The 144179-nt window shown below is 42.4% G+C and overlaps 2 protein-coding genes across 4 annotated transcripts; one reads left to right on the top strand and one right to left on the bottom strand.

Moving 5' to 3' along the window:
• Positions 1 to 39958: 39958 nt before the first annotated feature.
• On the bottom strand, positions 39959 to 59058 carry polr1d (RNA polymerase I and III subunit D). Its single transcript, XM_033022829.1, has 3 exons — positions 58901 to 59058; positions 44466 to 44540; positions 39959 to 40941 (listed from the first exon to the last, which is right to left on the bottom strand). The coding sequence occupies exons 1-3, from the start codon at positions 58924 to 58926 to the stop codon at positions 40656 to 40658; spliced, it is 387 nt and encodes a 128-aa protein (XP_032878720.1). The 5' UTR covers positions 58927 to 59058; the 3' UTR covers positions 39959 to 40655.
• lnx2 (ligand of numb-protein X 2) lies at positions 59010 to 123707 on the top strand. 3 transcript variants are annotated; one of them, XM_033022825.1, is made up of 11 exons: positions 59010 to 59613; positions 79185 to 79693; positions 92896 to 93137; positions 99867 to 100001; positions 106571 to 106770; positions 107477 to 107845; positions 107954 to 108103; positions 113027 to 113204; positions 117357 to 117588; positions 118911 to 119069; positions 122702 to 123707. In XM_033022825.1, exons 2-11 carry the CDS (start codon positions 79293 to 79295, stop codon positions 122835 to 122837), a joined length of 2202 nt encoding a protein of 733 aa, XP_032878716.1. In that variant the 5' UTR covers positions 59010 to 59613; positions 79185 to 79292; the 3' UTR covers positions 122838 to 123707. The 3 variants fall into 3 exon arrangements, with proteins under 3 accessions (XP_032878716.1, XP_032878717.1, XP_032878718.1); XM_033022826.1 differs by having other exon boundaries at positions 59093 to 59618; XM_033022827.1 differs by lacking the exon at positions 117357 to 117588 and having other exon boundaries at positions 59093 to 59613; positions 122702 to 122840.
• The last annotated feature ends 20472 nt before the right edge of the window (positions 123708 to 144179 follow it).

Below are 144179 nucleotides of genomic sequence, written 5' to 3'. Positions count from 1 at the left end.
CCCACCTCCCCCCCCCCCCCCCCCCCCACCCTAGTCGTCCTGCTAGTTCCACTGTTTACATCCACATATCCCTTCGTTATCACCTCTTCCACAGCCAACAATGGACCATTGTGGGCTCCACATTTCGTTGGTCATCGGTGCCGGTTCTGAACCATTTCATACCTCTAGTTTCCCTGTCCCTTGACTTTCAGTCTGAAGATGGGTTTCGACCTGAAACCCGACCCTATTCATTTTCTCCAGGTAAGCTGCCTGACCCATTGAGTTACACCAACATTTTGTGTCTATCTTCAGTATAAACCAGCATCTGCAGGTCCTTTGTACATCTAGTCATTAAGGCACGCTACCTTACTTTTCTTTGGCACCGGGATGATAGAGGTCTTCAGAAAGCAGATGGGAACCTCAGAATGGAGTAGGGAGAAGTTAAAGATATCCATGAATACTTTTGTGATTGTCATATTGTGACAATTTGTGACAGTTTGTGATAATTGTCATTTTGTGACAGTCATATTGTATTCTCATCCTACTTGTAATGCAATAATAGCTTCATTGTATTGTATATCAGGGAATCATAACAATTTGTTTTGTTTAAAATGTTAATATATTTAATATCCTCAGCCCCCTGAGCAACCTTTGTAAATGGTACAATGACAAAATGCAGATTTTAATAACAAAGTAAATAAAACCTGTTTAATGAGTACATCATTTACCCTTAGTGCAGTTTAAAAAATCTTTTCTTTATATATAATAGTGATTTGAACAAAAATAATTAGTTCACTGAAAGGAAGAAATGCTAATTTGATAAATCCTGACCTTCCATCTATCTCAATGGAGACGTTTGAACTATCTTTAATCGGAATTTACTGGACTGTATCTTGCACAAAATTTATTCACTTTATCCTGTATCTTTACATTTCGCTGACTGCATAGCACACAACAAATATACTTTTCAAGGGCAGCATGGTGGCACAGCTGTAGAGTTGCTGCCTTACAATGCTGGGGACCCGGGTTCGATCCTGACAACGGGTGCTGTCTGTACTGAGTTTGTACGTTCTCCCCATGACCGCATGGGCTTTCACCAGTGGCTCTGGTTTCTTCCTCCAAAGACGTACAGGTTTGTAGGCAACTTTACATGGTAAAATTGTAAATTGTCCCTAGTATGTGTAGGATAGTGTTAGTGGGCAGTGATCACTCGTTGGCGAGGTCTCGGTGGGTCGGAGGGCCTGTTTCCAAACTGTATCTCGAAACTAAACTAAACTAAACTGTACCTCAGTACATGTGACAATAATAAGCTAAACTAAATTAAATTAAATAAACTTACAAACTGTAATAAAAAGACTTATTTATTGTTTTCTTTATTTGTCTTGATTAAGGCAACGCTGGAAATGAACCGTTTAGCATTTGCCGCATCGAATGAAGTGCGGGATAAATTAATGCAAAGCATTACCCTGACAAGTACCTGACCTTTCACCTCAGAATAGCAACCCCTACTGCACAAGCAAGACTTTCCATGTTCCAAACTGATTTTTATGCCCCCTCCGAGTGAGATGCTGAAATGGTGGCTAATATCGGTGAATTTGAAGGAAGTTTCAAGCTGTGGACCTGCATCAGACTAGACAACCCCAAACACTGCTGTCCTGAACAGCCATCAAAAGGAGGGAGTTTTCACCCTGTCTACCCAGGAAAGGTTCAAACACAGGTCTCTGAGGTGAAAGGACAATGTTCTGAGTGATTCAGGTTTAAACTGGACCGATCGAAATTAAATTGATGTGAATTGGTATTGTTGGGCTTGAGGCTATAAGCAAGAAAGAAAGGAGAAATATATCCTTCATCTCTATTAAATAGAATGTTCACCCCTTGATCTTCTTAAGTTCCTTTTGGTCAGAAGAAGGATTACATATGCTATTATCTGTCTTTCATGAAGAATTCTTTGTGAATCTGTCCTGCCCACAATCACTTTAAACAGTGTTAGTAAACCTAAGAGTACTCTAACAAAACTTAGTAGTACAGCTTCTGATAGGTTTCTGAAAAATCAGTGTTAAATCAAACAATTTGAACATGTCTGTATATACATATTTGCAAAATGTTTCACTTTGAAAGATTTTATTGCCCAGAAGTGAATTGAACCCATGTAAGCAACCATTGTTAACATCCAAGTCATGGCATAGCATCGTCAGACTTACCCTGGTAACTAAACTATCTGCAATAGAAATGCATTCGTACAAGTAACTCAGGATTCCAGGCATACTGGGAACAGTATTACCTTAACGATTAATGAATAAGTAGACAGAGGAAGTGGAAACCTACTTTACTTTTTGCCTTTCTTTTTCGTTAGCTTCATTAGTAAAGGAAATCAGGAGAGGGTTAAACCTGATGTTGATTCAGTACCACATACATTTTGCCAAGCAATGAAGATTACGACATGAGCCACTGATTTTTAATAGTTTAGTTTAGTTTAGAGATACAGCTTGGAAACAGGCCATTCGGCCCACAGGATCCAGGCCAACCACCGATCACCCGTACACACGAGTTCTAAGTTATCCCATTTTCATTTTGACTTCCTACACACCAGAGGCAATTTTACAGAGGGCCAATTAACGTACAAACCCACACATCTTTGGGATGTGTGGGGGAAACAGGAGCACCCGTAGAAAACCCAAACTGTCACAGGGAGAACGTACAAATTCCGTACAGACAGCACACAAGGTCAGGATCGAACCTGGTGCCTCTGGCGTATGAGGCAGCAGCTCTACCAGCTGAACCACTGTGCCACCCTATTATGCATGTGCCAATTTTCTGACAAGTTCCCAGTAATTCACAGTGTCTTATCTATATTACTAAAAGTCTTGACCACTTCCTGGTGTACTGTATATTGATTTTAGAAGAAACGCTGCCACTTACGGCTGTGATTTATGGCCATCTTACTCAGTCCCCCTCCACTTCGCAGGACAAGAGGATTTTTCCCATCGATTAAAAATAAAAGAGTTATTAGTGTTTAAAAAACAGTGAGACTCTCTCTCCTGTAGGCCATGCCCCTTCCGGAGAGACTATTAAACCCGGAGGTGTTGAGTGCCTCAGTCAGTCTCTGCAACATGGGGGAGCGAGAGGGTCACGTCTCTCAGTCTGAGCTGTGAATAACACTGAACACATGTCTACTCAATCACGCCATGAAGGCCACGCCCCTTCTGGTGGGGCGGGAGGGACTGTAAAACCCAGAAGTGTGGGCGTGGCTCAGTCTCTGCAAGATGGAGGAGGGAAAGGTCACGACTCACTGTCTTTAGTGGCCTTGCACCCTGCTCGAAATGGTATAAAACTGCACTTGAATTTGATGGCCTTGCACCCTGCTTGAAATGGAATTTCAAGGAATAGCCGTGAGTCAACTGCCAGCCCACCAGCCGTGATTGAGTGAGCTGCCAGCACAACTGGCTTGAGTGACTGAGCTGCCAACCCAAGAATCCATTCGGCCTACAATGTCCATACTAGCCCTCTGCAAACCAGTCCCTTCCACCCACTACACCCATACTAGCGCTCCAGAAAGCACCCCCCCCCCCCCACCGGCCACCAATATTGGAATTGGTGGAGAGGTGGAATATTGCGTTGGGGGACCAGCCCTCCCGTGTGATGCTGGGACCCAACGGTTCCCACTTAGTCTAGTAATGTATATTCTGACCATAAATTCGTGTTTACAGTTTAAGAATAAGGGGTAGGCCATTTAGGACTGAGATGAGGAAAAACTTCTTCACCCTGAGAGTTGTGAATCTGTGGAATTCTCTGCCACAGAAGGCAGTGGAGGCCAACTCACTGGATGTTTTCAAGAGAGTTAGATTTAGCTCTTAGGGTTAACGGAAGGTGGTGCTGGCTCAAAGGGCCGAATGGCCTACTCCTGCACCTATTTTCTATTTATATGAAATTTATCTGTTCCTTATTTAAAATGTATCTGTTCCTTCTTTAAAATTCTGGAAAATCAAAATGAACAACTGCTATAACTTTGAAGAAGACAAGTTCAAGCAGCAGAAATTCAAAGTTTGGGTAAATAATGAATATAAAACCTCAGGGTGAAAATATACATCTTACACAATTAAATGTATGTTGTGAAGTGAATTCATACGATTGTGATAAGAAGGGTCCTGAACCAAAGCATCGTCTGTCTATTCCCTTCACAGATGCTACCTGGGCAGGTGAGTTCCTCCAGCACTTTGTATTCTATGTAAGATTCCAGCATCTGCAGTTCCTTGTGTCTGGCTTTTTATGTAACTGAAGAAGTTCCTCTCCCGTAACGTCACTTATCCATGTTCTCCAGGGATGCTGCCTGACCCACTAAGTTACTCCAGCATTTGTGTCTTTCCTTGGTAAACCAACATCTGCAGTTCCTTGTTTCTTCAAACTAAAACTCCGATTCTATAACCCATGAGTTAGGATCGTAATGGAATATTCTTCTTGTTTGGATGTAGGTTTAATTTAGTTTATTGTCACGTGTACCGAGGTACAGTGAAAAGCTTTTGTTGTGTGCTATTCAGTCAGCAGAAAGTAAATACATGATTACAATAGAGCTATCCACAGTGCACAGATACATGATAAAAGGAATATCATGAATAACGTTTAGTGCAAGATAAAGTCCAGTAAAGTCAGATCAAAGATCGTCTGAGCATCTTCAATGAGATAGATAGTAGCTCAGGACTGTTCTTTACTTATTGGTAGGATGGTTCAGTTGTTTGACAATAGCTGGGAAGAAACCCTGAATCTGGAAGTGTGCATTTTCACACCTTTTTACCTTTTGCCCGATGGGAGAGAGGAGAAGAGGGAGTGGTTGAGATACGACTCATTCTTGATTATGCTGGTGGCCTTGCCGAGGCAACGTGAAGTGTAAATTGAGTCAATGGAAAGGAGGTTGCTTTGTGTGATAGTCTGGGCTGCATCCACAATTCTCTGCAGATTCTTACATTTTCACACCTTGGATGGAGAGGGTCCCAAACCATGATGTGATGTATCCCGATAAAATGTTTTTAACCAGGATATAAACCAGAACAAAGCAACCTGCCTGTCTGCCCTCCCTCCAGTGTCAATGCACCATTTACACTGCAAACAGCTGTGCATTTACCGAGGCCTTTTGAACCTGCTACACCCACCACATCAGGGATTGGGTCCTCGGACGCACAGAAGCAGAGAAGCGATTTTGGGAGGTGAGAGGACAGTGCGCTCGTGGGTCAATGTGTCGGTGGAGTGGGCCACTGGACGAGCGAACAGATCAGACGCGGCCTGCAGCGGCACGGAGCAGTGGAGCAGCGGTGGAGGACACCAAGAGCGGAACTCGCTATCAAAGCATGGAGGGGACGGGGGGGACACAATTTTTGACGGCCGCGGAGGCTCAATCTCAACTCTGCCTGTCTCACCGGGTTAACTACAGCCCTGTCTGGACTGACGGGACACCAGCGCTGCTTCTCCGCGCTGGCCATATTTCCTGCAAGTCCATGGAGGTTAACCTGGCAGGACAGGCAGAGTCTGACTCCCGACCTCTCTGGCCACCCGTGGGGGGGGGCACTCGGGACAACGCTGGATACCCGGCCAGGATCGATCCTGCCTGCGGATGAGGCGCAGGTCTGTGCCACGTCTCCCTCCTCCAATCGCCGCACCCTATCCTCAGGTCCCCCCCCCCCCCCACTCCTTCCTCCTCCAATCATCGCGCCCTCGATCATCAGTCCCACCCCCACTGCCTCGCGGAAAGCGGAGATTTTAAAATCGGGATCACAAAAACTTGGGGGGGATGTCCCCCACCTCTCAAAACATGGGGGGGCGTGTCCCCTCTCTCCCCCCCCCCCGGGGTTTTCCGCCCCTGGAGGACACCAACATCATTGCCTGGCCAGGCTGACCCCTGCAACAGCAATGTAGTGCCGGTACCACCACAAATGGCCTTTAAATCCAATATAAGAGTGAAAAATGGTTAAGAACTTTTAAACTTGAAGAGTACAAAATGGCGCCAGAAACTTGGTGACTCTCGTGTACTATCTCAGTATAATCTACTATTCCTGCACACATTTATTTAGGTATGATTGTGCTTATTTATAGTAATTTACTGAATTTTATGGAAGGAAAGATTTTCACTGTATCTAGTCTCTGGAACACTGGAGGTTGAGGGGCGAGTTGTTCGAAGTATATAAAATTATGAGAGTCAGAACCTTTTTCCCAGGGTGGAAATGTCCAACACTATAGGGCACAGCTATAAGATGAGAGGGGGAAAGTTTAGTGGAGATGTGCAGGGCATGTTTTTTTACACAGCGAGTAGTGGGATCCTGGAACGCATTGCTAGGGGAGGTGGTGGAAGCAAACTATCAAGTTTCCTCTCAACCTCTGATGTTCCAAAGAAAGCTCCGTCTATCCAGCCTCTCCCTGCAGCTGAAACCCTCTAATCCAGGCAGCATTCTGGTAACCCTCCTCTGCACCCTCTCCAAAGCCTCCACATTCAACCTGTAATGGTCCTGTAGAGCTGCACCATGACTTCCTGAATCGTATATCCAATGTCCCTAGCAATGAAGGCAAGCATACCATATGCCTTCTTTACCATCCCTACTTGTGCTGCCACCTTCAGTGAACTATTCAATCATGAGATGGATATAGAATATTTGCATAATTTTTCAACCTATTTTTTATTCTACATTTTAATTTCTTCTTCTTAGATGCAGTATAATGTGGATAATGAGAGGTTATCCACTTTGCTCGCAAGAACAAGAAGGCAGATTATTATCTAGATGGTGTCAGATTAGGAAAAGGGGAGGTGCTACGAGACCTGGGTGTCCTTGTTCACCAGTCACTGAAAGTAAGCATGCAGGTACAGCAGGCGGTGAAGAAAGCAAATGGCATGTTGGCCTTCATTGTGAGAGGGTTTGAGTAGCAAGGAGGTCCTACTGCAGATGTACAGGGCCCGGGTGAGACCACACCTGGAGTATTGTGTGCAGTTTTGGTCTCCTAATTTGAGGAAGGACTTTCTTGCTATTGAGGGAGTGCAGCGTACATTCACCAGGTGAATTCCCTGGATGGCGAGACTGACATTTGATGAAATAATGGATTGACTGGGCTTATATTCACTGGAATTTAGAAGGATGAGATGGGATCTTATAGAAACTTATAAAATTCTTAAAGGATTAGACAGGCTAGATACAGGAAAAATGTTCCCGATGTGGGGGGAGCCCAGATCCAGGAGTCATTTTAACAATAATGGGTAGGTTATTTGGGACTGAGATGAGGAAAAACATTTTACCCAGAGAGTTGTGAATCTGTGGAATTTTCTGCCACAGAAGGCAGTGGAGGCCAATTCACTAGATATATTCAAGAGAGTTCGATATAGCTCTTAGGGTTAATGGAATCAAGGGATATGGGGAGAAAGCAGGAACGGGGTACTGATGATCAGCCATGATCACATTGAATGGCGATGCTGGCTCGAAGGGCCGAATGGCCTACTCCTGCACCTATTGTCTATGTTTCTATGTTTCTATCTATACTTCCAATGCCCACATTTATTTCCACTATTCTCTTCCTTTATACAGCCTCGCAGAAACTCTTATTACTTTATATTTCTCATTCATCTATTCTGATATTCTGCCCATTCAGTCTGCAGATTGATGCTGGATCCTTAAAATAATTCCATTCGGAGATTTGCCTCTTGTCATAATTATAAACGTATTCTTTTCATTTTAGATTATCTTTTTTATGGAGTTTCATTTCTCAATAGGATGTGCATACATTATGAAAACATTCTTAAACCGTTTTCCTATGTCTTACTCAATTATTTCACGGATAGTCTTTCTGCTGACTGGTTAGCTCGCAACAAAAGCTTTTCACTGTACCTCGGTGCACGTGACAATAAACTAAATAAACAAAACAATTTCTCCCTCGTAAATTTTACTGTAATTGGCAGCGTTTTTTGTGTCAGAATGGGCTGGTATGGCATATTGGCACCTCTGCAAAGTTAAAATCTATGTTTTCTAGTTTTTAATGTGTTAATGTTATACCTTTTAGTTATTAGCTTATTAAATTATAAGGGCGGCACCTGGGCCAGATTGCAGAACTGCCTTACATAGTTGTAAGATCCCAGTTTGATTCGAACCTCGGGTGCTGTCTGTGTGGAGTTTGCTCATTCTCCATCTGACCACACTGAGTCCATGCCATCCATCAAGCACCTGTTCATGCTAGTTCTATGTTAACCCACTTTTACACCCACTCCCTCCATACCAGGGACAATTTACAGAGGCAAATTAACCAACCCGCACGTCTTTGGGATGTGGGAGGAAATCGGAGCACCCGGAGAACATTGTAGAACATGCAAACTCCACACAGGCAGCACCCGAGGTCAAGATCGAACCTGAGCCTTTGCACTGTGAGTTAGCGGCTCTACCAGCTGCCACCATTTTGCTGTTTTCTCAGAACAAGTAATATTCTCCACACCCAAAAAGTGTTTCATGATAAATCCAGCCCAAGATGATGCTTATTCCAACTCTAGGAGGTTGCACGAGGATCAGATGGAATAAATTACAATTCTATTTTACCTCCTTCATTCTGACAACAAAAACTGCCTTTCATTCAAAGGTTCCTATCCAAACTGGAGTCGAGAATGCAAACAGGATTTTCACTCCTGTGCTATTTCTCAGATCATGCTGTCTAGTTATCGGGGGGGGGGAAAGCATGGACACAGGTCTTACATTTCACCAAGTCCATGCCAGTCATCAGGCATCCACTAACACTAATTTTACTTTAATCCCAGTGATTCCTATTCTCCCGGCATTCTCATCAACACCCCTCATTCACCGAAGAGAAACACAAATGCTTGAGTAGCTTAGCAGGTCGGGCAGCATCTCTGGAGAAAAAGAATAGGGGATGTTTGGGGTCGGAACACTTGTTGTCAATCTGAAGAAGGGTTCCGGCCCAAAATGCTATATTTAAGTGGGAGTTAGATGTGGCCCTTGTGGCTAAAGGGATCAGGGCGTATGGAGAGAAGGCAGGTGCAGGATACTGAGTTGGATGATCAGCCATGATCATATTGAATGGCGGTGCAGGCTCGATGGGCCGAATGGCCTACTCCTGCACCTATTTTCTATGTTTCTATGTCACCTATTCGCCATCTTTGGCATGTGAGAGGGAGTAGGAAAATCAGGAGGAAACACATGCAAATACAGGGAGAATATGCAAACTCCACGCAGACAATAGTTGGGGTCGGGCTTGAATACTGGTTTCTGGTGCTGCAGGCAGCAGCTCTACCACCTATTCTTTAACTTTAACTTTGCTACACATTTGAGGGTATCCCAGTAACTATTGTCGAGAGATTGTTACTGGGCACATTCCACTGAGTAAGCAGTCATACTTGTGCACATTGTGGGTAGCAGTGGAAGAATCTAGAGGGACAGAATGGTTCTAGTTCTGGTTCTGGTTGATTACTGCACAAACACCTCATCAGTGATTATCTCGCGCATGCCGGAGTGAGTAGAGTAGCCATTAAATTTTGAAGTGGGCCTTTTAGACCAAGTTGAGGAGATCAAGTTGCTCAATCCCCTTTTTAAATGACTTAACATCGGGAACAGCACGTGTGTTGGGTGGTAACATATTCCATTCCCTTATCGTCTTTGGGTAAAGGGAATATTGGTACCAAAGTTTATTGAAATTTAGCGAGTTGATCATGTAGGGACCGTTATTTTGTCTTGTTTCATGGTAGTTGGTGCTCTGGGATGACGGGAGATTTGATGGCGTGATTTTGTGAATCACGTTGTAAATTGCAATAAGTCTTAGCCTGATTGTGCAGAACTCTAAGGTATCCCATTTGAGAGAAGTCAGCACATTATTCACGTTTGATTTGCGCTTGTAGTCATTACATACAAAGCGGGCTGCTCGGCGTTGTACTTTCTCCAGGGTGATCTTGTTGTTGTTGTTGAAAGGATCCCACACGGCTCCACAATACTCCAATTTGGGCCTGACCAAGGACTTGTAGGCATTCTCTTTGAAGGATGTACTACATGCGTGAACATTTCTCTTGAGAAGGCCGAGATTTGCTTTGTTAGACACTTGATTAATATGCGTCGCCCAACTTAAATCTTTGCTTAATTTGACTCCTAGATATGAGTGATGGTCGACAACAAGCAATGTATGGCTATCCATGTTGTATTCCGATAAAAGTGGTTTGATCTTGTGTGAGACATGCATGGTATGACATTTGTTTGTATTGAATGACATCTGCCAGGTTTTTCCCCACTCACAGAGAGCATCCAGATCCTTCTGTCTTCTGGTGTTTTAATCTCTTATAAATTATGGCATCATCTGCGAAGAGTCAAACTCTGGACGAAACTGCATTTGGAATGGGCGTGGATACCGTGAATGTGGGAACAATAAACCGGAGGTTGGGTAGAATGAGTGTAAAAATGGGTGTATGATGGTCGGTGTGGTCTTGGTGAGCTAAATGGATCTCTGTGCTCTATCACGCTACGATTTGATACATTGAAAGGACCATAGCTAGCAAAAAATTGGTTTAGTTTAGTTTAGTTTAGAGATGCAGCGTGGAAAAAGGCCCTTCTGCCCACCAAGTTCGCGCAGACTAGCGTTCTACGCACATTAACACTATCCTGCACACACTAGGGACAATTTACAATTTTACCAAGCCAATTAACCTACAAACCTGCACGTCTTTGGCGTGTGGGAGGAAACCGGGGCTCCCGGAGAAAACCCACGCAGGTCAAGGGGAGAACGTACAAACTCCATACAGACAGCAGGATAGAGCCTGGGTCTCTGGCATTGCAAGTCAACAACTCTACTACAAAAAAGCTATTTTGCTCCAGAAATAATACCTACCGATAATACATTTACAGAGAGAAGACTGGATTGTGGATCAATGATATTCAACCCAGTGGTACGAATTTCAAGTAACCCTTGCATTCCCTCCCTCTCCGTCCCTCCCCCACCTCAGTCGTCCTGCTAGTTTTACTGTTCATATCCGCTCGTTATCATTCCCTCTCAGCCAGCAATGGACCATTGTGGGCTCGTCAGTCATCGTTGCTGATCCGATCTGTCTACCTTTCCATACCTCTAGTTTCCCTCTGCCCTGACTCTCAGTCTGAAGAAGGGTCTCGACTCGAAACTTTATCTATTTGTTTTCTCCGGAGATGCTGCCTGACCCGCTGAGTTGCTCCAGCATTTTGTGTGTATATTCAAATCAATGTAAAGGCCCCATTAATATTTAGTTTAGTTTAGTTTAGTTTAGCTTAATTTAGTTTAGTTTATTGTCACATGTACCAAGGTACAGTGACAAACTTTTTATTGCATGCTATCCAGTTAGCGGAAAGTTGACAATGATAATATTAAGCTCCACATTTGCCCTTAATACAGACTCGCCTTTCGGGATATTTATGGTTATCATTTTAAAGCTAAATTGTGATGTAAAGTATCTTATCCTGCAAGGAACAAAGGAGAGAGTTAAGGGATTAGCCAACTAAAACCAAGGCTGCACGAATTATTTTCAAAAGTATAATTTGTCTACGGGTGGGTTTATCACACTTCTGTGTCATTTTTTTTTAAATGAATAGAATGACTTGTATTCGCTTAACTAATCCAAATATTGTCTCACATTTTCAAGGGACCAAGCTTCATTCTCAAAAGATCAGTTGCTTTCTCAGCCAATGTACCCCCGACAGCAGATTTATCTATAGAACATTGATTTCCTTGATCTAAGAAGGATTAGTCCAGGGAGTAGGACCACCCAATGTCTTTGGTTTCAGTTAGATCTGTGGGCTGAATATTGGTCTAACACGCAACAACACAGCTAAATATCATGATCGAAAATCATTCTTTAAAAACCATGCAGGTAATCTACAGTACCTCAGACGTACAGATGTACCTAAAGTAATCATGACTTTCAGGTCAGGCAAACCAGTTCGTAATCGCCAATTTATAATTACTCTTGTGAGTGTAATAAGGGGACAATTAAGTTGTACATTCAATTTAAATAATAAATTGATTAAAACTCTGCACTCTGTATCCTTCTCGTTGCTCTATCTATTGTACTTGAGTTTGACTTGATTGTATTTGTGTGTAGCATTATCTGATCTGTTTAGATAGCAAGTCAAACAAAGATTTTCACTGTACTCAGTTCACATGACAATAATAAACCTAAATCGAAACGTAAACCTAAAACCTGGACAAGTTTCCATTTTTTTTCACCACACTTCAAACAAGATAAAAGAAACAAACACGTTTTCTGGGTATAAAGACCAAGGTTTCTGGAGTACTGTGTGACCAACATACTAGCTCACAGTGGCTTCATAATGCCCTTTCTTCACATGTTACATAGTTTAATAAGGTGTAAAGTACTTTGTTCTGAGAAGGTTTCTTGCATGGGAACCGATGCACTTAAATGAATTGACTTCTAGTCTTCAAAATACAGGTCAAATCAATGAATTTAATGAAGCTACATTAACACAAAGGATGCGACCAGCATTGTGACCTCGATAACTAAATGTGTCAGTGCAGGTCACAAAGCTTTAGTTGAACTGCAAGTGGTTAGTACACAAATGAGACAAAATGTTTGGAATCTCGCAGTCTTGTCATGCCCATTTACATGCTGTTAAAGGTGTATTTAGCGACTGCACCGCTAAACTTGGATGAAGTATAACTTCAGCATTTCTTTTTGTTTGCCTGCACTCATCCAAAAGCTCTTGAAAGTTTTCGAAGATCTTTTTAAGAAAATCCCTATTAGCTTCCTGAATGCTTTGATCTTGGCTACCCTCTTCTCCCACCCTTTTGTACGCACCGAATACTGGTTAAAGATCAATCGCATTCCCAATTGTAATTGCTATTTGTGTTCTAATTTTCAACAGTATTCATTCTCCTTTATTATAGTTTCAGCACCTTTTTTTGCATTTACTATTAGTGGCTGCATTAGTAGCAATACTATTAATACTGATTATTAGTAACATTAATATCTTACACATATTATTTTCTAACACAAATACGGTTAAAAATAAAATTACAATTTACGTACAGTTCTGCAGAAACCCAAGAGGATATTTTGAGATTCTAAATGTCAGCAAATATATTAATTCTCCCCTCCATGACAACTGTCATGCTGAGTATTCTGTGGGATATATTTTTCATGCTAAGCACAGACAGGTAAATAATATGACAATAAATTTTGGGAGGATACCTGCAAGCAAAAAGGGGTTATTTTGTTTAGAATACAACACCTTCCATTCAAAGATGTCTGAATGATATTGATTGATTGAATCGATTGAAAGATACAGCATGGAAACAGGCCTTTCGGCCCACTGAGCCCACACTGACCATCGATCACCGGTTCACACTAGTTCTGTGTCATCCCATTTTTGCATTCATTCCGTGCACACTAAAACTATTTTTAATATATGAAAGTGACGAATCTTCTGGAATTTTTTGAGGACGTGAAATGTAAAATGGATGAAGGAGAGCCAGTGGATGTAGTGTATCTGGACTTTCAGAAAGCCTTTGATAAGGTCCACACAGGAGATTAGTGAGCAAAATTAGACCACATGATATTGGGAGTAGGGTATTGACATGGATAGAGAATTGGTTGGCAGTCAGGAAACAAAGAGTAGGAATAAACGGTCCCTGTCAGAATGGCAGGCAGTGGCGAGTGGAGTGCGAGTGGAGTGCTGCAAGGCTCAGTACTGGGGCCACAATTATTTACAATACAATTTAATGATTTAGATGATGGGATTAAAAGTAATACTAGCAAATTTGCACATGACACAAAGCTAAGTGGCAGTGTGAACTGCGAAGAGAATGCTAGGAGGTTGCAGGGTGACTTGGACAGGTTGAGTGAGTGGGCAGATGCATGGCAGTTGCAGTATAAAGTACTGTAGATAATCATAATCATACTTTATTAGCCAAGTATGTTTTGCAACATGCGAGGAATTTGATTTGCCATACAGTCATACCAATAAAAAGCAACAGAACACATAAAATAGATTTTAACATAAACATCCACCATAGTGACTCCTCCACATTCTTCACTGTGATGGAAGGCGAATAAAAGTTCAATCTCTCCCTTCTTTGTCCTCCAGCGGACTGGGGCCTCTAACCGTCCGTTGACGGGACGATATTGCTTCCAGAGCTGGCGTAGGGCCTCCTCGTCAGGGTGATCAAGCTCCTGCTTCGGGGGAATCTCATCATGGGATGGCGGGACTGTCATATGAGGAAAGATTGGAAAGACTGGGCTTGTATTCACTGGAATTTAGAAGGATGAGGGGGGGATCTTATAGAAACATAAAATTATAAAAGGACTGGACACGCTACATGCAGGAAAAATGTTCACAATGTTGCGGGAGTTCAGAACCAGGGGCCAAGAACTGAGATGAAAAAAACATTTTCACCCAGAGAGTTGTGAATTTTAGATTTAGATTTAGATATAATTTATTGCCACACAGCCAGGCTGGTGGAAATTTGGGTTGTCTGCAGCGATACAATAATAAAGAAGGCAGTGGAGGCCAATTCACTGGATGATTTTAAAAGAGAGTTAGATAGAGCTCTAGGGGCTAGCGAAATCAAGGGATATGGGGAGAAGGCAGGCATGGGTTACTGATTGTGGATGATCAGCCATGATCACAATGAATGGTGTTGCTGGCTCGAAGGGCCAAATGGCCTTCTCCTGCACCTAGTTTCTATGTTTCTATGAATGAACCTACAAACCGTCACACCTTTGGGGTGTGGGAGGAAAACTGGAGAACCCGGAAGAAACCAAAGCGGTTTCAGGTAGAACGTGCAAACTCCTCAGCGGCACAGTGGTGCAGCTGATAGAGCTGCTGCCTCACGATGCCAGAGATCTGGGTTTGATGTAAATCTTGGGTGTTGTCTGTGTGAAGTTTGCACGTTCTCCTTGTGACCACGTGGGTTTCCTCCGGGTGCTCTGGTTTCCTCCCACATTCCAAAGACATGCAGATTTGTAGGTTAATTGGTCCCCTGTATATGGCTCCTAGTGTGTAGGGAGTGGATGCGAAAGTGGAATATAGAACTCGTGTGAATGGGTGATCGATGGTCAGTGTGGTCGGTGTACCGTCTGCAGTATCTTTCAGTCAATCAATTCAATCAATGCACGCAGACAGCACCCAAAGTCAGGATCAAGCCCGTATCTCAGGCGCTATGACGTACCAGCTCTATCAGCCGCGCCACTGTGCCATCTCCAATCATATCAATCTTATATAAATCTTATTCCAACTATGTGAAGTTGTCTTAATGAAAATGTTCTTTCTTTCTTTTAAAATCTTTTTATTAGTTTTTTTTCAAAAACAAAAACAAAACAAAAAAATTATGATAAACATAACAATGATATTGATACATAGGCATCAGGATTACATTAATAACAGGTATAACCTGTTAAAGATAAGGGGGAAATCTTTTAGGACCGAGATGAGAAAAACATTTTTCACACAGAGAGTGGTGAATCTCTGGAATTCTCTGCCACAGAAGATAGTTGAGGCCAGTTCATTGGCTATATTTAAGGAATTAGATGTGGCCCTTGTGGCTAAAGGTATCAGGGGGTATGGAGAGAAGGCAGGTACAGGATACTGAGTTGGATGATCTGCCATGATCATATTGAATGGCGGTGCAGGCTCGAAGGGCCGAATGGCCTACTCCTGCACCTATTTTCTATGTTTCTATGTTTCTATGTAACATAAATATGAGTCCAGTGTGAAAATACACATTGAATATGGACCTCCCGGTCTCTATGTAAATATAGTTAAATGTTTAAAAGAAAACTTATATATATAAAAAAAACCAAAAAGATAAAAAGAAAAAAAAGAAAAAAAAGGAAAAAACGAAACCCCCCTAAACTAGAAAAAAAAAGCAAAACAGAATCTGGGCTGCAAAGACTTTCAACAATTTAAGTCCCTGTTTGTTGTCAAGTCCGTTCCACCGTATAAAGGAAAAATAATTATTATAACGGTTGGAGAGGGGATGAAAATGTTATCACCATCCTTTCCACCACCTAAAGCTGTTTTATTGTTGTCAAACTGTAAGGAAAATTGAATATAAAAATCACATTTGGTGGCCGAGTGCATTCCACAAAGTCATATTCAACAATCTACTTAGCTTGCAAAAAACTGCTACTGCTATAGAGTCTTAGTTTAGTTCAGAGATACAGTACGTAAACAGGCCCTCCAGCCCACTAAGTCCATGCCAACCAGAGATCTCCATACACTATCATTATCCTACACACTAGGGACAATTTACAATTCTTACGAAAGCCACTTAACCTACAAATCTTTAAGTTTTTAGAATTTTGAAGTTGATTCTCTTCGCTGGGCTACTTACCGTAATCATTAAACATCATTCTATCGGCATCACCAGTCAACCCTTGCCCACGGGGCACTTTCTGCAGCACACAGGCTTCTGGGTGAGCACTGCTGCCATTGCTGGCTTGTTTCTAATGAAAACTTGAGTGATCATACAGCGTTGTGTAAATTACAAACTACCTTAATTGCACTTGCGACTTTGTACAGAATTGTTTATGGAAGCGCCTATTATGGAAGAAGTGTAGTGCTTGTATTCTATAATGAGTCGGAAGAAGGTTCCCGACTTGAAATGTCATCTATCCATGTTCTCCAGAGATGCTGCCTGACCCGCTAAGTTCCTCCAGTAATTTGTATGTTTTAATGTATTCCAAGGCTGTTTTACAGATTGATTGACTGAATGACACAGCATGGAAATGGGCTCTTCAGCCCACCGAGTCCACACCGACCATTGATCACCCATTCAAACAAGTTCCATGTTATCCTTCTTTCTTATCCACTCCCTACAAACTCGAAACAATTTAAGGAAGCCGATTAACCAACAAACCTACATGTCTTTGGGGTGTGGGAGGAAACGGGAGCTTCTGGAGGAAACCCACATGGTCACAGGGAGAACATGCAAACTCCACACAGACAGCACCCCTGAGGTCAGGATCTAACACAGGTCTCTGACACCATAAGGCAGCAACTCTACCAGTTGAGCGACTGTTCTGCTCAGCTTGCCCTAAATATGTCATTACTTGTGTCATGTCTCAATTGCATTACTGACAAGAATCAACAATTTTTTTGAGGAATTTCCTTAGTCGGAGAATGGTGAATCTGTGGAATTTATTGCCACAGATGGCTATGGAGGCCAAGTCAATGGGTATTGTTGGCAGAAATGGATAGATTCTTGATTAGTAAGGGTTTCAAGGGTTATGAGCAGAAGGCAGGAGAATGGGGTTAAGTGGGAAAGATAGATCAGCCATGATTGAATGGTGGAGTAGATTTGATGGCCTAATTCTTCTCCTATAACTAATGAACTTATTAACATTTCACACTGTTTACTCACAGAAAAACCCACATTTCAAAATTCAGTTTCACATGGAATATAATTTATAATGTCGGACAGGTGTTTCCTGCAGAACGTTACACCTCTCTCTGCAAAATCAACCTCAATAGGCAGACACAAACTAAAATGCCAGTTAACATAGGTTCACTCCCAAAACTAATGCCAGAAAAGACGGAAGAGACCCTACGAAAAAAGATGGTTCTACGTACATTACAGGAGAAATTCATGGAAAAAAGAGGTTGGACTATAGACCTTCTCCATCCATGCTTTAACCAAGGAGGCGGGATGGACTCAGTGGGCCAAAGGGCCTGTTTCCATGCTGTATCTCTAAAATCTAAAGTAAAGTCTAATGTCTTTCCATCTTTGCTTAATACAACTTATGCATTTAGGGGCATGTACTGTAGTTCGATTATAGGGTACTGAATGGTAGTTCCCTTAGTTAGCGAACTGTTGGATTCACCTCTAACTAATTGAGGACATTGGACTTTGTCTCTGGAACTGTTCTGCTGCAAGGCTAAGAACTACTGTATATTTTGAACCCTGTATTTTCACCTTTGATATGAGAGCTGTTGCCAAACAAGCTGTGATGCAACCCAACAGTATGTTTTCTATGGTGCATCTGTAAATGTTTGTAAGAGTCACTAGACAGATGCTGAATTTCAGCAGTCACCTCAGGAAATAGAGGTGTTGGTGTGTCCTCTTGACTGTCACACCAACTGTAATGTCCATGTAGAGGAGCAGCTTCTTCCCTAGAACCATCAAGCTATTAAATACTACAACCTCCAAATAGGCTCTGAACTACTGTATATAGACTTTGGGACATTATTTTTGACTTTGCACTACTGTTGTCTATTTATTTGTCTTTTTTTAAAATATATACTGAACTTTTTTTTAATTATGGATTTTACAGTAATATTTTGTTTACATATCAGTTGTGCTGCTGCAAGTAAGAATTAAATTGTTCCATTTTGGGACATATGACAATAAAACGCTCTTGACTCTAGATGTGTTTGATCCCCAACAAATTGTAGGTAATACTAGACTAAGTGGGACCCGTTGGGTCCCAGCATCACTCAGGAAGTCTGGTCCCCCAACGCAATATTCCACCTCTCCATGAATTCAAATATTGGTGGCCAGTGGAGGAGTAGGGGCTTTCTGGAGTGCTAGTATGGATGTTGTGGGCTGAAGGGACTTGTTTCCAGAAGGCTAGTATGGACATTGTGGGCCGAATGGATTCTTGGGCTGGGGGCTCAGTCACTCAAGCCTGTTGTGCTGGCAGCTCACTCACTCACAGCTGGTGGGCTGTTCCTTGAAATTCCATTTCAAGCAGGGTGCAAGGCCACCAAATTCAAATGCAGTTTCTTACCACTTCAAGCAGGGTGCAAGGCCACTAAAGACAGCGAGTCGTGACCTCTCCCTCCTCCATCTTGCAGAGACTGAGCCAAGCCCACACTTCGGGGTTTGATAGTCCCTCCCCACTCCCACCAGAAGGGGCGTGGCCTTCATGGCATGATTGACAGGAGAGAGAATCTCAACATTTTTTAAACACTAATAACTCTTTTATTTTTCTCGATGGGAAAAATCCTCGGCACCTGATCAAACTCTGAGTAAGATGGCCAAAAATCACAGCCATTTTTTTCTAAAATCAATATAAAGCGCAAACAGGAAGTGGTCAAGATTAGACTTTTAATTATATAGAAGGCAAGGCAACTTTAATTAGGCAAGGCAACTTTAATTAGGCAAGGCAACTTTAATTAGGCAAGGCAACTTTAGGATTTCCAAACCAAAGGCAACACAGCTTTAGGATTTCCAAACCAAAGGCAACACACCTTTAGCATTCTCAGACTGAGACACATGACCCTCTCGCTCCCCCATCTTGCAGAGACTGACTGAGGCACTCAACTCTTCCGGGTTTTATAGTCCCTCCGGAAGGGGCGTGGCCTTCAGGAGAGAGAATCTCAACATTTTTTAAACACTAATAACTCCTTTATTTTTCATCGATGGGAAAAATCCTCTTGCCCTGCACAGCGGAGGGGGACAGATGTCCAAAAATCACAGCCGTAAGTGGCAGCGTTTTTTCTAAAATCAATACACAGAACAGGAAGTGGTCAAGATCAGACTTTTAGTAATATAGATTAAGCCCTAGCAACATAAAGATCTCAATCATTTCCACTTGGGCGCCATAGATGCTGCATAGAACAGGTTTAGAGGGATATGGGCCAAACATAGGCAGGCATGATTAGTGCTGGGACATGTTAGCCGGTGTGGGCAAGTTGGGCCGAAGGGCCTGTTTCCACGCTGTAAGACTCTATGACTCTATGCTGATTAGGGTGTGTACACCACCATTCTTCCTGATTTTGAGAACTAACTCCTTTGCCTTGCTAATGTTGAGAGAGAAGTTGTCGTGGCACCATGTTGAGTGTGGTTGACCACAATGGCCAGGCCATTCAGTTCACATGCCCAGCATCAGATGCCTGAAACAGATGCCCTAATTTGAGTTCAGTTATGGAGAAAAGATTAACAGGTTGATAAATGCCAAGAACAAAATGCCGGAAGAAAGAAACAAAGTGCTGGAGCAACTCAACGGGTTAGGCAACGGGTCTCTGGAGAAAAGGAACAGGTGACGTTTCGGGTCAGAATCCTTCTTCAGACTGAAAGTAGAGGGGAGGGGAACTGGATGTAGGAAAGGCCACAGGCCAAATAAGGGCTGGCAATCAGGAAGGGTGGAGCCTATAATGGTCCATTGTTGGCTGGGGATAACAAAGGGATACAGGGAATCGAACAGTGGAACTGGTAGGATGACTAAGGTTGGGGGGGGGGGGGGGGGGGGGGGGGAGACGGATTGCAGCTGTTACTTGAAATTAGATAAATTAAGATGCTGCTTCACCCATTTAGTTTCTCCAGCACTTTGCGTTTTCCCCAGATTCCAGCATCTGCAGTTTCTTGTGTGTTTTTGATAAATGCAGCATTGCTTAGAAAGCTCGGCATGTTCCCATAAGCTCTCGCCGACTTCTACAGATGCGCCGCAGAAAGCATTTTATCGGGATGCATCACAGCATGATTTGGGAACAGCTCCATCCAAGACCGCAAGCCATTGCAGAGAATTATGGATTCAGCCCAGACCACCACAGAAACAAACCTCCCTTCCATTGACTCCATTTACACTTCATGCTACCTCGGCAAGGTCACCAGCATAATTAAGGACTAGTCTCACCCTGGTCACTCCCTTTTCTCCCCTCCCCCATCAGGCGATAGGTACAGAAGTGTGAAAACGCACACCTCCAGATTCAGGGACAGTTTCTTCCCAGCTGTTATCAGGCAACTAAACCATCCTATCACCAACTAGAGAGCAGTCCTGATCTACCACTTACCTCATTGGAGACACTCGGAGTATCTTTAATCGGACTTTACTGGACTTTTATCTTATAATATACATTATTCCCTTTATCCTGTATCTGTACACTGTGGACGGCCCAATTGTAATCATGTATAGTCTTTCCGGTGAAGATAGACACAGAGTGCTGGAGCAACTCAGCAGGTCAGGAGAAAAAGGTTGGATGACGTTTTGGTCGGGACCTTTCTTCATACATTGTCTTTCCGCTGATTGGATAGCAAACAACAAAACGCTTTTCTCTGTACCATCACGGTACACATGACAATAAATCAAACACAACTCAACTGTGACTCTAAGTGTGCCATCCACATACTGCCTCTGAAACAGAGGTACTCAAAGTGAACACTAGTAAGAAAGGGTCAGTGTAGCCATTGGGTGCAAAGTGAGGCTGCTCCCCAATTTGGCATGAACTTTACATGTATACATTTTTAGAAAGCCTCGCCCATTCCACCATAACGGCAAGAATGGTAGGATGCACAACTCTCTTGCCCACCAGAATTATGCACAATCCGCAGACCATGATGCCCATGAACAATGTTAACCTGATGTGTTGGAAGGAACTGCAGATGCTGGTTTAAACTGATGATCTTGCTGCCCATTTGGGCCTCGACAGGGGTATGTTAAACTTGCTTGGAAGCAATGCTTTTGTTGTGACTGTACGGAGTACCAGCACCTCTAAAAGTTAAATAGATTTTCAGATTTTTAATATTACATAAAGATGATGAATGTTTAAAAAATAAAATGCATTAATTAAATTAGGCCGTCAGGCCCTTAGACAATTTTTAAAAAAGGACACAAAGTGCTGGAGTAACTCAGCAGGTCAGGCGGCATCTCTGGAGAACATGGATAGCTGACGTTTCGGATCAGGGCACATATGAAGAAAAGACCTGACCCGAAACATCACCTTCTACAGATGCGCCTTAGAAAGCATTTTTTCAGGATGCATCACAAAATATGTTTGGGAATAGCTCCATCCACGACCACAAGAAATTGGTCCGCAGAGAATTGTGGACACAGCCCGGACCATCACACAAACCAACCTCCCTTCCATTCACTCTGTCTATACTTTATGCTGCCTCGGCAAGACCACCAGCATAATCAAGGACCAGTCTCAGCCCGCACTCCCACTTCTCTCCTCAAGCAAGAGATACAGAAGTATGAAAGCATATATACTTCCAGATTCAGGGAGATTCTTCCCAGCTTATCGGGCAACTGAACCATCCTATGAACAGCTATAGAGCATTCCTGAGCTCCCACCTACCTTGCTGGAGTGCCTCGGACCTTCTTTAATCAGACTTTACTGGACTTTTATCTTGCACTAAATGTTATTTCTATGTCTGTACACTGTGGATGGCTTGATTGTAATCATGTATAGTCTTTTTGCTAACTGCATACCATGCAGAAAATAGGTTTTCACTTTACCTTGGTATATGTGACAATAAACTAAAGTAAACTGAACTAAAATTCTACTTTCCATGTTCTCCAGAGATGCTGCCTGACCAACTGCGTTACTCCAGCACTTTATGTCCTTTTTCAAAACCGACATCTGCAGTTCCATATGTCTCCTGAAATAGCTTAAGCAGCAAGGAATGATATACAAACCAGCATCTTTTTTGTCCACCGCTTGGAAAGATCAGGGTGACTCCTTACTACCTACACTATATATCTGCATTCAAATTATTTGCAGGTAATTTTCAGTTACCTGCAAACTCATAGATTCATAGAAGCACAGAACAGCTCAGAAACATCCCTTCAGCCCAACTTGAACATGCCAACCGAGATGCCTCATCAACGTTAGTCCCACCAGCCCGCATTTTACCTTTATCTCTCTAAACCTTTCCTATCCATGTCCCTATCCAAATGTCCTTTAAATATTGTTATAGCATCTACCTCAACTGCCTCATCTGGCAGCCCATTCCATGATCCCACCACCCTCTGTATGATGAGCTGTTTCCTCCCATATCACAAAGACGTTAACGTACTGCAGGTTATTTGGCCTCTGCAAAATTGCCTCTAGTGTGCAGGGAGTGGATGAGAAGGTGGGATAACATAGAACTAGTGCGAACAGGTGATCAATGGTATGAACGTGGTGGGCAGATATAAGCCTGTCTCTATGCTGTCTTTAAAGTAAAACTAAAACAAATTTTGTGGGTGACATACACATGGTCAAACTGTTTTTCAGAACCCCAATGCCTGCAGCACTTTGCTGGTTCACTATATATCAAGTGATTTTTTAAAGTGTAAAGTGAGATTAAATATGTTTATATTTGGGGCTTGTGTGTTTGAAATTCGTTTCTTCGGAATATTAGAAATGTATTAGATTTATTAGTCAAAATGGTGAAGTGTGATCATTGCATTAAATTACAGCAGGAAATCTGTTCTCCGGCATATTTTGCAAGATTTTTTCATCATGAAAATCATTCCCTAATCACAACAATCAGAAAAGTGAAGAGGATATACATGGTTTTTTCACAAGGTTTTCCAATTTTGGAAAAATCTACATACATACAACAGAAAAAAATCCTAATAAACTTTGGTATTATCCTGAATTCACATTTATGTTACAATTCGATGGCCATTTTTTTTAGTAAGCATTTTTTCCGTGACCATATATTCCTCAAGATTTTTATTGTATTTTTGGTCTTTTGTCTGAAAATTTGCTACATTCATCGATCAGTTACTATTGGTCATACATCTTTGACTTTTCTGCTTATATCTGCATTAAAGCTGTCATTTACGGCTGTTTCTTTCCCTCTGTATTTGACAGCACTAGCTTTCATTAGCTTTTATCTTTTTTCTTCACATTATGATGTAATCTGTGCAAAGTGGCCTGGTTCTTCAGTTCTGATTTGTAAAATTTGCAACATTTTTTCGAGACGGGTCAGTGCCCATTTTTGGTTCCTTTCTTTACTGAGTACCGTGCTAAAACTTTTTTTGCAGATGCCGACTATTCAGGAGCAGTCTGTGGCTACACGCAGAGATGTGGAAAGAAGAAAAGACCTTTCCATTTTCTGATTACCATAGTAACTAGAACATTGCCCATTGCTTGTCACTTAAATGGGCAATAGCAAGTTAATATAGTTTCCTGTGCAGTCAAGCCCTCTACTGGAGATTGTGGCTTGCGTGACATAGGGTTACTGAAAGGCCAATATGGTTGTTTCAATTAAAATCGAGCATTTTGCTTAAAATAATACCCATTTGTATCCATTTTGTTCACTATAAAACAGCTGCTGTATTCAAGATGACAACGTGGTTGTTTAAAGTGCATCATGTGATAAATTGAAAATGAATTAAAGAATGGTTTCAATCTGATGTTAGATCAGGAAACCCTAAAGCAATTAAAAAAAAGACACATCGTGCTGGAGTAACTTAGCGAGTCAGGCAGCATTTCTGGAGAACCCTTAAACAATATTATGTGCAAAGACAAAGACGCACATTCATATAAACATTATGCACAACACTTAGTTTAGAGATACAGCAGGCCCTTCGGCCCACTGAGTCCACGCCGACCATCGATCACCAATTCACATCAGTTCTATGTTATCCCCCATCTTCTCATCCTACACACTAGGGGCGATTCACATCAGCCAATTAACCTACAAGACAGCACCTCTTTGGGATGTGGGAGGAAACCGGAGCACCCGGAGAAAACTCACGTGGTCACAGGGAGAACGTTCAAACTCCGCACACAGACAGCGCCCGAGATCAGGATCGAACCCAGGTTACTGGTGTTGTGAGGCAGCGGCTCTATCAGCTGTGCCACTCTGTTTAAAATTAAACATGACACAAAATAGAGGCATTATTTCCAATAGTAAACAGTTAGCTATTTTTGAACTAATTGGTATAATGTAATTATGCCAGATTGCTATAGTTCACCACCTTGTCATTTGAGAATAACAAAATTATACTTCTACTTCAAGCGATCGAATAAACAAACACATTTTACTATTACCTATTTTTCTACATTTTAAGCAAGCAAGTAAACCGGGATACAGATGTGTGGAACAGAGGTTGCTTTTCACACATCACAGACCATTCAGCTACCAGGAGGTGAACATGAACATCAAACTTGAACCTAGATCTTATATTCCAAAGATACACACAAAATGCTGGAGAATCTCAGCGGGGTAGGCAGCATCTGGAGAAAATGGATAGGTGACATTTCCGATGGGAACCCTCCTTTAGACAATTCAGATTCTCCTTATCATCCAAGTCATTTTTTTTTAGATTCATAACTTGCTGAAAATCAAATAATGATTTAAGATGAGAGGGGCAAGATTTAATATGAACCTGAAGGGGAGATTTTTCACTCAAAGGGTGATAGTACATGCAACGAACTGCCAGAGGAGGTAGTTGAGGCAGGTATTATAACAACATTTAAAATACATTTGGACATGTAAATGGATAGGAAATGTTTGGAGGCTATGGACCAAATAGAACTGGTGTAGATGCGACATCTTGGTTGGCATGTTGGGCCACAGCGCCTGATTCTGTGCTGTATAACTGTGATTTATGAAAACCAAATAAATATACTTTTAATTTTCTGTAGACAATAGCAATAGACAATAGACAATAGGTGCAGGAGTAGGCCATTCGGCCCTTCGAGCCAGCACCGCCATTCAACATGATCATGGCTGATCATCCACAATCAGTACCCGTTCCTGCCTTCTCGCCATATCCCCTAACACCGCTATCTTTAAGAGCTCTATCTAACTCTCTTGAAAGCATCCAGAGAATTGGCCTCCACTGCCTTCTGAGGCAGAGAATTCAACAGATTCACAACTCTCTGGGTGAAAAAGTTTTTCCTCATCTCCGTGCATCTCTGGAGAATGTGAAGCAGGTGCCTTTTTTGGTCGGGACCCTACCCAAAACATCACCTATCCATGTTCTCCAGAGATACTGCTTGACCCACTGAGTTACTCCAGCAGACAAAATGTGTAGGAAGGAACTGCAGATGCTGGTTTATACCGAAGATAGACACAAAATGCTGGAGCAATTCAGCGGGTCAGGCAGCATCTCTGGAGAAAAGGAATAGGTGACTTTTCGGGTCGGAACCCTTCTTCAGACTGAAACATAGAGAAGGCCAAAACAAAACAGGGACAGCAACAGATGATCTCAGGATGGCTGGAGTTAATAATGGCCCATTGTTGACTGGGGAAGATGGGCTAACAACAGGGATACAAGGAGGCAAACAGTGGAAGCAGTAGAACAACTAGGGTGGGGGAAGGGAGGAGAGAGAAAATGGAAAGGAATACAGGAATTACATGAAATTAGAGAAATTAACAATGGGTTGTAAGATGCCCAAGAGAAATATGAGGTGCTGTCCCTCCAATTTGTGTGTGGCCTCACTCTGACAGTGGAGGTTGCACAGGACAGAAAGGTCAGCATGGGAATGGGAAGGTGAATTAAAATGTTTGGTAACTGGGAGATCGCGTAGTCCAAGGTGGACTTACCCCAGCACTCTGTGTCAATCGTTGAAACTAGGTTGGTGACTAGGTTTTGATCAGTTAATTCATCATCGAGCAAACCTTCTATAGTCTGAACCTCTATTAATTCCCATAATCATTGTCTTCATCACCTTAGCAATTAATGTTTCCAGCTTTGAAGTATGGAATTCATGCCATCATAGGACACAAAGTGCTGGAGTAACTCAGTGGTTCAGGGGGAATCTCGGGAAAACATGGATAGGTGATGTTTCAGTTTGGGTCTGAACAAGGGTCTCGACCTGAAACGCCACCTACCCATGTCCTCCAGAAATGCTGCCTGACCTGCTGAGTTAATCCACATTTTGCTTTTTTTTGTTGTAAAACGTGGCCTTTATATCTTACATAAACTTTGCCCCTCTCACCGTAAAGCTTTGGCCTCTAGTATTTGATAATTCCAGCCATGGAAAATGGTTCTGAGTTTCGACCTAATGAATGCTTCTCACGATATTATATACTTCTGTCAAGTTTCCCATCAGCATTCGACACTCCAGAGAAGGGCTTAATTACTTGCTGAATCTTTCAATCAATCAATCAATCAATGACTCCAACATGGACATATACCTGTGAAAAAGAAAACTGCTGCAAGTTAAAACTCAAGGCTTAAAAAAAACTGAAACAAAAATAGGGAAGATATAATTTCAAGGAATAACATCAAAACTGGAGGTCTAGATGTGTAACAAATTCAACAAAAGACACAAAGTGCTGGAGTAACTCAGCGGGTCAGACAGCATCTCCGGAGAACATGGATAGTGACGTTTCGGGGCGGGGTCCTTCTTCAGAATTGTATAGGGGAGAGATGGGGGGTAAAATACTTAGTTGGAACATGGAACATGTAAAATTGAAAGCAGGTCAAAGGATATAAAATGGAAATATTAGAGTTTCGTGATCAGGAAAACCTTAATTGAAAAATAATGATTTTCTATCATATGTTTTTCCACATTTTTAATAAAATAAAAAGAGCATGGGCAGATAGTAACATAATAATTTAGTAACCATTCACTTTTGCTCAGAACCCTCTGTAATGTTTTGCAGGACAAGAAACTGCGGATGCTGGAATCTGTAGCAATGAATAGGAGATCAACTTGAGGAATTCGGGAGGCCGGGCAGCATGTGTAGAAGGAAATGGTCCAGTTAACATTTCAAAATGTTGACTGTCCAATTCCTTCCACAGTTGCTGTATGACCAGTTGAGTTCCTCCAGCTGTTCTCTTTATTTATCCCTATTAAGTTAACTAACCATTTAAGACTTTCATTTATTAGAACTTGTATTTTTGCTCCGTTTACTTAGTTTAGTTTAATTTAGAGATAAAGCGCGGAAACTGACCCACCGAGTCCGTGTTGACCAGTGATCCCAGTACACTATCCTACACACTAGGGACAATTTACTATCTTTACCAAAGCCAGTTAACCTACAAACCTGTACGTCATTGACGAGTGGGAGGAAATTGGAGCACCCAGGAAAAACATATGCAGTCACGGGGCGAACGTACAAACTCAGTACAGTACAGGATCGAACTCTGGTCACTGGCGCTGTAAGGCAGCAACTCTACCTCTGCTCCCCCGAGCCACCCTACTTCCTTAGTTCTGGATCACAGCACCACACAAATATCATTCTTCCTCATACATATCACTTGTTTTGCATAACCGACATTAAAATACTGCATATTAAAATATTGACAGCGGAAAATCAAAATTCATTGTGTTTTGTTTACTTTAGTTTCGAGATACAGCATGGAACCAGGCCCTTTGGCCAACGGGTCCGCGCTGACCATCGATTATCTGTTCACAATAATTCTATGTTATCCCACTTTCTCATCTACCTACACACTAGGGGCAATTTTACAGATCTATTTTACAACCTGCAAACCTGCAAGTCTTTGTGATATGGGAAGAAACCGGAGCACCCGAGGAAAACCATGCAGTCACATAGAGAATGTGCAAACTCCACACAGACAGCACCCGAAGCCAGGATCAAACCCGGCTCTCTTGTGCTGTGAGGCAGCAGCCATAACAGCTGTGATGTATCAAGTTTTGATGTTTTACACTTTCTTTGGCTCATTTAAGTAATTCCATTCTGAGTTTCAAAAAGAATGACAAATTCCACAATTGAATAACAAATCAATCACAATCACATATAAAAAATAACAGATTAAAGCCAGGATTTTTTTTGATCTTTTCTCAACTCTATAGTCACAGTAACCCAGATTATAATATAATTTTAAAAATGTGTCAGCTCAGAACAATCTGTCCAGAATGATCTTCATACAAACATTGAATTCAAAGTGATGTGTAAATGTAAAGATAGGGTGAAGGGAAGTTTTAAAAGGAAAGACAATGAGTCCTTTGTGGAAACCAAAATCAGGGGAAACTCGTGTTAGTCTTATATTACCAAGACTGCTCTTTGAAACACAGTATACAGTATAGTTTATTTTAACAGATCCAATGATTAATTTTGAAGTTTGCTTGACCTTTAAAAAAAAATAGAAAACAGCTTCACCATAGAGAAATAGGGGTCCCAGCTGATATAAGCCTTTTACTTTCAAGTGATTATTTTACAAAATGTGATTGTCTCATATATTATTGATTATTTTGTCACCTGCACCAGTTCAGGTTATTATCTGTTATACTATCTGATTATTTTTTCAAATATATGTGCTAGGAACTTATTCTGCGATTCCTGTCACTCATGTAATACTGGGCTGTTCAGTTTGTTTCCTCTGTATTGTTGCCATAGATACGAGGTTGTGGAACTCCTGATTTAAATCATTTTAATACTGTACTGGATTTGGGCTTATTGTTTAAAGTTGTATTCACCTAGTGTTTTGAAGATTTACATTTTTAATGGCTCATTTATGTAATCCCATAAATAAAACACCAGAAAAAAGCACCCTACACAAATGAACGTGAATTGGGGTTTCAAAAGCTGTCGGAACAGGTCACAGAGGGCCTCAGCTGCTGGGCCTTGTTTGGTATGGACTACGAAACCACTATGGCAAGAGACTTAAGACCACCCAGTCAGCCAAAATGGTGATTTACCGAGCAATAGTAGGATGGTACTATAGTTCACTGTCTCTTTTTAAAAAAAGAATATAGAGTTCTGCAGCAAAAACCATTGCCACCTAAAACCCTTTTACTTACTGCTTTGACAGCTGCACATTTCAATCCTAAATGCAGACGAACAGCTCTTGTTTTTGCAGACTTTAAGTTTTATTTTTAAGGTTCTAAAAAAGCTCAGTGGTGGTTATTCCTTATTAAATTGTATAATTATAGTGTATTAGTCACCTGCTAAAGAAGATTCTATGATGGAAGTATAGATCTCTTCCAGTAAATAATTTTCTTCATCATTAGATAACATCTTCTTTGTACTCTTCTTTTATTATCCTGGAAGTGTGAAAATGTATTTAATAATTCTTAATAAGTGTTTTAAATCATAATTATTAATGATAAGTTTAACCTGCTTTTATTTGATGCAATATAAGATTTGTTCATTATTCTTGACAGCACATCTAATGTGAACTTGCAGAATTTTAATTTGGAATAAAATATTGCAAGTATTTCAAAAACTAAATGTATCAACAAGCAACAATTCAAAACTAAGTATTGAATTACTTAAAATTTCCAACATTTTACTTGACTAACAAGGTATTTTAACTGCATTCACTTTAACAACATTTATTTGCAGAACCAAAGTAAAAACCTATTCTATTCCTCAAATCTTGCGTGACAGTCAATTTGCAAGTTAAACATGTAAATGTAAATGCATAAACAAGGAATTTAAAGAGGATATGATATTCTGCATAATTAAGAGATATTTCCTTATGTTACTGATTTTTTTTAGTTTAGTTCAGAGATACAGCATGGAAACAGGCCCTTTGGCCCGAGTCCGCATCAACCAGTGATCACCCTAATTCTATCCTACACACTACAGACAATTGGCAGAAGTCAAATAACCTACAAACCCACATGTCTTTGGAATGTGGGAGGAAACCGGAGCACCCGGAGAAAAACTCATACGGTCACAGGGAGAACGTACAAACTCCGTAGACAGCACCCATAGTCAGGATCAAACCTGGATCTCTAGCGCTGTGAGGCAGCAACTCTTCCACTGCTCCACTGTGCTGCCCCAAAAGCTAATTCATAAAATATAGGAACAGAATTCGGCCATTCGGCCCATCGAGTCTGCTCTGCCATTCTCCTTAAATTTTTAAAGAGAATTTAAAGGCTGCAGAAATTATTTTCTGGGTACGCAGTATGGTCATTTTCTCCTGAAAAACATGTTGGGCGGTGTGAGCAAGGTGGGACGAAGGGCCTGTTTCCATGCTGTATAACTATAACTATTAATTGTAATGATATATTGAATTATATAACCTTTTGTATCTTCTCCCCGACTGCCTGGGCTTTCTCTGGATGTTCCAGTTTCATCCCACACTCCAAAGACGTACAGGTTTGCAGGTTATTTTGTCTTTGGTAAAAATCGTACATTTTCCCTAGAGTGTAGGATAGTGTTAGTGTGCGTGGTGATTGTTGCCAGCACGGATTTGGTTGGCCAATGGGCCTGTTTCCGTCTGTATCGCTAAAATTAAACTAAAAAAAAACTACAGTGCCCTCCATAATGTTTGGAACAAAGGCCCATCATTTCTTTATTTGTCTCTGTACTCTACAATTTGAGATTGGTAATAGAAAAAATCACGTGTGGTTAAAGTGTACATTGTCAGATTTTATTACATTATACATTTTGGTTTCACCATGTAGAAATTACAGCTGTGTTTATACATAGGGCACCATAATTATTCAGGGCACCATAATGTTTGGGACACATGGCTTCACAGGTATTTGTAATTACTCAGGGGTGTTTAAATGCCTCCTTAATGCAGGTATAAGAGAGCTCTCTTCACCTAGTCTTTCCTCCAGTCTTTCCATCACCTTTGGAAACTTTTATTGCTGTTATCGACATGAGAACTAAAGTTGTGCCAATTAAAGTCAAAGAAGCCATTATGAGACTGAGAAACTAGAATAAAACTGCTAGACACATCAGCCAAACCTTAGGCTTACCAAAGTCAACTGTTTGGAACATCATTAAGAAGAAAGAGTGCACTGGTGAGCTTACTAATCGCAAAGGGACTGGCAGGCCAAGGAAGACCTCCACAGCTGATGACAGAAGAATTCTATCTATAATAAAGGAAAATCCCCAAACCCGACAGACCAGAAACACTCTTCAGGAGTCAGGTGTAGATTTGTGAATGACCACTGTCCGCAGAAGACTTAATGAACAGAAATACAGAGGCTGCACTGCAAGATGCAAACCACTGGTTAGCCGCAAAAATAGGATGGCCAGGTTAGTTTGCCATGAAGTACTTAAAAGAGCAACCACAGTTCTGGAAAAAGGTCTTGTGGACAGATGAGACGCAGATTAACTTATATCAGAGGGATGGCAAGAGCAAAGTATGGAGGAGAGAAGGAAATGCCCAAGATCCAAAGCATACCACCTCATCTGTGAAACACAGTGGTGGAGGTGTTATGGCCTAGGCATGTATGGCTGCTGAAGGTACTGGTTCACTTATCTTCATTAATGATACAACTGCTGATGGTAGTAGCATAATGAATTCTGAAGTGTATAGACACATCCTATCTGCTCAAGTTCAAACAAATGCCTCAAAACTCATTGACCAGCAGTTCATTCTACAGCAAGACAATGATCCCAAACATATTGCTAAAGCAACAAAGGAGTTTTTCAAAGCTAAAAAATAGTCAATTCTTGAGTGGCCATCAATCATCCGATCTGAACCCAATTGAGCATGCCTTTTATAAGGTGAAGAGAAAAATGAAGGTGACTAGCCCCCAAAACAAGCATAAGCTAAAGATGGCTGCAATACAGGCCTGGCAGAGCATCACCAGAGAAGACACCCAGCAACCGGTGATGTCCATAATTTACAGATTTCAAGCAGTCATTGCATGCAAAGGACATGCAACAAAATACTAAACATGAGTACTTTCATTTACATGACATTGCTGTGTCCCAAACATTATGGTGCCCTGAAATGGGGGGGACTATGTATAAACACTGCTGTAATTAATACATGGTGAAATCAAAATGTCTAAAAATGGCTTTTATTAAAATCTGACAAAACTAAAATCACTTTAACCACATGTGATTTTTCTATTACAAATCTCAAATTGTGAAGTACGAGGCAAATAAATAAATGATGGGTCTTTGTCCCAAACATTATGGAGGGCAATGTAAACTAAATGTCTCGGAAGGGACACAGAAGGGGGAGGAGTCTAGATAGCCCGGAGGCGGAAAATGACCTCACACCCATGGAACCCTCTGTCACCAAAGCCCAGGGTTGGTACGATGTGTTTGATCTCTTCGCCCTTTTTGTTTTTCCATCAGTGGTAGAAACTATTGTCAACATGGACCCAAGAACTGAATTTTGGAGGTAAGGCATGACATTAAGGTGGTATTTCACTGTGTGCCCCATCAAGATGCCTGATAAAACTGAGGACAATATGACCTACCAAATAATAGAATGGATGTGGAGGGGATGTTTCCAGTAGTGGGAGAGTCTAGGACCAGAGGGTACAGCCTCAGAATAAAAAGATACACCTTTAGAATGGAGATGAGGAAGAGTTTCCTTGGTAAGAGGGTGGTGAATCTGTGGAATTCATTGTCACAGATGGCTGTGGAGGCCAAGTCATTGGGTATTTTTAAAATGGAGGTTGATGGGTTATTGATTAGGAAGGTCATCCAAGATTAGGGGAAGAAAGTTGGACATGAACTTGAGAAAGATAGACCAGTCGAGATCAAATGAGCAGACTCGATGGGCAAAATGGCATAATTCTGATCCTTTGTCTTATGATCTTTTGAGTGAGTTTATCAAAGGGAATACATTCCAGTGGTTGATTCATACCTTACACACCTTCTCAGAAAATGAATGTGCCCAAAGGTTGTCTGGGTCTTGTTGCATGCAGGTGTGGGCTCCGTCTATTGCTGAGGGGTTGTGCATTATCCTTCCCTGAATGCAGCAAGATCTAGAGAACCATCAGGTGTGGGCTGATAAATGGCAATACACCTGGTATCCTGTGGCAAGTCATCAAGTCATGGAGCACCAACACAGACTCTACACACTAGGGGAAATGTTACTGAGGCCAATTGACCTACAACCCACATGTCTTTGGGATGCAGGAGGAAACTGGAGCACCATGCTGTCACAGGAAGAACATGCAAACTCCACACAGGCGACACTTGATGTCAGGATCGATCCTGGGTGTTCTTTGGTTTGCAGAAGGGTGTCAATGCGAAATGTCACCTCTCCCTATGCTCCACAGATATCTGACCTACTGCTTTACTCCAGCATTTTGGGTCATTTTGAAGATTGTTCCAGAAACCATTTACATTTCCTATCAGTAGGTTGGATGGGCACCCACCAGATAAAAGCACAACAGAAACATAGGATGGAGACTTAATGTTTGTATCTTTGCTTGCATTGTAAACTATTCTAAGGCTGATTATGAATATAATATAGAGAGAAAGATTTTCAATTTCAAGAACAGCATTGTTGAGTGACTTTAACATTAAATTGAAGCTGACATTGTTGATTTCAGGACACCTATTGGTTTGTCACTCTAGCCCCAGAGTGTGGTACAATAGGTGCAATCTTCACAGCCATTTCTTAAAGGGACACATTACAATAAACAACATTTTAAGCTACCATTGTATATGCAAACGAGATTCAACAATTTTCAGACCAGTGAACTTTAAACGCCCACTGCAAATCAACTGATCCAAGATGGCGCCACACCCAGGCAACTCTTTATATGCTCGTCCTAGAAATGGATCTGCATTCATTCATTACAATCGCTCCACTCTTTTAAATCTTTATTTCATCAGCAGCATTTCTTTCTCTAATTATGCTCTTCTTAATCTCCTCTCAGATGTCGATTCTAAGCGTTATTCCCTTTTATCCTGTATCTGTAACGCTGTGGGCGGCTTGTTTGTAATCATGTAATCTTTTGGCTGACGAATAGCACGCAACAAAAAAGCTTTTCATTGTACCTTGGTACACGTGACAATAATAAACTAAACTAATAAACCAAAACTAAACAGATTAAAAGTGTTGGTTATACAAAGGCACAAAAAACTACTGATGCTGGAATCTTGAGCAAAAAACCACGAATCTTCTGGAGTAACTCAACGGAACAGGCAGCATCTGTGGAGGAAAATGGACAATGTTTAATTTTTTATATGCACCGGTAACGGAACATTGAAATATTTACTTGCTGCGACTTTACAGGCCCATTAACGAAGAACTCCACAGATGCTGCCCCACCAGCTGATTCCCTCAGCAGTTTGTTCATTTTGTGTTTGTTATACTGCAGATAATATAGATTTAGTGGAGTTCCTGGTAAAAGGTGCCACCCTGGGAACAAATAAATCAGGCTGATAAATGAATCAGTGTCATACAGCAAGGATAAATGCCAATTGCCCCATCAAGCACCCTTTACATGAATTCAATGCAAACCCATTTTATTCTCCACATATTCCCATCAATTGCCCTACGACTGTCACTAATCTACACACTAGGTGTCCCAATTACCTGGGTCAACATTTTCTGCAGATATTTCACATTATGAGGGGAAAATAGATCAGCCATGATTGAATATTTTATATTATGATATATTCAATCATGGCTGATCTATTTTTCCCTCAACCCCATTCTCCTACCTTCTCCCCATAACCTTTTACACCCTTAAGGGCCTGTCCCACTTACGTGTCCTTGGCACGCAAATTACGCGACCTCGTGGGCACGTTGAGCCGCGACGGTCCCACAAAGGTTACACGCGACTTCATTCGACCGCACAGCAGCCTGGAGCGCGTGACGTCATTTGAAGATAGACACAAAATGCTGGAGTAACTCAGCGGGACCGGAAGCATCTCTGGAGAGAAGGAATGGGTGATGTTTCGTGTCGAGACTCTTCTTCAGTCTGAAAGAACATCACCCATTGCTTCTCTCCAGAGATGCTGCCGGTCCCGCTGAGTTACTCGAGCATTTTGTGTCTATATTCAATTTTCTTGGCTCTGCTCTGGGAGTAGAAGTGGGGGCGGATCCGGACCGCAAAGGCCGTGAGCCCCAGGCCGAATTCGGCGATCGTTTGCCTGCTTCTGCTGCTGTTGCAGGTGAGACGTGGCATCGCGCCAGGGTCTTGGGCCTGTCCCACATTGGCCGTCAGTTACGCAACAGGCCATTGGCGAGCGAAAATTTCATTCGCTACAAAAATTTCGGAGCCCCACGCGATGTCGCGCACTACATACCCCTCCGCGCTTCTCAGTGGGACCGGCCCCGCGTGGCCACACGATGCCCATACGCCTCAACGAGACCACGAGGTTGCGTAATTTGCGTGCCAAAGACACGTAAGTGGGACAGGCCATTTACCAACTAATCAAGAGCCTATCAATCTCAGCTGTAAAAATACCCAATGTGTTGGCCTCCACCGCCATCTGTGGCAATGAATTCCAGACTCACCACCCTCTGGCAAAATAAAAATCTCCTCATGTCTATTGTAAAGATTTGACTTTCATTCTGAGGCTGTCCTCTGGTCCTGGACTTTTTCACTACTGGAAACATCCTCTCCACATCCACTATCTAGGCACTCTATCTAGTTCCTCTGGATTAAAAATGGCTTTGATCCACCTCAGCTCTCTGGGTTCACTGGAGATCGATGAGGCCAATGAAGGACAGTATACGGTGCCACAAAAGACATATTATAGGTGAGATGGGTGACTGGGTTAAGTGAGGACATGCTCCTTTTATTATATACGCCTAGCATTGACATGCTCCAGATGAAGGGCCTCAAGGTTCACATGCCAAAGGCTCCTGTAGGTAAGGGGTAGAACAGGGTTAATGGTGATTGAACGGGGAGATGGAAGACAGGATATTGGGAGGATAAGTGGATAGGGATGGAAAAGGAAGAAACAGAGTTGGGAGGACAGAGTTGTTGGGAATGGGTGTCTGGAAGAGGATCAAGGTACTGTGGGGATGCATGGATGGGAAGGAATGGGCACTGCCTTGTCTCCTGTGCATTTGCTTTTTATATTCATGGTTAGCCATTATCTTCTACAAGGACAAAAGATGGAACATTATGGTTTCAATTATTAAAGTGCAAGTAGGCAGTGGAAAAGTGGAAGACATAGCATTAGCTTGATGTTAGACACCCGCACTCCAATCTTCTACTGTGCAGAAAGCCCAATTTATTATGGGCAGAACAGGGGTTACATTTCTATAAAAGTCCTTTCCTTTGTAATTATCACAGAGGAAGTGCACTAGGGGGCAGGTTGGTATTGGGCCAATCGGTAGAGAGGGCTAGCGTGGGTGAAAGGGAAGAGAATTGAGATGAAGAGAGACTGCTAGGAAAGCCGATGAAGAAACCCTTCCAGGGATAAAGCGGAGAGGTGGGTCAGCGGGTGTGGAGGCAGTATTGGTGGAGTTTGGGGAAATGATTAGGAGTAGCGAAAGAGATGACAAGGCAATTGGAGGAATGAACTGAGATGATAGCGGTGTGGAGTGGGGCGATTTAGGGGGTTGGGATGTGATATTGAATGTGTGAGGACTTAACATATTTTGGCCAATTATTATTCTTTCCGAGTATACAAGGATCAGGCAAGAAAAGGCATTATTTGCTGGAACCATAAAAACATTTGATTGAAACTTCCTTGGATGGTCAGAAAGATGGATCCATAATGAATGGCAATACAACAGAATTCCTGCTGCCAGTGCCCTCGATGTGTTGCAAATTGCCATGAAAAAGGCAAATGAGACCACGGGGAGGTAGAGGTTGGATCAATCAGTGTATTAGAGCGAGCACCTGACCTAGAAAACTCCATGTGACTTAAATATTGCTGACACTTCCAAAGAGGAGAATCCTTAATTTTTCTTGTCAACCAAGCTGTGTCAATAGAGAAGACAACCAAGCTGTTTCGATAGAGAAGAAACAGACAGGCATTGGACTCCATCAACCTAGAGTTAAAAAACAATCCTACTATAGATCCAAGGTCCTGGTTAAAACTTATTTCTAGCTCAGACTAGCATCATACAATTTATCATTCATCTATAAAATAGCCTTGGTGTCTAAATCAAGTTACTGAGTTCCAAGCTTCGAATATCCTGACTTGCCAATGCGATAAACTAGACTCCAACCTGCAGTTCAAAAAAAATCAATCTTTCCTGATTTGGGGAAATTATTTTTTGTGCAAACCTGTGGGATACCATAACACATGCATTTCTGAAACACTTCCTTTATAACACTCAAATTATTATAAATTAACATAGGCTTTGGCTCGCTATCAGTAATGCCATGTGAGATCAGTGCTGTCCACAACTGATTGTCCGGCACCCTTGGTTTCAGAGACTTGCTGAATTATCCATTTAACTGGACCAACAGAGGTCAAAGCCTCGAGTGGCCGAGATACCAGCGCACAAAGTTGGCATTGGAAGTCGGCTATGAGAACGGATCTGCTGGCTCCAGCCAGGCCGGAGATCAAGAGCCTTGGCCACAAGGGGCAAATTCGACCCGCCACAGAAATTCCAATGAGGTCGCGGTCGGCCACCTCTCCCAGATTTGGCGCCAAATTTCCGGGGACTTCCAGGGTGTGGGTGGGAATTTTAAGTGCGCACTCATAATTTTGTCCAGACCACCAGTTGCCGGAAAATCAGTGCCGGACTTGTATATATTTTTTAATCCGCAAGGTTGTCTATATGGCCTTCAGTAATGAAAGTCCGCTTCCTTAAAGTTGCACACATGCTTCATAATACTACTTTTTGGTAACCACTTAAGGAACTCTTGATATGACCATTCATTAATATTGTATTGATTAAGGTTTCCAAAATATATATGAATATATAATTGGCTTGATGATAGGAAGCAGAGGATAATGGTGGAAGTTTGTTTTTTTGGACTGGAAGCCCATGACGAGCAGTGTGCCTCAGGTATCAGTACTAGGCCATTGATGTTTGACATCTACGTCAACAGTTTGGATGAGAATGTGCAAAGCATGGTTAGTAAGTTTGCAGATGACACCAAAATACATAATATCAAAGATGTAAAGAAAGTTATCAAGAATTGGAGCAGGATCTTGGTCAGTTGGGTAAGTGACCCGAGGAATGGTAAATGGTATTTAATTCAGATTAGTGCAGGATGTGATGTTTTGGGATGCCAAAACAGAGTAGGATTTTCAGTGTACATGGAGGCCCTGGGAGTGTTGTAGAACAGTGGGACCGAGGAGAATAAATACATAATTTCCTGAAAGTAACATCAATGGTTGAGAGGGTGGCAAAGGCAGCTTGTTAGCATGCTGGCCCTCATCAGCAATGATAGTTGGGACATGGGACATATTGTATTCAGTTGTGATCACCCTGCAAAAGGAAACATACCATTATCCTGGAAAGAGTGCAGATTTGCGAGGATGTTGTTAGAACTCGAAGTACTGAGTTAGAGGGAGAGGCTGAGCAGGCTGAGACCTTTTTCTTGGAGCATAACAGACTGAGACTTGATCATACAGAGATGTACAAAGTCATAAGGGGCGCTGATTGGTGAATGCACACAGTCTTTATCTCCAGGGTTGGGGAATCAAGAATTAGTGGGCGTTGGTTTAAAGAGGGGAAAATGTAATAGGAACCCGAGGGACAACTTTTTCCACATAAAAGGCTGGTACATATATGAATGAAGTTGCCATCATATAACTACTGTGTATGTGTGTGTGTGTGTGTGTGTTCATATGTGATTCACATCTCCTCGAAAACCAGACGCGGTAACGGTGACATTTTTACATATTCTGGTAGAGATTTACCTCGTGATTTCAAGAATCCCCTCATCTGAAAATTTGATTCATTATTTCCCGTTTTTTTTAACTAAAATTGTTCACCAATCTGACATATTTTTTAAATCTAACGTGCTGAAGCGAGCTGGATGATGTCACAATGCCTTTGCTCCCCACGGCAAGCTGCGCAGAGTTTTCAACGCGAAGCCATGAGCTGCGAGTTACGTGGCCCAGTCGCCCTAACCCCACCCCGGCTCTGGATTTAAGCCGTTGAACACGTGATCAAGTCGTGCAGCGTGCTCCGCTGGGCTCCTTCAAGTTCTACAACGTGGCGGCAGCGGTTGGGAGGAGAGGGGGGGGAGGAAGGAGAGGGGAGGAAGGAGAGGGGGGGGAGGAGAGGGGGGGGAGGAGAGGGGGGGAGGAGAGAGGGAGAGGGGGGGGGGGAGGAGAGAGGGAGAGGGGGGGGGGATCCTCCCTCTATGCCCCATTCCTCTCTGGCCCCCTTCCTCTCTGCCCCTCCCCTCCCTCTCTGTCCCCCCCCCCCCCCCAGGGGTAAAAGGAGCGAAAAACATGGAAAGTGGTTGAGACGGGCACCATAACATTTGAAAGAAATTTGGAATATGGATAGGAAAGGATTTGTGGGATATGGGTCAAAAGCAGGCAAATATGATCACTGTACATGGCAGTTTACTGTGCATGGACGAATTGAGCCAGAGAGTTCTGTTTCTGTATTATATGACTGTTTATATATGGCTCGTGCACAATTGAGGGTGGGGGAAACGAAGGAGGATTTTTCTTCTGAAGTGCAGTAAAGTGAAGTGCTCTGACATTTAAAAAAGACTATATATTTGAGACGCGCAGTCTAAAGACACCACATGTTCAAGAACAAATCTTCATTTAGAAAAAGGTACTTCGTTCCACATGAATAAATTATGATTTATCTGTAAATATTTAATGTTTTGGTATAGTCAGTTTCTACACATCAAACCTTACCAGACTAGCAAAGTTATCCTCAGTTTTGCAACAAAATATAAATCATAACCAACAATTGAAAGCTACTCAATGGCTTGAGCTTCTTACTTTAATATTGACCAGCTCACCATTTTTTCTGTTAGAATTTGTAAGGAAATTGCATAGAAATCACTAAAACCCATCTGGTGTGTGGATGAAAAAAATGTTTCTCTCCCTGGTAAAGCCACTTAAAAGAGCACACAAGTACCATAAAATAACTATAAAAATAATTATCTGTATATTTAATAATCACTATCATATTTGTAGAATGCTATGAATTCTTTATACTTCTGTATTTTATTGCATTATCTCCTTCTATCTCCAAGTATTACTAATGTAAAAGCAATTGAACACTCCAATACTGTATTAACAATTCTGTGTGGGACATTGTTTACCATTGCCGCAATTATGTATAACATGGAAGATTTGTACAAAGTGTTATTTAGATATTACAGTGTGTATGCTAAAAGCTCCCCGTAAAGACATTTGCAAGTTGGTCCTGTTTTTAGGACTAAGTCTGAGTTTTTTTTTTTAAACAAATGCTTACTTTCTAATAATTTGAGCACGCTTTTATCTTCTAATCATTTTAGTCACTCATTTGATTTATATAATTTTCAATAATCATTTGTACTCTTGTATTTTTTAGTGTTTCTTTTTGAGTCACTTTCCCTCGGAGATGGAGACCTGTTAGATTTCACTCGAGATTTTGATCCATGTTGATAGGGTTGAAAACTGTTTTTGTGAGTCTTTTCTTTTTTTCTTCGTTCATTCTCATTTAGATTGGAATCCTTAACCTCTTCCCTTTGTCTCTGCTCATATGTTGGCTTTCGAGATGGTATTGTATTCTTAATAGTATTGATGAGAAACCGTTTGTTAGCTCCTGGAAGAGGACACTTCATCCTGTTAAAGCAAAATATAAAGTATTTCACTATTCAGAATACAAGAGAAAAAAAAAATCAGTTAAGAATTAGTCAGAGAATTTAATGGAGCTCCGGTTGGTTTTCCACTTCAAATCATTAAAGTGAGGCATTGTATAAATTCAGTCGACTGTCAGTGCTCACAACAAATCAACTGTGAGAAGAGAGTATGAGTTTACACTGGTATAGCATCATTTATATCATGGAAGATTTTAAACAGATAAACAAAGAACGTAATGGGGGCAAATGGCAGCTTTATAGGATATTGGATAAGCTGCAATTGGAGTATTGCATGTAGTTCTGGTTGCCCCATTGCAGAAAGAAGGCAGCGGCTTTGGAAAGCAAGCAGAGGTGGTTCACCAGAATAATGCCTGGATTAGGGGTATTAGCTTCACGACTTGGACTGTTTTCATGGAACGTTAAAGGATGCTAGAGACCTGATAGAAGTATATGAAATAATGAGAGGCATAGATGGGGTAGACAGTCAGAATCTTTTTCGCAGGGTGGAAAAATAATTATAAAGAGAATAACTTTAAGGTTATGCAAATTTTAAAGAGGTGCGAGGCAAGTTGTTTTTAAAAATAAACAGAGGTGGTAAGTGCCTGGTACGTGCTACGTACGTTGGTGGTTGAGGCGGATACAATAGTGGGATGTAAGACATTTTTGCATAGGCACACAAATGTACAGGGAATGGAGGGATATGGATTTTATGGAGGCAGGTAAAAGTTAGCTTTAGCGTCATGGGCCGAAGGTCTTGTTCTTGTGCTCTACTGTTCTATGCAAACTGCTTGGCAAACTCTATGCAGCCCTACTGAACTTCTTACAGTTCTCTTGGGAACAGTGGAGCTTCACAGTTCCTCTTTCCAGCCTAGACCATGCTGCACTGGTCTCACTGAATTGCATGGGAAGTTACATGACCATACTTACACAAGTTGATGATTATGGGGAAACTGGTCAAAGATGTTTACGCCGATGCAGGTTTTGAGAAGACTAATGTAAAAAGGTACTGAAGATTTAAGGAACTAATAGATTTTTTAAAAAGGGTGTCATATAACCCACGTGTTTCCAGACATTTTGTTGAAAGAGCATAGGTCATAGAACTGGAAAAAAATACCAAAAAAAAGCAGGCAACCAGTGAAGGGATATTAAGTCTGTCCTAGAATTCTGAATTCAAATGTTGAAGGGATTAAAGAGCATGTGAATCCAGAGGGGCCTGGAGTGATGGTATCATATTTTGGATGTAGAAAATACAACCATTTATTGTTCTGATTATTTCATTGTTTAGAAAGGCTCTCTTTTAATATTTAAATCCACATTAAAATATATAAATGTTTCTACTTAATTTTATTCAATAGAAATTACCAAGGATGCATGATCATCTTAAAATGTCACAGTGTACATAATATTAGCAATTGTCCTTTTGATTAAGTAGTGGCACACCAAGTCATTAATGCAGCATCCATCTGAAGACTACAACTTGATTGTGATACACAATAATCAAGTATAATCCCTGTGAAATGCAAATTTTGACATTTACATATGAAAATTACAAATCATAAATTATGGTTCAATAAACTTCAATAGCTCTCACGTTTGGTGGTGATAATACAATACAAAAGTTAACATGCTGCGAAAAGGAGTCCCAAAAAGTATAATTACATTTCTGAAAATATGTATTCTAACTGCAGTGAATAGCTCCACATTAAAGTAATATGCATTATTAACAATCAATTTGTGCGGGAAGAAGTTGTTAGGAATTTTGATAGATTTTTAATTACATGTTTGATTCCTTTGTGTAAAAATTTACATTTTAACTGTAATAATGGATCTTATAATTGTACCTTTCCAAAAATGGAGTGAGGGCAAATCTGGAGGATCATGCTAATTTAATTTCTCAGGCTCATGTTTCATAGGTTCTTCATATACATTAGTAAATATCAATCTTTGTAATTTTGCTGTTTTATGAGCTAGTATAAAAAACCCTAGAATAGTTAATAGGTACATCAAAGCAGAAAGGTTTGCGCAACTTCTTGCCCAATGCAAAAATATCCCCAGGCTCCAAAACTAAGCAGGTAGTTTCCTGATGTTGCTTTTTACATTAGAATGTTCAAGATTGGAACTTCTCAGATAAAAATAAATGATGTAACCAGATATACCTGTTGGACATGAACCAGTCCTCACCAAGAAAATAGGGATGAAATAAATAATTTTGGAATTCACACTTCATTAATGTTTATGGGGAAAGTGCGAATGGGGTCCAAATATCATCCTAGTGGCTGTTCAAATCAAAGGTGCTCACTTGTGGATGAACCTACCAATTTAATCTTTAGAAATGTTGAGATGACATGTTCAGAGAATAAGTGCGTAGAATGATTACCAGCATGTTATGATACCAAACAGATGCCCCATGGGCTTCTGGTAGGCACAGGGACACTTCACATTTTCAGTAGCAGGCAAAATATCTTCCTTTGGCAGATGTGTTGATGGCAGCTTTCCATCCCAAAAGAAAACATAACTGTAAATTGTCAGTGGCATCACTAAAAAATATAAACTATTACCCAACTGCACTGCTGAGTAGTTCTTTGGAAGTATCTCAATGATAGTATACCACTTGTTATGCTGTGAAGGGCAGTATATCATTATGATGAAAAAACTCTCTTTGTATGTTTCTTCTCACCAACTATTTCTAGGGGATTAAAATACTCCTATGACCATGGGGACCTATTATTTCAGGGTTTGAAAGATAGATGCGGAGCTATGTCATCTAACTACCATTCAGCAAGACACTGTTCTTGCATTTTACTGTAAGGATTGGCCATCGTCCAAGGCAAGTTAGAACTAATCCATGGGGATGATCCTTGCTTGTATCCATTTCAGCACCACCTTGAATTTACCACAATCCAGTAAAGGTCTTGATGCAAGGATTCTCTATCCAACCTACCTCCCCCTCGGCAAATTTATTATTGCTTCCAGCATTTACTTTCCTTTTGTCTTGGGTTTAATCCCTTATTCTATTAAATCAAAGATTGCTGATTAGTTTAAGATATCTTTAAAGCATTCAGAATTATTGATAATTTTCCTTCCCAATTGTAGCATCCATATCTCTATAATTATAAAAGTCTGATTGCGCGCGTGTGTGTGTGCCTGTGTATATAATCACATCTTCTTGAAAAATCGTCGCGCTGACGGTAACATTTTTACATATTCCAGTAGAGATTTATCCTTTGGACTCTGAAATCGTCTTATCTGAAAAGTTCATGCATTATTTCTCCAGTTATTAATCAAAATGTTCACAAATCTGAAATAACTTTGAATCTAAACGAGATGGTCTCGCTGATGACGTCACAATGGGTCTGCTGCGCGCGGCCTACGCTGTTTCACGCGCTGCGAGTAGTGCCAATGTTTCTTGTACATTTCATTGTCATGTTATACAATACTTTGAGAATGCTATATCATTTTAATTATTTTGCAACTGGCAAATTTCTTTGGTTTTAAATATATGCTTACCAGCCCATGGGTCCCATTGTTTCAGCCCTGGCTTTTCCACGTTTTGCTTCTGTAAGAAGTTCTTCCACAGCTTTCCTATTTTAAACGAAAAATATTGCTTTTATTGATTAAAAATGGAAAATCCAGTATAACAGTAAATCTAAACCTAAACAATTAGTTTCTTATTACCTTCCTTCTAGCATGTTTCCAACTCCAAAATGCTTGATGCACTTTTTAGTACTAATATTATTCAGCATATTTCAATGAGAAAGTGCAATGTTATACAGTGCCCTCCATGTTTGGGACAAAGACCCATCATTTATTTATTTGCCTCTGTACTCCACAATTTGAGATTTGTAATAGAATCTTTATACATTTTTTATACCATTTTTATCCATTTTGGTTGGCCAGGTTACAGTTTGCCAAGAAGTACTTAAAAGAGCAACCACAGTTCTGGAAAAAGGTCTTGCGGACAGATGAGACTAAGATTAACATATCAGATTGATGGCAAGACCAAAGTATGGAGGAGAGAAGGAACTGCCCAAGATCCAAAGCATAACACCTCATCTGTGAAACACGATGGTTGGGGTGTTATGGCCTGGGCATGTATGACTGCTGAAGGTACTGGCTCACCTATCTTCATTGATGATACAAATGCCGATAGTAGTAGCATAATGAATTCAGAAGTGTATAGACACATCCTATCTGCTCAAATTCAAACAAATGCCTCAAAACTAATTGGCCGGCAGTTCATTCCACAGCAAGACAATGATCCCAAACAAACTGCTAAAGCAACAAAGGAGTTTTTCAACGCTAAAAAATGGTAAATTCTTGTGTGGCCAATCACCCGATCTGAACCCAATTGAGCAAGCCTTTTATATGCTGAGGAGAAAACTGAAGGGGACTAGCCCCCAAACCAAGCATAGCTAAAGATGGCTGCAGAGCATCAACAGAGAAGACACCCAGAAACTGGTGATGTCCATGAATCGCAGACTTCAAGCAGTCATTGCATGCAAAGGATATGCAACAAAATACTAAACATGACTACTTTCATTTACATGACATTGCAAACAGTCATGCTCAAAGGTGGAGGTCTACTGTATGTGCTAAGGGAGCTGCTCAAATCAGTTGTGTGCAGCTGAGGACATAGTTTAAGCCACTCCTTCCATTCATGTAATGTGGCTAAATTATATTGTGCAAACCCATGATGTATTTGATTTAAGATTATAAGAGAATAATTTATGAGGTGTTAATGTTAAGTAATGGGAATAACATGACTTGTTCTAAATATGTTGACTTGAATATTCTGTATTGCATTTTTTAATGATTCAAATATATCTGGTAATTTATAAAAATGAAATATGTAAAATACAAAAACATCTTTATCAGTTCTCCAATCATACATAATTATGGATTCTGTTATTTTTCAAGCTGAGGGCTAAGGAATTCTCAGTGTAAAGCACAATACCCTCCATAATGTTTGGGACAAAGACCCATCAATAGACAATAGGTGCAGGGGAAGGCCATTGCGGCCCTTCAAGCCAGCACCGCCATTCATTGTGATCATGCCTGATCATCCCCAATCAGTATCCCATTCCTGCCTTCTCCCCATATCCCCTGACGCCGCTATTTTTAAGAGCGCTATCTAGCTCTCTCTTGAAAGTATCCAGAGAACTGGCCTCCACCGCCCTCTGAGGCAGAGAATTCCACACTCACAATTCTCTGTGTGAAAAAGTGTTTCCTCATCTCCGTTCTAAATGGCTTACCCCTTATTCTGAAACAGTGGCCTCTGGTTCTGGACTCCCCCAACATCGGGAACATGTTTTCTGCCTCTAGCGTGTCCAAACCCTTAATAATCTTATATGTTTCAATAAGATCCCCTCTCATCCTTCTAAACTCTAGAGTATACAAGCCCAGCCGCTCCATTCTCTCAGCATATGACAGTCTCGCCATCCTGGGAATTAACCTTGTAAACCTACACTGCACTCCCCCAATAGCAATAATGTCCTTCCTCAAATTAGGGGACCAAAACTGCACACAATACTCCAGGTGTGGTCTCACTAGGGCCCTATACAACTGCAGACGGACCTCTTTGTTCCAATACTCCTCTTGTTATGAAGGCCAACATGCCATTCGCTTTCTTCACTGCCTGCTGTACCTGCATGCTTACTTTCATTGACTGATGAACAAGGACCCCCAGATCCCATTGTACCTCCCCTTTCCCCAACTTGACACCATTTAGATAATAATCTGCCTTCCTGTTTTTGCTACCAAAGTGGATAACCTCACATTTATCCACATTAAACTGCATCTGCCATACATCTGCCCACTCACCCAACCTGTCCAAATCATCCTGCATTCTCATAGCATCCTCTTCACAGTTCACACTGCCACCCAGCTGTGTCATCTGTGAATTTGCTAATGTTACTCTGAATCCCTACATCTAAATCATTGATGTATATTGTAAATAGCTGCGGTCCCAGCACCGAGCCTTGTGGTACCCCACTAGTCACTGCCTGCCATTCTGAAAGGGACCCGTTAATCCCTACTCTTTGTTTCCTGTCTGCCAACCAATTTTCTATCCATGTCAGCACTCTACCCCCAATACCATGTGCCCTAATTTTGCCCACTAATCTCCTATGTGGGACCTTATTAAATGCTTTCTGAAAGTCCAGCTACACTACATCCACTGGCTCTCCCTTGTCCATTTTCCTAGTTATACCTCAAAAAATTCCAGAAGATTAGTCAAGCACGATTTCCCCTTCATAAATCCATGCTGAATCAGACTGATCCTGTTGCTGCTATCCAAATGTGCTGTTATTTCATCTTTTGTGATTGACTTCAGCATCTTCCCCACCACCAATGTCAGGCTAACTGGTTTTCTCTCTCCCACCTTCTTTAAAAGTGGGATAACATTAGCTGCCCTCCAATCCACAGGAATTGATCCTGAATCTATAGAACATTGGAAAATTATCACCAATGCGTCCACGATTTCTAGAGCCACTTCCTTAAGTACCCTGGGATGCAGACCATCAGGCCCTGGGGATTGATCAGCCTTCAGTCCCATCAGTCTAAACAACACCATTTCCTGCCTAATGTGGATTTTCTTCAGTTCCACCGTCACCCCAGATCCTCTGGCCACTGGTACATCAGGATGTACATCAGTACAGCAAATTTATTTATTTGCCTCTGTACTCCACAATTTGAGATATGTAATATAAAAAATCACATGTGGTTAAATGGCACATTGCCAGGTTTTAATAAAGACCATTTTTATACATTTTGGTTTCACCAAGTAGAAATTACAGCAGTGCTTATACATAGAGAACCCAATTTCGTGGAACCATAATGTTTGGGACACTGCAATGTAATGTAAATGAAAGTAGTCATGTTTAGTATTTTGTTGCATATCCTTTGCATGCAATGACTGCTTGAAGTCTGCAATTCATGGACATCACCAGTTGCTGGGTGTCTTCTCTGGTGATGCTCTGCCAGGCCTGTATTGCAGCCATCTTTAGCTTATGCTTGTTTTGGGGGCTAATCCCCTTCAGTTTTCTCTTCAGCAAATAAAAGGCATGCTCAATTGGGTTCAGATTAGATGATTGACTTGGCCACTCAAGAATTGACCATTTTTTAACTTTGAAAAACTCCTTTGTTGCATTAGCAATATGTTTGGGATCATTGTCTTGCTGTAGAATGAACCGCCGGCCAATGAGTTTTGAGGCATTTGTTTGAACTTGAGCAGATAGGATGTGTCTATACACTTCAGAATTCATTATGCTACTACCATCAGCAGTTATATCATCAATGAAGATAAGTGAGCCAGTACCTTCAGCAGCCATATATGCCCAGGCCATAACACCCCCACCACCGTGTTTCACAGATGAGGTGGTATGCTTTGGATCTTGGGCAATTCCTTCTCTCCTCTATACGTTGCTCTTGCCATCACTCTGATATAAGTTAATCTTCGTCTCATCTGTCCACAAGATCTTTTTCCAGAACTGTGGTTGCTCTTCTTGGTAAACTGTAGCCTGCCATCCTATTTTTGCGGTTAACCAGTGGTTTGCATCTTGCAGTGTAGCCGCTGTATTTCAGTTCATGAAGTCTTCCGCGGACAGTGGTCATTGACAAATCCATATCTGACTCCTGAAGCGTGTTTATGATCTGTCAGACAGGTGTTTGAGGGTTTTTCTTTATTATAGGCAGAATTATTCTGTCATCAGCTGTGTATGTCTTCCTTGTCCTGCCAGTCCCTTTGCGATTAGTAAGCTCACCAGTGTTCTCTTTCTTCTTAATGATGTTCCAAACAGGTGATTTTAATAAGCCTAAGGTTTGGCTGATGTCTCTAACAGTTTTATTCTTGTTTCTCAGTCTCATAATGGCTTCTTTAACTTTCATTGGCACAACTTTGGTCCTCATGTTGATAAACAGCAATAAAAGTTTCCAAAGGTGATGGAAAGACTGGAGGAAAGACCAGGTGCTGAAAGCACTCTAATACCTGCATTAAAGAGACAATTAAACACATCTGAGCAATTACAAACGCCTGTGAAGCCATGTGTCCCAAACATTATCGTGCCCTGAAATGGGGGGGGGACTATGTATAAACACAGCTGTAATTTCTACATGGTGAAACCAAAATGTATAAAAATGGCCTTTAATAAAATCTGAGGTAGACAAAAATGCTGGAGAAACTCAGCGAGTGAGGCAGTATTTCTGGAGCGAAGACATAGGTGACGTTTCGGGTCGAGACTGAAGCAGGATCTCGACCCGAAACATCACCTATTCCTTCGTTCCATAGATGCTGCCTCACCCACTGAGTTTCTCCAGAATTTCTGTCCACCTTTGATTTTTCCTGCATCTGCAGTTCTTTCTTAGACATCTTTAATAAAATCTGACAATGTGCACTTTAACCACATGTGATTTATTTCTATTACATATCTGAAATTGTGGAGTACAGAGGCAAATAAATAAAAGATGGGTCTTTGTCCCGAACATTATGGAGGGCACTGTGGATTCTTGATTAGTACAGGTGCCAGAGGTTACGGGGAGAAGGCAGGAGAATGGAGTTAGGAGGGAGAGATAGATCAGCCATGAATGAATGGTGGAGTAGACTTGATTTGACAAATGGCCTAATACTGATCCTATCACTTATGATGTTATGATCTTATGAAGAACTTGGAACATCAGGATGTCTTGGGTAAACCAGAGGTCATATTTCACTGCACTGACCATTTCCCAGCAGCATCTGTTTGCGGCTTACTAACTTTTACATCAATTCAGGACAAACCCCCACTGGATCCAGTGTCCACTGCCCTGATAACATTTCTTGCAGATCACTGACTAATTGATTTGTGATCAAAGATATCCTGTTGAATAATGTGTCCTACAAGAGACATGCTGCAGGATGGTATAACTGAACAAAATGTTTGAAGGCAATGTAGCCAGATCTATTCTTTGCAGTATTGGAACAGACAGAACATATTTCATATGTGGAGAATTTCCAAACACACAGGTTACAGCCAAAATATCACGTAAGATACCTCTATTTCAGGTATTTTACCATGTAGCACTTTTTTTTTTGAGGGAGTAGGGTACAAAGAAGATATAAACTGCAATGGATATTGCATTAAATGTTTAAAAGATCTAACAGTGGAACAGGTAATTTATCAAAATATCACCCTTTTGAAGAATAAAAAACTGATTTGTTCATATTTTATAATCACGTTTCTAATATATGCAACGATTATTACAGTGATTGTTGTTAATTATAGCAACTAGCAGTTAATCAATGAGTCAAAAGATGCAATAAATAAACTTAGACAAAACCAACTTTCACCTACACTGTGATCATGCATAACAGAAAATAATTTTCAGAATTACAATAGCAACCTGTCACTCGCTTGGTTAAAGACAGGGTCTGTAGACTAACAGTACCAATCACAAGAGAATATTTGTAGATTAAATTTGAGATCTTGTGATTCAATGAACCATTTATTTTACTTTAGTCATCACAACAAACTTTGCCAAACTTGCACTGCACTGGCTCTATGGAATTATTTATAACAACTGCTAAAGAGAGCAGATGTTTTACCAACATAAATATCTGATTATGATGGAGCATTTAGTTGTCTTGTAATGAGTAACTACCAGGGGTAACAGCAGTGAAACATATGGTATCCCTGGAACATACAGTAAAAGGTTTCCCACAGACTGTAATTGGTAGCTTGTAAAACTCATATTGTTCATATTGTAGTTTCATTGACTTGCCTTTGTCAATACCAGATAAAGCACAACACAAGAATGGGAACAGGAGCTTGCTCTGCTACCTGACCTTGGCCTAAACTCTACCTTCAGTCTACTCAACCCTTCCTCAAAAGGCAACTCCTGCACTCCAGGAACCGATCAAGAGAACCTTCTCATAACTGCCCCCAATTGCATGTATATACCTCCTTCCATAAAGACTCCAAAACTGTACACAGTACCTCAGGTGGAGCCTCACCGATTTCTATATATTTGAAGCTTTCATACACCACATCCCATTTTAATAAAGGCCATCATTCCATTTACCTTTCCAAATACAGGTTATCCCCATGTAATAAACGGGTTCCATTTCATAGACATCCATTAGTCAGTTTTCTCCATTAGATAGACACTATACAAAGATCACTCAATATGGCATCTATACCTCCACGGTATTGTAATGAATGGCATCAAAAATAATTTCTAAAAGTAGAGAAAGAGGACACTAGCTTGCTATTTGTAACAATATGTACGCATGTCTCACTTTTGAATTTAAGAATATTATGGGAGCTTCCTCAAATGTAGGAGTGTGCATATATCGTGTTTGTAACTCAGAGACAGTCTGTGTTTGCCGTTTCCACATGCTAATCCAGAAAGTGTTTCCACGCCTCAACATTTTTTTTCCTGAAATAGATTTCCAAATTACCTGGAATTTGATGATATTTCCTGGCCCGGTAAGCCTTCCCCAACTGCGCACACGCGGATATCGGGCCCTCTACGCATGCGCGGGGAGTTGGCATCTCTACCGTGTCACCGGCACCATTTTCAATTGTAACGCGACTGACGGGCCTCCAACTGCGCAGGCACGGATGGTCGTAAATATACAGGCACATACTTTTTTTCCGCAAATCATCCCGCGGGCCTGATTGGACCCTTTGGCGTCTCCCCGCGCATATGCAGTGGTCCCAGATACCGCGCGTGCACAGTTGGGGCGGCAGTCGCACATGGGTTGGAGAAGGCTTACTGGGCCAGGAAATTCCCCGAAATTTGTTCATTTCCCTAAAATTACCCGAAGACAACCGTAATTTCCCGAATTTCAGGTAATTTCCTTCAAAGTGGAAACACTGAATCCAGATTCCCCAGAGCAACATCATACAATATTCTCTCTCCATTTAATATTCTTCTTCCTGCAAATGTTGATGGTCTCGCTTTTCCTCACTTCATCAGAATACTGAACAGTCTTCTCAGGAGATAAGGCTGTAATCCTGATCTTTCAAACCACCTCATTGCAGCCCTTGCACTTTTTTTAAGCCTACATTTTCTCTATCTCTGTAATGCTCTAATGTTGCAACACTATATTCTGCACACTGATATTTTTCTGTTTATACCTGTACCTGTTGTACTTGTGATTTGCTTGATTATTATACTCATGTATAGCATGATTTGACTGGATAGCATGCAGACAGAGTTTTTCACTATATTTCAGTACACATGACAATAATAACCACCAAACCATCCACCAGATGTTTGTCTACTCAACCTATCCACCCCCCCTTTGCATATAATGCGTTCTCTTCACAATTTATTTTCTCCACGTATCTTTGCAATATTGAATACCATACATTTGGTGGTGGAATTGTGGCAGAAATCCCTTCATGCAATGTGGTTCTTAATTTGATTCAAAACACACTTATTTGCACAATTATTAGTACCTGGAATAGCCTAAAGAATAGAACGGTGAAACCATTCAAGTAGTAGTTAAACGCTGTGAAGATAGTTATCAGTGGTAAATGGACAAGCCTATTATTAGTGTATACATTTGCCCTTCATCCTCCAGGTGATGTTTAACTTTTAATATTATTCATAGCTTCTCCTTCATACATGTATACATTTTCAAGCTTGAGAGAATTGGGTTTTTTAAATCTATCATCCCACAAGGAATTACCATTGTGATGCTTCTCTACACCTCAAAGTTTGATTTTCTAGTTCTATTTAATATTGATGTTGAAATCTGACAAAACAATGGAAAACAAAGTGCTGGAAGAACTCAGCAGAACCTGGACACCCTCTGTCGGCTTTTCATCTCCAATTGCCACTGTAACATCGACCATCTCAACTTCTCTACTCCTTTACCCACTCCAATCTTGCACTCTACAAATGCATGGTCCTCCACTCAACTCAGTACCAATCCCAATATTGTCATCAAACCCGCTGACAAAGGCTGTGCCACTGTAGTCTGGTGGACTGACTTCTACCATGCCATGGCCAAGCATCACCAGCCATCACCTCCCAAACCACAGATTTTATTGCCTCTAGCAATCTCCGCTACTTAGCCTCAAACCTTATAGTTACCCAACCCAGCACTACCCGTTATCTATCTCCTTCCCAAAATGCAAACAGGACTGCCTTGGAAGGCCCATTACTTCTGCCTGTTTCTTCCCAGCAAACTCATCTCCAGAAACCATGATTCTATGTTGTACCCCCCTGGTCTATTCCCTTCTCACCTACATCCAGGACACTTTACAAGCTCTTCACTACTTCAATAACTTCCAATTCCTTGGCTGTCATTGGCTTATCTTTACCATTGCTATAAAGTCATACAGCACGCAAACATGTCCTTTGGCCCAATTTGCCCCTGCTGATCATGACATCCGATCTGCACTAGTCCCACCTGCCGACGTTGGGCCATCTATCTATCCATACATAACTAAAACTTTGATCTTGTGCTTCCGGTTTGCGGGGTTTTTCTATATGCGCAAAAACGGTACGAGATAGCGCTACGATTTTTTCCGCCAGGTTACTCACTGTTCTCTTGTGCTGCGAGTGCAACAAGTTTCATTCCGATCGGTGGTATATTGTAAAGGTTATCGAGGTTTATAAATCTTAAAAACCGCGCATGCGCAATTCCACCAGTCAGCGCCACGCAGATTGGTCTCTTCTCCTGTCAGTCAATGCCACGGCAGGGATGGCGACACCCCTTACTGCCCCACCGGCGACAGCCTGTCCCGCCTCACTCACAAACTCCTCTCTCCCCTCCTCAAAGTAACTTGTCTATCGTCTCCCCCACCACCGGCGGCGGCGGCGGCCGCGGGGAGGGGGTTCAGTGGAGGCCCAGTAGAGGACCTGGTCCCGTTTCTCTCCCTCATCACTCACCCCTCTCCCCCACCCGCCCTCTGAGGGCAGTGGGGGAGGTGAGGAGGGATAGTGGGGGGGATAGGGGGAGGTGAGAAGTGGGAGATAGAGGAATAGGAGGGGGGTAGGGAGGAGAGAGCAGTTATGGAGGGAGGGAGGAAGTGACTGAGGGTAGGGGAAAGGAGAGAGAGGGAGATGTGAGGGAGGGTTTGGGGGTGCGGAGGAGGAGAGGGGAAAGATGAGGGAGGGTGAAGAAGAGGGGGAGGGAATGCTGGGGGATGAGGGGAAATGAGCCGTGCCTGCGCAGTTGGGGGCTATGCGCGAGTGGTGCAATATTGCGTTGGAGGGACGGGTTGCATTGGGGGAACGGGTGAGTGGTGGAATATTGCATTGGGGAACGGGTTGCGTTGGGGGGGCCAGGCCTCCCGTGTGACAGGGACCCAACGGGTCCCACTTAGTCTAGTATCCCTTTAAACCTTTCCTATCCATGTGCCAATCCGAATGGCATTTAAATCTTGTCATCCAGTCCCTTTACATTTCCGTTCTCCGTCAGTAAGACTTTGGGGCTTCCAATTCTTCCTTGAACAGGGACCCAACCAGTTCCCGATAACTAACACTTTCCTCCACCTGGCAGAACTTGTCCTCAACAACTTTTCTTATTTCCCTCAAGTCAAAGGTAGCCATGGGCACTAGCATGGGCCCCAGTTATGCTTGAATTTTGCTGTCTATGTTAAACATACTTTATTCCAAATATCCCCTGGCACTATTCCTCAACTCTTTTGCGCTACATTGATGACTGCATAGGGGCTGCCTCCTGCGCCCAAGCAGAACTTGTTGACTACATAAACTTTCCTACTAACTTTCACCCGTGCCCTCAAATTCACTTGGATTATCTCTGACATTTATTACCCCTCCCCTTCTTGATCTGTCACCATAACTGGGGACATACTATCTGCTGACATGTATTACAAGCTCACTGATATCTACAGCTACCTTGACTGCACCTCCACCCTGCCTCTTGCAAAGATGGCATCCCTTACTCTCAATGTCTCCATCTTCACCAGATCTGCACCAAGATTAAACTTTCCATGACTGGATATCCAAGATGTTCTTTCTTCAGTTAACCTGGCTTCTGTCTGCTGTTGGGGATGGAGCCTGCACATATCTCCCACAATTCTGCTCTTACTCCCCCTTCCTCAGACAGAACAAGGATACATTTCCCCTGGTTTACACCTTCCATCCCACCAGCCTCCACGTACAACACACCATTCTCCACCACCTTCAAAATGATCCCACCAGTCACATCTTCCTGTTCCCATTCTTTTCCACTTTCCGTACATACTCTCTGTCTGGTTTTGATGTTTCATACATAATTTAAATTTTATTAAAACTTCTCTAGTCACAGTTTTCAAATATCTCTATTAGATGCATCACCTAAGGACTAATCAAAATACATGGTGGAGATGACTCTAGTATATGATGGGCCAGCTTGACCAGTTCTCCGTATAAGGTGCAGCCTAAAGGAGCCTGAAAACTGTAACATCCAGGTTCAGGAACAACTTCATCCCTACAGCCACCAGGCTATTAAAACACTACAACCTCCAAATAAGCTCTGAACTTAGGGGCATTTGGTTTTGTCATTTTGCACTATTATTGTTTGTTTGTATTTTTATGTGCGTGTGTGTGTGTGTGTGTGTGTTTATATACACACAGAACTGTCTTTCCTCTTGTTTATTATATTGTTGACAATATATTATGTTTACATATTCTGTTGTGCTGCTGCAAGTAAGAATTTCATTGTTCTCTCTGGGACATATGACAATAAAACACTCTTGACTAAAGCAAGCATGCAAGCACTAAATATGGTAGCAGGTCAGATTCAAGATAATCTGATGCAATAGAGCTACATGAAATGTAGAAGCACACTGAAAGAATTGGTAGGGAAATGCAAGCTCACTGATGGTGAGCTTGCATTTGGTGAAATGCAGTCAATGGTGAAAATCAGTCAACATCTTTCCATCCAATCTTTCTCCACTTTCCACACAACCACTCTGCCTATTTTAAATGTTTCATAAATTATTTTAATTTCATTAAAAATGAGGACAGTATTATTTTATTATGCCTATGTAAGATTTTACTATAATATACAAGGTCAAGAAAATGGAATTGGCTGACTGCTAGCAGTTCCGTAGGAATCGGTGAACTCTCACCGCTTAATGGACCTTTGTTTTTTTGAAAACCTTCACACACTGATGCCAAATGTGGAAGTGTAAACCAGTGCTTCTTAAACTATTTAATGTCATTCACCTTTGAGTCTTTATCACAAAAATTTCATTCACCCTCGACTAAATTTTCTTGTGTTTTTTGGTAATTTTCGTCTTATTCTCCCTTGTGTATAATATATAATTAATTTTGTCACATGAGCAAAAAATATAAATTAACTCATTTCTTAAGTGTTTATTTTATTCAACTTTTTGAACATTCTAAAAATATGTAAAGAAAACTAGGAGTGAAAAAAAAAGTTTAATTACCACTGGAGTTGGAAAATCATTCTATTAGAATGATAAAAAAAAACATTCCAACGTTGGGGTACCAGGCCTCCCGTGGGGGCTATGAGTGAGTGGTGGAATATTACGTTGGGTGGAATATTGCCTTGGGGAACGGATTGCATTGGGGGACCAGGCCTCCCGTGTGACAGCGACCCAATGGGTCCCACTTGGTCTAGTAACTTTCTATAACTCTCCCCGACGAAAGCTCACAATACCACCAAATATCAACTTTGGTAGCTAAATTGCCACAGAAAGTAAAGTTACAGTTCAACAATTGTCTACGGCGATCCTCCAGTGTTGCCATTTATAAATGTATGATCCCACTAGCTCGTCTGATCTTCCCTAAAATGTTATATTACAGTAAATTTGGGAAATATCCTGCTACGTTGAAATTAGAAAACCATACGTAGAGAAAAGAACATATCCAATTTCCAGCTCCACTGCCATTAAAACCAATAAGAGCTTACTAACCACTTTAATGGCAATGCCATTTTTAAGTATAGAAAAAATATATACATATCTGAATAAATTAAGTCATTCACCCTTCATTCACCCCTCTAGTTCATTCACCCAAAAATAATTTCATTTGCCCTAGGGTGAACCATTCACCAGTTTAAGAAGCACTGGTCTAAATTATCTCAAGATTAGATGTTGGAGAGCGAAGCAGGATGAACTTCACATCCAGCTGCTCAGCTTTATACCAGGATATTTGAATGAGGTCACACTTTCTACAGTTTATAAGATAGATTCCTTTGCTGTGAGGTGAAATATTTTAAATGTTTTAATTCTTGGTTAACATTTTACAATGGTCCTATTCACTTATTTTACACTTAATGCAAGTGTTTTTATATGTTTCCATCAGAGATGTTTAAAAACAGTTTGAAATAAGGCAAAATGTCAGTCATCAGGGCAGCGCATCAAAAGTCAACACCCTGCCAGCAGTCAGCTTTGCTTCATGAGAATCACTAGGGTTCAGAGGGTTAAGTACATTGGCTCTCAGCAATCAGAAATGAGCAAGAGGCCAGAATTAAAATGATCCAGCCCCATAATATTCCACATACCAGCAAAGAAATTGAGTGAATATTATCATAATTTATAAATGAAACAAAAGTTGAGGGTATACAAAATTTTGGAAAAGCGCAATTTGAAATGGATACATTAGCAGAATTGGGAAGATTTACAAATGCTATTTAATGTTTAGAAACAACCAATGTGGCCTAATGTTTACTTGGAGAAAATTTGTGGGGAGAAGGTTAGAGAATGGGGTTAGGTGGGAGAGATAGATCAGCCATGATTGAATGGCAGAATAGACTTGATGGGCCGACTGGCCTAATTCTACTATTCCTTATGACATTCTATTGGCTGCTTTCCCCCAGGGTAGCGTTGAGCGTAGATTGATAGCCAATAGGTGCAGGAGTAGGCCAATCGGGCCTTCGAGCCATTCAATGTGATCATGGCTGATCATCCATAATCAGTTCCTGCCTTCTCCCCATATCAACTTGACTCTGCTATCTTTAAGAGCCCTAACTCTCTCTTGAAAGCATCCAGAGAACCGGCCTCCACCACCCTCTGAGGTAGATAATTCCACAGACTCACAACTCTCTGTGTGAAAAGGTATTTCCTCATCTCCGTTCTAAATGGCTTACCCCTTATTCTTAAACTGTGGCCCCTGGTTCTGGACTCCCCCAACATCAGGAACATGTTTCCTGCCTCTAGCGTGTCAAAACCCTTAATAATCTTACATGTTTTTATAAGATGCCCACTCATCCTAAATTCCAGAGTATACAAGCCCAGCCGCTCTATTCTATCAACATATGACAGTCCAGCCATCCCGGGAATTCAATGATGGGAGTCTGGGAGCCTAATAACAGAGGGTAAGAAATTGTTCCTGGCAAGCTAAGTGAGGCAGGCCATACCAATGTGAATGAAACAATGGCATAGGCATCAATTTCTGGTATATAAATTCCCTCTTATTTCGTTGGCATTTAGCTCGATCAAATGTAAAACATTGCAAATGGCACGAAGTGGAAGACTGGAAATATTGATCCTTCCTTGCCCCACAGATGCTGCCTGGTCTACTGTACATTTCTAGCCTAGTTTTACAAGACATTGACCGACCAAAGGTCCAGCGCTGAGGCTGGGACATGTTTTGTGAGGTGGGGAAACCACCACAGAAAGAGACGCAACGTCACGCCATGCCACCCAGCAGGGACTGAGGTATATATAGATATATAAATACACATAAATGAAGAGATTCAAATAGGAACAAGTCAAGCGATAAGCGGCCTGTGACTGGGAGACAAACGCAGAGCAGGTAATAATAAGGAAGGGTAGCGACCCGAATCGTCTCCTGTCTAATATCCCTCCACAGATTCTGTCGGATACTTTACAACACTTTGTGTTTTGATCGAGGAAATATTGCAATCGTTTTGGGAGGTAACGGGGAGGTAGGAAGAGGCCCGATCAGGCCGCTGCCCGCGTTAACATGGTTCCCATGTCAAGGCGGCCGACAGTCAGTCAGTCACACGCGTTTACCTCTCGAGCTCGCCATCTTTCTCCATGACAACCCTGCGCGGCTTCGGCGGCCGTTTAACAGCCCGCCACTGGTTCGGTTGCTTTTCAAACCGGCCTGACGGTGCGCGCGGCTTCCAGCACCAGGCGCGCGCCAGGACCGCTGAAGACCGGAGTGTCCCCGCCCCCTCTCCCCTTCTCTCTCCCTCCCTCCTTCTCTCCCTCCCACTGAGCAACAAGATGGCACATCTCCCCTGCCTGATCACAAATAAAACGCGCAATGATTCAAACGCCTCCTGTTGTCAGAGCGGGAAGGAACTAAAGCTCCTTGGGGAAATATTCCCTTTCCTTCCCCACCCCTGAATCTCCCTCTTTCATTCATACAGGCGACGTATGAAGACAGAAAGATTCCCTCACGCCAAATGCACCCTGACTTGTTGGAGGAGGCGGGCGCAACGCCTGCCGTTCTGCTCTATGATTTGATGTTCTCCCCTTTATCGTCATCTAGTGGGCGGGTTTACGAGGGCACATTGAGTTGCCATTGGATGCGTCTCCTGTCATTCTGCGGTGGGAGCGCCTCAAACCCAGCAAGTTTGCCTGACTGGTAATCTTAAAGGATTGAATCGAAGTTCTCGACAATAACTGTTCAGTCTTCGTGAGATATTTAGTTCCTTGCTTGCTTGTAGGCGAGAATTTGAAGTGAAATCGTCCGCCGATGCAATTTACATCAACAGAAGGTAAAGTATGTATTCTTTAAAGGAAAGATTGCCTCATATTTAATTTGCCGTTAGTTGCATCTTGACAGCAGAACCCGTGGGAGTGGAAGCATGCGAAAGAAAAAGCGAAGAGTCTTGTATTTCACTCGCAGCCCCCTCCTCCCAACCCACTTGCTGTTTTATTGTGGAATTACCCCGCTCTGTGAAATGCACCTCCTCCCGCAAACAGCGATCGGATGAAGCGGGGTCGAGATTTAAAGCGCCATGCAATGTGTGTTTGTTAAGAGTCCGTGGAGTCGAGGTCGATTTAATGGCATGTGAAATTTTGCTCAATTTTTAAGGGATTCTTCATTGGCTGTTTTAATATTTGACATCGTGCGGTCTGAATATGTTTAGGTTCATGTTTATTATTGTCATGTGTACTGATATACAGTGAAAAGCTTTGTTTTGCATGTTATCCAAATCAAATCAGATAATACTATATATAAATACAATCACGCCAAACTTGGCGAGCATTCAGGAATATTTAGTGTCCTGGAAATTGAATCTCGGCTAACGGATTTAATGGTATTTTGGAGACGCAAGGAACTGCAGATGCTGGAATCTTGAGCAAAACACAGGGTTGGAGGAACTCAGCTGGTCAGGCAGCATCAAAGATCCTAGAGGAGCTCCTCTATAAACTTTGGGCAGCATCTATGGAGGGAATGGACAGACAACCATCTTCCGGTTGATTGTAGTAGGAGGGAGAAAGCTGGAAAAGAGAGGTGGGGGTGGGACAAAGATAACCTGGTTAGACTATACAACCCAACGGTATGAACATCAAATTCTCCAATTTTAGGTAACTATCCATTTCCCCAACCCCTCTCCTTTCCCACTCCCTCTCTCCCCTGTGCCCCCCTTGGACTCTCACCTATTTCTCTCCTCCTCTTCAACCTAATTATTTTTTCTAGCTTGACTTTTCACAATCTTCAATTATTTTCCGTCTTTTATAGCTAGAGGTTGGGCAGGCGAGGACAATATTCGTTGGAGTGCAGAATGATGCGGGGCGATCTTGGAGGGGTGTATAAGATCATGAGGGGAATAGATAATATGTCTTAGCCGGAGTAGGGTGATCAATAACCAGAGGACATGGGTTTAAGGCAAGAAGGAAAATAACAGGAACCTCGGGGCAACTTTTTCACACAGAGGGTGGAGGACATATGGAATGAGCTGCCAGACGAGGTAGTTGATACAAACAATATTTAAAAGACATTTTGACAGGTACATGGATACAAAAGGTCTAGCTCTAGAGGCTTATGGGGCAAATGGAGGCAGGTGCGACTAATGGTTGGAATGGGCAAGTTGGGCTGAAGGGGCTGTTTCCGTACTGTATGACTAACTCTAAATAAGAGAGATGTTTCCTTCCATGCAGTCATTAATTGGAGCTTTGGGGTACAACCTACGACCTTAGCTGAGCACCAGCGGAATAAGTGCTGATCAAAACACAAAGTGCGAGGAAAAGTATGCAAGCTAGGCAGTATCTGTGGAAAGAAATGGACAGTCGACTATTTGGTCTGGGACCTTCCTTCAGGCTTTAGGTGGGTTGGTTAGGAAGTTTTCAGACTGCACAACAAATGATAGATTTGTGGACAGTGAAGAAGGCTGTTAAAGCATACAGCACGATTCAGATCATTTATGGATATGGGCATAAAAATGACAGATGGAGTTTAATCTGGGAAAGTGTGATGCTTTGCTCTTTGGGAGATCAAATGTAAGGGGTAAGTATATAGTTAATGGTAAGACTTAACTGCAATGATGTACAGCGATTTGGGGCCCAAGTCCATAGCACCATAAAAGCAGCAACATAAGTAGATAGAGAGGTAAAGATATGCTTGCCTTCATTCACCAGGAAGACATGTTGCAGCTTCATAAAACCTTTTGGTTCGGCTGCATTTGGAGTAAAGAATGCATTTCTGGTCACCCCTTAACAGGAATGATATGGATGCTTTGGAGAGGGCACATGAATGCTGCCTGAGGGAATTAGCTATAAGGAGAAGTTGAACAAATGTGGATGTTTGATAAAGAAAGGCTGGAGGAAGCTTGAGTGAAGTTTAAATGCTGGCATGAAAAGGTTGTGCCGATTCACATACTTTTGTACTACATATTCACTATAATCCAATTAAAATTTGTCATTAAGAATGTTGTTGAATGTACAAGTTCAGAATGGCGCAGTAGAGTATTTGGGCATTTAGCACCAACATAGTTGAGTGATTGGGAGATGAGTTAAGAAGGAAGGTGAACTGAATGTAGAAAAATAAGTTTAGGGTCGGAAATAATTATAGGGGGGTTGCACGTAAGGTCACTGGGTCATAGGGCTTGACGCACGGAGCCGCTCAATCCATCTGGAGGATATCCGTAACTTCCGGTATATGTTATTAATGCAAGAAATGCGTACTTTCCTACCTGTTATAAAACGCCAAAATTTTGAATTTTTGTGCTGAAAAAAATTGTGGAAGTCGGGGTAAGTGTGAGAGGCATGTACCCAACTTCAGAATTCCAAAAGTGAAGCGAAATGAAGGTAAAGAGAAGCAGAGCTGAAGGGACCACAGCTGCTAAAGTGCTTGGTGAACATTGGCTGTGCAGATATCGGAATTGAAAATATTGGGAATTATCGCGTTTGCTCACTGCATTTCATCAACAGTAAGGCATTATTTGTGTTTTTTCTTGATTCCTTTGGTATCTAAAAAGTCTCAGAAGTGATAAATCTGGCTGTAAATTTTTCTTCAGATGCGTTTTCATTTTGTATGTAAAAACCCAATTGAGAACCATGGGCGATTTAAAAAATTCACAGCCAGATTTATCACTTCTGAAACTTTTTAGATGCCAAAGGAATCAAGAAAAAACACAAATAATGCCTTAGTTGATGAAATGCAGTGAGCAAACGGCCAATGTTAGCTAAGCACTGGCTGTTGTTGTCCCTTCAACTCTCGCTTCTATCTACCGTCATTTCTCCTCACTTTTGGAATTCTGAAGTAGGCTAAATGTCTCTCACGCTTATCCCGATTTCCATAATTATTTACAGCACAAAAATTGACAATTTCAGCGGGTTTTAACGGGCCCGCTACGCTGGAAACAATGGTAAGTGCTTACCTGCAGTTCATCGCGTGTACTCCATTTGGAGTAGCGTAGCAACAGTACGGGTCATGGGTCGTGACCCGACTGCCGTGAAACCTCCCTATTGAATTAATAATGAGAGTACATTTAAAACTATTCACGACTCCGTATTCATATTGTTTACAGTGTACTATGTTTACATATTCTGTTGTGCTGCTGCAAGTAAGAATTTCATTGTTCTATCTGGGACATAGGACAATAAAACACTCTTGACTACTATTGGGTTCTAGATAAGGAAGGTTATTACTAATCATTAGAAGTTATTACATTGTTAAAGGATAATGGTTTTATAAATAACTAGATTTGGCTTCCTATGGCAAATTTAATGAAATTTATTTTGTAAATTCAGCAACTTTGTGAGAATTGCATGATGATTAAGCACGTGATAATGTTATCACAAGGTAGTGCAAAACACCTAGAAATTTATGGTTATAATTTAAAGTAAGAAAGCACTTTATGTTGTGGGGTGAGGGGATTATTAGAGCCAACGCAGATGGGATGGAATCCACAGTTGTCAATAAAGTTTCCAAAAAAATGAAACTAATGAGATATAGCCATATATATGGGGAGACAGAGAGGGGTAGCAAACAAAAGGAATGGTTACCTGAAATTGTTAGATTTGGATAGATTTAGACCAGATCCAAAAAATTGTAGAGCACTCACTTTCGGTATCTCATGAGCCTCCACTGAGGTTAAGCAGATATGGATGACAAAGTTCACCAACGGATTCAGAGTACCATAATAGCCTATGGCAACTGAATAAAAGTGTGCAAAGAGTAAGAGTTCAAACCCAACACCAAGGTTATGGTCAACAGAGCAAGAGTGATTCCTGTCCTCTTTTATTCTTAGAGAAAAGAACATCCTACAGCAGGCACCTCAAAACGTTGAAAACGTGCAAACAATACTTCTCCATAAAGTCCTCCAAATTAATTGAGAGGATAAGCAAACCAATGTCAGCGTCCTCTCTCAGGCCAACCAACATCCACAGTTCTGATCATTCTCAACCACTTGTGGGCTTTCCACATCCATCATGTGTCTGGCAATGGCCCCAAAACCAACATACAAGCACTCTATTTTGAGCTCTATCAAGACAAGAGATTTAAAGACATTCTCAAAATCTACTTGATAAAATTACAGCCAACCCAACTCGAGGGAATCCCTGACCCATGACTATTTGAAGTAGCCCCAGGAAAGCATTGTACGCATGTCTCGATAGAGGGTGTACACAGAGCAGGGGCATAAAACGTAGAAGAACAGTGCAGCATTTCAAATAACCCAGCCACACACCTTGTCATGACTCAACCACAAGAGATCCCACACAGCAGACTTTAACCATACAGATCTCACTAGAGTAGAGTTATTCAGTCTCAACTCTCCCAAGGGTAAGAAAAAAAGTGGCACGCTACGACATTAATCCATTGCTATTCTCATTCATCACATTGTAAAATTTCCCATATTCTTACAATGAGAATTAACTGTAAAATATTTGTTCATGTGAGGCCATTGATCCTGCTGATTGTGTCAATTACTATACAAACTCATACTATGGATCATTGATCCGCTGAGTGCTTTTAGTATTTTCTGTTTTGTTTCAGATTTCCTGCATCAGCAGGTTTGTTTTGCTCCAATGATGGTGAACATTGACTGTTTTACAATCATTAAGTAAAATTGTGTTGGGCTGTAGAATTGCCCCTAATTTTGTACTGATATAGTTTTGTTCAGAGCATGAAGATTATAGAAAATCTTCCAAATGCCATTGGTGGACAGTGTGGCATGAGTTTGAATTGTCTTTTTTGGAAATATTGGAAGGAGCTCATTTTTCATGTGACATATGAATCCGAGGTGCTCACAGAAAGACCAAAACATACGAAAATTCAATTCTTCCATTTGTTGCAAAAGTTATCAAACTGAATATTATGGTTAAACAGTGAAATAACTTTCCATTCGCAACCAATGCCTTTGTATTGTTGATTTACATTTTTGATGATAGGCCAATATATCAAATCAATTCTTAACTTGCCATTATAGTTTCTGTTTAAGGCCAATTTGAAACTGCACCAAAGATAAAGTATTGTTCCATATCATTGGTAGCTCCTCCCCAGGTATGGCAGGGTTCCGTGACTGAGAACTGTTTGTCATCTGAACTGTTCATGTCGAAAATTTGTCCACAAACCATGTTCTCATATGGCAGAGGATGCCTGTAGTGGTGGGTTGTCCCACAGGAAGAGATAGTCTGCAGAAGCATTTTAAATATCGTTTTGCCATTCTTAATAATGAAGCTGAGTCTATCTCTGGCTAATAATAATATTATTTTAAAATATTTTACAGCAGTCAACCTTTAAGTGCTGTTGATAGGTATAAAAAGGACACCACTACTGGGCCTGGATGGCACGTTTCTAGATGGGATTCACAAAATAAACATCAACCTGTTAACTGGAATGTATTCCGCTTGTGTTTGACGTGGCAAAAGTCCCGTTAGTGTCAAGAACTGTCACCTGCAGCCCTGACAGCAGCCATCAAATTCATCCTGCTGGTCTCCCAAATGCTCATTCATATGTGCAGGCTGTACATAGATTGGGTGTTCTTAAGCTGGTGAAAGCCTGTATACTGTTGCAACTGCATTGGAGTTAATTTGCACACAGTTTGTTAGATTAAAATTGAAAAACAGCTAACTTGCTAAATTGTAAACTGCAAACAAAAATCCAGAGAACCCATTAAGGCATTATCATGCTGCAAAATACAAAATTATTTAGTGTTCTAAAATGTTGTTGGATTCTAGAGTTTAATTGCAGAATCTTTTGTAATTTTGTACTGTATCAAAGCACCATGAATTTGTTTTATAAAAATAGTAATGTTAGAAACCACACTAATCTGATTTAGAAGCGTTATAAAATTAATTACAGTAATAAATGTTTTGGATTTCTCACCTGCAAAGCGGTATTCAGTGAGCACATCAATGATCAAGGACCATTTATTAAAACAAGAAGCACAGAAACCACTCAGAAATATTATTTAATCCCTTCACTAATCTTCCTTGGTTAATGATGAGTATAATTTCTCTTACGCTAATTTCCTTTTTGGCGCTCTGCCAAATTGTTGCAGCCGTTGAGCTTGTAGGAAAGGTAACTATTTTATTGTAGTAATTGATGAATCGAACAGTTATGAGCATTATATTTAGCATGAAAAAGTCAAATGCCACAATTGATATAAAGGCCAATTCTGTGTAAATTGATTGCATTGCGAGGAGCAACATTGGACAAGTGAAAATTATAATTAAGAGACTGAATCGGCAGTCCCCATACTTTGAATGTCGCATCTTTTACTGAAATTGATCTTCTGCATTAATATTTATTCACCATTTCTCTCAATTAAATGCAGTATTGTTGGCTGCCTGGTAAATTACAGATCTAATCCAAGGAAGTAGATGAATTAGTGCCAGGTTTTTAGGCATTAATTGCTGTTTTACCTAAAGGTGGTCACGCTGGTTATAATTTCTGGATGACATTGTGACCGTGACAAAATGAAACCGGGCACTGCTGTGAGCAAACCATGGTTGACATTTTCCAGCTATCGAGTACACACTTAACAATGCCACTATTTGCAGTGCACCCATTTCTGGGCTTAGTGATGTGAGCTCGGAGATGCAGCCTCAATTGGAATCACATTTTGTTCGTATTTTCTGTATTTGTCATTTAAAGGGGTATTTATCTGACATAAAGAGACCAGATTAAGCAGCTTGAGAACTGTCTACAGATTGCTCTAACATCTCCCAAAGATTATGCTGTAACTAACGGGAAGTGCTTTTACAGTATTTCTCTGCTTAGGTATTCGTGCAATGGCTATTTGAATAATGACAATCTCAGACATAAATAGGTCATCGTGTGATTCACACCTTATTTTGGGGATTTCCGTGGCCCGTCCACGTTGTCTTGTTCAGTGATGCGCAAATGCCAGGGATCAAAGGATCTCCCTGTCAGGCCTTTGGGTGTAATAAGGAACGAGTTCCAGATAATTGGAGTCTGGATCTCTTCAGTCTCCAGTCTGATTTCAGTTCCATGTGCAGGGTCATCTAGTGCCTATCCTCTGGAGTGCCTGCTTCCTCCATCAGATTTTGCTTTGCTTGTCCGGTGCGACATTTCAGGTTCTAGAAAGCTTCATTCGCCGTCTAAGGAAACATCTCCAGCGGGATCCTTGAGGAGGCATGGCTCAGTATGAGCTAGAACTGAAAGATACTCACAGCTACTGTAACTATGACCCTCACACAAGGGAGCTTCCAACAAGTCATAGTTTTAGTAGTATCACAGCTAGCAACACTCCACTCCAGCACTAGAGGTGACACTGTCTATAAGTGGTCACTCATGGTACTTCAGCTGTTTGGAGCAGGAGGCAAGGGCATTCCTCTCATCAAAGGGCATACTAGAAGAGGGCCTTTGGACCTTTCAGGGCAATGTATTTCCAAGCTCAGGTTTTCAAAGGTTGCCAACACAGAGATTTGAAATGTTGTGAGATGACCTTTGGCCATGATCTCAAGTCTGGACTGATTACCCCCCTGAAGGCTATGGTCATGTTAACTTTCAGCTTCCTCACCACATGGTCTTGTGCATCTATATGAAATCTCCTCTCAAGCACCTTCTGCTTCATGGAGAGAACAAATCCTGCTTCTCCAAGGGAAACGTTTATAGTGTACCTTTCTGATATAGAGAGTCATAGAGTCTTATAGTGTGGAAACAGGCCCTTTGATCCAACTTGCCCACACCTGCCAATATGTCCCATCTGCATTAGTCCCACCTGCCTGCATTTGGCCCATATCCGTCTAAACCCGTCCTTGGGTCCATGTACCTGTCTAAATGTTTCTTAAATATCACAATGGTCCCGGCCTCAACTACCTCCTCCGGCAGCTTGTTTCATACCCACCACCTTTTGTGTGAAAAGGTTACCCCTCAGGTTTCTATTAAATCTTTTTCCCCTCACCTTAAACCTGTCCTATCTCCCATCAAGAGACTGTGCATCTACCCAATCTATTCCTCTCATGATTTTGTACAAATATATCCCCAGGGCTGCCATCATTGGGTGAGAGTTGAGAGTGGGAAATTGCGAGGGAGCGTAGGGACCGAGGGGGGGAGGGTGTGGGAGGGGGGAGTCCTCCCACGGTGGGAAGTTTTTGCATTTTTCAAGAACTGTCACCTGCAGCCCTGACAGCAGCCATCAAATTCATCCTGCTGGTCTCCCAAATGCTCATTCATATGTGCAGGCTGTACATAGATTGGGTGTTCTTAAGCTGGTGAAAGCTTGAAATCTGGTGCATTCTGTAGCGAGTCTTTTAACTTACACTTGAATGCAACATTTATGCTTCAAATTCGATTAGGTATGAATAAGGTTAGGCTAAATTACATTCCTAATTACATTCCACAGTAGAGCAAGGCTCTGATCAACAGGTGCAGCACATGAATGACCTTAGTATATTCATGTATGGAAATAAATGATTGCATTTTTTTTCTTGAGGGTGGGGGGAATGAAATTAAATGTATGATTTCTATAACTTTCAATAGACTTTAAGGAGTTCTTTGTACTGATTTAAATTGCTCCTTTTTTCTTCACCTGCATTTGGCAGCACAGGCATCCTCATGGCTGCTGCAGTTACAGCAAGAGCTGCAAGTTCAGCTTTTCTTCCTGTTTTTTTTAACCCCGTCTCCGCTAAAAGAAATTCCAAAGCATCGACTTTCCATGATATATAATCTTCCAGCTTCATATCTTGGTACTTTGAATTAGCCATGACAAATAGAAGCTTAAAAAAAGACAAAAAATCGGACCAAAAGTATACTCACTGTATCTATAGCGCTGAGATCTATTTACCATTATAGCTTACTACCTTTGGCAAATCCCATGATTCCTTTCATTTTTTGGAATACCAAACTCGCTAATTTTTTTATCCCTGATTTTTATGAGGTCAATAAAATCCTGCTGTACTGACTCTCAGCGTGAGAGACCATACCTCTGCTGCACATCTCTCTGGTGATCTTCAATTTTTCTTTCTTGGTATTTGCGGCAGGCTTCTTCCCACTATAACAGCCATTTTTATATGTCTGCAGCAGCTTACAATCTCCAGCATGTTGTTCAGTATTAATCCATTTAATTTAGCCATGGCCAATTGTCCATTTTTCTTCCTTTGCTTGTGTTATTGCAATTATTTTCAGAATCCATGAAACTTCATTGTAAAATGTAATGTTCTTTTACATAATGGAACTGAAATTGAATTGTAAGATCTTTACTGATGCAATCATAAGGAAAGCCCATCAATGCCTCTATTACCTTAAGAGATTGAGGAGATTTAGTATGTCGGCAAATAGTCTCTTGAACGTCTACACGTGTATGGTTGAAAACATATTGACTGGTTGCATCATGGCCTGGCTTGGAAACCTGAATGTCTAGGAGCAAAGGAGATTACAGAGAGTGGGAGATACAAATCCGATCCCTCGTTCGTACGGACCTCCCCACCATCAAAGGGATCTACAGGAGGTTCTGCCTCAAAATGGCAGCCAGTATCATCAAAAACCCACAAAGCCATGGCCACACTTTCATTTCACTCCTACCATCCTACCAAGGTATAGGAGTATGTAAACTCTGACCACCAGGTTCAAGAGTGGCTGCTTTCGAACATCCATCAAGCTCTTGAACACTACACAATGCTAACCTCAACTGTGAATTATGGACTGTTTGTGGATGCACCAAAGACTTTGAGTTTTTGTTTTATTACTTGTACAATAGCTCTGACAAATGGGATATAGGTAATCCTGGGTTTGTCACCTGTTGGTATTCCTTGCACCACCCCATTTCCCCATCACTCCTATTATTTTGGGAAGTTAAAGTTCAGCACATTTATCTCTTCTACCCTTTTCAAGTAATTTTAATATCATACCTCCGATCTATGTCGGCCAATGCTACTTTGTAAATGACCTTTTCAGTTGCTTCAAAGCAATTAAGGCAAAAGTGTTGCACCATTTAAAAAAAATCATCATTGGATATTTCCCAGTAGAACAGTCATAGGGACCATATGCTTAGCATTTGCCAATTAATGGAGAGAACCTGTACCTTTTAACTGATGCAGCACATTAAAATACTGCATTATCTATCATTAAGCTTAACATTTGAATGTTTATAAATATATAATTTTATGCTGTACTGTAATTCTAATCATTGCAGTGTTAAGAGGGAGTAAAGATTTGAAACTATTAAGTCAAATAAGGTTTATATTATTAATTAGTGCACTAAACTGTATATCTGCTAAAGGAATTACAAGTGGGCAAGAGAGAATTATTAGGGGAACATCCAAAAAATGGAAAATAAAAGGTAATTATGCATGAAACCAAAAAATTAAAATAATTAATAAGATTTTTGACTGGGAAAAGCCAATACTTATGAAATGAAAATATAACTAGCCTGGGTAAACAAAAAATAAATTGGTAAATTAGGTATTGCTTTGTAAAGGTATGTGGGTGGAAAGAAAGAGCATCTAAGAAGAAGGGGGCAAATATAATTGGTAATCATTTATTGAGATTCAGCAAAGAATAGTATATAGTATAGCAGTGTACCAAATGGACTGCTATACTATAAAATTATCATTTGGTTACCATGCCTCCCTGAACTATTTGTACAATTCTACTTTTACAAGTTGATTTTTAATGTGAAAATAATGCCAGTTAAAGCAATGTTTGCTATTGGGAATCATTTGAGGTGCACCATATTATCATCTGTATAGATAGACCGGTGCGATGACTGCCAGTGCTGAAAATAGAGGGGAAATATTCACTTTTCTGGAAATGAAACATTGGACAGAGCAACAAAGCCGCAATATAACTTGATGTGACCATGCTTGTGTCTCGTGATCCATCTGTACCACTTAAAAATTTAGATATGTTTGTGAAGCAGTTTTTGTTCCCCTTCTAAAAGAGGTATTGGGAAGGAAATGCATACTGTCTAAAGCTCTTCAAACTGTGTTAGCGCAGAAATCTACAATATAATGCTTATACTTCAGTGGATCAGATTCACTGAACTAGCTGTGCTTTGGCAGTGTGCGGTCTCCAATTTGGCTAAACCAGAGGTTTTCCATGCACCCCCATCCATTGCTAGACTCCTCTGTTTCATCAGCAAGCCCTGCAAATGAAACAAATCATATTCCTTGATTATAGCCGTGAGCATGCAATGCCCCACAACATTAGTATAGGCTATCTCCGGGTACGTTCTGACTTGTGAAATCTCGACTTTAAAAGAATTTCTCAACAATTATTTGAAACAAATTAAGCTTCCCTAAATTTATAGCAGAGTTTCTTCACTGGTGAGTCGGAGATTTTAGAATTAGCCAGTTCAACTGACTGTGTAGCTGTATGCTGCCAAAGCGGAATTAGTGTTTTTTTAGGTGCTGCAATGGCAATACGCATTTCACTACACCAATTGGTGTATGTGACTAATAAAGAACCTTTGAACCGTTGAACCTTTGAACTGCTGTGCCAACTGTGCAGAGATCTGTATGGGGCAGAACATGTCAGTGAGGTTTTTTGAGTATTGGGAAGTATTTCCTGGGCGTTTGGGAGACCGGAGGGATGGATGTGGATGGATTTGCCGGTTGCCACGGGACTACATGCATCTTATGCCAAGTGGGAACGTGGCGTTCCCATTGCTTTCTCGCCATCCCCCAGCCCACAGGCCACAACAATCCGAGCTGGCTCGAGCCAAGCAGAGCTGGGTGCGCTGAGCTGACTTGCTCACCTATAGAAACTATGAGGCTGGCTGGCGAGTACACATCCTGTGCCTGCCCGCTCTCCCATCACAGCTGTTTCTGTGATCTTCTCCCATGTATTGTTTTTGTTCACTTCCGACTTACAAAACATCCAGGTAACGAACAGTTCCTCGGAATAGAACCCTTTTGTAACCAGTGGATTAATCGTAGTGGAAATAAATGTTTACTCAGATAAAGGCCTCCATTTGAAGCATGATTGAATTGTTTTTAAAAAAAGTCTAAAAAATATTTGTCTTTATCTCTCTACATCATCGTCAATATCTCTCGTTTCCCTAATCCCTAACCAGTCTGAAGAAGGGTCTTGACCCTTAATGTCACCCATTATTTACCTTCAGAGATGCTGCCTGTCCCGCTGAGTTACTCCAGCTTTTTGTGTCTATCTATAAAATATTAAAGTGGTTTAAGCTATTCACCACCGGGGTGGGAGATTGCAACCTTCATGTGGTCCGCCCTGTTTCGACGAATACAATCAACCTGGTATGCACAATCAAATAAGATCAAATAGAACAAGTTGTCCTACAACTTTAGGCCATACGCAAGAAGAAGAAGCTATTCACCCCTCCCCCCTTTCCACTCATCACAATTAATGAAAGTAAGGGTGCTAAAGCTTACCCTCCTTAGTCTAGTTCAGTCAAACACCGAGTCGAGCACTGGAACACTAAACATTATTTTTTGAAACAATGACGAATCCCCTATACAATACCTAACCACCGCGGGTTCGGTTCCAAGCCCTTCAGCCTCAGATACCTCCAAAAGGTCACAGTCCCAAGTACCCTTCCAGAAGATCGACAACGATCCTCGTGGGGACTACCTTTTATAGGTCAAACAAGGCTTCACACTTCAGCCAATCATCAAACAGCAGTACAAACATCCTGCAACATTAATAACAGTATTTACAATCCCTTTGCAGCCTACCAATCCCGATAATGCAACACCTTTGAGCTCCTCTGCAAAGTCCTCATACATTTTAACAATAAAGAGGACATCTGGATCTTTCCCCATCCTGCATATCAATCTAGGGCTCAGACTAACTGGCGCCATTCACAGCCTGTAACTTTCCACAGACAGAGGCCAAGCAGGCCTTGCAGATGCAAAGATCCTCCATTTTATAGTATCTTTAATTTGGTCAATATTAACAAGGACCCAATTTTTATTTTCCGCATCTCATCCAAAATTATTTGAGTTGTTCCCGTAATTTAGCTAGGTACTAATTGTCAGATTATTTAATATATTCCATTAGATTATTTCTTGTAATTTTGTTGATATAAAATAGACATATTATATAAAATATTACAACTATACGACATGTTTAAATATCCCTGTTGATCAGGAATGGAAAACAATGGGTGCAAAAGCACAGCAGCCTATCTCATTCGGAGAGAGACTGGGGAATAATTAATAATTAATCCATCATCACATCTTTTTGCAGAATTTTTTTAAGTACTTTGCTATAACCCAAGTATTGGTCGATATTATTAGCAGTGGGTCAGAAAAAAAGGAGGCTGGGTAGATCCCAACATTTCTACCTCTGTGAGCATTTGCTTTTAACTTGTCATTGCCTCTTATGCTGTCTAAAATGATAACAGATAACTAAAAAAGAAATGACACTGAGATTGGCACATTTTCTGTATATTGTTCCCATGAGCATAAAGCTCTATCCATTCCTGTCTTGAAGGGCCTGCATCTTATTTTGAGGATGCATGTTAACTTTTAGTGATTTAGGGACAAATACACCTGCATTCTTTTAGCCTCACATTTTTCCACATCACATTCCATCTACTGTGCACATGCCTATTTACTAAACTTGTCCATATGTATCAGAACTTTCTTTGTGTCTGCATCATGGCCCATACACTCACACACACTTCATCATCAGCGAACTTGTATATATTATATTTGATTTCATCCAAGTTATTGATGCCGATTTTGAACAGATGGACCGCCAGCACCAGTCTCTGTGACATCCCTTGGCTGAACATGACCCATTTATTCCTACTCTCTATTTTCTGCTTGTCAATCATCATCAGTCATCAGCTGATGCCAGTATATTATCCATAATACCATGGACCCTTAATTTTGTTTAATGATCTATTTTGTAGCACCTTATTGAAAACTTCCAAATAATTTGTACATCCAAATACTCCCCATCAACTGGTTTGTGCTTATCTAATCTGCCAGTGACAATCTAAGTGAAATGATCAGTAAAAGAACTCTCACTGACTTGTCAAATATGATTTCCCTTTAATAAATCCACTTTGAATCATCCTGGTCCTACTATTATTTATTAAGTGTCCTGTTATTTAAAAATAGTTTCCAATATTATCCTCAATACTGACATCAGGCTCATTGATTCACACGTCCCCATTTCCATCTTTGTCTCCGACTTTAAAAAAAAATAATGGGGTCACAAATATCTATCCTCCAACATGAGGAAGCCATTCTGGAATGTGCGGAATTTTGAAAGTAGTCTATCATGCATCCATTATCTCCATGATTACTTCCTTCAGAACACACTTATCCAGGTCATCAGGGTTTTTTTTGCTTTTCAATCTCATTCATTTCTTAAATACTAATGTTTTACAAATGCTAAATTTCTTTGAACTCATTATTGCCGTTTACACTTGAAGGTCCCCACTGCGACCGAGATATGTTGTATCTGCATCAGTAAAGAAACACAATATATGTGTATTTTCCTATTCATTTCTTTATTTTTCATATTTCCTGCTTTAGTCTTTAAGAGACGCACACTAAAGCCCCTGTCCCACTTAGGAGACCGAAACAGCAACCTCTGGTGATCTTGCCCGCCACCCAAAAAAAAATCAAGGTCGAGGTGACCTGCAACCTCCTACCACCACCCACGCATGCATATGTTGAAAACCTTCCTCGACTATGAAGAAAACCGGCTTCGACTAGACCTGCGACTAAAAAACTATCGATTTTTAAAACGGCAACCCCCCATCAGTCTCAAGAAGGGTTTCGGCCCGAAACGTCACCTATTTCCTTCGCTCCATAGATGCTGCTGCACCCGCTGAGTTTCTCCAGCAATTTTGTGTACCTTCGATCTTCCAGCATCAGCAGTTCCTTCTTGAACATATTTTTAGTCTAGACCGGTTTTAATCATAATGAAAAAATAGCAACCTAGATGAAGCCTCGACCATGCGGAAACCACTTTCGACCATTAGGGAGAGTGACCAAAACCCCCGGTGACCTCATGGATACCTTGTGTGGCGGGCAAGGTCACCAGACGTTGCTGTTTAGGTCTCCTAAGTGGGACAGGGGCTTAACTCTATGTACATTTTTCTATTTTCCATTTCTAATGAAGCTTTTACAATATTGTAATGTTTCTAGATTATGACTCTTATCTACTATCCTATTTCTTCTCGCAGCCATGGTTACCCTTTGCTGATTTTTTCCAGTCCTCAACCTTGCTGCCTCTGTCAGCTACATTAAATTCATTTTGATAGAATATTGTGAACTCCACTTGAAATCCATAGTTGGACATTTCTCTTATTATTTTTTTTGTGTATTGGAGGGATGTATAGTATATGACTTGTAAACTATGTATGATTTATTTAAAGGTTGTCCATGTTTTGTTATGTAATTTCTCAGTTGACATAGCCAACTAATAATACATCATGCCTTATAGTTTGTTTTATTCAGATTGAAGATCATAGTTTCTGATGGAGCAAATTGTTTTGAATTTTTATATAAAATTCAAACTGATTATGATCACTACTCCCTAAAGACCCTTTGACTACCAAATCCTCAATTAAACCTTTCTCATTACGCTAGTCTGATTCTTCATTGGTCCTCAACATACCGATTTAAAAAAAAAATCTGTTATACACTCCATGAATTTGTCATCCACACTAATACTGCTAATTTGATTTGTCCAATTACTATGTAGTTTGAAATATCCCATGATGATTGTTCTATCCTTGTTGGTGTTTGATAATTTAGACCTCAATTCGAAGACTTGCAGTGTGCAGGGCAGCTATGATGCTTGCCCTCTTGTACATTTCTGAGACTTGCACTAACTACTACAGAACCACTGGAAAAATATCATTAATGTTATCTCCGCAACATAGAATATAGAACAGCAATATGATTCACTCAGAGTGTGAGGCATAAATCACGATTTGTCACTTAAAGACTAATCTATTTATTGTGACTAGTACATGCATTGGGTGTACATCAAACATTGATACACATTGTACTCTTGATAAGACTTAAACTGTAGTTACTATGGAAGGAATTGTAAGTCAAGAGTTTAGATGACTAAGTGTAGGGCTTGATGAATGTTAGCAAAATGTGGTTGAATTACGCATTTAGATCACTCAATCCTTTATCAACTGAAGGTATTCAAGCTTTTTCTCTAAATAGAAAGAACAAGTGAATTACACCTACAGTAATCATTAAAATGCTCAAATAGCAAACTGTGAGAATGTAAAGGCATTTCACAGTGTAAACACGGTATTGAAAATGCTCAAACATGTGATTGCATTTGATTGAGACTCGGGACCATTCAAATATTTGCAGCAGCAGTACTCGTACTAATTTACTGCAAAGTAATGCCGTGAGGCAGTTCCCCCCCTTCCTGTCACCCCCCTCCCTGTTCCTCCCTGTTCCTCCCTCTTCCTGTCCCCCCTTCCTGTCCCCCCCTCCCTGTTCCCCCCCTCTCTGTCCCCCCCTCCCTGTCCCCCTCCCTCTCTCCCCTCCCCTCCCTCCTCTCCCCCTCCCTCCTCTCCCTCTCCCTCCTCTCCCCCCTCCCTCCTCTCCCCCCTCCCTCCTCTCCCCCCTCCCCCTCCCCCTCTCCTCCTCCCTCCCTCCCTCTCCCCCCCCCTTCTCTCTCTGCCCTCACTCTCTACCCCCCTCCCTCTCTAAACGCGCCTGCGAGTTGGGGGCTATGCGTCAGTAGATAGACCGATTATGGGGTAAAAGGAGCAAATTAATAATAATATATTAACAAGGGGGGTAGTTAGCGTGTGTGCGGGGGGGTAGTTAGTGTGTTTGGGGGGGTGCATAATGTGTGTGACGCCGCATGCCGCCCCCCCCCCCTTCCTCAACCGCACGTTGGGGGAACAGACGGGTCTGCACTTGGTCAACGGGTCTGCATTTGGTCTAGTATCTATTAAAACTCTGTGTGTGTGTGTGTGTGTGTGTGTGTGTGTCATTTTGCCTTTGAAACGTATCTCCTCGAAAACCAGATGCCGAAACGGAGAAAATTGTACATATTTCAGTAGAGATTTTCCTTTAGAATTTTAGAAATCCACTCCTCTGTACATTTGGTACATTATTTTCCCGACTTTTTTATTAAAATTGTTGACCAATCTGACTTTTATTAAAAATCTGACCGCTGCCCAGCTGCTGGCGTTACAATAACAGTGACATTTTTACATCTTCAGGAAGAAAATTTCCGTATGATTTCAAAAATCCAATCCTCTATAAATTTGGTCGATTATTTCCAGAGATATTTACTAAAATTTATCACCAAACTGACATTTAAAAAAAATATTAAGGTTGCCCAGCTGCTGACCTCACAATGCCTTTGCACCTGGCCCAACTGTCTGCTTCCCCCCCCCCCCCCCCAGTCTGCCATGTTTTAGATTCCATTGGTTTTCATTGAAATTAATTTAATTATTTGTCACTTAACATCACTAATTCTTAACATTAACTTTTAATTTCAGACAGTTTAAAAAAAAAAAATTTGCTGTCTTCATTGACAGCTTAAATCGGACCCGCTGTGTGTGTGTGTGTGTGTGTGGAGGGGGGGAGGGAGGGAGTAAATTTTAAAATCAAACTGCTGCATGAGTCACAGTGCCACCTCACAGATGTCCAATCACAATGGGACAGGGGTGGGAGATCTCTCCCCCTCCCTCCCTCCCTTTCACCCCCGTGCCTTTCCCCCACTCCCCCATTCTCTCTCCCCCTTCTCTCTCCCCCCCCCCTCTCTCTCCCCTCCACTCTCTCCCTCTCTTCTTTCTTCCCCTCAACTCTCTCTCCACCTCTCCCCTCCCCATCTTCCTTCCCCTCCCCCTCTCCTCTCACCTCCCCCTCTTCCCCTCTCCCCTCCCCTTCCCCCACCCCTCTCTACCCCCCTCACCCACCCTTCCTCTCCTCCCCCCTCTACCACCCCCTTCCGCTACCCCTGTCTCACCCTTCACCCTGCCCGCTCTCCTCCCCTCCCCCATCCTCACCCCCCTCTCTCTCCCTTCCCCCTCCCCTCTCCACCCCTCCCCACTCTCTCCCCATCTCTCCTCCCCACTTTCTCACCATCTCCCCCTCCCCACTCTCGCTCCATCTCCCTCTCCCCTCCTCCCCCACCCTCCCCCCTCCCCCACCCACCCTCCCCTCCATCCCCCTCTCCCTCTATGTCGCTCCCCATTCTCTCTCTGCCCTCACTCTCTACCCCCCCCCCCCTCTCTAGACGCACCTGCGAGTTGGGGGCTATGCGTCAGTGGATAGGGCGGTTCTGGGGTAAAATGAGCAAATTAATAATATTAATATATTATCAAGGGGGGTAGTCAGCATGTGTGCGGGGTGGTAGTTAGTGTGTGTGACGCCACATGCCGCTCCCCCCCCCCCGCCTGCCCCCACCGCATGTTGCGTCTATTAAAACTGTGTGTGTGTGGGGGGGGGGTATGTCATTTTGCCTTTGAAACTTATCTCCTCGAAAACCAGACGCAAAAACGCGGAGATGTAGGGATTTAATACAATTTCGGTTGGGATTTAACTTACGATATAAATACACTCCTCGTTAAATTCAGTCGATTATTTCCCCAGATTTTGAATAAAGTTGTTCACAAAACTCACTTTTTAAAATATAATCGTCGCTTGCCAGCTGCTGACATCACAATGCCCACATGCCCACCAATCCAGGCCCATCTGCCTCCTGGCCCCGCCCCCCCCCCGCCGCTGTGGATTAAAGGCGCAGAAAGATCGAGAAAGTTCTGCAGAACAAAGATTCTATAACTCCGTTCTGCTATAGGATCTTTGTTCAGCAGTCTCGGGGCAGCGGCCCTCTCTTCCCCCTCCTCTCTCTCCCCCCTTCACCCCCTCTCTCCTCTCTTCCCCCCCCCCCCTCTCCCCCCCCCTCAGTTAAAAAATAACTGTAAATGCATTATTTTTTTTAAATTGCAATCCTTGTAGAAGTGATCAGCAGAAGATCTTTTGTGCCACTCTGTGCCGAGGAGGTGCAGAAGACTATATGAACCAGACACAATGTACAGGATGTGCAAGATAAAGGATAGTGATGCCACCAGATTTATGATACCATCTCTTCATCTCTTCAACCTATACTTATGATGTAATTCTATGACTATTTGCCCACATGTTTTCACTTCCCCACACCTACTGATAGCCAGACAGTAATAAAATCCTCCATGAAGCAAGTACAATTTTGCTTAATTCTCCACACAATTCCATATTAGACCCCTTGAAGAGAATGGTAAGGTACTTGGATGTCAGCAAGAGCAATGCATCCATTGAGAGATCACCTTTAAATGTTTTTATTCTTTAATGAAAGCATTCATGTCTGACCCCCATAAATTTATCTTCCTTAGTAAATGAATATGGTCAAAATAATTGAATAAGGAAGCTATGCGTTGTTGAAAATTAACGTTATGATTTTTTTCTTCCCCCACAGAACAATGAGGCTCTGGGATTGCTGGGACAAGGGTAGATTTAATGTGAATATCTGACCATGAACTGATGACTAGACGAATAACTGATAGCTGTGCCAAATTTAGTTACCATGAGTACTACCAATGGTGACACTGATGTAGTGGAGCAGGAGTCCACTGTAAACCCATTATGTTTTGCATGTGGTCAGCAGCACTGGACTCGAGAGAATCATCTGTACAATTACCAACATGAAGTGGATGATGACCTCGTCTGCCATATTTGTCTCCAGCCGTTGTTGCAGCCACTGGATACACCCTGTGGACATACATTTTGCTATAAGTGCCTCCAGAATTTTTTGAGACAGAAGGACTTCTGTCCATTAGACCGCAAACAGCTTCACTTTAACTTGTGCAAAAAATCCAGCATTCTTGTTCACAAACTTCTCGATAAACTCCTGGTGTCCTGTCCCTTTGAAAATAATTGTCACGAAGTAATGCAGCGCTGTGACTTGGAAGCACATCTCAAATACAGGTAAGATAACTTGAAAAACAGAAAACAGATTGGTAAAGTCTAAATTCTTCAGTGGCAGAAAAACCATATTAAAGCAATGATTCACAGGTGGGTAATGTATGTTTATGTGTAGCTGCTGAAAACTATATTTTGCACTCTGTATCTCTCCCTATTGTACTGTGTTTGAACTAATTGGATCAATGAATGGTATATCTGATCTGTTTGGATAGCCTGCAAAACAAAGATTTCACTGTACCTTGGTAATAATAATACTAAAACTAAAATAATAATACTATTAACAATAATAATACTAAAACTAAACCTACTCTATAGGGCCATAATTTTGAAGTAAACAATTAATGAAGTTAATTCGAAGTTAATGTATTCATGCACTCTTGCAAAAATCCATGCAATAACTTTGATTAAAATGGATACTCATGGCACTTTAATTATAATGTGAATTTTTCGTGAGCAGCTTATATTCTTTTTAATGTCCTCAACATTTGAAAAGTAAGTTGTAAGAGTTCAGATAGGTGATCTGAATTATTAATCCAGAGTGGATGTGTGCAAACATGGCTGTAATCATGGAAAATATTCGCCATGGTTCGTTGATCTTCTACAGACTGATTATCCCAAAGGAAGTTTTTAATCTGTTACAAAAATAATACAAGAATTATTATTTTATCAGGTCCCAAGTTTCACTTGCTTAGTGGCCTACTGAAACCTCATTTGAACCCTTCCCTTTTGTAACTTTATTATCTGTCGGGTTTTTTTAGTTGTCTATTTTCATGGAAGCCCTGAGTAATTATGGCAGAGAGGATTCATGTAACTACCGCACTCAGTCTGAAGATAATTGTTTTTGTTGAGATCCAATTAGCATGTGTGAATGTGGATGCTGTTGGCATTGGAGCGATTAGTTACTCACCCACCCAGGAATATCTATCTATCTAATATATAAAACTGTGTGCCCGTCGCCTGCCGTCCGTCCGGCTGCCTTTCTTCCTTTTGATTCGTTTCCATCGTGTGATGTCACAATGCCCAATGCTCGCAGATGTCCAATCACAATGCCCAATGCTCGCAGATGTCCAATCGGAATGGATCCATTTACATGGACGGCTGCTGGCTGCATTTCTTCCTTTGATTCACTACAACTCCGAAACCAGATGCAGAATCGCCGACATCTTTTCCATTTCAGTAGAGATTTCACTTTTCTTTCTAAGTATCCGCTCCTCATTACATTTCGTCGTGTTTAAGTACACGTTTTTAATCAAATCCTTCCCCCCCCAATATTTCAAAAATAAACTGGCTTCTCACCCATAGAAGCAGCACCAGCCCCTGGTGAACGTTCCATCGTGTGATGTCACAATGCCCAATGCTCACAGATGTCCAATCGGAATGGATTCATTTACATATGCCTTTGCAGGAGCCCCAGCCCCTGGTGAACGTTCCATTGTGTGATGTCACAATGCCCAATGTTCACATATGCCCAATCGGAACTTAAGAGGGAGTTAGATGTGGCCCTTGTGGCTAAAGGGATCAGGGGATATGGGGAGAAGGCAAGTACAGGATACTGAGTTGGATGATCAGCCATGATCATATTGAATGGTGGTGCAGGCTCAAAGGGCCGAATGGCCTACTCCTGCACTTAATTTCTATGTTTCTATGTTTCCCTCTCCTCACCCCTCTCCCTCTCCCACCCATCCCTCTCCCCCACCCCCCCCTCCCTCTCTACCCCACCCCCTTCCCTCTCTCCCCCCGCCCCCTTCCCCTACCCCTCTGTCCCTCTTCCACCACTCCCCCTACCCCTCCCCCCCACTCTTCCACTTCTCTCCCCTTACCCCACCCCTCTCCCTCCCCCACCCCTCTCTCTTCCCCTCCCTTTCCCTCTCTCCCCCACCCCTTCCTCTTACCCCTCTGTTCCTCTTCCACCACTCCCCCGTCCCTCTTCCACCACTCCCGCTACCCCTCTACCCCTCCTCCCTCTACCCTCCCTCCCCACTCTTCCACTTCTCTCCCCCTTCTCTCCTCCCCCCTCCCTCTCCTCACCCCTCTCCCTCTCCCATCCCTCTCTCCCCCACCCCCTTCCCTCTCTCCCCCCGCCCCCTTCCCCTATCCCACTGTCCGTCTTCCATCACTCCCCCTACCCCTCTCCTCCTCCCTCCCCACTCTTCCACTTCTCTCCCCCCACCCCCTCCACTCTCCCTCCCCACTCTTTCCCCTCTCTCCCCCCACCCCTCTCCCCCTCCCTCCCTCTTCCCCTCCCTCCCCATCCCTCCCTCCCCCACATCTCTCTCCCCATCCCCCTCTCTCACCCCCTACCCCGCTCTCCTTTATCTCCAAAATCTGTCCCGTTTCCTCCTCCTCCTCTCCCCTCCCTCCCCTCTTCTCACCCCACCCTCCCCCCACCTGTGTGTTTGGGGGTGGTTAATGTGAGTGTGATGCCGCAGCCCCCCCCCAATATTTCAAAAAATACTGGCTTCTCACCCATAGAAGCAGCCCCAGCCCCTGGTGAACGTTCCATCGTGTGATGTCACAATGCCCAATGCTCAAAGACATTCTTGCCATAGTGGGAGTACAGAGAAGGCTCACCAGACTGATTCCTGGGATGTCAGGACTTTCATATGAATAAAGACTGGATAGACTCAGCTTGTACTCGCTAGATTTTAGAAGATTGAGGGGGTATCTTATAGACTTACAAAATTCTTAAGGGGTTGGACAGGCTAGATGCAGGAAGATTGTTCCAGATGTTGGGGAAGTCCAGAACAAGGGGTCACAGTTTAAGGATAAGGGGTAAATCTTTTAGGACCGAGATGAGAAAAACATTTTTCACACAGAGAGTGGTGAATCTCTGGAATTCACTGGCACAGAAGGTAGTTGAGGCCAGTTCATTGGCTATATTTAAGAGGGAGTTAGATGTGGCCCTTGTGGCTAAAGAGATCAGGGGGTATGGAGAGAAGGCAGGTACAGGATACTGAGTTGGATGATCAGCCATGATCATATTGAATGGTGGTGCAGGCTCGTAGGGCCGAATGGCCTACTCCTGCACTTAATTTCTATGTTTCCCTCTCCTCACCCCTCTCCCTCTCCCACCCATCCCTCTCTCCCCCATCCCCCTTCCCCCTCTACCCCACCCCCTTCCCTCTCTCCCCCCGCCCCGTTCCCCCATACCGCTCTGTCCCTCTTCCACCACTCCCCCTACCCCTCCCTCCCCACTCTTCCACTTCTCTCCCCTTACCCCACCCCTCTCTCTTCCCTTCCCTTCCCCTCTCTCCCCCACCCCTTCCCCTACCCCTCTGTTCCTCTTCCACCACTCCCTCGTCCCTCTTCCACCACTCCCGCTACCCCTCTACCCCTCCCTCCCTCCCTCCCCACTCCCCTCCCCCTCTCCCTCTCCTCATCCCTCCCCCACCCCCATTCCCTCTCTCCCCCACCCCCCTTCCCTCTCTACCCCACCCCCTTCCCTCTCTCTCCCCGCCCCCTTCCCCTACCCCTCTGGCCCTCTTCCATCACTCCCCCTACCCCTCTCCTCCTCCCTCCCCACTCTTCCTCTTCTCTCCCCCTTCCCCCTCCTCTCTCCCCACTCCTTCCCCTCTCTCCCCCCCACCCCTCTCCCCCTCCCTCCATCCTCCCCTCCCTCCCCATCCCCCCCTCCCCCATATCTCTCTCCCCATCCCCCTCTCTCACCTCCTACCCCGCTCTCCTTTCCCTCCCAAATCTGTCCCGTTTCCTCCTCCTCCTCTCCCCTCCCTCCCCTCTTCTCACCTCCCCTCCCCCCACCTGTGTGTTTGGGGGGTGGTTAATGTGAATGTGATGCCGCAGCCCACCCCCCCCCCCCCCCGCAAACGCCGTTAGGGAAACAGACCCAACTGGTCTGCACTTGGTCTAGTATCCATTAAAATTGGAGGAATCTGCCTGGTGCTGCGAAAAGAGCAAGTAACCTGGACCAAAGGAAAGCTCAAATGCATGCCATGTTTTATGTTGCATGCCCTTTTGAAATGTGGCATTGCCAGTTCCATTATCAGCACAATAATTAGCTACTTATTTTCCAGATAATTTTCGTTGCTTGAACACGAGGGTCCCTGTCGTGATAACTTGGTGTAAGGTGGACAATTGCATAACCAACTTCCACAATCAATGTCTCACAATCACCAATGCAAAAATCATTAAATAATCTATATTGATGTTGGTTGAGGAGTAAATGGTACTTGGGACACCAGCAGAACTCTGCCTTATCTGAATTTAAATGAAATTGGAGGAAAGCCAAGTTGTGTGCCTGGAGTACATGGTCAACACTCTAAATTCTAAGCATGAATCTCAAATCGACACATCAGTGGAAGTCCCTTCAAGAAGTTTAACATCCCTTTTAAAGATAAATCTTTTTTTATTCATCAATAGACAATAGTTGCAGGAGTAGGCCATTCGGCCCTTCGAGCCAGCACTGCCATTCAATGTGATCGTGGCTGATCATCCCCAATCAGTACCCCATTCCTGCCTTCTCCCCATATCCCCTGACTCTGCTATTTTTAAGAGCCCTATGTAGCTCTCTCTTGAAAGCATCCAGAGAACCTGCCTCCACCGCCCTCTGAGGCAGAGAATTCCACAGACTCACCACTCTGTGAGAAAAAGTGTTTCCTCGTCTCCGTTCTAAATGGCTTACGCCTTATTCTTAAACTATAGCCCCTGGTTCTGGACTCCCCCAACATCGAGAACATGTTTCCTGCCTCTAGCGTGCCCAAACCCTTAACAATCTTATATGTTTCAATGAGAACCTCTCATCCTTCTAAACTCCAGAGTGTACAATCCCAGCTGCTCCATTCTCTCAGCATATGACAGTCCCGCCATCCTCGGAATTAACCTTGTAAACCTACCCTGCACTCCCTTAATAGCAAGAATGTCCTTCTTCAAATTAGGGGACCAAAACTGCACACAATACTCCAGGTGTGGTCTCACTAGGGCTCTGTCAACTGCAGAAGGACCTCTTTGCTCCTATATTCGATTCCTCTTGTTATAAAGGCCAACATGCCATTCACTTTCTTCACTGCCTGCTGTACCTGCATGCTTACTTTCATAGACTTATGTACAAGGACCCCCAGATCACATTGTACTTCCCCTTTTCCCAACTTGACGCCATTTAGATAGTAATCTGCCTTCCTGTTTTTGCTACCAAAGTGGATAACCTCACATTTATCCGCATTAAGCTTCAACTGCCATGCATCTGCCCACTCCCCAACCTGTCCAAGTCACCCTGCATTCTCATAGCATCCTCCTCACAGTTCACACTGCCACCCAGCTTTGTGTCATCTGCAAATTGCTAATGTGACTTTGAATCCCTTCATCTAAATCATTGATGTATATTGTAAATACTGTAGCTGCGGTCCCAGCAGCGAGTCTTGTGGTACCCCACTAGTCACTGCCTGCCATTCTGAAAGGGACCCGTTGATCCCTACTCTTTGTTTCCTGTCTGCCAACCACTTCTCTATCCATGTCAGCACTCTACCCCCAATACCATGTGCCATAATTTTGCCCACTAATCTCCTATGAGGGACCTTATCAAATGCTTTCTGAAAGTCCAGGTACACTACAACCACTGGCTCTCCCTTGTCCATTTTCCTAGTTACATCTTCAAAAAATTCCAGAAGATTAGTCAAGCATGATTTCCCCTTCGTAATTCCATGCTGACTCGGACCGATCCTGTTACTGCTATCCAAATGTTCGGCTATCTCATCTTTTATAATTGACTCCAGCAGCTTCCCCACCACCGATGTCAGGCTAACTGGTCTATAATTCCCTGTTTTCTCTCTCCCGCCTTTCTTAAAAAGTGGGATTACATTAGCTACCCACCTATCCACAGGAACTGATCCTGAGTCTATAGAACATTGGAAAGTTATCACCAATGCATCCACGATTTCTAGAGCCACTTTCTTAAGTACCCTTGGATGCAAACCATCAGGCCCTGGGGATTTATCAGCCTTCAGTCCCATCAGTCTATCCAACACCATTTCCTGCCTAATGTGGATTTCCTTCAGTTCCTCTGTCACCCCAGATCCTCTGGCTACTACTATATCAGGAAGATTGTTTGTGTCCTCCTTAGTGAAGACAGATCCAAAGTACCTGTTCAACTCATCTGCCATTTCCTTGTTCCCCATAATAAATTCACCTTTTTCAGTCTTCAAGGGTCCAACTTTGGTCTTAACTAATTTTTTCCTCTTCACATACCTAAAGAAGCTTTTACTATCCTGCTTTATATTCTTGGCTAGCTTACCTTCGTACCCCATCTTTTCTTCCCGTATTGTCTTTTTGGTTATCTTCTGTTGTTCTTTAAACATTATCCAATCCTCTTGCTTTCCGCTTGTCTTTGCTACGTTGTACTTCTTCACTTTAACACCATGTTTCACAGATCCAGTGCAAGATGTTTGATTTGTTAGTCATAGACAATAATGTTGTGAAGTTATACTTTATCTCCTTCTGTACCTCTGAAGTCCAAGGAAACAAAAGTATTTTAAGGATGACAAGCAATCCCTAATGTAATGCCAGTTATTGATAATGTTCACAATGCTTTTATGTGTCTTGTGCTAAATGACCTTGCCGTTATATCTTAAACTTGGCTCTGATTGTAAATCTGCAATCAATAGTTAATAAATAAAATACACAAAACTGAAAAACAGAATTTCTTTACATTTTGAAAATCAAACCTGCCGCCAAGGGAGGTGCCATGGTAGTCTGGCACTCTGACCTCGACCGGGCTGAGGCCAGGTGACAACTCTCAGACACCTCATCCTACTTATCCTTGGACCATGATCCCACACATGAGCACCAGGCCTTAATCTCAAACACCATTACTGATTTCATCACTTCTGGGTGTCTGCCTTCCCCAGCCTCCAACTTTATAGTTTCCCAGCCCCACACAACCCGTTTTCACCTTCCACAAACACAACTGCCCTGGCATGCCGATTGTTTCTGCCTGCTCCTGTCCCATGGAAATGATTTCCACGTGCCTCAACTCCACCCTATCCCCTCTGGTCCAACCTCCCGACCTATGTTCAAGATACCTCACATGCGCTTCGTCTCTTTCATAACTTCAGCTTTCCGAGCCCTCACTCCCTCATCTTTACTATGGATGTTCAGTCACTCTACACCTCCATCCCCCACCAGGAAGGCCTTAAAGCCCTCCGTTTCTTCCTCGACCGCAGAACCATCCAATTTCCCTTTACTAACACTCTACTCCACCTAGCGGAGCTGATCCCCACCCTCAACAACTTCTTCTTTGACTCCTCCCACTTCCTCCAAGGCGTAGCAATGGGCACCTGCATGGGCCCCAGCTATGCCTGCCCCTTTGTAGGGTACGTTGAACAATTCCTGTTCCAGGCGTACACTGGCCCTATCCTCGAACTCTATCTCCATTATATTGATGACTGCATCAATGCTACCTCCTGCACCCATGCAGAACTCATGAACTTCATCAACTTCACCATCAATTTACATCCTGCACTCAAATTTACTTGGACCATCTCTGATCTCCCTCCCCTTTCTTGATTTCACAGTCTCCATCACAGAAAATAGACTATTGACTGACGTCTATTACAAGCCCACTGACCCCCACAACTATCTCGACTACACTTCTTCCCACCCTGCTATCTGCAAAGACTCTATCCCCTACTCCCAATTCCTCCGTCAGCGCCCAAGATGAGGTGTTCCATACTAGAACATCCGAGATGTCCTAATTGTTTAGGAAAAGGGGGTATCCCCTCTCCCATCATAGGTGAGGCCCTCACTCATGTCTCCTTGGTACCCCGCAGCTCCGTCCTTGCTCGCCCTCCCCCTAGTGGTAACAGAGACAGAGTCCCCCTAGTCCATACCTTCCACCCCATCAACATACATCCTCCGAAATTTCTGCCACCTCCAACGGGATCCCAGCACTAGCCACATTTTCCCGTCACCACCCATTTCCGCCTTCCGCAGAGACCGCTGCCCCCGCAACTCCCTGGTTAACTTATCCCTTCCCACCCAAACCACCCCCTGCCAATGTACCTTCCCCTGCAACCGCAGAAGAAGCAACATCTGTCGCTATACCTCCTCCCTCGACCCCGACAGTCCTTTCAGGTTAGGCAGAGGTTCACTTGCACCTCCTCCAACGTTATCTACCGTATCCGTTGTTCAAGATGTGGACTTTTATACATCAGCGAGACCAAACGTAGACTGGGCGTTTCGCGGAACACCTTCACTCAGTCCGCCTGAACCAACCTGATCACCCGGTTGCTGGACAGTTTAAATCTCCTTCCCATTCCACACAGACCTTTCTGACCTTGGTCTCCACCCTTGTCAGAGTGAGGCTAAATGCAAATTGGAGGAACAGCATCTCATACAGTGCCCTCAATAATGTTTGGGACAAAGACCCATCATTTATTTATTTGCCTCTGTAGCGTATTGTCACTGTATTTCGCTTGGGCAGCTTACAGGCCAGGGGAATGAGTATTGATTTCTCTCACTTCAGGTAGCCCCGGCATTCCCTCTCTCTCTATCCCTCCCCCACCCAAGTCGCACTTGTTGCTAATTTTCACCCTACAAACAACTTACAAATGGCCTGTTTCCTTTATCATTGTTACTTTTATGCATATCTTTCATTCATTGTTCTTTATCTCTCCACATCAGATTCAGATTCAGATTCAACTTTAATTGTCATTGTCAGTGTACAGTACAGAGACAACGAAATGCAGTTAGCATCTCCCTGGAAGAGCGACATAGAATATGATTTCAATAAATAAATCTATTTACATGCATACAGTCATAGTGTTTTTCCTGTGGGAGGAGTGTCGGGGGGGGGGGGGGGGGGGGGGGCGGGGTGATTGGCAGTCACCGAGGTACATTGTTGAGTAGTGTGACAGCCGCAGGGAAGAAGCTGTTCCTGGACCTGCTGGTCCGGCAACAGAGAGACCTGTAGCGCCTCCAGGATGGTAGGAGGGTAAACAGTCCATGGTTGGGGTGAGAGCAGTCCTTGGCGATGCTGAGCACCCTTCGCAGACAATTTTCACCACCCTCTGCAGTGCTTTCCGGTCGGAGACAGAGCAGTTGCCATACCATACTGTGAGACAGTTGGTAAGGATGCTCTCGATGGTGCAGCGGTAGAGGTTCACCAGAATCTGAGGAGACAGATGGACCTTCTTCAGTCTCCTCAGGAAGAAGAGACGCTGGTGAGCCTTCTTGACCAGAGTTGAGGTATTGTGGGTCCAAGAGAGGTCATCGGAGATGTTGACCCCCAGGAACCTGAAGCTGGAAACACGTTCCACCTCCGTCCCGTTGATGTGGATGGGGGTGTGCGTGCCGCCCCTAGACTTCCTGAAGTCTACAATGAGCTCCTTGGTCTTCTTGGAGTTAAGGGCCAGGTTGTTGTCAGCGCACCATGCAGCTAGGAGCTGGACCTCCTCTCTATAGGCCAACTCATCGTTGTTGCTGATGAGGCCAATCACCGTTGTATCATCTGCATACTTGATGATGGTGTTAGTACCATGTACAGGTGTGCAGTCGTAGGTGAAGAGGGAGTAGAGGAGGGGGCTCAGCACACAGCCCTGTGGAACGCCGGTGTTCAGGGTGAGGGTTGAAGAGGTGTGCTTGTCTAACCTAACAGACTGGGGTCTGTTGGTTAGAAAGTCCAGTATCCAGTTGCAGAGGGAGGGGTCGATGCCCAGGTTACCGAGTTTGGTGATCAGTTTAGAGGGTATAATGGTGTTGAATGCTGAGCTGTAATCGATGAACAGCATTCTTACGTAAGTGTCTGTATCTCTTGTTTCCCTTATCCCTAACCAGCTGAAGAAGGGTCTCGACCCGAAACGTCACGCATTCCTTCTCTCCAGAGATGCTGCCTGTCCTACTAAGTTACTCCAGCTTTTTGTGTCTATCTTCATGTATAAAAAGTTGACTTGAAACAAGAGGTTAGACTCCAAAAAGACCATGCAAAAGCTGTAAAAAATATATAAGGAGAATCATGAGGGGAGGTATAAGAAACAAATTTGCAGTGGGGTAAATTTGTCAGATATAACTCTCAACTTTCATCACAGTAGTGCAGACTGGCATAGCTGGTGGAGCTTTTGCCTCATGGCTTCAGTGATCCATAACAATCGGTCTGACCCCTGCCTCTCTGCCCCCTGCCTCTCTGCCCCCTCTCTCTCTCTCTCTCTCTTTGCCCCCTCTTTCTTTCTGCCCGCTCTCTCTCTCTCTCTCTCTGCCCTCTCTCTGTCTCTGCCCTCTCTCTCTCTACCCTCTGCCCTCTCTCTCTGCCCCTCTGCCCTCTCTCTCTCTGCCCCTCTGCCCTCTCTCTGTCCCTCTGCCCTCTGTCTCTGCCCTCTCTTTGCTCTCTGCCCTTTCTGACCTCTGCTCTCTCTCTCTCTCTGCCCTCTCTCTCTATCTGCCCTCTCTCTCTATCTGCTCTCTCTCTCTCTGCCCTCCCACTCCCTCTCCCTCTGCGAGTTGGGGGCTATGCGTGAGTGGATAGGGCGGGGGATGGGGTAAAAGGAGCGAATGAATAATATTAATATAATATCAATGGGGGTGGTTAGTGTGTATGTGTGGGGGGGGGTGTGGTTAGTGTGTGTGTGATGCCGCTAGCCGCCCCCCCCCCCCTCCCGGCCTCTCTTCCATCCCCCTCTCCCGCTCCCCCGCTCCCTCTCCTTCCCCCTCTCTCCCCCTCCCTCCCCCCACCGCTCCCTTCCCCTCTCCCCCCCTCCCCTCTTCCCTCCTCCCCTCTACCCACTCCCCCCTCCCTCCCCCCAACCCTCCTCCCCTCTTCCCCATCCCTCTCCCTCATCCCCCTCCCTCCCCCCTCTCCTCCCCCGCTCTCCCCTCTCTCTCCCCCCGCCTCTCTCTCCCCCGGCCTCTCTCTTCTTCCCCGGCCTCCCTCTTCCTCCCCCGTACCCCCCCTCACTCCCCCCCTCTCTCCCCCTTCCCTCCCATCTCTCTCTCCCCCCTCGCTCTCCCCCCTCCCTCTCTTCCCCTCCCTCTCTCCCCCTCCCTCTCCGCCCCTTTCTCTCTCTGCCCCTCTCTCTCTCTCTGCCTCTCTCTCTCTCTGCCTCTGCCCCTTTCTCTCTATCTCTGCCCCTTTCTCTCTGTCTCTGCCCCTCTCCCTCTGTCTCTGCCCCATCTCTCTCTGCCCACTCTCTCTCTCTGTCCTCTCTCTTTACCTCCCCTACCTCTCCCTCTCTAGACGCGCCTGCAAGTTGGGTACTATGCGTGAGTGGATAGAGCAGGGATGGGGTAAAAGGAGCGAATTAATAATATTAATATAATATCAAGATGGGTGGTTAGTTTCTGTGTGTGTGGAGGGTGGTTAGTATGTGTGCGACGCCGCAGCACCCCCCCCCCCCCCCCCCCTGCGCGTTGAGAGGACGGGACCCAATGGGTCCCACTTTGTCTAGTATTTTGTGATGTATATGACCGACTGTTGAAGTAAAACCTGGATAAATCCAACGTATAGTTGTGAATAACTACAGTATTGATACTCCATATTAAGAGCATTGATTTCTGTATTAACGTGTCAACGGTAGCAGTGACAATCGACCACCGGTTTTAATGTTTCACGTGTTCACAATTTAATTAATTCATCATTATGGACTAAAACAAATAATAACATTGTGAATTAAAACACATTTGATTGCATTCCGTTATCAAACATAGTCAATGTTCGCTCAGAAGACATTTCCAGCACAATAGGGTCAGAGGGTGTGTGAATCAGTGCGGGGTGGATAGATGGCGTGGGGGGGGGGGGGGGGGGGGTGGGTTGAGAAGGCAATCGGTGCGGAATGGATGAATTGAGGCAGGTGAATTAGTACGTGTTGGTTGGAATATGTACTGTAAAATTGTGAGGGGAGAGCACGGGGGATGTCAGTGGTATTGAATGGGGGGATCAGTACGGGATGGATGGGGGGGGATCAGTACAGGATGAATGGGGGGGATCAGTACAGGATGAATGGGGGTAGACAAAAATGCTGGAGAAATTCAGCGGGTGAGGCAGCATCTATGGAGCGAAGGAAATAGGCAACGTTTCGGGTCGAAACCCTTCAGACTGTTCTCCCCATTCTTGAATGGGGGGATCAGTACAGGATGGATGGGGGGGGATCAGCACAGGATGAATGGGGGGAATCAGTGCAGGATGAATGGGGGGAGAAGTGCAGGATGGATGGGAAGGGGGGTCAGTACAGGATGAATTGGGGGACTAGTGTAGGATGGATGGGGGGATGGCAGGAGAATCAATGCGAGGTGGGTAGGGTGATGAATAGATTGGGGGGGGGTAGATGGGGAGGGGAGCACAGGGGATGTCAGTGAGGACTGAATAGAGGCGGGAATGGGGATCAGTGCGGGATGGAGAGGAGGGGTCTCAGGATAAGGGGGGGAGGGATGGAGGGGGCGTACAAGAGAGAGAGAGAGAGAGAGAGAGGGGAAGGGGCAGAGGAGGTGGGGAGGAAGGAAGGTCAGCGCTCCTCGGACAACATCGCCCCGCTGCCTTGGCCGTCCCAGTCCAACGCCAAGTGATGTCGCCAAAGGGGGAGGCAGTTGGGATCTCCTCGCCACCGCCTCCCCTCCTCCGCCGGCCAACAGCGAGGTGCGGGGCCGAGCGGTGCAGCTCAAAGATCCTATAGCTATAGGATCTTTGGTGCAGCTGCTTCAGACGGCGGAAGGAGGCCTCTCCCCTCCCTCCCTCCATCCCTCCTCCCGGCCTCGGCGTGCGAGAGGAGTTGTTTTGAAAGCGCCGTTGGCGGATTTGCAAGCAGCGGCCGCTATCAGGGCGGGCGGGGTGTGGGAGGAGAAGGCGGTGGAGCCGCTGTCATGGCCACTGCTGCCGCTGTTCGGGGCCCGTCATTCGCTCCGACTCTTCGTCACCACGCACCTAGTATCTTTGCCCCGCAATACAGCCGCCACCGACACAAAATGTCACGTTCCTTTTCTCCAGAGATGCTGCCTGACCTGCTGAGTTACTTCAGTTTTTTGTGTCTATCAGTATAAACCAGTATCTGCAGTCAAAATGACTCGGTGTTTAGGTTGCCCGGCGGCACTTTGGGTGGTCAATGGCACCGGGCAACCGTTAATTTTGAGCCCTGGCCTTCTCCCCATAACCTTTGCTCATTGGGTTTATTGCATAGGTTTCTTAAATAACTGAATTTTTAAGAATTTTGCATGTCCTATCGTTTGTATCTTTCAAAACTAGCTGACATATTACATTTTCTGCTTTAATTTAGGTGCTGTGGAGCTTCCAACCACAGGGCTGCTTTAGAAATTCACGAGTCTAGTGGAACTGAGAATGTATGTGAGAGCAAGTCCACCGTTTTAGGGGAAGAAGATCATCCACCATCTGATGCAGACCAATTACAGCTTGAAGTGGCAACTGTGGGATGCAGCAGCTTTGCCACAGCAGCATCAGTTTGCGCAGATGAAGCTGACCAGGAGGACCTTGCATTGGAAGGAAGCATTAAGGAAATCAGTGAGTAGTTCAGTTTAGAGATACAGCGCGGAAACATGCCCTTCGGCCCACAGAGTCTGCACCGACCAGCAAATCCCGCACATTAACTATCCTCCACACATGAGGGACAATTTACATTTATATCAAACCAATTAACCTACAAACCTGTACGTCTTTGGAGTGTGGGAAGAAACCGAAGATCTCGGAGCAAACCCATGCAGGTCACGGAGAGAACGTGCAAACTCTGTACAAACAGCATCTGTAGTCAGGATCGAACCCAGGTCTCTGGCGTTATAAGGCAGCAACTCTACCATAGTGCCGCCGTGCTGCAGTTGAGGTTGACAATAAAAATTCAAAATGCACCCGGATATGCTGATAACAAATGTTTGTCATTTATGTTTTAGAAATGGTTTAATTATTAAGTAAAATTAAAGAGCTAATAGTTGGGGTATTTCTTCTATGCTTGCAAGGAAAACTGTTCACATTTCATTATCAGGAATCATTTTCTACCACTGGTGCAGAGAACAATAAAAAATAAATATCTCTCCAAGGGATACTGATCTCTTTCCAATTCTATTTCAGTATTCCTTTGAAACGATGAAGGACATTTTTTCTCAAGTTTTAATTTTTTTTAAGTACGTATTTTGAGCAGTAGCCTAGTAAAAAGTAATATTTACTTTAATTATACCAACATCCAAATATTGTTTCTGAGTTATACAACTCTTCAAAATTGCATTGGTGTTACAGAGTATACTATTGGGAATTTACCTTTGTAATGTGAGACATTTTTAATACAATAGTAATAATAATTTAATAGTAAGGAATTTCTTAAGGAATTTCCCAATTGTTTAATATGGGAATCTGATTAAGAATAAAGATTTATGTTAGTGTTCTGCGGTTGATCCAAAGAAATTCCTGGCACATATGTTTTCTAATAGCTGTAAATTTTAAATAACAATATACTTCATCAAAGTTACTGCAATACCAGTAATAAGGACCTCCATTATTGTTATGTTTAAGGAAAACTAATATGATATTGGATATCAGGAGGTGCAGAGAAACTAACATTTGAAATCATGGGTTTCAAAGAGAAAACAGCCTCGCAGTGAGTTTATGTTGAATAATTAAATGTTGATGGTTCTCAATATATGTAGAATTGCATAAGTTGTGCTTGTACCCAGAACTTGTTTCCGTGTCATTCATACGGGATGTATTAACAAGAGGTGGTGGAAAATGTCTGATAGTTACCTTGTGATGCACAATGTGACAGTGTTTGATATGGTGATGCACCACAATGATGTTGACAGAAAGAGGGATGAGGTCTTTCAGATAGATTACAGGATCATAGGAAAGATATTAAAAAATAATCTTTAAGGTTGGAACTTCTAGATTGAAACTACATGATTGCCAGCAGTCCTGTGGCTCGTGAATAAAAATTAGCAAGGTAGTATTTATGATGTGTGACAGAGAAGATTTGTAGAAATGCAGCTCTAGCATCTTGGCTCATTGGGTCTGAGATTAAAGAGTGTCCATAAATAAATAAACACATTTCTGGATGGCTAAATAGTAGGGAATTTCAACATTAATTGTGACAAAATAAATACAAAATGTGTAGATCAGTGTGTAGAATTCTTGATTATTTTCTTTAATGCAGCAGGCCAAATAGGAAATGGACCAATTAGAACATAGAACAGTACAGCACAGGTCAGGGCCTTCACTCCATTATAGCCCATCCTGAAAAGCTCCATGAGAAGCTGGTGGCGAGCCACCTATAATTACGTGGCTTGCTAGACCATTCAAGAGAGCATGTTCAAGGCCAAATGAGTCTGGAGTTATCTGAAGCCAGACATTTGGACAAATATATGGAATGAAATGTTTAGGGGAATATTGATCAAATAGACAAATGGGACTAGCTCGATGTGGAAATTTGGTCAGCATGGACATGGTGGGCCGAAGGGCCTGTTTCCACGCTCTACAGCTCTATGGCTACATGTCAAACCAGATAAGAATATCAAATTTTACAATAAATGGAGTAATTTTCCTGTGATCATTAACGACTAATTATTATCTTTAAAATTTCTTATTATTAATCTCAATTTAAATACCACAGATGCCATAGTGGGTTTTGGATTGTTAGTTCAGGCTGCTGCTTTACAAGCCTGGTAAATTAATCACTATACCACCATGAAACCAATAATGCAGCTGGATTTAACATAGTATAGTATTAGGTAATCCAGGCGTAAAAGTTCTCAGTGAGAAATGGCCAGGAATAGTTGACTCAAATATGATTTATCAATAGTTTAGAAACAACTCTCACTGCCAAAGTAGTTGGAGGCATTCCAGGAGGTGAAAGCTCAGAACAAATACTGTATGTTCCTGGTTAGAGCAGGTGTGAGACTCCGAAATCTCGGCCTCCTAGAATATTAAAAAATAGGGCAAACAAATGAATCTTCTGCCAGATAAATGAGATCTCGGTGCTGTAGATAGTATAAAGGAATGTAGACAGTGTTGGGATGAAATTATATATTTAAAAATGAAGAAGAGAGTGCCTGAAAAATACAGGCAAATAAGACCAAGGAATGGCCAAGGAAATATGTAAATGTGTAAAACGGAACCAAAAAAACTAAGGACAATTGGAGAACAAAAGTGTGTGTGTGTGTGTGAGTGAGAAGGTGGAAGACATGGGATGCTGTAATAAATACATTGTAGAAACAAAGAACTGCAGATGCTGGTTTGTACCAAAGAGAGACACAAAGTGCTGCAGGAACTCAGCGGTTCATGCAGCATCTCTGGAGAAAAAGGATAGATGACCTTCCGGGTAGGGACCCTTCTTCAGAGTCTGAAGAAGGGTGCCGACCCGAAAGGTCACCTATCCTTGTTCTCCAGAGATGCTGGATGAACCGCTGAGTTATGAGTGAGTCCGCTGAATTAATACATAGTGTTTACTTTCACAAATCAGTTAACTGAAAAAGGCATTGTAATTCAGGATGAAGTGTGAAATATTAGATGACATAAAAATAGAAAGCAAGGAAATATTTTGAAGTTTTGCATCTTCGAAAACGACATAAAATGTATCCCAGGTTCCCAAATCATCCCTACACTCTCCATATTACTTGCGATATTATCTGCGGCTCTGAGCTGCCAGTTATCTGGCAGAAGATTTCTTTGTTTGCCCTATTCTTTATATCGCAGGGGGCTGAGGTTTCAGAGTCTCACATCGGTTCAACCAGGAACATATTTGCTCTGAGCTTTTAAGTCCTGGAGTGCCTCCAGTTACTCTGGCACTGAAAGCAGTTTCTAAACTATTGCTAAACCATATTTGTGCCTAGCAATCCTGGCCTGATAGAAACAAGAGAGGATAAAGTAAAGGCTCCGATTATACTTTTCCAATCCACTCTGGTTTCAAACATGTTGTCTGGGGACCAGATATCTGCTGATGTGACACCATTAAGTAATTTGAGAACAGTCAGTCTAACATCGGTAATGGACAAATTCTTCGAATAAACTATGGTACAATGTAACTCAAACATATCAAGAACAGCACATTTTGAAATAGAAAATTTTAAAGTCACTAGGGTCCAGGTGAAAGCTCAATTCAAAATTAGTTCAATGGCAGGATGCAGAGGTAAAGGTTATTTGTTCTTTCAAGATTAGAATGAGTGCTGGATATCTTGTTTCTCGCACAGGTGTCACAGAGTTAGACATGAATATAGAACATGTACAGTGTACAGGGGTGGCACAGTGGCGCAGCGACGGAGTTGCTGCCTTACAGCTCCAGAGACCCAGGTCCAATCCTGACTACAGGTGCTGTCTGTACGGAATTTGTACATTCTCCCTGTGACCGCGTGGTTTTTCTCCCGACACTCGGGTTTCTTCTCACACTCCAAGATGTACAAGTATATAGGTTAATTGGCTTCGGTAAAATTGTAAATTGTCCCTAGTGTGTAGGATAGTGCTAGTATACAGGTTGATCATAGGTCAGCGCAAACTCGGTTCCCGCGCTGTATTTCTAAAGTTTAAAGTGTAGGCTAGAGACTGGGATATCCTCTGATGAGCGACTTGCCATCAAAACCTTTTTCAATATCTGTAAAGTACAAATTAGATTGTAAGGAAATATGTCTCATTTGGCTGGGCATGTGCCGTGTAAATTGAATTGGTGGATGAAATAATCCCACATCAGTGGCATCAATTTTGCTTTCCTGTGCATTAACTCCTTCCAGTGGTGTAATCTACACAATTAACTGCAGCAATACGAGAAGGTTTCTTCAACATCATCTCCCAACCGTGCAACCTTTGCAAACATTAAAGACAAGGATTACCATCGCAATACCACCACTTGACTATCACTTTGCCTTGACTTGGAAGTATAGCACCATAGTACATTTTGGCTGTGTGTAAATACAAGAACTGCCTGCTAAATAGCACTACCTTCACTAGCCAAACACCAAGAAGTAGTTCAACACCATCATTCAAGGACAATGAGGAATGGGGGGAAAAAAGCCAGTGAAACCCACATTTCGCAAGTGAATCAAGCTAGCAACAATGCTAAGTAAGGAGGCACAGTTTAGTGTAAAAGAGAGCAGGAAATTAAACAGATAAGAAGGCAGACTAAATGTAATTAAAGTCATGAAATGGCAGAAAAATTGAGGAACTTAATAACCTACTTTCATATTTGGATAATATAACTCGACAGTCTTCAAAAGCAATGAAGCATACAACAGTCTAAATTTTTATTAGAGAGGATTTATTTTTTAATTCAAATACAAAGTGCTGGAGGAACTCAGCGGGTCAGGCAGCATCAATGGCGGGGTATAAAGTAAAGGTTAAGGGAGGTGTGAAAGATACATCTTCTAGATGCACTGGGACGCATCTTCAGTGATGTGACCTGGGGTCATCAGGTGTTTCGGGTCTCACAACATCAGACACCCTCGCCCAGGTGACCAAGCCGGGGTTGATCAAGCCCCGACTTGTGTCCCAGCAGCAACCGCCCATGGATCAGCCCTCTTAATCCAAAGCCACCTAGTGGCTTTCTCTGCGGCTTCACTTGTGGATTGAATGGCCCTCTTCTTTGCCAGCCCCATAATGCCCAACTGGTTGAGGACTTTGCAGAGTGAGCGTCCTGCAAAGCCTCTACAGCCCACCTCTATGGGCTCAGAAAATGGATAGGCGGCCTTTTGAGTCGGGACCCTTTAGACTCGAAGAAAGGTGAAACGTTGCCTTTCCATTCCCTCCACATATGTTGCCTAACTCACTGAGTTCCTCCAGCACATTGTGTTTTCCAGCATCTTCAGTTTCTTGAGTCTCCAACTATTTTTGACTGAGATGTTGAAGATTGTATTAACATTACAGGTGCACAGCCTTTTATCCGAAAGCCTTGGGACCAGACACTTTTCGTAATTCAGAATTTTTCGGCTTTCGGAATGGAAGATTTTTAGCGTAGATTTTAACGGCTGGCTCAGTGGTAGAGTGCTCGGCTCATATCCGCAAGGTCGCGAGTTTGCGCCTCGATCCCAGCAGTTACTCGATCGCGAGTTTGAGTCTTCAATGTAGTTTTTTCTTGCAGAATAGGAGAGAATAGGGAGGGTTAGGCTGGGATCATTCTCTGCGAGATGATCTTAGTGCGGGAGACAAGTGTAGGAGAGGTGTACTGACTGTGTGGGCAGAACTTTGGAAGTGATTGCCCACCATTCTCAAAAGCCGCTGTGTCTCCCTGTCCCTGGGATAGCAGGGGGCGATCAAACAGCATAATACCCCCCTCCCCCTCCAACTCCAGAGGAATCCGCTCCCCGATGGGCCGCTACGGCGACAAGTGGCAGTTCGCCCACAGCCCGAGCTGCGCCACCCCAAGAACAAGACGTACCTTGCACACCATCAGCTTCTACCCCTACGGGGAGTGTGTTCCTCTGGAGTTGGAGCGGGGCTGGGCTGGAGTTGCTGATCTGGGATCTCCGTGCTTGCAGTGGGCCTGGGGGTCGGTGTCCCGATGAGGGGGCGCAGCTCGGGCGGTGGGCGAACTGCCACTTGTCGCCGTAGCGGCCCATCGGGGAGCGGCTTCTGGTGGTCCTGACGTCTCCGGCCAGTTTGTAGTTTTCCTCTGAAGTTGGAACGGGGCTGGGCTGCTGCTGGCTGTGGGTCTCTGGGATCTCCGTGCTTGCAGTGGACCTGGGGGTCGGTGTCCCGTTGGTCCTGACGTCTCCGGTGACTGGCACTGACCTGCTGGCATCGCCGACGTGAAGACAGTGCAAAGCCCCCGCACCGGTGCAATGGACGGGGAGCTGGAGAGGGGAGGGAAGGGGTCACACACATGGCCGGGAAGCAGAGGGGTGTAGGTAGGGTGAAACTGAAGGGAGCGACAATCTGCTGCTGCCTGCCCACTGAGTTAAAAAGTTCCCACTCAAGACTCACGATACACTGTGTATCGTGAGTCTACCGTGGGAACTTTTTAACTTAGCGGGCAGGCAGCAGCAGATTGTCAATTATTAACCCTCCCGCGCAATATACCCTCACCTTCTCTTTTATGAATGGGGATTTAGTTCCCCTTTCTTCGAGGACCGATCGGAGGTTCCGCTGTCACCTCTGCGGGCCGCCCTCGGTGAACGTCTTCAAGGACCTTTCTTCAAGGACCGAAAAAATGTCCGCTATTCGGAGCTTTTCGTTATTTGGAATTTCGGATAAAAGGTTGTGCACCTGTATATGCCTTTTCTTATGTTACAAGACAGTTATTAAATTAATTTATTTCTGGATCTTTAGATATTCATTCCAAGGATGCTGAGCCAATCCATCCTGAAAGGCAGCTGGCAAATCCCAATGTTCATCTTCACCGAACAAACAGCACTGCAAGCTGGGATCTCCAAACTGAACTCCAGAGTCCAACTACAGAAGAAGGTGATATTTCCCTTTGTTCGTTCTCCATTTTTTTGTTTTTAATGTTATCTCTTAATTGTTAATGTCAACACCATCTTCCTGTCTTTCATCACTTTGTCTCTTGTGCTTTTCTTGTTTTTCTTTCTTCTAATGTTGTTGGAGATGGGAAGGATGGGCAAACCGAAAATAAACCACGACAAGCTGTGTTTGACCGGGTTTGCAGAACTCTTTCGGGTTTGCAGAACTGTTGGTGGCTCCTATTCCCAAATTTCAATCATCTGTGATTCCATTGTGTTCACTGGCAATACTGTTCATAAAATCCCCACATTCCCATTAACATTCCCCCCTTCCCTTTTTTTTTAACTACCCATCCAAACTCTAATATTCCCTTCCATTTGCTGCACTATTATAAGGGTCTGTTTCCATGCTGTATTTAAAAAAATAAAAAGTAAAACATTTTGGATATTAGAAGTGTCAGCTACAGAGGAAAATGACAGACTAAAAATTCTGAGGTTTTGGTGGAATTTGTAGAAACCTAAATGAGTAAAGTAAATCACAAAATGTGGTCCTTTTAACATTGAATCTATCATATTCCAACATCAAGAATTACAAATACCATACCAAATTACAAAAACTAACTATGACTTATTCAATGAATTCATCCCACATAATATTACATTTAGTACAAAACAGACTTTATCTGTTAATTTGAAAATGTGTTGTTTTGTGTTTTATTCAGCTTTACTAAAAATATGGAGTGCACGTATTATTCAAATAAAACACTGGTAACAAGATACCCTTTGTTAAAATATTTGGTAAGAAAATTATTTGGCCCAACTTTACAAGTCTTTAAATGCTTCCCTGGAGCAAATAGGGTTGACATCATGTTTCAATTCTGGACCAACTAACTCAAGAATATTCTTCTTTCAATCCCCCTTGGTTTGTGCCAAGTTAGCAAAACTCAACCAAAGCAATGACAGGCACTGGCTTAATGTTCTCAGATTAGAAAGGGGGGAAATTTACCCTCATAATTCTGCTGTTATAGATATCGAGGACAAGGCAAAGCTTTGTGATGATGTTGTTTCTGCCATCCTCATACATTTCAAGAATCAGTTAGTACTTGGTGACACAGCATAGCTGCTTATGTAAAATACCAGCAGGTTGTCATCTCAAAATTAAATGTTTAAGAGAGGAAATAAGGTGATAAAATTATAAATTTGGTGTTCCGCTTAATATTTAGGGGAATGGAGAATAAGTAACGTACAAATCTAGTTCAGAGAAATTAATTCAAATACTACCCATGGCAACTAGTGAGCTAAAATTCAATTGTAAATTTTGGAACAGAATATTATATTGACCTTGAAGCTGTCAAATTCAACTGGCTTACAAACATAATAGAGTATTGGACAAATGCAGCACAGAAACAGTCCATTCAGCCCACCAAATCTTTGCTGACTATCAAACATTCATTTTTACACTAAACCTACCCTACTTTATTCTCCCCATATTCTTATCAAATCTCCCACTGGTTTCTACTACTCATACACACTAAATTACAATGGCCAATTAGTTTATCAATCTGCATGTTTTTAGGATGTGGAAGGAAACAGGAGCACACAGAGGAAAGACACACAATTACACGGATAATGCGCAAACTGCACACATACAGCGCTAAAGGTTAGTGGCTCCACGGCTTGGGCTGCTATCCTTTGGGTAGGAAAGATGTTATCCTTACCTGAACAGATGTCAATGTCCCGTAAAAAATCATCAAAAAATTCTCTCTGCTTATCACAATAAACAGTTGTACTCAAAATGCAAATAGTGCTGTCAAAGCAGTTGAATCCTGACTTCTGTCTAATCCTGACGTTAATTATAAATGGGAAATGTATTAAAATTCTTAATTACATCCTCGTATAATTCTTCTCATTCATTATTCTCTTACTGAGTATAGCAGGGAAACAGGCCGCTATGCCCAACTTGTCCAGACTGACCAAGTTGGCATATTGGGCTAGTCCCACTTGCCTGCATTTGGCTCATATTCCCCTTTTATTTTGAATCTGCCTATGACCTTTGCTCGTTTTGTTCTTGCAATCTGATTTTCTTTTTCAGACTTTTCTATGTAACCGTATATACAAAATATTAACCGTTCTCTCTTAATAATTACTATTATTATGAATTATATTCTTTGCTCCTAAATGTTGCTTTCAATTTATTTGTTCTAATTTCTTATTTTATGGCATATAGATGTATATTTAGCATGCACTTTCCAGTTAATTACTGCAATTATTTTTGAGTAAAATCACCCTTCGGTTTATATTTTTACAATTGGCATTCAGTGCTGCCATGAAATAAATTGATCTACTCTCCCAATTGATTTACTCTCCCACATTAATCTTAGTCCCATCTGCCTGCATTTGTCCCGATCCCCCTAAACCTGTCCTATCTATGTATCTCTCTAAATGTTTCTTAAACGTTACAACAGAACCTGCCTCAACTACCTCCTCTGGCAACTCGTTCCATGCATCCACCATCTATTGTGTGCAAAAGTTGCTCTTGAGGTTCCTATTAAATCTTTTCCACCCTCACCATAAACCTATGTCCTCTGGTTTTTTTAATTCCCTACTCCGTGCAAGGACTTCTGTACGCCTACCCGATCTATTCCTCCCATGATTTTGTACAGCTCTATAGGATCACCCCTCCTTCTCCTGCGCTCCAAGGAATAGAATCCTAGCCTGCTCAACCTCTCCCTATAACTCAAGCCCTCGAGTCTTGGCAACATCCTCGCAAATCTTCTCTGCACCCTTTCCAGCTTGACAACATCTTTCTTATAATATGGTGCCCAGAACTGAACACAATACTCTAAATGCAGCCTCTCCAACATCTTATATAACTGCAACATGACTTCCCAACGTCTATACTCAATACTCTGATGGCGGCCAATGTGCCAAAGGCCTTTTTAACCAGTGCTGCCATGAAGTAAATTGATTTTCACTCCCAATATTAGTTTAGTTTATTATTGTCACGTGTACAGAGGTACAGTGAAAAGCTTTTTTTGTTGCGTGCTATCCAGTCAACTAAAAAACTGGATAGCATGCAACAAATGATTACAATTAAACCATCCACCTTGTACAGATACAGGATAAAGAGAATAACGTTTAGTGCAAGATAAAGTCCAGTAAAGTCCGAAGGTCTCCAATGAGGTAGATGGTCGGTCAAGACCGCTCTCTTGTTGATGATAGGATGGTTCAGTTTCCTGATAACAGCTGGGAAGAAACTGTCACAAATGCCTCATTAATCTACTCAGTCACCAATGTCTTTAAGGTCATTACTTGAAATCTACATTAGATTATATAACATTCTTGGGGGGAAAAAACCTCTGACTGTACGGTTCCTAAGTATTTAAAATATCCAGTTGGATATCGTCCTTAGACTCTGACAGCACCACTGGCAAACTTCCAGCAAGCTTGCTCAAATAATGACCTAGATTTTAGAGCTTGTGGTATTTCACTGTGCAAATGCCAGCAAATACAGAATTTCCACATGTCTGTGCATAAAGTCCTCGACATGCTGTCAGCTGCTTAAGGTAATTACTTAGACTGCTGTGATTCTTTGGAGAATATTACATGGGAGCACAACATTGTGGGGATTCCCAGCAATTGTATCAGAACATAGTAAAATAGAAACCAGAGACAGCAGTAGTCAAAATTACCTCTCGAGTCTGCTCCCCTTTAAGTAAGATCATTACCCATTGTACCAATGGCCTTCACATCCTTGCCTAACCCCAACGACCCTTGGTTAATCTATAGTCCAAATGGTTAACAACATCTGCCTCGAACATCCTCAATAGCAGGGAAATGTATTTAATGGTATGATTGTGGAGAAAAATACATAGTATAAAAAATTATACGACCTAGCCATTGGAATTCTTTGATTTCATTAGACAAGAGGGCTTCAAGAGATTAAGCAAAGCGTGTGATTAGATTTTAATTGTGTTTTCTTCAAAGTTAGAAAATGAAGAACAGGACAGCACAACAGGCCCTTCAGCCCACATTGTCTGTGCTGAACATGATGCCAAGACCATTTCTTATCTTGCTGCATATAATCAATATCCCTACAGTCCCTGTATATCTATATGCCTATTCAAAAGTCTCTTAAATGCCACTATAGTACCTACCTCCCCCACCATCCTGGGCAGCGCTTTCCAGGCACTCGCCGCTTTCTGTGTTTTAAAAACCGTTGGCCAGACATCTCCTTTAAACATTGCCCCTTTCACCTTAAAGCGATGACCACTAGATTTTTATTGTTCCATCCTGAGAAAAAGGTTCTGACTGTCTATGCCTCTCAAAATGTTAAATACGTGCCACAGGGGTCAGTGCATTTATGATTTAGATGACAATGTAGCCAACATTGTTAGTAAACTTGCAGATGACACCAAAATAGATGGTATAGTGGACAGTGAGGAAGGATATGTAAGTGTACATTGGATTCAGATTCAGATACTTTGGATTTGGATGCAGAACTAGCTTGGTGTGGTCTGTGACCAATGGAGTTCTGCAGGGATCTGTTCTGGGACCTCTGCTGTTTTGGTATGCATGAATGAATTAGATGTAAACGTAGATGCGTTGGATAGTAATTTTGCAGAGGACACCAAGATTACTGAGGTTGTGGACTGTGAGGAAGGCTATCAAGGTATACAGCAAGATATAGACCAGCTACTGAAATGGGCGGGAGTAATGAGCGGACAGACGGAGTTTAACCTGTTTAAAGTTTAAAGTGCGAGGTGTTGCACTTTGAGAGGTCAAATGTACGGGTAAATATACAATTAATAACATGACCCTGGTGTACAGAGGGATTTTGTGGTCCCAGCTCATAACTTCCTGAAAGTGGCCACACAAGAGTAGTTAAGAAGGCATAAGGTATACTTGCTTTCATAGGTAAGGGCATTGAGTATAAGTCATGATGTAGCTTTATAGGACCTTGGTTAGGCTGCATTTGGAGTATTGCGTGCAGTTCTGGTTGCCTTTTAGGAAGGATGTGAGGCTTTGGAAAGTATGGACAGGAGGTTTACCAGAATGATGCTTGGATTAGGTGGTATTGGCTACAGGCAGTTGAACAGACTTGGATTGGTTTCTCTGGAATACGTGAGGTGGTGGGGAGACCTGATTAAAGTATATAAAATTATGAAAGGCATCGGTAGCGTAGACAACCAGAACATTTTTCCCAGGATAGAAAAATCAAATAACAGAGAGCATAGCTTTAAGGTGAGAGGGGCAAAGTTCAAAGGAGATATGAAGGGCAACCTTTGTACACAGAGGGTGTTAAGTGCCTGAAACATGCTGCTGGGATTGGTGGTTGAGGCAGATATAATAGTGGGATTTAAGGGACTTTTGGATAGACATTTAAGGGACTTTTATAGACATATGGATGTGCAGGGAATGGAGGGCTATGTATTAAGTGTGGGTAGATAAGAGATGGTCTTGGCATCATGTTTGGCACAGACATTGTGGACCAAAGGGCCTGTTCTTGTGCTGTACTGTTCCATGTTCTATGTCCATTTCTGCCAAAAAATGAGGATAGATCTGGCCCAACCCTTCTTCATCACTTTGCACAACTATCATGTTTTAAGAGGCCATTGCAACTTGTGGCCACGGCAAGTAACAGAAATGTTTCTTGGTCACCAATATAATTATCTTTACATGTTTTTATGAATGTGTTTGTGCCTTCACACACATAAAACCATTGATACCATTTTCCTCGTATTTTTTATATCACTTCCCCCTTTTAAAGCACCATTTACATAGTTCACCAAATCCACACTTTTCATTTACTCTCCACTGATATTTTTGCAGCTTCACTTTTCAGTTTAGCTTTCTATTTCGGTAGCTTCAATGCCATCCCTCTCTGGGGTCAACCTGCATATTTTACCAACCCCTCTTCCATACTAACATCAATTGACCACCTCTACTCAGTTTTCCTACTCTGCAGGCACTGTAGTGCCTTTTGGTCATACAGGTAAATGTTGTTCATTCAACAAGGCTTTTCTTGTTTCAACAATCACTCTGTACCACAGGAGGGTCAATTCTTGTCTCTCCTGTCATACATTTCATTCCTTAACTGAAAGAAGATGCAATTTTCAGATTACCATGCCTGAGGCCTTCCTAATCTGCTGCTTACCCTCTCAATCATTATCACTAATGTTACAAATGTTCTCCATCTATATCATAGCTTTCTTGTGAATCATTATTTTTCTGCTTTCCCTCTCTTCCCAAAGGGTTTTCTATTTGCATGACTGCTTCACTGACTGTTCAAAGGTAAGATGTGACCTATTCTTAGGATTTGGTTAATACCTCCTTTGATCATTTACATTCTAATCTTCCTCCCCTCGGACAGGTACCATACTTACAGTAGCTACATCTCTTGGATTACATGTATAAAAAGAAGCAATGTGTGAAAAACCACGACCTACAAACCTCAAACTTTCACATGCAACTGAACTATAAAACAAACAAATATTTGCCTGAATAACTTTTAAAATACAATAATAAAATTGGAAATGTTTTAAGGTTTTTGTTTGTACTTTTTAACTGCAGCACCACCAAAGCAAGCTGGCCTGGCTGAAGGAGAGGTTACCAGTATTGAACTACTTAGGGCTGATCCCAGTATGGAACTCGGCCTGAGCATCGTAGGTGGGAATGAGACTCCCTTGATCAATATTGTAATTCAGGAAGTTTATCGAGATGGCATTGTTGCAAAAGATGGAAGACTTCTTTCTGGTGACCAAATATTACAGGTAATAAACTACAAACAGTGTTCACAGGAGAATTAAGAAACTGCAGATGCTATGATCTTCTTGAGCAAATCACAAAGTGCTGGAGGTACGGCAGATCAGGCAGCATCTGGGGAGGTAATGGTAAGGCGATGCTTTGGGTCTGGACCCTTCTTCAGACTGGTCCCGAAACGTCACCTATCCATTCCCTCTTTAGGGTCTCTGGCACTGTGAGGCAGCAGCTCTACCAGTTGTGTTACTATGCCGGCCTCCAATTATTAAAGCACTTCCAATTTTGGCATGCAGTAGACTTGGGAACAAATGTCAAAACTAAATTAGGACTGGGAGCCTAAGCTTAAATGATATACTTGCAATAAGAGAGCATGTGATGAGTATTAACTAATATGAAGGAATTGTCTTTTGAGGAGAAATATGGTAGCCTAGGCCATAAAGGAGCACTTATCAAAGCATATAACATTTTTACAGAGTTTGATAAGATAGATGAACGGATTATGCGTTTCTTTTTCCTGTCTAATACCATGTGTTTGTCTCAAAAGAATGAGATGACAAGAATTGTTTCACCCTGACAGTGGTGGATCTTTGAAATTCTCTGCACAAGGCACTGCTGCACTCATTAAGGTGCACTAGAATGTCGAGCCATTTGTTCCCTGTTGCACAGATGCTTTATGCCCTGAAACAATGGTGCACTGCTGTCTCTACTTTGTTCCAGATTAATGGTGTTGACATCAGCAATGTACCTCACAACTACGCCAGAGCTGTCTTATCGCGGCCCTGCTCCACTCTACTGCTCATGGTTCTGCGGGAAAGGCGATTCAGTGGATTAACACATTTCCACCCTGACAACAGCTCTGCACGAGAAGATGGCTTTCATGTGACTTTGCTCAAAAGAGAATCCAGCGAGCAACTTGGCATTAAACTAGTTCGTAGACTAGATGAGGCAGGCATCTTTGTCCTGGACCTTCTGGAAGGTGGTCTGGCCGCCCAGGATGGGAGATTGTGCAGCAATGATCGGGTGCTTGCAATAAACGGCCATGACCTGAAGCATGGGACACCTGAACTAGCTGCTCAAATTATCCAGGTACTGTTCTTTCACTGCAGTCAATATGTTGCTGTATGTTTTAAACTTTTGAGGTAAAGCTGCTTTCATTTTTTCTATCAGTAAATGTTTTATTTTCATGATTTTCAGGGCAGTGGTGAGAGTGTTCACTTCATAATCTCCAGAACAACAAAGAAGCAGTTCTCCAATGTTATTCGAGAATTGGGATCACAGATAAGTCAGCAACATCCTAACCAGTTCACACACCTCATGCCCAATATCAAATCTAATACTCACAAGGTAAGTGGGTACAATAAATACGCAATGATTTTCACTGAATCAGTGAACTTCTGAAATTTAAAAGTAGAAACAAAGAACTGCAGATGCTGGTTTATACCAAAGATAAACACAAGGTACTGGAGTTATTCAACGGGTCAGGCAGCATCTCTGGAGAAAAGAGATGGGTGACATTTTGGTTTAGGACGGTCTGAAGAAGGGTCCCGACCTGAAACGTCACCCATACTTTTCCTCCAGAGATGCTTGCTACCTGACTCGCTGAGTTACTCCAGCACTTTGTATCTAAGATCTGAAATTTTCTCAGCTGACTTCATATTCGCAAGAAACGCTTTCAAATGATGCTTGATTTTCTATTAAATTAATTATTTACAGTTATAATCAGCAATATAATTATTCTTCAGTCATTAGTAATCATTTAGAAAACCTTCATATATTTTTCATTGTTATCATTTAAAATAAGTATGATTGATCGTAAAGTAAATGCAGGGTAGCGGAAACAAGATCCAAACGACATAAGTTTAAGATTAGAGGGGCAAAATTTAATAGGAACCTAGTGGCAACTTTTTCACTCAGAGTGGTGTATATATGGAATAAGTTGCAGGTGGAGGTAGTTGAGGCAGGTACTATTACAACATTTAAAAGACACATGGATAGGAAATGTTTAGAGGGATATGGGCTAAGCAGGAATCGGACTAGTTTAAATGGGGCATCTTGGTCAGCAAGGGTGATAGGGCCAAGGGGCATGTTTCTGTGCTGTACAATTATTCATGAATAATACAAAACACATGGTTAATAAAATATACTGTAAAATGCATTAAAGGACATCAAACATGTTGCAGAGCTCTGAGCTGCAGCGTGGCAGCCTATACTCAGGCCAGTGATCAGACGATTGGGACCAGGGCAACCACTGAAAAATAATCACAATGGTTTTCCCGTAGATCTGTGATGAATTGTGGAATCGCCACTTCATTCTTCAATATTATTCCTGGTCACAATGTGTGTTGCCTAATGTAATTTGCAGAAGTAATAGAACTTTTATTACATTTTCTCAAACTCATGAACTTCCTAGGAATCATATAAAATGGATTTATAACTGTGATTCCGCAGCAGTGCTCTGACCCTTTGCAGGGAAGGGGCAAATGAACTAGCTGTTTTTGTTAATGTATGGAGAAATGAATAACAACAGCTTCACTGGCAAAGTTAAAGAAATGCGATGAGGAGCATTTTCAATGGAGGAGACTGAGGACAGAGAGGTCTGTGTCGGAATGGTAAGGAGAATTAAAGTATCCAGCAACTGGGAAATCAGGTAGGTTCAGACGGGCTGAGCGAAGATGTTCCGCAAAACGATCGCCCAGCCTGCGTTTGGTCTCGTCGATGTATAAGGGTCCACATCTTGAACAACGGATACAGTAGATGAGGTTGGAGGAGGTGCAAGTGAACCTCTGCCTAACCTGAAAGGACTGTCGGGATCCCTGGACAGAGTTGAGGGAGGAGGTATAGCGACAGGTGTTGCATCTTCTGTGGTTGCAGGGGAAGGTATCTGGGGAGGGGGTGGCTTGGGTGAGAAGGGATAAGTTAACCAGGGAATTGCGGAGGGAACATTCTCTGCGGAAGGCGGAGGACCCCTTCTCCTGTCTCCACCGGTCCCACTCATCTTGGACTCCCCAGAACAGCCTTCTTCCCTCTCTGGACCTCTTATTTTTAACTGCCGGCATGACATCAACCATCTCACCTTTTCCACATCCCTTACCTACTCCATCCTCACCCCCTCTGAACGTACAACCCTCCGCTCACTCTGCAGCAATCCTGACATTATAGTTAAACCCGCCAACAAGGGATGCGCCGTGGTAGTCTGGCGTGCTGACCTCTACGGGGCTGACCTCTCAGACACCTCCTCCTACTTATCCTTGGACCATGATCCCACAGATGAGCACCAGGCCTTAGTCTCAAACACCATTACTAATTTCTTCACTTCTGGCTGTCTGCCTTCCACAGCCTCCAACCTTATCGTATCCCAGCCCCGCTCAGCCCGTTTTTACCTTCTCCCCGAAATCCACAAACACAACTGCCCTGGCAGGCCCATTGTTTCTGCCTGCTCCTGTCCCATGGAAATGATTTCCACGTACCTCGACTCTATCCTATTCCCCCCGGGTCCAATCTCTCCCAACTTGTGTCCAATTACCTCACATGCCCTTCGCCTCTTTAATGACTTCTGCATTCCGAGCCCCCTCTCCCTCTTCTTTACTATGGACATTCAGTCACTCTACACCTCCATCCCCTCCGTTTCTTCCTCGACCACAGAACCATCCAATTTCCCTCTACTAACACTCTACTGGTCCTCACCCTCAACAACTTCTCCTTTGACTCCTCCCACTTCCTCCAAGTCCAAGGCGTAGCTACGGGCACCTGCATGGGCCCCAGCTATGCCTGCCTCTTTGTTGGGCACGTTGAACAATCCCTATTCCAGGCATGCACTGGCCCTATCCCCGAACTCTATCTCCGTTACATTGATGACTGCATCGGTGCTACCTCCTGCACCAATGCAGAACTCATGGACTTCAACTTCACCATCAATTTTCATCCTGCACTCAAATTTACTTGGACCATCTCCGATACCTCTCTCCCCTTTCTTGATTTCACATTCTCCATCACAAGAAATAGACTATTGCCTGACGTCTATTACAAACCCACTGACTCCCACAACTATCTCAATTACACTTCTTCCCACCCTGCTTCCTGCAAAGACTCTATCCCCTACTCCCAATTCCTCCGTCTACACCGCATCTGCGCCCAAGATGAGGTGTTCCATACTGGAACATCCGAGATGTCCTCATTCTTTAGGCAATGGGTGTTCCCCTCTCCCATCATAAATGAGGCCCTCACTTGTGTCTGCTTGGCACCCCACAGCTCCAACCTTGCTCCCCCTCCCACTATTGACAACAGAGACAGAGTACCTCTAGTCCTAACCTTCCACCCCATCAGCCATCGCATACAACACATAATCCTCTGAAATTTCCACCACCTCCAACGGGATCCCACCATTACCCACATTTTCCCATCTCCACTCCTTTCCACCTTCCGCAGAGACCGTTCCCTCTTCAACTCCCTGATTAACTCATCCCTTCCCACCCAAACCACCCCCTCCCCAGGTACCTTCCCCTGCAACCGCAGAAGATACAACACCTGTCGCTATACCTTCTCCCTTAACTCTGTCCAGGGACCCCGACAGTCCTTTCAGGTCAGGCAGAGGTTCACTTGCACCTCCTCCAACCTCATCTACTGTATTCGTTATTCAAGATATAGACTCTTATACATCGGCGAGACCAAACACAGGCTGGGCGATCGTTTTGCGGAACACCTTCGCTCAGCCCGCCTGAACTTGCCTGATTTCCCGGTTGCTGGACACTTTAATTCTACCCAGACCTTCACAGACCTTTCTGTCCTAGGTCTCCTCCATTGTCAGAGTGAGGCTAAATGCAAATTGGAGGAACAACATCTCATATTTCGCTTGGGCAGCTTATGGGCAGTGGTATGAATTTTGATTTCTCTCACTACAGGTAGCCCCGGCATTCCCTCTCTCTCTATCTCTCCCCCAGTTGCACTAGCTTCTCATTTTCACCCAACAGCCTTTATCCTTTATTAACGTTACTTTTTTGCATATCTTTCATTAATTGTTCTATATCTCTCCACATCACCGTCTATATCTCTCATTTCCCTTATCCCTAACCTGTCTGAAGAAGGGTCTCGACCCGAATCATCACCCATTCCTTCTCTCCAGAGATGCTGCATGTCTCCAGCTTTTTGTATATCTTCAGTTTAAACCAGCATCTGCAGCATCTTCTTACACACTCCTCTTAAGGGTTCCTATTAAATCTTTCCCCTCTCATCTTAAACCTATGTCCTCCTGTTCCTGATTCCCCTACTCGGGGTAAAATACACTGTGCATTCACCTTTCCTATTCATCAAGATCATACACACCTCTACAAGATCACCTCTCACCCTCTTGTGCTCCAAGGAATAAAGTCCGACCTTGCCCAACCTCTCCCTGTAGCTCAGGCCCTTGAAGTCCTGGAACGTCCTCATAAATCTTCTCTGCACTCTTCCCATCTTAATGTCATGGCTGGAGTGAGAAAATTGGCCAAGGACACACAATGATTCATAAATTTTAAAATTAAGGTATTGCCAGATCAGAGGATGACATCTTAGAATGAATAGTCAAATTGTCTGCTGAGATTGTGAATGACTTGGTTCAATTTCAGCAGTTAGGATAAAGATGGCGCTCTGGGAACCATCTTTCTTAATAGCTTCAGTCTTCACAATATGCAGTTGAAAGTTCTGTTGATTGATGGCCCAGCAGTATACCAAATCAATATAAGGTTCAACAGAAGTCAACTAAACTGTGTGTTGTCAGCGTGCCCAACATATGTTCCGACATCGTCAACAAAGAACAGGAGTGAGTGCAAGGATAGATCCTTTTGAGGCTTCTGGAGCTAGTAGCAGATGTGAGCTAGTAACAGATATGAAGGAAGACATTCCTGATAATATTCGAGTCATAACTGGAACCACACAGGAATAGAATTAGAAACTAGAAAGGGCAGTCCCAGCCAAAACAGCCAACAGAGGTGAATTAAACACAAAGTGCAGGAGTAACTCAGTGTGACAGGTAAAATCTCTGGAAGGAATGGATATGTGACATGAGGTGCTAAATTTCTCAAGTGTGGTGGTCTAACCATGATAAGGAAGGCTAGCCTCCCACAATCACAAAGAATTTCATCTTTGATCGACCAAATTTGTTAGTGAATCAAAAGGTGATGAAATCAGCTACAATAAAAATAATTTCTAATCCTTATAATTGTGTCTGTGGCAGCACCATTTTGATAAATTCTCAATTTAATATCTTGAATGTACTTTTGCCTATTTCCTCAGGACCTGTCCCAATGCATCATTTGTCAAGAAAAGCAGATCACTGTAACAAAAGAGCCTCATGAGTCTTTAGGAATGACCGTAGCCGGAGGACGGGGCAGCAAAAATGGCGAGCTGCCAATATTTGTCACCAGTGTCCAGCCACATGGCTGCCTTTGCAGAGAAGGGCGGATCAAACGTGGTAAGACAACACAATGACCAGAGCCTCACAGGGTTTCTTGTGATTTTCATTTGTGCGTCTACATTTTAAAGAGCAATTTGCTTTCACCATGCAGGCTAGGGTCTGGCCTACATGTGACTATAAACGTAAACATCTGGTGGGTTCTCAAATACTGTGAAGTTGACTAGAAATTCACTCGATTTTGCTATTACTGTTACTTTCAAACAGAGAAGGAATTCCTTTGTTATCACCTCTTCCCCAGCCAACCATGGGCCATTATCGGCTCCACCCTTCCTTGGTCATCTGCTGTCGGCCCTGCTTTGTTCTGGCCGTTTCTTACCTCCAGTTCTCTACTTTCAGTCTGAAGAAGGGACCCGACCAGAAATGTCACCCATCCTTTTTCTCCAGAGATGCTCCCTGACTCGCTGAGTTACTCCAGCACTTTGTGTCTATCTTCAGAGAAGGAATACAACGGATTCAGATAGACATAGTAAAGTTACTGCCAGCCCAGTAATCTTTTCAAAATTCTCCTCACAGACATCTGGATTTGTGTTTAAATTGGAAGAGCTGACCCACAGGCTAGTTAAGCTCATTGTATCATACCTTACAATCTATGATCTACACAGTAGAGTTTTTATGGCTGTGGTTTGCAGACAGTGGATGTTGATATTGTCATCTTTCAGTGTTTGATGGGAACCTGGAATTATTGTGGGTTGAAGCGAAGGGACTATTGAACTCTTGGCATAATGCAAGTGGTATGGAAAATATTGGATCCATAATCGAAAATGTTATAAGAGAATACAACAGGCAATAGACAATAGGTGCAGGAGTAGACCATTCGGTCGTTCGAGCCAGCACCGCCATTCACTGTGATCATGGCTGATCATCCACATTCAGTACCCTGTTCCTGCCTTCTCACCACATCCCCTGACTCCGCTATCTTTAAGAGCTGTATCTAACTCTCTCTTGAAAGCATCCAGAGAATTGGCCTCCATTACCTGCTGAGGCAGAGAATTCCACAGACTCACAACTCTGTGGGTCAAACGTTTTTCTTCATCAATGGTCTATCCCTTATTCTTAAACTGTGGCCCCTGGTTCTGGACTCCGCCAACATCGGGAAAATGTCCAATTCCTTAATAATCTTATATGTTTCATAAGATGCACACTCATCGACCCCCCCAGGGAATTTGTGTCTTCCCCCATGTTTTAAAAGCGATTTACTATGGCTGCCAATGCCCCAAGCCGTCAGTCCCCACGGCCAGGGTGGGGGTGTATCACCCCGTGTGTGGGTCGGGGACGGGAGGGTGAATCACCTGGTTTGGGGGTTGGGGTCTGATGCAGACCATCCAGCCCTGGTGATTTATCATCCTTCAGTCCCATCAGTCTACCCAACACTATCCTGCCTAATGTGAATTTCCATCAGTTCCTCCGTCACCCTAGATCCTCTGGCCACTAGTACATCAGGGAAATTGTTTGTGTCTTCCTTAGTGAAGACGGATCCAAAGTACTTGTTCAACTCGTCTGCCATTTCCTTGTTCCCCATAATAAATTCACCTGTTTCAGTCTTCGAGGGTCCAACTTTGGTCTTAACTAATTTTTTCTTCTTCACATACCTAAATAAGCTTGTATTATCCTCCTTTATATTCTTGACTAGCTACCTGTAGGGGCTGATGGATCTGTTTCCTTGCTGTATCTCTAACCTAAACTAAAAGTGATGTGTGGGGCAAATCTTTGGGGTGGGACAGTGGTGCAGTGGTAGAGTTGCTGCCTTACAGAGCCAGAGGCCCACGTTTGATCCTGACTACGGGTGCAGTCTGTATGGAGCTTGTATGTTCTCCCTGTGACCGCATGTGTTTTTTCAAGGTGCTCCAGTTTCCTCCCACACTCCAACAACACGCAGGTTTGTCGTTTAATTGGCCTCCGTTAATTGTCCCTAATGTGTAGGATAGAACTAGCGTCAGAGTGGACTCGGTGGGCCAAAGGGCCTGTTTACATACTGAATCTAAACTCAACTAAAATGTATTCTTGGTGTAGAAGTTCACTGCTCACCTGCAAAAGTGGTGTGTAGCACCACCACAGACCAAGTAGCCTGAGTTCTGAAGGACTCTTAACATCTTCCATTTACTTGCTGGCCAGACAACTTGTTTGCAGCTCACCCGTGGGGTTATCCTGGATTTACCCTATCAGAGATGAACCCCTCTCCCACCCTCCCTGCAGCTTTACCAGTTTCTTTTGTCTCCTTTTAAGTCTCTGACCTGAAACATTGACTATTTCTTTTCCCACGGATGTGGCCTGCATGGATATTTTCTGCATTTTTTATTTTTTGCTCAAAATCAATAGTGCTAGCGTTCTGTTCAACCCTAACAATTTATGCAGAATGATTCAAATGCACTATATTATCCTTTTCTACAAAGTTAACTGTGAGGATGTAGTCGTTAAACATTCAAATATAATCTGAAGAAGGGTCTCGACCCGAAACATTGCCTATTTCCTTCGCTCCATAGATGCTGCCTCACCCGCTGAGCTTCTCCAGCATTTTTGTCTACCTTCTATTCAAATATGTGTATTTTTGATTATTATTATTGAACTTCTCTTCTCCTTGCGTATGGCGTGCACAACCTAAAGTTGTAGGACAACTTGTTCTATTTGATCTTATTTGATTGTGCACGCCGGGCTGATTGCATTCGTCGAAACAGGGCGGACCACATGAAGGTTGCAATCTTCCACCCCATTATTATTGAACTAAAGGCAGCTAATAACAAGTAGGTAAATTAAAGCTCTTGCAATTATTTACATGTCGCCTGGGCTTGGGAATTGAGAAGTTCGAACATTTGGGTGGAACTGTACATTAGCATCGTTAAATCATTGAAGAAATTATTGTACCAAGTTTATTGTTTATTATTCACATTGTCGGTTTCTGAAGGGCAACATTAATAACATTCTAATCTCATTCATTTGTGCTAGTTTTCTGAGCTACGTTACCTTGGGGAATGAGGGCTGAGATCTGTACAAAGTCAGATACTCTGTTCTGAAAGACTTTAATGTTGAGGAAAACACAAAGTGCTGGAGGAACTCAGTGGGTCAGGCAGCATCTCTGGAAGGAATGGACAGACAACATTTCGGGTCGGGGCCATTCTTCAGACTGATGTTGACATTTTTGAACCAAAAATGAGCTTGTTATTTCTCCTAGAGAATTCACACTACAAATCTAAAAAATTAAAATTAAATTAAATTTCCTTCATCAAAAACTTCAAGTCGAAAGCTGTACCAGATGTTGGTGAGGCCACGCTTAGAGTAATGTGTTCGTTTTGGTTACCCTGCCATAGGAAGGATGTCATTATGCTGGAAAGAGTGCAGAGATAATTTACAATGATGTTACCAGGACTTGGGGGGCTCAGCTACACTGAGAAGTTTGGCTGGCTAGGACATCATTCCTTAGAGCACAGGAGGCTGAAGATATATCGTGCAGAGGTGTATAAGATCATGAGGGGAATAGATAGGCACAGAGTCTTTTATCAACTATAGGGGAGTCAAGAACTAGAGTTTAAGGTGAGAGGGACAAGATCTAATAGGAACCTGAGGGACAACTTATTCACTCAGAGGGTGGTGGGTATATCAGGGCTCGAAATTATCGGTTGCCCGGGTGCCACTGACAAGAATGGGGGGAACAGTCTGAAGAAGGGTCTCGACCCGAAACGTTGCCTATTTCCTTCACTCCATAGATGCTGCCTCACCCGCTGAGTTTCTCCAGCACTTTTGTCTACCCCCATCCATCCCGTACTGAACTGACATTCAACACCACTGACATCCCCCGTGCTCTCCCCTCACAATTTTATCTACTCCAACCAACACGTACTAATTCACCTGCCTCAATCCATCCATTCTGCACCGACTGCCTTCTAATCCTACTGGGATATGGGCCAAATGTGGGCAAATGGGAGATTGGGAAACTTGCTCGCCATGGACAAGTCAGGCTGAAGGGCCTGTTTCTGTGCTGTGTGACTCAATTACTCTATAAGAAAATTATTTGGGAAGTTTCAAAATGCATGCTCAGTTTACTTGATCTCTGAGTGAATATCTGTTTTTAATCAGTTGAGGAAATGTGGGACCCTGAGGAAAATACGTTTACTCCCTGGAATAACAGGAAGCTGAAGTCTCTGATTATTTTAACAGGGGATGTACTACTGAGTATCAATGGTTCGGATCTGACCTGCCTAAGTCACAGTGAAGCAGTGGCTACGTTGAAAGCTAGTGCTAACTCCCCGATTGTAATACTGAAGGCACTGGAAGTGCAAACAGTAGAAGAGCAGGAACAATCTACAGAAGAGCTTCTGAGCTCAAACACTGAGAATGAGTTGGATGCCAGTTGGTCACCATCATGGATCATGTGGCTGGGGTTGCCCAGGTGGGTGTCTTATTAGATTTTAGACGTACAGCACGGTAACAGGCCCTTTGGCCCACTGAGTCTGCACCAACCCTAAACACTAACCTACACACACTCGAAATAATATTAGAACTTACCAAACCAATTAACCTACAAACCTGTATGTCTTTAGAGTGTGGGAGGAAACCGGAGCACCCAGAGAAAATAGACTAATTCCTCACCGTGCCAGAAATCTGGGTTAGATCTTGACTATGGGTGCTGTCTGTGTGGAGCTTGTACGTTCTCCCTGAGAATGCATGAGTTTTCTCTGGGTGCTTCATTTTCCTCCTACATTCCAAAGACTTTGTAGGTTTTGTAGGTTAATTGACTTTTGTAAATTGCCCCTGGTGTGTAGGATGCAAACTGAGAACTTAGGAAATAGAAGTAGTGTACAGATGAATGATGATCGGCGTGGACTCGGTAGGCCGAAGGACCTGTTTCCATGCTGTATCTCTACTTACTTACTTACTTACTGCCTATTATGCCTCCTGGCATGTAGGGCAGCAACGAAGGTCCTCCACTCCTGTCTGTTCTGTGCTAGCTTCTGGACACTACCCCCAGGTCAGGTCCATTGTTTTTATTTCCTCCTCTACAGTTCGATGCCAGGTGGTTTTGGGTCTCCCTCTTTTCCTTTTCCCTTCCGGTGTCCAGTGCAGGGCTATTCTTGGGATGCGGTCTGGTTCTCTTTTCATTCTAGCTTATGTCGATAGCCCTGGAAGTCCATCACGCCCAGTAGTGTTGATTCCTTCAGTTGCTGTTTCTGTAACATATTTGTTTTACGAGACAGGGTTGTTAGCCCTGTGCTCAACCCCCAACCTGGAGGACCAGTGGATCGCTCTTCGTCTCGCCTCTACCCTTCGACCTGTCCAGCATGGGAGACCCTAACAGGAGACGAATCTCCCGCTGGCATAGCTCTAGGGGGCACTGAGACACACAAGTTCCCCGACCACGACAAGGTTGCAATCCAACCTCTGTATCTCTAGGCTAAAGTAAACTAGTCTGGCATTCCCACTTTCTGTCCTCCTCCTTTCTTGAGTAGTGTGATAAGTATGCATATAACCGTTCACAAAACTCAACTGACTGCTCTACCACAATCTAGTTTAACTTTTTAGTGCCGTTATATCTTACGGTGGATACTGTCACAAAAAAACACTGCATATACTGTTCAATTTGCTGCCCATTTTCAGAATCTGAAGAATTTCTGATGATAATCTTTGCACCTGCGATCGTGTCAAAAATAAATAATACACAATAGTCAAGTGAAAATACACAATAATTTATTGCAATGTTTGATTTCTTTTCAGCTCTCTTCACGTCAGCCGTGACACTGTTCTACGGAGGAGTAATTCAGGAAACTGGGGCTTTAGTATTGTTGGAGGGTATGAAGAAAATCACTGTAATCAACCTTTTTTTATCAAAACAATTGTGTTTGGAACGCCGGCGTATTATGATGGAAGACTGAAGTAAGTAATATTTCTTTGCTATTTATTTTGGAGAAGTTGCCATTTTGAAATTAGACTACTTATAGGTTATCACTTCCTTTATTGCCAGGCAGAATTTAATCCCAAATGGATGTTTAGCAAATCTTACAATACCTGTAATTGACTGACACTACAGAAAGAAGCAGTTACGTTCCAACTTAGATGTGCATGCCCAAGAGCTGAGAATTCGGTGAATGAGGATGACTGTCTGCACCAATTACATTGTTAAAATTTGACACCGCTCACCTTCATATTTAATCGACATGTAACAGTTAAATCAAAATACGTGAATGTGAGCATTATATTTGTAGCAGTCATTATATTGGGTAGATTCCTACAATGCCATAAGCAACTAATGTAATGTAATGGAGTTTGCAGGGCAAAAGTCTGCAAATGCTGCTAAATTAAAGAGTGATTTTCCACTACATCAAGTGTAGTCTAGGCAGAGCAGGATGAGGTATAATTAGAGAAGGGTATGGAGATGCAATTCATTCACCATTTTGAGAGAAATGTTGTGTCCTTATTTTTATTTGATTATTTTAATTTCCTTTGTTCTACTTATAATGGAACTGTCAATGCGGCATTTGCTCATATCACGATGATTAAATTGCAGTGGTGGGGGAGTGCAATTCCACTGTGGCACTTTACGTTAAGCAGCCCTACATTAATTGCAGTTACAGAAATGTATGACCTTCAGGAGAAGGAAATCAGATGCCCTCAGAGTTTTGCCGAAAAGTGTCTCCAAACTCGCAATAACATGATTGTTCCTTCTGTATCAAAACAGTTATCGTAATGCAGGATATTAATAAAACTGCAGATAGACGCAAAATGCTGGAGCAACTCAGCGGGTCAGGCATCATCTCTGGAGAAAAGGAATAGGTGACGTTTTGGGTCCCAACTCAACATATCTCCAGTCTGAAGAAGGGTCTCGACTCGAAACGTCATCTATTCCTTTTCTCCAGAGATGCTACATGACCCGCTGAGATACCGCAGCATTTTGTGTATACTTTTGGTGTAAACTAGCATATGCAATTTCTTCCTACTCATCAATAAAATTGCAACAGTTCCAGTCATAATCAGAAAGCAAAGTCACTTCCAAACCAGCCCATCTTGCAAAGTTCAGCACACAAATATATAGAGGCTGGTGTCTAAACCAGGAGAGCAGTCCCACAGGCTCATCAACGGTTATCTCCTGCGCAAAGTGCAACTTGGAGCTCACGATCCCAGTGCAGAAATGTTAAAGGCAGCCATGCCACAACAAGGAGCTTCGTGGAGGCCACATTCGAGCTGCTGAAGATGAGATTCTGCTGTCTGCGCCACTCTATGGTATTCGGAGCCAAGCTTTGTCATCGTCATTAAATGTGTTCACTAACTACCGATGTGGACCAAAGGCAGGGCCATTAGGCAAAACAGCAGGAGTAGCAGGGTGAAGATCCACACCAGAACAACCATGAGGAGATGAAGAAAAGAAAGATGATCAGAGCAAGGAGCCCCTCAATCCAGATCTCCACAATAGGAGTCTCACGAAAGGATTCCTCAAAGTGAACACCTTAGCAGAAGAGCTATAAGTGTGCATTTGATCTCCGTATGCCAGATCTAAATACATAGAGTTTTTTGGTACACATTTGATTTGCCCCAATTAAACAAATTTCACAACATTCTAACCTGTTAGATAAAACGCTGCCTTCATTAAGTTATTTACATTTTTTATAGTATTTTATTTTATTCATGCTTTATATTATTTACTTTGTAAAAGAACTAGTGAATTATTTTTTTTAAACACCTCAAGGGTTTTGATAGGTGAAGCTCTGCCTCTATCTATGTCAGGGATCTTGGGGCAGGGTCTCACTGGTATGCTGCCAAAGACCTTCATGTCACTGAAGTCTCGCTGCACGTCACAGGAACTCAGTTGTATGGGCGGGCAGGGTCCATAATGAGGCCAAATACAGCACAATTCACCAACTTACCCCAGTAACACGTTCGCTGAAAGCTTGCGCTCGGCCTGCCGAGGCCTACGGGATCTCCCAGTTGCTAACCATTTCAACCCATTCCTGCACTGACCTTTCTGTCTTGGGCCACCTACGTTGCCAGAGTGAGGTGACACGTAATTCCTGCCCACACCTCAGCCAAAAATAAGTGGTGTCCCCTGTATGGCAGAGTTTGCAATTCCCATTGTTTCATCATTTGTGTCAGAAGTACTTCACCATCTATACATAACTAAAACTCTGATCTTGTGCTCTTCCAGTTTGCGCGTTTTTTCTATTTGCGCAAGAACGGTACGCAATAACGCTACGATTACTCGCCAGGTTACTCACCATTTTCCTGTGCTGCGAGCGCAACAAGTTGCGTTCCGATAGGTGGTATATTGTAGAAGTTATCAAGGTTTAAAAATCTTTAAAACTACGCATGCGCAGATTCCTTCAGTCAGCTGATTGGTCTCTTCTCCTATCAGTCAATGCCACGGCCGGGATGAAGACGCCCCTTCCTGCCTCACTCACAAACTCGTCACTCCCCTCCTCACAGTAACTTGTCTATCGTCTCCCCAACCACCAGTGGCGGCCGCGGGGTGGGGGTTCAGTGGAGGCCCAGTGGAGGCCCTGGTCCCGTCCCTCTCTCCCTCATCACTCACCCCTCTCCCCCGCCCGCCTTCTGCGGCAATGGCGGGCCCATCTACCCATGTCCGTCTCCTCTGCCGCCGCCGTTACGGTAACTCACCTTCACGGCCTTCTCGGAGGAGATCTTCTCAACCAGCTCATCGAAACTCGTGGTGCCCATCGTGATGAACACCGACTCCATCCCCCCCCGTTCGAAGTCACGTTTAACTTCAATCCAGCGATTCGATCGACCAGCAACTTTAAAAAATTTAAACGGGAACAGGTTTGCAGAACAAATTTTCTTCATCAGGTAGCAGTCCGAGCAAATTTCTCTCCATTTTAATCCCGCCCCCCCCCCCCATAGCCTCCGGAATTGCACGCACAGGCAGGAGGCAGATCTGTAGCGCCACTGATGGTAGGTTTTGTAACAATGCTACACTGTTTGCAGGTGTGTCCATGGGATATTTTACTATGGTAAACAAAAAAAGTGTTACACTGGGGGGTGTGGAAGTAAGATACTCCAAAGGTTGCCCTCTCTGGTTAGACACAATGTGCCGGAGTAACTTAATGGCTCAGACAGTGACGTTTCGGGTGTGGACCCTTCATAAGACCCAGAACATCACCCACTTTTTCTCCAGAGATGCTGCCTGACCTGCTGCATTACTCCAGCAATTTATGTCTATCTTTGGTATAAACCAGCATCTGCAATTCTTTGCTTCTACATTCTGGCCTCTCCAGTGTTAGGTATCTGCAAGAACTCAGGATATCCCTCTCATTGTGCAAAATCTCAGCTATCATTCACATACAATAATTAAGAACAATATTTTGGTGGGATTTTACACTGAAGAGAATATAGCAAATAGAGGCATTAAATCTAAAAACCTGTCCATGTGAGAGTGTAATTATGTTTAAATATTTTTCTGCAGTTAGATGATACTGAGAATATTTTAACAATAATGGAAACTGCCTTTAAAGACAAAGTAAAACTTGTGAGATCTATAACGTGTCGTGTCTTCACAGGTGTGGTGATATGATCGTAGCAGTGAATGGACTCTCAACAGCAGGCATGAGCCATTCAGCACTCGTCCCAATGCTAAAAGAACAACGGAACAAAGTGACATTATCCGTCATATCATGGCCGGGAAGCCTTATTTAAATCAAATAAGAATCATGCATTGTATGAGAACATCAGATTCAAATATTATAAAATATTCACTGAATATTTTAAGCAATCGATATTTAAATGCAAAATCTGAAGTGTTTTCTTAATATTTACATTTGCCGCTCCACTATTTGATCAGTATATCTAATCAAGATTTTAAATTAATATTATTTGTTCATAAATATCAAAAGGACAACAATACAAGAATTTTAAGAGGTACATAATCAGATATTATTCTGAGCAACAAATCATAAAAGCCTTACCAGTCGGATGGTAAATTTCAGACAGTCACAGTAGTTCAAGCCTTAGTGACTTTTGAACCTCATGTTACCATGAATGTAGCTTCAATCGTGTGAAACGAATGTGTTGAATAACTGCAAGAAATAGAATACAGCCGATGTTTGAATATATTTCACTGAATCATTGTACTGTATACATATAATTATGTGTATGTTTAATTCCTACTACAGCGCATTTTTGTGAAAGGGTAATAGTTGGCAATACTGGCATAGAGGATATCAACCTCCCAACCTCCAGCATGTTGTATGGGAGCAGAACATTGAGGAACTCAAAATATTTAAACATACAAGTAGGCATTGCTCCGTTTTAATACAATCACTTTTGTAGTTCAAAACCCTGAACTTTCTGACAAACAATTAAGAGTGCCTGTTTTAATCTTATTTAAGAGTTGGCATTTTCTATTTTAACAGTTTTAAAAATATTTTTTGTGTTTTTGCTGAATTATTGTCTCATCACAACAGTTGCATTAAAGATATTAAATAGTGCTTTGATTATATATTGTAAATGAGAATTTACAAAGCATTATGATCTAAAATAAAAACTGTGTCTGAGAGGATCAGTAATAGAAAGCAAGCCGCCTTTTTATTAAATATGCTTTCATTTCATTAAATGTACTTAGAAAAATGTAAACAACAATCTATTTTTGGGGGGAGGGAATATAAACATATGTGGGGAGCAACTGCAGATGCTGGTTTAAACCAAAGTCAGACACAAAAAGCTTAAGTAACTCAGCGGGTCAGACAGCATCTCTGGAGAAAAGGAATAGGTGATATCTCAGGTCGAGACCCTTCTTCAGACAGAGTTGGGGGAAAGTGGAACAAGAAATATAAACGGTGCTTAGGACAATATTCATACCGCTGGATTGTAAGCTGCACAAGCTAAATATGAGCCTAGGCAGCATACAACCAAGTGGTATGAATATTAATTTCTCTAACTTCAAGTAACCTCTCTCTTCGTCCCTCCCCCAACATAGTCATCGTACCAGTATTACTGTTAATTCCATTGTCTGTATATTTTGTTATCAACTATCCCACAGCCAACAATGGACCATTGTGTGCTCCACATTTCCTTGGTTATCGTTGCTTTTTGTATATCTTCCGTTCATTTGTGCTAAGTACCGTTTATATCTCTTTTTCCTGACTCTCAGTCTGAAGAAGGGTTTCGACCTGAAGGGTTTTGACCTATTTATTTTCTCCAGAGATGCTGCCTGACCCGCTCAGTTACTCCAGCTTGTTGTGTCTATCTGCAGGAATATTTACAGTTGGAAATGCACATGTGGGCAGACAACATTAAAAAAAAAGATCACATTTTCATCATAACTTTTTTATTGAATTTTATTGTTCCTCTCAAAATATGTTTTTTCTTTCATTTTCACATGATGGCTTGTACAACTGCATAACTTCTAGTTTTCATTTTCAATTTCTTCCATTCACAGCTTTTCCTTCCTGTCTAAGGTTAGCAAAAATGAACAAATAAATTATTAGGACTAAGGGTCAATGCATTTCCTTTTGTAGCTCAGGTAAACTTTAGAAACATGATAGAAAGCATTACATTTATCTTTCTAGTTTGCATGTAGGGCATAAATGTAATTGAGTTAAACAATACCTCTTTATATGTTACCTCTGGATACATAATCCATAGTTTGGTTTAGTTTAGTATTGTCACGTACCAAAGTACACTGAAAAGCTTTTGTTTGCATGCTATCCAGTCAAAGAAAAGACCATAAAGTGCCCTCCATAATGTTTGGGTCAAAGACCCATAATTTATTTATTTGCCTCTGTACTCCACAATTTGAGATTTTTGAATGAGAAAAAAAATCACATGTGGTTAAAGTGCACATTGTCAGATTTTATTAAAGGGTATTTTTACACATGTTGGTTTCAACAAGCAGAAATTACACCTGTGTTTATACATGGTCCCCCCATTTCAGGGCACCATAATGTTTGGGACACATGGCTTCACAGGTGTTTGGAATTGCTCAGGTGTGTTTAAATGCCTTAATGTAGGTATCAGAGAGCTCTCAGCACCTAGTCTTTCCTCCAGTCTTTCCATCACCTTTGGAAACTTTTATTGCTGTTTATTAACACGAGGACCAAAGTTGTGCCAATGAAGCCATTATGAGACTGAGAAACAAGAATAAGCCATATGTGAGAATATGTGAGACATCAGCCAAACCTTAGGTTTACCAAAATCAACTGCTTGGAACATCATTAAGAAGAAAGAGAGCACTGGTGAGCCTTACTATTCGCAAAGGGACTGGCAGGCCAAGGAAGACCTCCACAGCTGATGACAGAAGAATTATCTCTATAATAAAGAAAAATCCCCAAATACCTGTCCGACAGATCAGAAACACTCTTCAGAAGTCAGGTGTGGCTTTGTCAATGACCACAGTCCGCAGAAGACTTCATAAACAGAAATACAGAAGCTACATTGCAAGATGCAAACCGCTGGTTAGCCGTCAAAATAGGATGGCCAGGTTACAGTTTGCCAAGAAGTACTTAAAAGGGCAACCACAGTTCTGGAAAAAGATCTTGTGGCGAAGATTAACATTTCTTTGAGACGATTTAACATATATTGAGACGAAGATTAACTTATATCAGAGTGATGGCAAGAGCAAAGTATGGAGGAGAGAAGGAACTGCCCAAGATCTAAAGCATACCACCTCATCTGTGAAACACGGTGGTGGGGGTGTTATGGCCTGGGCATGTATGGCTGCTGAAGGTACTGGCTCACTTATCTTCATTGATGATGCAACTGCTGATGGTAGTAGCATAATGAATTCTGAAGTGTATACACACATCCTATCTGCTCAAGTTCATACAATGCCTCAAAATTCATTGGCCGCCGGTTCATTCTACAGCAAGACAATGATCCCAAACATATTGCTAAAGCAACAAAGGATTTTTTAACGTTAAATATTGGTCATTTCTTGAGTGGCCAAGTCATTCACCCGATCTGAACCCAATTGAGCATGCCTTTTATAATAATAATAATAATAATAAATTTTATTTTCGGGCGCCTTTCAAAGTCTCAAGGACACCTTACAGAAATTAACAGAAGAGAAAAAAACACATAGTCGGAGAAAAATAAATAATAAGGACATCACCAGTACACAAATTAAAGACAGAAATCGCTCCAAAGACAAAAAATCAAAAAACACAATGTGAAGAGAGAGCTGCGGCAGCTAAAGCGCGCCAGCGTCCACTCTCCCTTCCGACAGCCATCTTGGATTTATATGCTGAAGAGAAAACTGAAGGGGACTAGCCCCAAAAACAAGCATAAGCTAAAGATGCCTGGCCTGGCAAAGCATCACCAGAGAAGACACCCAGCAACTGGTGATATCCATGAATCACAGACTTCAAGCAGTCATTGCATGCAAAGGATATGCAACAAAATACTAAACATGACTACTTTCATTTACATGGCATTGCTGTGTCCCAAACATTATGGTGCCCTGAAATGGGGGGGACTATGTATAAACACTGCTGTAATTTCTACATGGTGACACCAAAATGTATAAAAATGGCCTTTATTAAAATCTGACAGTACACGTTTACCACATGTGATATTTTCTATTGCAAATCTCAAATTGTGGAGTACAGAGGCAAATAAATAAATGATGGATCTTTGTCCCAAACATTATGGAGGGCACTGTGCATGAATGTAATCAAGCCGCCCACAGTGCATAGATAAAGAATAAAGGGTAGATCATTCAGTGCTAAATATAGCATGGAAGTTCGATAAAGTCAGATGAAAGATAGTTCAAAGCTCTCCAATGTGGTTGGTGGGAGATCAGGACCACACTCTAGCTGATGAGAGGACCGTTTTGTTGGCTGATAACAGCTGGGAAGAAACTTCCTGAATCTGGAATTTTCAAAATTCTGTACATCTTGGCTGATGGGAGAGGGGAGTAGAGGGAGTGACCGGGGTGAGACTGGTCCTTGATTATGCCGGTGGCCTTGCTGAGGCAGCGTAAAGTGTGGATGGAATCAGTGGAAGGGAGGCTGGTTTATGTGATGGTCTGGACTACGTCCACAACATTAGCCTTTTATTCTCTGCATATCCATATTTCTATTCAAAAGTATCTTAAATGCCACTGTTGTATCTGCCTCTCTGGCAGTGGGTTCCAGGCACTCACCACCCATTGTACAAAAAAATACTTGCCGTGCACATCTCCTTAAAACGTTGCCCCTTTCACCTTAAACCTATGCCGTCTAGAAATTGATTTTTCAATCCTGGGAAAAAGGCCTATCCTATCTGTACCTTTCATAATTTTGGACTCCTAATTTGAGGAAGGACATTATTGCTATTGAGGGAGTGCAGCGTAGGTTCACCAGGTTAATTACCGGGATGGTGGGACTGGCATATGATGAAAGAATGGGTCGACTGGGCTTGTATTCACTGGAATTTAATCCTATAGAAACATATAACATTCTTAAAGGATTGGACAGGCTAGATGCAGGAAAAATGTTCCCGATGTCGGGGGAGTCCAGAACCAGGGGTCACAGTTTAACAATAAGGGATAGGTCATTTAAGACTGAGATGAGGAAAAACTTTTTCACGCTGAGAGTTGTGAATCTGTGGAATGCCTCAAAATTCATTGGCCGCCGGTTCATTCTACAGCAAGACAATGATCCCAAACATATTGCTAAAGCAACAAAGGATTTTTTAACGCTAAATATTGGTCATTTCTTGAGTGGCCAAGTCATTCACCCGATCTGAACCCAATTGAGCATGCCTTTTATAATAATAATTATTATTATTATAATAATAATAATTCTGCCACAGAAGGTCAAAGAGAGAGATTTAGCTCTTAGGGCTAAAGGAATCAAGGGATGTGGGGAAAAAAGCAGGAACGGGGTACTGATTTTAGATGATCAGCCATGATCATATTGAATGGCGGTGCTGGCTCAAAGGGCCGAATACTCCACCTATTTTTCTATGTTTCTATAATTTTATATACTTCTATCAGATCTCCCTACCAACTTTGGCGTTCCAGAGAAATCAATCCAAGTGTGTCCAAATGCTCCAAGTAGCTAATACCTCCTAATCAAGGCATAATTTTGGTAAACTTCCTCTGCAAAGCCTTCAGTTCCTTCCTGTAATGGGACAATTAGAACTATACGCAATACTCTAAATGCAGTCTAACTAAAGTCCTTTAAAGCTGCATTATGACTTTCTGACTCACCCTGCTTTTGAAAGGATGTCATTCAGCTGGAAAGAGTGGAGAAGATTTTACGAGTGTGTTCCCAGGACTCAAGGGCTTGAGCTAAAAAAGGTTGGCAGGCAAGGAACTTATTCCTTGGAGCACAGGAGGGGTGATCTTGTAGAGATGTATAAAATCACGAGAGGAATAACTAGGGTGAATGCCCAGAGTCCTTTACCCAAGTTAGAGGAATTAAGAACTAGAAGACATAGGTTTAATGTGAAAGGGGCAAGATTTAATACAAACATGAGGGTCAACTTTTTCACACAGAGGTTGGTCAATATATGGAATGAGCTGCCAGAAGAGGTAGTTGAGCCAGATGATATTACTGCAGTTAAAAGAAACTTGGATGGGTACATGGATAGGAAAGGTTTATAGGGGTGTGGGCAAATGGGACTAGTTTAGATGGAGCATCTTGGTTGGCATGGGGCCTCTTTCTGTGCCATATGACCATGATTCTAGCTATGGAAAAGAATAAAAATTGACCTACTATCACAACATTTAAGAAACATTTGGACAGGTACATGGATAGGATAGGTTTAGTGGGAAGTGGGCCAATTGCAGGCAGGTGGGACTAGTGTAGATGGGGCATGTTGGATGGCGTGGGCAAGTTGGGCCAAAGGCCCTGTTTCGAGCCAGCACCGCCATTCACTGTGTTCATGGCTGATCATCCTCAATCAGTACCCCGTTCCTGCCTTCACCCCATATCCCCTGACTCCGCTATTTGTAAGAGCCCTATCTAGCTCTCTTGGAAGTATCCAGAGAACCTGCCTCCACTGCCCTCTGAGGCAGAGAATTCCACAGACTCACCACTTTCTGTGAGAAAAAGTGTTTCCTCGTCTCCGTTCTAAATGGCTTACTCCTTATTCTTAAACTGTGGCCCCTGGTTCTGGACTCCCCCAACATCGGGAACATGTTTCCTGCCTCTAGCGTGTCCAAACCCTTAACAATCTTATATGTTTCAAACTAGCCACAGTCACGTGCAGGTGGGTCTATATCCAATACGTTGGAAGTCAATTGTAGAGAATTCAGGTCTAAAATGTTCCTAGAAGGGTGGAAGGTAAGAACAACAAATTCCAGAAAGCCTGCATGTCAATTGCTAGAGGGTGGAATAAAGACATTTAAAAAAGCAAATGGTGGTGTAGAGGAATTAAAAATGAAACCCAACTGGAAGTGTGGGGAAAACTTAAAGGAATAAGGATGTCAAAGAGAGGGTGTCAAATGCTACCGGAAGGCAAAATGAAACAAAATCTCACAGTATTGCATGTGTAAGGGGCATATTAAGGGCAAGAGGGTAACCAGGAAAAGAGTGGGACCTTTAGGGGGGGCAATCAATGTATGGAGCCAGAAGTCTTATACCAATATCTATCATCTACATTCACTAAAGATGTTGGTTGGTTGAATAGTCTGTTCAGTAAACAGGAGGTCTTGAGTTCGAATCTCAACAGTGCCTATGAAGAAAATAATATTTTAAGCGTGGCACAGTGGTGCAGCGGTAGAGTTGCTGCCTTATAGCGCCAGAGTCCCGGGTTCGATCCTGACTACGGGTGCTGCCTGCACGGAATTTGTACATTCTCCCTGTGACTCCGTGGGTTTTCTCAGGATGCTCCAGTTTCCTCCCACATTCCAACGACAGACGGGTTTGTAGGTTAATTGGCTTCTGTAAATTGTCCCTAGTATGTAGGATATAATCAGGGTTGGCGCAGATTCAGTGGGCCGAAGGGCCTGTTTTCATGCTCTATCTCTAAACTAAACTAAACTCAACTGATGGAAGTTGTGGTTACAATCTGGACTGCACTGTCTGAGTGAGTGATGGAGCAGGAGACTATCACATTTAAAAAATATGTGGATGAGCCCTTGAATCACCTAGCCATAGAAGACAATATGCCAGAAAATAGGATTTGTATAGACAAGTACTTGAATGGCCAGCACAGGCATGGTGGGCCGAAGGGCCAATTACTATGCTTTATGATTCTATGACACCACTTTAGCAAGTAACTAATAAGCACTAACCAAGGAAATATGGAATATGTAACAAATAAAAACACATGATAGGAATTGATAGGGTAAATGCACACTTATACCCAGACTACAGCAATCATGAACTAGAGGACATAGGTTTAAGGTGAGGGGGGGGGGGGGGGGAGGGGGGATTTAGTAGGAACCTGAGAGGCAATTTTTGTTTTCACAAAGGTGGTAGGCATATGTGACAAGCTGCCAGAGGAGGTAGTTGAGGCAGGCACTAGCTCATTTAAGAAACATTTGGGCAGGTACATGGATAGAATAGGTTTAGAGGGCTACATGCAGGCAGGTGGGACTCGTGTAGATGGGGCATGTCATTCAAACAAGAAACACACATAAAGGTTAAAGTCAGTGATCATTAATATCCCAGGCTCAATGATGATGTACGCCTGTTTATCATTAGTATTCACTGTCAACAATTTCTAAGTAACTACAAGTAGACGGCACTGATTTATGGAAGAGCATCAATTTATACTTGCTAAAAATCTTCATTGCTAATTGAAAACTTTCAATCATGTATAGTGACATTTTGATGGATTAACAGCTCTGGGGGAAATATCTTATAAAGGTACTTAACACCATTGTAACCAGTAAGCAAACTGCAATTATGTAACGGATAGACATATTCAATGTTGTGCAGATTACTATCTGATTTGATTTGTAAAACATTATATTTAATGCAACCTATTCAATTAATATGTGGTAATTACATTTTACAGCATACTTTATTCCTCTCAGAATTCATCAGTTTTGTTTATACATCATCAAGTTTTAGAGCTTGAATAGATGCACCAAATTTTTCAGAGAATAGTTGTAACTTCAGGCGCTGGCTGTTATTTAATGATCTACCAATGATCTTTCCGCTGACTGATTAGCACACAACAAAAGCTTTTCACTGTATCTCGGTACACATGACAATAAACTAAGCCAAAACTGAAAATATACATTTTAAGCTTGATTTTAAAAAACACATTTTCAAACTTATACATCAATTACATATACATCTTCAAAGTTTGCAGTTTCAGCAGTGAAATTCAATTCAAAAAGACTAAAATATTTAACTAAATTATTCTGATCTAATGTTGCCCTATAATTACTCAACCAACAGAAAGATGTTTTGTGCCAATAAAATATTTAGAAACTATAGAAAGACATAATTTTATGTATTAATAATTTAGTTTACGCAGTAGATTGTAGACATCTTTAGTTTAATGTAAAGCATTTGAAATACATTAGTTATGGGTGTGTTATTACTGGTGCCCCAAAATCAATGTACTGTAGTAAAAGATTCAAGGTTCAAAATTCAGTTTTATAGCAAGCAATAAAGGCAAGTGAAAGTTGAAATCAGTACTTTTCAAAAAAATATTTTGATGACTGTTCTACTAAAGAGGACAATGCTCCTTAAGAGAGGAAGGTTAGTATAATCAAACCAAATAGTGGATGTGTATTAAAATAATAAACCCATTTCGCTGAACACTAACACTTGGACTGCCATTTTAACTCTTCTTCTCATTCCCTTTTCTGGGCCTCCACCAGTGCCAGATTGAGGACACATGCAAATTGGAAGAAAAGCACCTCATATTCACTTGGGCAGCTTACAACCCAGCGATATATACATTGATTTTTATTTATTTTTTGGGTAATTTCTCAATACACTCCCATTCCCCCTGCCCCTTGCCCTCGCCCCCCCCCCCCCCCTTTTCTCAACTAAAAGTTGGTTAAACAGTCCTACAGTCTGCCTCTGGGATCACAGTCCCTAGCTAATAAATGGCCTATCAGAGAACCATCCTGCCTGAGGCCATCTGCTGCCCGCCATGATTTGTCCTGGTCTTTTCTTGCTTCCAGTTCCCTCCGTCCCCCCACCCCCCTACAATCAGTATGAAGAAGGGTCCTGAGTCGAAACGTTACCAATCCACTTTTCTCCAGTGATGCTGCATGACCTGCTGAGTTATTCCAGCACTTTGTGTCTACCGGATGTGTATTCCTCCCTTGTCAACTGGAGTCTTTTCAACCCATTAACATAGTTGGAACTAGCTGAAACCAGTCAGTAGATTTAGGCAAAGTATGAAGTTAGCTTTCCCTAATTTTTTCCTCTTACCAAAAGTCACATACTGCTATTTTTCATGAATACTACAGATGCAGATGAATTTCTAGTGTGATGCAGCAGAGTTAATGGATTCACAGTTGTCCACATTCTCTATCAATGTTTAGAATATGGGGCCCAAATGTAATACATCCTAGAAATATAGAGACTGCTGATGCTGGAATCTTCAGTAAAGAGCTAAAAAAAACAATGTTTTAAACTGGGTTTAAAACTGAGAAGAACAGACAACGTTTCAGGTTGGGACCCTTCATCAGACTGAAAAAGTGTCTTCACTCTGAGGAAGGATCTCAACCCAAAAATATTGTCTGTTCTCCGGCTGAAACTGTAAGTAAGATGAGTGAAATTGTAGCTGCTGGTTAATACACAAAACGATACAAAGTGCTGGAGTAACTCAGCAGGTTAGGCAGCATCTCGAGAGATGAAGTGAAGTTTCTGGTCAAGACCCGGAATGAGGGATCTGTTAGGGAAGAGAAATGCCACATTTTATGTTAAACCACCAAATGGAAAAGTGGAAAATCCATTTGATGCATCTGTAAAATAAAAAACCATAATATAAATATAATAAAATTATATAAAATATTATATATGTAATATAAAATTACGTTAACCATAAATAAAATGCCAGGAAATAAACTGTCATGCCAAATTTACCTGGAACAAATAATCAGGGGAAAAAATGTCACATGTAAAAGCTAGATGGATTTTATATTTTAATGACTTGATTACAGTTAAAATAATCTGCCATCAGTATGAACCATTTGCTTCTGAAATTCTTTACATAATTTTACTTATGTAAATCTAAAGTTTAGAAACATCCACTGACAAATTAAAATAATCTAATGTAACCATTACTAATTGAATGTTAAGTTTTTCCTTAAGATTTAAATATGTAGGAAGGAACTGCAGATGTTGGTTTATACCGAAGTTAGACACAAAATGCTGGAGTAGCTCAGCGGGTCAGGCAGTATCTGTGGAGAAAAGGATTAGGTAACATTTTGGGTCTGAAGAGGGGTTCCGACACGAAACCTCACCTGTTCCTTTTCTCTAGAGATGCTATCTGACCCGCTGAGCTACTCCAGCATTTTGTGTCCATCTAAGATTTAAATTTGTTGTTTATTTCAATTTGAGAAGAGGTTACATCGGAAATGTTAAGCAACTTCCTCTGCCAATTACTTAATAAACAATTGATTTATTTTTAAAAATCTACTTTATAACTCTCCAATCTATGATGGCATTTTATTTTTCTGTAATTGTTACTTTTTTTAATAAAGAGGCGAAGAAAAGTTAAGCTCGACCCAAAATAACAAACTGCAAGCATTTCCCAGCCACTGCAGTGTCTCTGCACACAAAAGCCACCAGCAGTCCTCATTGTAACAGCCTGCCCGCTACTCCCACTGCATGCCCACTATGTACAGAATGTTAATAGCCCGCAGTGGATGAATAGGCTTTGTGGTGTACTTGAAACATATAAAAATGGCCTAAGCATTAAACAAGATAAAAGGGAAAAGGGCAGTAATGAATTTTGTGGAAAATGAACATTAATGGTACTAGCATTACTCATGTTCCATATAACAAATTATTGGAAATTTGACAAGCACACCAAATTATCTACTCATCTACTGCTGTAAGCCCTTTGGAGCCATCCAAAGCCAGCAGAAGCAAGACAATTTAAGCTAATTTTACTATTTATAACAATAGAGTAGACCATTAAGACAAATTAATGTCATTATCAAGTTTCTATGAAAATGACAAATACCACCGTTTCAAGCAGCTTTAGAGGCTGTTGACTATAATGAAATTGCCTGAACAGGTACTGAAAAGAAACACTCCAAATAATTATTTTCTAGTAGCTTGTTTGTCTCCTGTTCATTCATTTGCCTACACTACAATTAGTTCTACACACAATATATGGACACTAACAGTCAACATTATGCAGCATTAGTCCTAATTGGGCAATTACAGTGCAGTTTTCCTCTTTTATAGCCACTGAAGAGAGAACCATATACACATTCTGAAGGGCATGAACGGGCGTGCTGGAGTAACTTGAAAATGATCAATTTCTGTTCTGCTATTTTATCTGTGCTCCCCAGCCTTGTAACAAAGCTCTTATTATGAGTCCATAGGTAGGGATTCATTCATGATTATTAATATTCAGTCTTAGCTTTTTATCATGCTCGCTGTAATATTAAAGATACAGTTTATGCAAATGTTCAACCAATATCAGCAATGGGGTGTGAAACGCCTGCGTTTAATGTACTAGAACGAAGAAATGTCATATTTGAAGAGACTGCTTGATATTAAAACCCTGCACAAAAGTCTTCTTTTAAGACGACAACTTGAATTCAAATTCTACCGATGTAGCTTAAAAGATGGATATATCTTTTGATTTTCACCCAAAGGCAAAATGTATCTTTAATGTATCTGAACTTTCATTACTGTTTATCTGCTCTACGGTTCATTTTTATTTGGATTTCAACCATTAGATGAATAATTAGCTTAAAACGTTCAACTCATATTTGTGTCAGATTTCCATCAGCTTCAATTTACTGTGCCCATCAAAAGAACTTCAGCAAAATAAAAATAAAAAGCAGTAACAAATAGCAATCGTGACACCCAGGCATAATACAAAGTTATCAACTAAAAGGGTTTATAGATAGACGCCTGGATATGCAGGGAATGGAGGTGTAAGGATCATGTGCAGGCAGATGAGATTAGTTTATCTTAACGTCATGTTTGGCACGGACATTGTGGGCCGAAGGGCCTGTTTCTGTGCTGTACTGTTCTGCATTGTACGTAGATGGGCAGGATTTACATGGACCCGCTTGACAGAGAGAATGATGAAATGGATCGATTTTGGCTGAAATGGCGGACTTTGCTCACCCTGGTCTTTCCTTTCACAAGAGTCCTCATCTGAGCTAGCACTACACACACACACACACACACACAAAGGACAGAAGAAACCTAAAAATAATTAAAATTGCCTTGTTGCTTAACCGCAGCTGAAGATCGCTAAATAATTAATTCACTTTTTGTACCAAAAGATACAGCCTTTACTTCATGAGAAAACAGCCAGCATGCTTTATGGGATAGTAGTTGTACAGAATTAAACCTTCCTGGGTAAACTTATCAGCTGTCATCCAAAATAGTACGGCCACAATTACTGTCATTCCACCCATTCTGTTAGTGAAGATGGCCTCTATAGCTTTAGTGGAGCTGCCGCCAGTTTCTTTCATTTAATTAATTGACAGGAAACATATTGTTAACACCGTTCTGCGCCTTGTGTTCTGAGGCTGAAAGAAGTGGATATCTTTTCTTGTCTTTACAACTACTAAGCATTACTTTTTTTTTTTGGTGTTCAACGCAGTGCAAGTATTACATAAAAGAGTGACACATTGAAATTCAGAGCAGAATCTGGCTTGGGGTGTGCGTTAGCATTGCTGACAACTTCATTTATTTGCAAGTAAACATCAGCATCAGCTCATCTCTCACAATCAGCGTCATTATGCATCAACTAATTAAACTCTCTTCCACAGCATTTATTCTATTAAGTGCCTCTGAGTGTATCATGCATTAGTGTAAACCATGGTATCTGCATTTAAGATAATGGATATATTTTTATTGAAGTGAAATATGGGCTATTAATTACTGCTATCAATATTGTTGTTGAGCAGCATTATTAACTCACACAACAGTCCGCAAGCAGCACTCAGCGTCAATATTCTCCATATAATATTTTCGTTGAATGGAAGCTTTATTGTCACACCGAAATGTTTCTGCTTATTAAAATAATCATCTCGTGGTAGAATATTACATTCAAAATGACATTTTAAAATGATTATGAATGTTGTGGAAGAAAATGTATGCATATTCTATTAAATAAGTACGTATCATTGACACAAAAAGACAAAGGAAAAATATTCAACCTATCTCATAATACAAATACAATTAACAAAATAGTTTAGGAGCTGAATAGAATACCTAGACAATAAAATGGAATATTTAAAAAAAGAATGAAATGTCCAGAATAATATTTTCTGCCAAATTAGCAGACTACTTTAAATTATTTTTTTTTTTTAAATTACAGGTATATAGAAATACAACTACTAATTCAGTATTTACAAGCAGAAAATTTATTACTTCAAAGATTTTAAAAGGTTGTTGATAAAATAGATTTCCAAGGTAATTTTACTATAATTAATGAATACTACTAACTGGTGGCATTTTCAGGTATCTGGTTAAATCCAAAGTATGTGTGAAAATCTAAACAAAAAAATAAGTTAAATTGAAGAGATGTTTTCTTTAAATATATGCATCCATTCGGCTGTGTCACATTTAAAGCAAGTCCCATGATCACACCAGTGCATCAACGGTGTAATTATAAAACCAACTAACTAAGCATCAGGAAGCCTTCTTTTCAAACGTGAATAGGCTTTCATTCTGTTCCATAGTTAAACTTTTTAAATCTGCTGAACCATGCCTGCAGCTCCCCACCTGTTTGAAAGAAACCCACAGATTTAATGAAAGCTATCTTTTCTATTTGGTCGTATAAACATTCAGCGTATTAACTGTAACTTCCATCTTTTGTCAACCTCCTGCTCTCCTTCTAACATTCCCCACCACCCCAAGATCAGCCTTCCACGGCTCTTTTGAAGGCACCAGTCAGTCTTTCAGTCATATGAATCGCTTGCTATGCCCGGTTTTATAGAAGAGCTGCATTGAAATCACAAAATAGTCTCTGATATTAATTCAAATATTACATAATTGTAGATTTTTTTAAATAAACTTCACAGTGTGTTGTGACAGTAAGGCTGGAAGGGTAGCTGCCAAACTGGCCATTCCTTTTCCACTCTTCTATTGACAGTCATAGAGTCATACAGCATGGAAACCTAATTTACCCTAATTCAACCTAGCTTGCCCGCGCCGACCAAGATGCCCCTATCTACGTTAGTCCCACATGTACACATTGGGCCCAGATCCCTCTAAACCTTTCCGATTTATGTACCTCCCCAAATGTATTTTAAATGCTGTTATAGTACCTGCCTCAACTACCTCCTCTGCATCTCATTCCATACATCCACCATCCTCTGTGCAAAGTTACCCTTTAGGTTCTCATCCCATCTACCCCCCCCCCCCCCCCCCCCCCCCCCCTTATCCTATATATCTCCCTGGGAGTAGATGAAGGAGCAGGGATATTCCAGGCTTAAAGGTAGCATCTTCCTTAATCTCAAAGTATCCTTTATTGTCATTCAGACTTTACAGTCTGAACGAAATTACGAACCTTGCAGTCATAACATAGAATAAAATAACAAAACACACAATGAACACAGTTTAACATCCACCATAGTGAGTCTACCAGGCACCTCCTCACTGTGATGGAAGGCAAAAGTCTTAAAGTCCTTGTCTCTTCCCTCCTTGTTCTCCCTCTGCGTTGAGGCAATCCAGGCTTCCGATGTTGGGACCCCGCCGGGTGATGGTAAGTCCCGCGGCCGAATCCGAGCTCCGCGAACAGGCCGGTTCAAACTCCGCGGCCCGGGGCGGATGAAGCTGCCACCCTCCAATCCAGCAGACGAAGCTGTTGTTGCGGGAGCTCTGGAGAACCAGTCACCAACCAGGGACCTGCGAGCTGCCGACGATGTCGTCCACTGGGCCCGCGGCCGAGTCCACTGGGCCCGCGGCCGAGCCTCCGAGGCTCTGAAGTCGGGTTGCCGCAACGCCACCACAGCCCCTATCCAACTCCTGAACCTATCACCTCTTTTACATCTCATTCCCAGAGATATTGCCATGTACCTTACCTCATTGGTTATTCCATTATTATAGACAATAGATAATAGGTGCAGGAGTAGGCCATTCGGCCCTTTGAGCCAGCACCGCCATTCGAGCCACATGGCTGATGATCCACAATCAGTAACCCCGTTCCTGCCTTCTCCCCATATCCCCCGACTCCGCTATCTTTAACAGCCCTATCTAGCTCTCTCTTGAAAGTATCCAGAGAATCAGCTTCCACCACCTTCTGAGGCAGATAATTCTACAGACTCACAACTCTCTGTGTGAAAAAGTGTTTCCTCATCTCCGTCCTACGACCACACATTTCACTGTACCAATTGGTACATGTAACAAATAAATGTATCTTGTAAATGGCTTACCCCTTATTCTTAAACTGTGGCCCCTAGTTCTGGACTCCTCCAACATCGGGCATATGTTTCCTTACTCTAGCGTGTCCAGACACTTAATAATCTTATATGTTTCAATAAGATCCCCTCACATTCTTCTAAATTCCAAAGTATACAAGCCCAGCCGCTCCATTCTCTCAGCATATGACAGTCCCGCCATCCCAGGAATTAACCTTATGAACCTACGCTGCACTCCCTCAATAGCAAGAATGTCCTTCCTGAAATTTGGAGACCAAAACTGCACACACTACTCCAGGTGTGGTCTCACCATGGCCCTGTACAACTGCAGATGGACCTCTTTGCTCCTATACTCAACTCCTCTTGTTATGAAGGCCAACATGCCATTTGCTTTCTTCCATGCCTGCTGTACCTGCATGCTTAATTTCATTGACTGATGAACAAGGGCCCCCAGATCCCATTGTACTTCCCCTTTTCCCAACAACACCATTTAGATAATAATCTGCCTTCCTGCTTTTGTTACCAAAGTGGATAACCTCACATTTATCCACATTAAACTGCATCTGCCATGCATCTGCCCACTCACCCAACCTGTCCAAGTCACGCTGCATTCTCATAGCATCCTCCTCACAGTTCACACTGCCACCCAGCTTTGTGTCATCTGCAAATTTGCTAATGTTACTTTGAATCCCTTCTAAATCATTGATGTATATTGTAAATAGCGGCGGTCCCAGCACCGAGCCTTGTGGTACCCCACTAGTCACTGCCTGCCATTCTGAAAGGGACCCGTTAATCCCTACTGTTTCCTGTCTGCCAACCAATTTTCTATCCATGTTAGCACTCTACCCCCAATGTCATGTGCCCTATTTTTGCCCACTAATCTCCTATGGGGGATCTTTTCAAATGCTTTCTGAAAGTCCAGGTACACTACATGCACTGGCTCTCCCTTGTCCATTTTCCTAGTTAAATCCTCAAAAAATTCCAGAAGATTAGTCAAGCATGATTTCCCCATCGTAAATCTATGCTGACTTGGACCGATCCTGTTACTGCTATCCAAATGTGCCGCTATTTCATCTTTTATGATTGACTCCAGCATCATCCCCACCACCGATGTCAGGCTAACTGGTCTATAATTCTGTTTTCTCTCTCCCGCCTTTCTTAAAAAGTGGGATAACATTAGCTACCCTCCAATCCACAGGAAATGATCCTGAATCTATAGAACATTGGTAAATGATCACCAATGCGTCCACGATTTCTAGAGCCACTTCCTTAAGTACCCTGGGATGCAGACCATCAGGCCCTGGGGACTAATCAGCCCATCAGCCTACCCAACCCCTTTTCCTGCCTAATGTGGATTTCCTTCAGATCCTTCGTCACCCCAGATCCTCTGGCCACTACTATATCAGGAAGGTTGTTTGTGTCCTCCTTAGTGAAGACAGATCCAAAGTACGTGTTCAACTCATCTGTCATTTCCTTGTTCCCCATAATAAATTCACCCCTTTCAGTCATCAAGGGTCCAACTTTGGTCTTAACTAATTTTTTCCTCTTCATATACCTAAATAAGCTTTTACTATCCTGCTTTATATTCTTGGCTAGCTTACCTTCGTACCTCATCTTTTCTGCCCGTATTGCCTTTTTTGTTATCTTCTGTTGCTCTTTAAACATTACCCAATCCTCTGGCTTCCCGCTCCTCTTTGCTATGTTGTACTTCTTCTCTTTGATTGTTATACTGTCCCTGACGTCCCTTGTCAGCCACGGTCGCCCCTTACTCCCCCTGGAATCTTTCTTCCTCTTTGGAGTGAACTGATCCTGCACCTTCTGTATTATTCCCAGAAATATCTCCCATTGTTGTTCCACTGTCATCCCTGCCAGGGTATCTTTCCAGTCAACTTTGGCCAGCTCCTCCCTCATGGCTCCATAGTCCCCTTTGTTCAACTGTAATACTGACACCTCCGATTTACCCTTCTCCGTCTCAAATTGTAGATTAAAACTTATCATATTATGGTCACTACCTTCTAATTGCTCCTTAACCTCAAGTTCTCTTATCAAATCCGGTTCATTACATAACACTAAATCCAGAATTGCCTTTTCCCTAGTAGGCTCCAGTACAAGCTGCTCTAAGAATCCTTCATGGAGGCACTCCACAAAGTCCCTTTCTTGGGGTCCAGTACCAACATGATTTTTCCAGTTTACCTGCATGTTGAAATCTCCCATAACAACCATAACATTACCTTTACGACATGCCAATTTTAACTCTTGATTCAACTTGCACCCTGTATCCAGGCTACTGTTTGGGGGCCTGTAGATAAGACCCATTAGGGTCTTTTTACCGTTACAATTCCTTAGTTCTATCCATACTGACACCACATCTCCTGTTTCAATGTCACCCCTTGCAAGGGACTGAATTTCATTCCTCACCAACAGAGCAACCCCACCCTCTCTGCCCACCTGTCTGTCTTTAAGATAGGAGGTATACCCTTGAATATTCTGTTCCCAGCCCTGGCCCTCTTGCAGCCATGTCTCTGTAATTCCCACAACATCATACATGCCAATTTCTAACTGAACCTCAAGCTCATCCACTTTATTTCTTATACTTCGCACATTCATATACAACACTTTGACTTCGGCATTCACCTCCCCTCTCATTCCGGTCACTATTGGCCCTGACCTTACTCTCTTATCCCTTCTCAAACTTTCCTTCCCATTAATTTGGGAGTCTTTTGTAACTTTTCCTGTACTCACTTCCCCTTTAACTCCATCTTTACACTCCCAATTTGTCAATCCCTCCCCCCCACTATTTAGTTTAAACCCACATGTGTAGCCCTAGCAAACCTGCCTGCCAGAATGTCGGTCCCCCTCCAGTTAAGGTGTAACCTGTCCCTTTTGTACAGGTCATCCCTACCCCAGAAGAGATCCCAGTGGTCTATAAATCTAAATCCTTGCTCCCTGCACCAACCCCTCAGCCACACATTCAGATCCCCTATCTCCCTGTTCCAGCCCTCACCAGCACGAGGTACTGGAAGCAATTCAAAGATAACCACCTTAGAAGTCTTGCTTTTCAGACTTCTTCCTAACTCTAAATTCGGGTTGCAGAACCTCCTTCCTCTTCTTCCCGATGTCGTTCGTGCCCACATGCACAACTACTGCTGGTTGTTCACCTTCCCTTTCGAGGATGTTCTGAAGTCGGTCTGTGATATCTTTACCCCTGGCACCAGGGAAGCAACAGACCATCCTGGAGTCTCGGCTGCCGCCACAGAATCTTCAGTCCGTGTACTTGTCTTTGTAATGTAAAAAGAAACGGGAGCACTCAGAGAAAATCCACGCAGGTCACAAGGAGGATGTAAAGCTCCGTACAGACAGCGTCTACGGTCATGGCACTGGAAGGTGGCAACTCTGGTCTCTGGCACTGGAAGGCAGCAAATCTACCGCTGCGCCACTGTGCCGCTCCTTTTGAACTACAGTGTTGTATCATTCCGCTGTTTTTCAGTCATCATTGCATTTATTGTGATATTTATCATTGCTGCTGCCACATAATCTTGCTCATTGATTATTCCATTGTTAAACTTCAATATATATCAATTTGGGGTGGCATTGTCGCACAACAGTAAAGTTGCTTCCTTACAGCGCCAGAGACCCGGATTCGATCCCGATTACGGGTGCTGTCTGTACAGAGTTTATGCTTCTCACTGTGACTGCGTGGGTTTCCTCTTGGTGCTCCGGTTTCCTCCCGCATTCCAAAGACGTGCAGGTTTGTAGGTTAAGTGGTTTCAGTAAATTGTCCCTAGTGTGTAGGATAGAACTAGTGTACTGGGATCACTGGGCGGTGAGGACTCAGTGGGCCGAAGGGCCTGTTTCAACTCTGCAACTCTAAACTAAACTAAACTGAACTATTCTTTTGCACCACTCACTTTAATTTGCACCAATCTGCTGTTTTTCATTTGTCATTGTATTTATAATTGTAATAACATTATCATATATATATGATATATATATGTGATATTTATACTATGTGAGCCTCTTGTGAAGAAGGAATTCAATTGCAGCCTGGTATATAAGGCAAAATAATCATCTGTACCAATGCTGAGGGACTAACAACCATACAGATAAACTTCAGACTTGAACCCTGATTGTGCTGAATTAGTTGGGCCCAGCGATGTAGCATTGTAACAATTGCACAACATGCTCCAAGGTTACCAGGTGAAAAACCGGTATAATTTCCTGTCCACCACTGCTATCACGTGACAATTTGCAAGAAGGGAGGAGAGAAATGATGAGAATATAATTCTAAGGAATTTTGTTCTAGTTTATTTTAGTGCATTCTCACCACATTTTAAAAAATATCACAATTCTCTTCTTAATTTAACACCCGTGAGCAGAACTCAAATTGTACCTGAATTAAGATATTGAATAGTGCTGCATAATATCAGAGACAATGACATGGTGGAAATTCAGTGGGGGGGGGGGGGGGGGGGGGAGTCGGGTCTGTATGATAGACTGAACTACATCCTCAACTCTCTGCAATTTCTTGCAGTCTTGGGCAGAGCTGTTCCCAAACAAGCCATGATGCATCCTGACAATATGCTTTTTATCATGCATCTGTAGATGTTTGGAAGAGTCATTGGAGACACGCCAAAATTTCTTCAGTCTTCATAGAAAGTTATGGCACTGGTGTGCCTTCTTGGCTGTTGTACCAATCTTGTTGGTCCACAATATATTGTTGATTATATTTACACCAAGGAACATGAAACTGGAACACTTCGGCACCACTGAAGTCAGGTTAACCTATTGTCCTCTGCCTGCATATGATCCGTATCCCGCCATTCCCTGCATACCCATGCGCCTGTTCAAAGGTCTCTTAAATGTCACTATCGTATCTGCCTACACCACCATCCCTAGCAACCCATTGCAGGCACTCACCACCTTCTATGTGAAAAAATTGCCTTGCACATCTCCTTTAAATTTTGCCCTTGTGACCGTTTGAAACACTTCACGCTGCCTCAGCAAGGCCACTAACATAATCAGGGACGAGTCTCACCCTGGTCACTCCCTCATCTCCCCTCTCCTATCAGGCAAGAGGTACAGAAAACGCACACCTCCAAATTCAAAGACAGTTTCTTCCCAGCTGTTATCAGGCAACTGAACCATCCTATCACCAACTAGAGAGCAGTCCCGACCACCCATCTACCTCATTGGGAGGCCTTTGGAGTATCTTTAAACAGACTTTGCCTTGCACTTCACTATATGTAATTCCCTTTATCCTGTATCTGTATACTGTGGATGGCTTGTTTACAATCACATATAGTCTCTTCACTCACTGGGTAGCATGCAAAAATAGGTTTTCACACGTGATAATAATAAACTAAATTAAACAAAAAAGTTCACCATTTCAGAACTGTATTTTACTGTCAACAATCTGCTCCAGTATCCTTACAGCCACCAATGTTTTTTCTGAACGGTACCATTCCAGTTCTGCCTCACTTCTGACTAGGCCTCATTGTCAGAAACCATCATTAGAATTATATCTCACAGAAATCTACTTCACACTAATTCCCAAGTGTAATGTTATGGTAGAAATC

Source organism: Amblyraja radiata, chromosome 6 (genome assembly GCF_010909765.2).
Source record: "Amblyraja radiata isolate CabotCenter1 chromosome 6, sAmbRad1.1.pri, whole genome shotgun sequence".
NCBI classification, from domain to species: Eukaryota; Metazoa; Chordata; class Chondrichthyes; order Rajiformes; family Rajidae; genus Amblyraja; species Amblyraja radiata.
This window is presented reverse-complemented; position numbering and strand designations above follow the sequence as displayed.

What these genes read in the sequence shown, in the direction of transcription:
- polr1d (XM_033022829.1), bottom strand. Translation starts at nt 58,926, where the DNA reads ATGGAGAAAGATGGCGAGCTCGAGAG. An exon ending in AAAGATGGCGAGCTCGAGAG is followed by an intron (nt 44,541 to 58,900) that starts GTAAACGCGTGT and finishes CGTTTAAAATAG; the next exon opens with GAAAGCTGTGGAAGAACTTC. An exon ending in ACAATGGGACCCATGGGCTG is followed by an intron (nt 40,942 to 44,465) that starts GTAAGCATATAT and finishes TTGCTTTAACAG; the next exon opens with GATGAAGTGTCCTCTTCCAG.
- lnx2 (XM_033022825.1), top strand. Translation starts at nt 79,293, where the DNA reads ATGAGTACTACCAATGGTGACACTGATGTAGTGGAGCAGGAGTCCACT. An exon ending in CTGGTGACCAAATATTACAG is followed by an intron (nt 106,771 to 107,476) that starts GTAATAAACTAC and finishes ACTTTGTTCCAG; the next exon opens with ATTAATGGTGTTGACATCAG. An exon ending in ATGTGGCTGGGGTTGCCCAG is followed by an intron (nt 117,589 to 118,910) that starts GTGGGTGTCTTA and finishes ATTTCTTTTCAG; the next exon opens with CTCTCTTCACGTCAGCCGTG.